Source organism: Tamandua tetradactyla, chromosome 1 (genome assembly GCF_023851605.1).
Source record: "Tamandua tetradactyla isolate mTamTet1 chromosome 1, mTamTet1.pri, whole genome shotgun sequence".
NCBI classification, from domain to species: Eukaryota; Metazoa; Chordata; class Mammalia; order Pilosa; family Myrmecophagidae; genus Tamandua; species Tamandua tetradactyla.
This window is the reverse complement of record NC_135327.1, coordinates 16,770,467-16,913,246: the sequence shown is the minus strand read 5'-3', so window position 1 is coordinate 16,913,246 and position 142,780 is coordinate 16,770,467. Positions and strand designations below refer to the sequence as shown.

Genomic DNA, 142,780 nt, shown 5'->3' with positions numbered 1-142,780 from the left:
CTAACATCTTCCTTAGCAACTCCTTGGAGCACAATTATTTTTTTTTCTTATTCATTTACAGATTTGTAATCTGTCTCCCTCACTGGAACATAAGCTCCAAAATGGCAAAGAACATGCAGGGGCCGGATCTCCAGTGCCTATTAGAGTCTGGCACAAAATTTGCCATTTTTTTTTGCAAATGTCACTGAACAGGCAAGCAAGCAGCAGCCAGATCTGATCTCTCCAAATGCACATCTGACCCCCTCCTCTGTTCAAAGTCACCGTCCCAGACTTCCATTTCCAGTGGAAGTCATGAGCTAGGAATTTAGACTCACCTATTAAAAACAACTAAAATTAAAGTCGATGGTGGGACAATAGGAGTAAAGAATAATCAGACCCAGCTCTAAGTGAACATGGGAACCAAGAGTTCTTAGGGCATTTGCCAAACCTGGTAAACCTGAGCCTTCCTTGACCTAACAATGAGTAAAAACAAAATTAAAAAACTCAGATCCCACTCAGGGCAAGGAGTCTAATAGGAGAGCTATACCCCTCCCAGAAAGTTAAGAAGCCAAAGATTCCCCCCTAAGACCCAGAACAAACAAAGATATTCACTCTTGCAACAGCTATTCAGCATTGTAACGGAGGTTCTAGCCGGGGTAGTTAAGCGAGAAAAGAAATAAAAGGCATCCATTTTGGAAAGGAAGAGTAGCACTATCTCTATTTGCAGATGACATGCCCTTGTGTACAGAAAATCCTGAAGAATTCACAAAAAAAAGAAAAAAAAACTATTATAATTAATAAGTTAAACAATGTTACAGAACATAAGATCAATATACAAAATCAAGTATACTTCTAAAAACTAAAATGAACAATCAGAAAATGAAATTAAGAAACAATTCCTTTTTCAATAGTATCTATAAAAATAAAATACTTAGGTAAAAAGTTAACAAAAGAAGTATAAGACTTGCACAATGAAAATTTTTAAAATATTGTTTAAAGAAATTAAAGATCTGTCAAAATCCCATTTGGCTTCTTTGGAGAAATTGAAGGCTGATATTAAAATTCCTATGGAAATAACAGGAACCCAGAATATTCAAAACAACCTTGAAAAAAGAAAGCAAAGTTGGAAAACTCAGACTTCCTGATTTCAAAACCCAATAAAGACTGAATAGTGCTGGCATAAGGATAGAAATATATATTAATGGAATAGAATTGAGAGTCCAAAAATAAGCCCACATAACTGTCGTCAGTTGTACCAAAATTATGCGGGAAAACTGGATATCCACATGCATATGAATAAAGTTGAACACTTATCTCACGTCATATATAAACATTAATTCAAAGTGGATCAAAACCTAAATATAAGCATTAAAATTATAAAATTCCTAGAAGAAAATATCATTGTGACAACCTAACTAAAAAATGGTCAAAAGACTTGCATAGAAATTTCTCCAAAGAACATACACAAATGGCCAAAAAGCACAAGAAAAAGATGCTTAGCATCATTAGCCATTAGGGAAATAAAAATCCAAACCACAATGAGGTGCAAGGGTAGTTCAGTGGTAGAAGTCTCACCTGCTATGTGGGAGACCCAGGTTCAATTCCTGGACCATGCAACTCCCTTCACCCACCCACCCCCAAAAAACACCTCTTAAAAAAAAAAAATGAGATGCCTTTTCACATCCATTAGAATGGCTACTAATAAAAAAAAAGGAAAATAAGTTTGGGGAGGACGTGGAGAAATAGGAACACTCGATTACTATTGGCGGGAATATAAAATGTTGCCGCCACTGTGAAAACAGTTGTTGGTTCCTAGGAAAGTAAAGTAAAGAATTACCATATGACCCAGAAATTCTATACTTCTAGGAATATACTCAAAAGAAGTGAAAACAGAGACTTGAACAGATATTTGCACTTGGATGTTCACAGTGGCATTATTCACAATTGCCAAAAGATAGAAGTAACCCAAGTATTCAGTAACATCTGAATGGATATACAAAATGTGATATATACATACAAGAGATTAGTATTCTGCCATGAAAAGGAATGAAGCTCTAATATATGTGACCGTATGGATGAATCTTAATGACAACATGTTGAGTGAAATAAACCAGACATAAAAGGATAAATACTGTATGAGTTCACTAATACGAAGTAATTAGAATAAGCAAATTCATAGAGTTGGGACTTGGAATATAGTTTACAAGGAGCTGGGTAGGGGTAGGGAATGAGGAATTAATATTTAATTGGTATAGAATTCTGTTTGGGTGATGGAAAAATTTTGGTAATGGATGGCGGTTATGGTAGCACAACATCGTGAATGTAATTAAAATCACCGAATTATATCTTTGAATGTGGTTAAAAAGGGAAAGTTTAGATCACATATACGCTAACGGAATACATTAAAAAAAAAAAAGCAGGATTGTACAATACAAAAAGCGTGTCCTAATGTAAAATAACTAAAGTTAATAGTATAATTACAATAATATTCTTTCATCAACTTTAACAAAATTACCACATTAATACAAAATGCCAATAATAGAGAAAATTGTTTCTGGCCAGGGGTATATGGGAACTCTGTTCTGTGTGGTTTTTCTGTAAACTTACAAATTTCTGTAATAAAAAAGTTTTAAAACATGGTTAAAAATGTTCATGATCTTGAATTAGGCAAAAATTTCTTAGATATGGCACCAAAAGCACAAGCAATCAAAGAAAAACTGAACTTCATCAAAACTAAAAATGTTTGCGCAACAAAGAACACTATCAAGAAAATGGAAAGAAAACCTGCAGAATGGAAGACATTATTTTCCAATCATGTATCTGATACACATCTAGTTTCCAGAATATATAAAGAACTCTACGATAACATGACAAATGAATGTATTTAAAAATGGGCAAGGGAATTGAATAGACATTTCTCCAAAGAAGATATACAAATGGCCACTATGGGAATTGAGTCTTACCATAATTACTCGTTAGGCAAATACAAATCAAAACCACAATTAGATACTGCAGTAGTATGGCTATAATAAAAAAGACAATAACAAGTGATGGTAAGGACGCAGAAAAATTTAACCCTAATACATGCTGGTGGGAATGTAAAATCGTAGAGCTGCTATGGAAAAACTGTCTGGCAGTTCCTCCAAACACACCATTTGACCCAGCACTTCTACTTACAAATATATACTCCCCCCAAAATGAAAACACATGTCTTTACAAAAACTTGTACATGAATGATCACAGTAGCTTTATTCTTAACAGCCAAAAAGTAATACCCAAATGTCTATCAACTGATGAATGGATAAACAAAATGTTATATATCTACAAATTCAATCTATAGATTCAATGCGATTTTAAACCATGTTCATGAATTATAAGCCTCAAAGTTTATAGATGTTCTGCTAGTTTAAATCTGTTGTGTACCCCGGAGAAGCCATGTCCTTTAATCTTCATTCAATATTGATGGGTGGACCTTTTTTATTGTTTCCATGGAGATGTGACCCACCCAATTGTGGGTGGTAACTTTTGATTAGGTGGTTTCCATGGAGATTCTCCACCCATTCAAGGTGAGGTTGCTTACTGGAGCTCTTCAAGGGGGAACCATTTTGGAAAAAACTCGGAGCAAACAGAGACACCAGAACCGACAGGGCCACCAAAAGTCATAGAGGCCCAGGGAAGCTGTTAAAGATTCCTGGAAATAAAGTTAGCAGATTTCGCCATGTGCCTTTCCAGGTAAGAGAGAAACCCTGAACATCATCAGCCTTCTTGAACCAAGGTATCTTTCCCTGGATGCTTTAATTTGTACATTTTCACAGGCTTAAAACTATAAACTTGCAACTTAATAAAGTCTAAAATCCATTCCATTTCTTGCATAGCTTACAAACCAAAAACAAATGTCAATTCCTAAATTAATCTATAGATTCAATACAATACTAAATAATATCCCAACAGCATTTTTCATGGAACATGGAAAGCTGAATATAAAATACATATTTAGGTTCAAATGAATAAGAACAGAAGAAGAGGAAGTGGGAAGATTTACTCTATCAAATAACTGCATTCTGTGATAACTGCATTCAAGTTTGGATAGATAGATAGAGCAATTTAAACAGAATAGAGAATCCAGAATATAATGAGTAATAATTCATTAATTGATATAAGAATTAGACCTAACAGACACATATAGTCATTGCACCCCAAAACACCAAGATACACATTCTTCTCTAGTGCTCATGGAACATTCTCCAGGATAGATCATATGCTGGGGCACAGAACAGGTCTTTATAAACTTAAAAACATTGAAATTATACAAAACACTTTCTCAATGCTAGTGATCAATGAAAGTGAGGGGTAAAGGGTATGGTATGTTTGAATTTGTTTCTGTTTTCTTTTTATTTCTTTTTCTGAATTGATGCAAATGATCACGATGATAAATATACAACTATGTAATGATATTGTGAGTTACTGATTATATAACAAGAATGAAATGACCATATGGTGAGAATGTTTGTGTTTGTATGTGGTTGTTTCACACACACACACACACACACATACACACACAAAAACACATTCTCTGATCACACTGGAAGGAAGCTGGATATCAATAACCACCAAAGAACAAGAACACTCACAAATATATGGAGATTAAATAACGCACTCTTAAACAACCAGTGCATTGGAGGAAGAGGAGGAGCAGCAGTAAAATTTGAGGGTTTAATGGCTCACCTGGAGAACTGAGAAAGAACAACAAACTAATCCCAAAGCAAATAGAAGGAGAGAAATAACAAAGATTAAAGCACAGTTAAATTAATGGGAGAAGAAAAGGACAGAAACGATCAATAAAACTAAAAGTTGTTCTTCAAGAAAATCAATAAAATCAATGGGCCACTAGCAAGGCTGACAAAGAAAAAAAGAGACAATGCAAACAAACAAAATCAGAAATGAGAGGGGAGACATTACCGCAGACCTTGAAGAAATAAAAGAAATCAAAAGAGGATACTATGAACAACTACACAGCAACAAACTAGACAATATAGATGAAATGGACAAATTTATAGAAGCATACAAGCAAACTACACCTACTCAAGAAGAAACAGAAGATCTCAACAAACCAATCACAAGCAAAGAGATTCAAACAGTCATCAAAAATCCTCCTACAAGGAAAAGTTCAGGGCCAGATGGTTTCACAGGGGAATTTTACCAAACATTCCAAAAAGAACTATCACCAATCCTGCTCAAACTTTTCCAAAAAACTGATGAAAAATAAACACTACCTAACTCATTTTATGAAGCTAACATCCCTTTAATACCAAAACCTGGTAAAGATGCCATAAGAAAGGAAAGCTACAGATCGATCTCCCTAAGGAATTGTTCTAGTTTGCTAGCTGCCAGAACGCAACACACCAGAGATGGATTGGCTTTTAATAAAAGGGGATTTATTTTGTTGGTTCTTCAGAGGAAAGGCAGCTAACTTTCCACTGAGGTTCTTTCTTATGTGGAAGGCACAAGATGGTCTCTGCTGGTCTTCTCTCCAGGCCCTTGGGTTCCAACAACTTTCCCCGGGGTGATTTTTTTCTCCATCTCCAAAGGCCTGGGCTGAGCTGCAAGTGCTGAGATGAGGAATGCCAAGCTGCTAGGCTGTGCTACATTGCGTTCTCTCATTTAAGCACCAGCCAATTAAGTCAAACGTCACTCATAGCAGCAGACACACCTTCTAGCCGACTGCAGATGTAATTAGCAACAGATGAGGTTCACGTACCATTGGCTTGTGTCTGCAGCAACAGAACTAGGTATGCTCACCCGGCCAAGTTGACAACTGAATCTAACTAACACAGGAATGTAGAAAAATTCTCAACAAAATATTAGCAAGTCAAATCCAACAGCACATTAAAAGAAGTATATACCACGACCAAGTGGGGTTTATACCAGGAATGCAAGGATGGTTCAATACAAGACTATCAGTTAACATAATACAGCACATTAACAAATCAATAGGGAAAAATCATATGATCATCTTGATTGATGCTGAAAAAGCAGTCAACAAAATTCAACATCCTTTTCTGATAAAAACACTTCAAAAGGTAGGAATCAAAGGTAACTTCCTCAACATGATAAAAGGCATATATGAAAAGCCCATAGCCAGCATTGTACACAATGATGAGAGATTGAAAGCTTTCCTCCTAAGATCAGGAAGACAAGGATGCCCTCTGTCACCACTATTATTCAGCATTGTACTAGAAGTTCTAGCTAGAGCAATCAGTCAGTAAAAAGAAAGAAAAGGCATCCAATTGGAAAGGAAGAAGTAAAAGTTTCATTATTTTCAGATGACATAATACTATACTTGGAAAATCCTGAGAAATCTGCAACAAAGTTACTTGACCTAATAAATTCCTCAAGGTGGCAGGATATAAAATTAACGTGCAAAAATCAGTAATGCGTCTATACACACAATGACCTAACTGAGAAGTCAATTAAGGAAAAAATTCCATTCAAAATAGCAACTAAAAGAATCAAGTATGTAGGAATGAACTTAACTAGGGATGGGAAGGACTTTTTACACAGAGAACTACATAACATTGCTAAAAGAAATCAAAGAAGATCTAAATAGGTTGAAAGACATTCCTTGCCCATGGATAGGAAGGTTAAATATAGTTAACATGCCAATTCTACCCAGATTGATTCACAGATTCAACACAGTACCAACCAAAATTCCATCAACCTACTTTGAAATCTTGGAAAAGCTAGTTACCAAATTCATCCGGAAGGGAAAGAGACTCCAAATAGTTAACAGCATCCTAAAAAAAAAGAATGAAGTGGAAGAATTAATACCCCCCAATTTTAAAACTTATTGTAAAGCCACAATGGTCAAAACCGCATGGTAATGGCAGTGCCCTGGTGGCTCAGTGGCAGAGTTCTTGCCTGCCATTCTGGAGACCTGGGTTTGATTCCCAGGGCCTGCCCAGGAAAACCGCATGGTACTGGCACAAAGAAGTATTGACCAATGGAGTTGAATCGAGAGCACAGGAATAGACCACCAAATCTATAGCAAACTGACCTTTGGCAAAGCCTCCAAATGCACTGAACTGGGACAAAAAGAGTCTTTTCAATTAATGGGCATGGGAAAACTGGATATCAACAGCCAGAAGAATGAAAGAAAGGTAGCCTTACTACCCTATACAAAAATTAACTCAAATCGGATTATACCAAAGCATAAGAACCAGTACCACAAAGTTCCTAGAAGAAAATGTAGGGAAACATTTTCAAGACCTAGTAATAGGAGGTAGCTTCCTAAATTTTACATCCAAAGCACAAGCAACAAAAGAAAAAAAAAAAAAAGATAAATGGGAACTCTTCAAATTCAAATGCTTCTGCATTTCAAAAGACTTTGTCTAAAAGGTGAAGAGAGAGACTTCCAGGTCAAGATGGCGGCTTAACAACGTGAGCATTTTAGTTCATCCTCCAGAACAACTACTAAATAACCAGAAACAGTACAGAACAGCTCCCGGAGCCACGATACTGACCAGACACACAGCGTACCCCAGTCTGGACCTGCTGAACCAGCTGCGAGCACCCCCCAGAACCGTGAGTTCCCAAACCTGCAGCGGCCAGCGCCCCTCCCCCACAGGCCGCTTCCCAGAGGGGAAAGGAAAGGACTTTACCAGCAGCAGGGACTGGGCACAATCAAATGCCAATTGTGGAACTAATTAACAAATTCTGACTACCTAAAATAGGCCCCCAGCTTAGGTGAACCTGATCAAAGCGGAGGTTGCTCATTTTTGCCCCGGCACCAAGGGGGCAGGACTCACAGAAAAAGGGGGAAAAAAAAAGAAGGAAACAGAGGTTTTTGTGGCTGTGTATCTACAAAGGCTTGACTGCCTCTGAATACAGTGGCAGGACTTTTCAGGCTGAAACTGCCCTAGGCATAGGCAGAAGTGAGCTCTTTTGGGGGCTTGTCTGGAGCCTGTGCCTTCCCCTGGGGAGGGGTGAAGCCCCACCCAGGTGGAATCCCTCCATCAAGGAATTCAGACACCAAGGCTTGGTAATTTGAAGCCATCAAAACCAGTCTACAACCTCTCCTCTGTCTCCAGCATGCCCCCAGCAGGGAGAGTCTGCCAAAGTTAAAGGTACTGCACCATCTTAGGCTGGTGGGACCTGCAGTCAGACAAGCACCACATACTGGGCAGGATAAGAAAAACAGAGTCGAGACTTCACAGGAAAGTCTTTCAACCTGCTGGGTCTCACCCTCAGAGAAAACCGACACAGGTGACTCTTTCCTCCTCATAGGAGGCCAGTTTGGTCTGGGAAAATCTGACTGGGGTCTATAATATCTAAGTAGACCCTCTTAAGTGTGTGTGTAGGGAGGGAAGGCAGCACACAAGCAGGGCAAGAAACAAGAAAACAAGAACTGAAAAATTCTCCTCTGTTAAACAAAACTTAAGCTAAAGGTCCAGATAAAGCTGAACTGAATGTCAAAGAACAGATAGACAACAAATTCTTCCAGCAAGAAAACCCTAGATAAAAGAAGTAAAAACAATCTCCAGAATAAACTAATTAAGGTAATTAAATGCCTAGACACCAGCAAAAAATAACAAATCACACTAGGAAAATTGAAGATATGGCCTAGTCAAAGGAACAAACCAACAATTCAAATGACATACAGGAGCTGAAACAATTAATTCAGAATGTACAAACAGACATGGAAAACCTCATCAAAAACCAAATCAATGAATTGAGAGAGGATATAAAGAAGGCAAGGAAAGAACAAAAAGAAGAAACTGAAAGTCTGAAAAAACAAATCACAGAACTTATGGGAATGAAAGACACAGTAGAAGAGATGAAAAAAAACAATGGAAACCTACAATGGCAGATTTCGAGAGACAGAACATAGGATCTCTAAACTGGAGGATGGAACATCTGAAATCTGGCAAGAAACAGAAACTATAGGAAAAAAAAGGAAAAATATGAGCAGGCACTCAGGGAATTGAAAGACAATATGAAGCGCATGAATATACGTGTTGTGGGTGTCCCAGAAGGAGAAGAGAAGGGAAAAGGAGGAGAAAAACTAATGGAGGAAATTATCACTGAAAATTTCCCAACTCTTATGAAAGACTTAAAATTACAGATCCAAGAAATGCAGCATACCCCAAAGAGAATAGATCCAAATAGACATACTCCAAGACATTTAATAATTAGAATGTTGGAGGTCAAAGAGAAAGAGAGAATCTTGAAAGCAGCAAGAGAAAAGCAATCCATCACATACAAGGGAAGCCCAATAAGACTATGCTCAGATCTCTCAGCAGAAACCATGGAGGCGAGAAGACAGTGGGATAATATATTTAAATTATTAAAAGAGAAAAACTGCCAACCAAGAATTCTATATCCAGCAAAATTGTCCTTCAAAAATGAGGTAGAAATTAAAACATTTTCAAACAAAAAATCACTGAGAGAATTGATGACCAAGAGACCAGCTCTGCAAGAAATACTAAAGGGAACACTAGAGACAGACATGAAGAGAGAAGAGAGAGGTGTGGAGAAGAGTGTAGAAAGGAAGACTATGAGTAAAGGTAAAAAGAAGGAAAATTAGATATGACATATAAAATCCAGAAGGCAAAATAGTAGAAGAAAGTACTACCCATGCAGTAATAACATTGAATGGTAATAGATTAAACTCTCCAATCAAAAGACATAGTCTGGCAGAATGGATTAAAAAAACAGGACCCATCTATATGCTGTCTCTACTCAAAGGACACGAGGCCAAGGACACAAATGGACATTTACACACCAATGATTATAGCAGCATTATTAACAATTACCAAGAGATGGAAACAGCTAAAATGTCCATCAACAGTTGGCTAAACAAACTTTGATATTTACATAAGATGGAATATTATGCAGCTGTAAGACAGAAGAAAGTTATGAAGTATGTAACAACATGAATGCACCTAAAGGACATTATGCTGAGAGTGATTAGCCAGAAATAAAAGGACAAATACTGTGTGGTCTCACTGATATGAACTGACATTAGTGAATAATCTTGGAATATTTCCTTGGTATCAGAGACAATCAGGAGATAGAAATAGGGTAAGATATTGGGTAATTAGAGCTGAAGGGATACAGATTGAGCAACAGGACTGAATAGAAAAACTCAGAAATGGACAGCACAATATTACCTAACTGTAATACAATTATGTCAAAACACTGAATGAAGCTGCATATGAGAATGATAGAGGGAGGAGGGCTGGGGCATAAATGAAATCACAAAGAAAGATAGACGATAAAGATTGAGATGGAGTAATCTAGGAATGCCTAGAGTGTATAATGATAGTGACTAAATGTACAAATTTAAAAAATGTTTTTGCATGAGGAAGAACAAAAGAATGTCATTACTGCAGTGTGCTGAAAATAGATGATACTTAATATTTTAAAATTTCAACTAACGTGTGAGACTAAAGCAAAAAATGTTTATTTGGTACAAATCTATACTTTGACTAGTGCATCTCCTAATATAACTTATGTAGATAGTTGATTGAACACCTTAAGTACATGGAACTTTGTATAGGACATGAGATTTTGTTGGTTTGTCCAGGTGATGCCCTGATGAATTCCAGAGTGATTTGATCAGGAGCGGAAAAGTATTTGCAAAGTCCCCTTCAGGGAATGGTGAGAACAGGGGAAAACTCAACTTCCCCAAGTTGAATTCTTGATATTCTCACAAGCAGTGTGGACAACCAAAGCTATAGGCTGAGCCCTCAGTCTTGGGGTTTGTTCATATGAAACTTAACCCCACAGGGGATAGGTCAAGCCTACTTAAAATTGAGCCTAAGAGTCACCCCCAAGAGAACCTCTTTTGTTGCTCAGATGTGGCCTCTCTCTCCAGCCAACACAAGCAATCTCACCACCCTCCCCCTGTCTACGTGGGACATGACCACAAGGGGTGTGGATCTTCCTGGAAGCATGGGACAGAAATCCCAGAATGAGCTGAGATTCAGCATCAAGGGATTGAGAAAAACTCTAGAATGAGCTGAGACCCAGCATCAAGGGACTGAGAAAACCTTCTTCACCAACAGGGGGAAGCGTGAAATGAGACAGTGTCAATGGCTGAGACATTCCAAACAGAGTCGAGAGGTTATCCTGGAGGTTATTCTTATGCATTAAGTAGATATCACCTTGTTATCCAAGATGTAATGGAGAGGCTGGAGGGAACTGCCTGAAAATGTAGAGCTATGTTCCAGTAGCCATGTTTCTTGAGGATGATTGTATAATGATATAGCTTTCACAATGTGACTGTGTGATTGTGAAAACCTTGTGTCTGATGCTCCTTTTATCTGCCTTGTCAACAGATGAGAGGAACATATGGAATAAAAATAAATAATAGGGGGAACAAATGTTAAAATAGATTTAGTTTGAAATGCTAGTGATCAATGAAAGGGATCAGTAAGGGGCATGGTCTGTAAAATTTTTTTTTTCTGTTTGTTATATTTTTCTGCTGTCTTTTTATTTCTTTTTCTGAATTGATGCTAATGTTCTGGGAAATGATCAGGATGATGAATATGCAACTATGTGATGATATTGTGAATTGCTGAGTGTATGTGTTGGGAATGTTTGTTTCTTGTAATTTTTTTTAATTAATAAAAAATTTTTAAAAAATGTAATGGAGAGGCTGGACGGAACTGCCTGAAAACATAGAGCTGTGTTCCAGTAGCCATGTTTCTTGAGGATGATTGAATAATGATAGAGCTGTCACAATGTGACTGTGTGATTGTGAAAACCTTGTCTCTGATGCTCTTGACCTTGTCAAGAAACGAGTAGAACATATGGAATAAAAATAAAATAAATAATAGGGGGAACAAATGTTAAAATAAATTTAGTTTGAAATGTTAGTGATAAATGAAAGTGAGGGGTAAGGGGTACGGTAGGTATAATCTTTTCTTTCTGTTATTGTTTTATTTCTTTTTCTGTTGTCTTTTTATTTCTTTTTCTGAATTGATGCAAATGTTCTAAGAAATGATGAATATGCAACTATGTGATGATATTGAGAATTACTGAATATATATGTAGAACAGAATTATATGTTAATGTTTTTGTTTGTTCTTAATTTTTTTAATTAATAAATAAATTTTTTTAAAAAGTGGGGGGGGGAGAGTGAAATGAGACAAAGTGTCAATGGCTGAGAGATTCCAAACAGAGTCCAGAGGTTATCCTGGAGGTTATTCTTATGCATTGAGTAGATATCATCTCAATTTCCCAAGTTGAATTCTTTGTATTCTCACAAGCAGTGTGGACAACCAAAGCTATAGGCTGAACCCCCAGTCTTGGGGTTTGTTCATATGAAACTTAACCCCACAAAGGATAGGTCAAGTCTACTTAAAATTAGACCTAAGAGTCACCCCCAAGAGAACCGCTTTTGTTGCTCAGATGTGGCCTGTCTCTCCAGTCAACACAACAAGCAAACTCATCACCCTCTCCCTGTCTATGTGGGACATGACTCCCAGGGGTGTGGACCTTCCTGGCAATGTGGGACAGAAATCCTGAAATGAGCTGGGACTCAGCATCAAGGGACTGAAAAAACCTTCTCGACCAAAAGGGGGAAGAGTGAAATGAGACAAAGTGCCAATGGCTGAGGGATTCCAAACAGAGTCGAGAGGTTATCCTGGAGGTTATTCTTACGCATTAAATAGGTATCACCTTGTTATTCAAGATATAATGGAGAGGCTGGAGGGAACTGCCTGAAAATGTAGAGCTGTGTTCCAGTAGCCATGTTTCTTGATGATAATTGAATAATGATACAGCTTTCACAATGTGACTGTGTGATTGTGAAAATCTTGTGTCTGATGCTCCTTTTATCTACCTTGTCAATGAACGAGTAGAACATATGGAATAAAAATAAGTAATAGGGGGAACAAATGTTAAAATAAATTTAGTTTGAAATGCTAGTGATCAGTGAAAGCGAGGGGTAAGGGGTATGGTAGGTATAATCTTTTTTTTCTGTTTTTGTCTTTTTCGTTTTCTATTGTCTTTTTATTTCTTTTTCTGAATGGATGCAAATGTTCTAAGAAATGATGAATATGCAACTAAGTGATGATGTGAATTACTGATTTTCTATGTTAACGTTTTATTTCGTTTGTTAAATTTTTTAATTAATAATTTTTTTAAAAAAGAATAAAAAATAATAATAAATTTAAAATAAATAAATAATAAGGGATGAGGGGTAAAATAAGTTTGGTAGATTCAAATACTAGTGGTTAATGAGAGGGAGAGGTAAGGAACATGGTATATATGAGTTTTTTCCTTTTTTTTTTTTATTTCTTCTTCTGGAGTGATGCAATTGTTCTAAAAATGAACCTGGTGATGAATACACAACTATGCGATGATATTGTGAGATACTGTACACCATGTATGGACTGTATGCATGTGAAGATTTGTCAACAAAAATATATTTTAAAAAAATGAAATTGTAGGGTGGGCCACGGTGGCTCAGCAGGCAAGAATGCTTGCCTGCCATGCCAGAGGACCCAGGTTTGATTCCTGGTGCCTGCCCATGTAGAAAAAAAAAAAAAACGAGATTGTGGGTACATGGGTGATTCAGTGGTAGAATGCTTGCCTACCACATGGGAGAATAGAGTCTGATTCCCGGCCCTAGCAACCAAAAAAAAATTCCATGAGAAAAAAACAGAGAAACTTCTATTCGTCAAAATACACCAAAACAAACAGAAAAAAAAATAATTAAAATTAAAAAAATACAAAAGACATGACAAGAATGTTTGTATGTTTGTTTGGTGTTTATAATAAAAATATTTTTTTATTTTAACAACAACAAAAATACACCCAAAGAGGGTGAGAGCCAAGGCATTAACAGAAAAGACGTTTGTTAACACATATAACCAACAAAGGACTAGCATCCAGAAGGGATAAAGAAGTACATAAAAACAGTCAATCCAATGGAAAAATGGGTAAAAGACTCAAACTGGTACATTCCAGAAGAAATCCAAATGACTAACACATAGAAAATATACTCAACCTTATTAGTAATCACCAAATTGCAAATTAAAACCACAATGAAATGTCACTGTACAGCCACCAGATTGATAATTTAAGTGTGACAAGGACAAGTATCGATAAATATTTGGAAAAAATGGGCATTCATTAGCAAATTTGAAGCTGTGCATACCTCATGACCCAACAGTTTGACACTTGTGTGTATTATCCTAGAGCATCAGCTCTCCACTCTTGGAACTTCTGAAAGGTCAGAACTAATCTCATAATATACTACCATGTTATTTGCCTTTTTTGGTATGTTGACACTTGCACTGAGGATGCAAAAGCTGGCACCTTGGCAAGACCTGAGGCAGTGGTACCAAATACTAGCAGTCATTGTATAACTCATTACTGTGAACTCATAGTAAAAATATATGTATATATCCTTGAAGAAGAAGCAAAAATTATTAGTTATATTGAAGTTCTAGCCCTGAGTACTGTTTTGCAAAAATATTTCGCGTGACAGAGGACTTCAGGGAAGATGGCTGACTGGAGCAGCTCGAGCTTAGCCCTGCTCCACGGAAAAGTTAGAGGAGGGCGACTCAGGCAGCAATTCGGGAGTGCGACTGACCTGGGAGAGGCTTCTGCACCACATGCGGCAGCGCTGCTTGCAGAGGCTGAGGAACTGAGAGGCAGAGGGCTGGAACCTGGCACAGAGGCACCCACGGGAGTGCATGGAAGGGAACATGGGACTAGGAAGTAAGCCAGACCACATTCCTTGGGTGCAGTACCCTCACCAGCACAGCTCCGTGACCGGCAACTCACCCCACACCCAAGCACCTGAACCCCATCACCCGCTCCCATTCCCCACCCTCCAGGTGCCCCCACCCTACCAGTTCCCAGTGCGTGTACCTGCCCCTCACCCCCACCCCAAGTGCAGCCCAACTCACCTCTCCTGCACCCCTCCCGAGCACTACCTCCCCCTCCCTATTCCCTGCAGGCTGTTGCCGGCATGAAGGCTGCGAGCACTGACCTCCATACCCAAGCTACCCCCACCCCCCCACCCATAGTGTCACACAGTCTCATTCTACATTGCCCCTGCCCCAGCTCAGCACATCTGTTTTCAGCACTCCCAGGCCCACGCATGCACACCGGCCCCCAGTCACGTCATTCAGCTCTGGGAATTGCACCTTAAAGCAATCCTAAACTGCACATGTGCACAGCCCTCAGCCTCACTTCCCAGCTCTGAGGAAGTGCCGACCTGCACAGCCGGGTCACATCTGCCCCCAATCCATGAAGGCATAACACCAACCTGCTGCCACAGCTCTATGCATGCGCACAAAGGGGCCTGTGCCTCAGACCAGCGCACACCAGGGATACGCCCCCCAGATCAGTGCACCCACCAGTTACAACCTCCCTGGCTGCTGGGCACCCATGTTCATAAGCATTAGTGTAACATCCCCAACTTGCACCTATACCTGTCCTGAAACAAATCACCTTACTGACTGCTCCACCCCATGCCCTGCTCCCTGCTGTACAACCATCCCGCAAACACAAAGCTGAAAGAAATCAATTTCCAAAGTAAATCAATCAAGATATTTACATGATGACACGAAGACAGCAGAAGATCATCAAGCATATCACAATGCAGACAGATATAGCTCTGCGTAATGACCAAATTAAAACACCAGAGAAGACACAGATGCTGGAACAACTAATCAAAGATGTTCAAACAATTCTATTTAATAAAATAAGTGGGATAGCCAAATTGCATCATAAAGTAAGGTCTTCTCTTGGGGAGGATCAAAACGACAGCAAAAATCTATCTTAAATCAAGGAGTACCAACTATCACAAAATATCTTTGAGCATCCTTAAAACGGTGATTAAATACAGAATAAAGATGAATAATAGGGGGAACAAATGTTAAAATAAATTTAGATTGAAATGCTGGTGATCGGTGAGGGGGAGGGGTGGGAGGTATGGTATGTATGAATTTTTTCTGTTGTCTTTTTATTTCTTTTTCTGAATAGATGCAAATGTTCTGAGAAATGATCATGATGATGAATATGCAACTATGTGATGATATTGTGAATTACTGATTATATGTGCAGAACGGAATGATCAAAAGTTCAGAATGTTTGCATTTGTTTGGTGTTTTTTTGGTATTTTTAAAAAAATTTAACAGTTAAAAAAAAGAAAAGAAGTGCTAAAAAATTGTGATTAAAGAAAAATTTACTATTAAAAAAACATACTTACTGCTGGGGAGGTGGAAGTAGGGGAAATGGCAAATAACTAATGGGTACAAAATTTCTGTTTTGGACAATGATAATATTCTCAAATTAGATCATGGGGATGATTGTAAAACTCAATAAATATAGTAAAAATTAATGAGCAATAAAAAAATTAATGGGATAGCAAATGACATAAAGGAGATCAAGAAGACAGTAGAAGAACATAAAGAGAATTTGAAAGAATAAATAGAAAGATAGCGGAAATCACAGAGATTAAAGACTCTCTGGCCAAATAAAAAACATACTAGAAGCACACAACACCAGATTTAAAGAGACAGAAGAAAGAATAAACGATATAAAGGGCAGGATAATTGACTTTGAAGACTCAAAACACTAAATGGAAAAAAAGATGGAAAAAACTGAATGGGAACTCAGGGAAATGATAAACAAAACAAAGCGCACAAATTTAAGACTCACTGGTGTCCCAGAAGGAGAAGAGAGGAATGAAGGGCTAAGAAGAATAGCTGTGGATATAATGGGGGAAAACTTCCCAACCCTCATAAAGGACATAAATATACAAGTCAAAGTAGATCAAAGAACTCCAAACAGAATAAATTCAAATAGGCCTTCCCCAAGACACACACTAATCAGTCTGTTAAATGTTGAAGAGAAGCAGAAAATCCTGAAAGCGGCAAAAGAAAAACAATCTACTACATACAAGGGAAACCAAATGAGACTGAGTTCAGACTACTCAACTAGCACCCTGGAGGTGAGAAGGCAGTGGTATGATATATTCAAGATCCTGAAAGAGAAAGACTTCCAGCCAAGAATTCTGTACCCAGCCAAACTGTCCTTCAAAATTGAGGGAGGGATTAAAGTTTTTACAGACAAAGAAGTCCTGAAAGAATTTGTCAACAAGAGACCAGCCCTACAAGAAATCTTAAAAGGAGTTTTGCTGGCTGAAAAAAATAAAGACAGTAGAGGGAGGTCTGCAGGAGGGCACAGAATTGAAGAGTACCACTAAGGATAATTTAAAGTATACAAAGAGAAAGAGGGAAAAGAATACATAGATCTGACAAAAAAATTAAAAAGATAAGATGGTAGAATCAAGAAACGCCTTTTCAGTAATAACTTTGAAGGTTAACAGACTAAACTTACCAATTAAAAGACACAGATTGGCAGAATGGATTAAGAAACATAATTCAGCTATATGCTGCTTATAAGAGCCTCATTTTAGACACAAGGATACAAATAGATTGAAAGTGAAAGGATGAAAAAAGATCTTCCACACAAGTCGTAACCAAAAGAAAGTAGGAATAGCTATACTAATTGTTCTAGTTTGCTAGCTGCTGGAATGCAATATACCAGAAACGGAATGGCTTTTAACAAGGGGAATTTAATGAGTTGCTAGTTTATAGTTCTAAGGCCGAGAATTAAAACAAGTCTATAGAAAAGTCCAATCAAAGGCATCCAGGGAAAGATACCTTGGTTCAAGAAGGCCGATGAAGTTCAGGGTTTCTCTCTCAGCTGGAAAGGCACATGGCGAACGCAGTCAGGGCTTCTCTCTTGGCTGGAAGGGCACATGGCAGACACGGCATCATCTGCTAGATTTCTCTCCTGGCTTCCTGTTTCATGAAGCTCCCCGGGAGGCATCTTCCTTCTTCATCTCCAAAGATCGCTGGCTGAAGGACTCTCTGCTTCGTAGTGCTGCAGCATTCTCTGCTCTCTCTGAATCTCTCATTCTCCAAAATGTTTCCTCTTTTATAGGACTTCAGAAACTAATCAAGACCCACTCAGATGGGTGGAGACATGTCATCCCCTAATCCAGTTTAACAACCGTTCTTAACTAAATCTCATCAACCTGGGAGATGATCCCATCACAGTCCCAAATACACAGCATTGAATAGAGACTATTCTACCTTTAAGAAATGGGATCCATATTAAAACATGGCTTTTCTTAGGGGACATACTTCCCTTCAAACCAGCACACTAATATTGGACAAAATAGACTTTAAATATAGACATCTTCAGAGACAAAGAAGGACACTACATACTAATTAAACAGTCAATTCACCAAGAAGATATAACAATCATAAATGTTTATGCTCCCAATCAAGGAGCTCCACAGTACATGAGACAGGAATTGGCAAAGCTGAACTGAGCAACAGATGTTTCAACAATAATAGTAGGGGACTTCAATATACCACCCTTCTCTATAGAAAGAGCAACCAGACAGAAGATCAACAAGGAAAAATAGAGAAGTTAAATAACTTGATAAATGAATTAGACCTAACAGACATATATAGGTCGTTGCACCCCAAAGCACAAGGATATACATTCTTCTCTAGTGCTCATGGAACATTCTGCAGGATAGATCATATGCTGGGGCATAAAACAGGTCTTTATAAATTTTAAAATATTGAAACCATTCAAAGCACTTTCTCTGATCACAATGGGATGAAGCTGGATCTCAACAACCACCAAAGAATGAGAACATTCACAAATATATGGAGACTAAATAACAAATTCCTAAACAACCAGTGGATCCAAGAAGAAATTGCTAGAGAAATCAGTAGCTATCTGGAGATAAATGAAAATGAGAATACAACTTATCAGAAATTATGGGAGGCAGCAAAGGCTGTGCTGAGAGGGAAATTTATGACCTTAAATGCCTATATCAATAAACAAGAAAGAGCAAAAATCAAGGACTTAACAGCAAATCTAGAGGCACTTGAGAAAGAACAGCAAATTAACCGCAAATAGGAGAAGAGAAATAACAAAGATTAAAGCAAAGGTAAATGAATGGGAGAACAAAAGAACAATAGAAAGAATCAATTAAACCAAAAGTTGGTTTTTTGAGAAAATCAATACAATTGATGGGCCACTGTCAGGCACGGATGAGACAGGTCACATGCTCGCTGCAGAGATACAGCAAAGCCATCTCTATGGGAAAAGGCACCTGATGTCCTGAAAAGATTAAAGCGTTGCAAAGCTGGTTGAGTCTGGGGCCGGGAGGTGGCCTTGGGAAATGTGTGGAATTTTTGACTCATTGGTCACAAGGAAGCAGATGGTTCAGCTCCTGCTTCCTCCTCCATCTTCTTTAGTTACATTTTTAACTTTCTTTACCTTGCAGCCCTATAAAATAAACAGTGCTGAACCTCTCAGGGTCCTTGAGTCTCCATCTGAGCTCAGAGTCCCACCTGGTCCCAGCTTTAACTATATCTTTGTCTCTTGTGTTTCTTTCTCAATTCCCAATCGCCTCCCTTCAGTCCCCACACTGAGCCATGCTGGTTGCACAGACCACTAGCAACGCTGACAAAGAAAAAAGAGAGAGAGTGCAAATAAATAAAATCAGAAATGAGAAGGGGTGTGTTACCACAGACCCTGAAGAAAGGAAAGAAATCATAAGAGAATACTGTGAACAACTATACACCAACAAGCCAGACAACTCAGATGAAATGGACAAATTCCTGGAAACATACAAACAAGCTACACTGACTCAGGAAGAAATAGATCTCAACACACCAATCGCAAGTAAAGAGATTCAATAAATCATCAAAAATCTTCCTACAAAGAAAAGCCCAGGGCCAGATGGCTTCACAGGCAAATTTTATCAAACATTCCAGAAAGAACTAACACCAATCCTCCTCAAACTTTTCCAAAAAGTTGAGGAAAAAGGAACACTATCTAACTCATTTTATGAAGCTAATATCATTTTAATACTATAACAGGTAAAGATGCTATAAAAAAGGAAAACTACAGGCCAATCTCCCTAATGAACATAGATGCAAAAATTCTCAATAAAATAGTAGCAAATCGAAAAATATATATATATACATTTTGCATGACAAAATGGGAAACACACATAAAGTACTTCTACATACCAAAGTATGATAATCTTAAGGAAATGCACTTGCATGATGTTGAAGTTAAACTGTAAGCCAAAATAGCTATATATTTTTAATGAAACACTTTTTTCTTGGAAGTACGACGGACAAACTATGGTTATTAAGTCTTGATTAACTAGAGTTATTCATTTTCTTGAACATTAACAAAGTGAATCTGACACTTGACAAAAAACAACTGAAAGTTGTCATTTGCAACAAATTCTGTCAAACTTTAAAATGAAAATTAGAATTGTGGAAAGCCTTTATCTCTTGTATCTGCTATTGTGAATTTGACAGCTTCCTGACACCTAAAGACTTTTCTGATGAGACTAGTGGTGATATTAATGAATGTGATGCTATGATACTGTATAATGAAATGCGTTAACATTTGGAAAAACACAATTCAGTGTACCAAATTTCCAACTGATCTATGCATGATTCAAAAACATGCAAGGGTATTATGTAGGTATCAGAGAAGCTTAGCCTACCTATAGGTATCCCAAGACTTACTTCTAGAGGACTTCTTTTGTTGCTCAGATGTGGCCTCACTCTCTCAGCCAACCCGGGAAGCAAACTCACTGCCCTCCCCCTCTCTATGTGACTCCCAGGGATGTAAACCTCCCTGGAAACGTGGGACAGAAATCCTAGAATGAGTTGGGACTCAGCATGAAGGGATTGAGAAAACCTTCTCGACCAAAAGGGGGAAGAGAGAAATGAGACAAAATAAAGTGTCACAGCCTGAGAGATTTCAGAGTCGAGAGGCTATCCTGGAGATTATTTATATAGATATCCCCTATTTAGTTTAAAATGTATTAGGCTAGAGGGAAGTACTGAAACTGTAGAGCTGTGTTCCAGTAGCCATGTTTCTTGAAGATGACTGTATGATGACATAGCTTTCGTAATGTGATTGCATGATTATGAAAACTTTCTGTCTGATGCTCCTTATATCTACAGTATGGACAGATGAGTATAAAAATATGGATTAAAAATAAATAAATAATGGGGGAACAAATGTTAAAATTAAAAAACATATATTGGGTAGATGGAAATACTAGTAGTCAATGAGAGGGAGGGATAAGGGGTATGGTATGTGAGTTTTTTCTTTTTATTTTTTTCTGGAGTGATGCAAGTATTCTAAAAAATGATCATGATGATGAATATACAACCATGTGACGATATTGTGAGCCACTGATTGCACACCATGTATGGAATGCTCATATGTTAAGAATGTTCATGCTTGTATGTTTGATGTTATCAATAAAAAATTTTAAAAAAAGAATGTATGTGCTTGTATGTTGTTTTATCAATAAAAACTTAAAAAACATACAATTCCACTTTGAAAAAAAAACATGCAAGGGTAATAGAGCCATTCAAAGTGCAAGACAGACCAATGTATAAAAAGTTATTTGATATGGTTTCAGATTCCACATTGACACTAACCTTTAAGAAACTACCATTTGTGTGAGACCAAAGGCACAGAGGTTTATTGTGTCTAGAACCTAAATTTTCTGTAACACACAGTCGGAATCAGCCTCTCTGGATGGGTCATTTAGACAACCCAGACTCCTAGAGTTCAGAACAGGAATGAGACCTTGTAATTCTCTATGGCTTGGTGTAGTGCCTCCCAGGATACAGCTCAGACTACGGTGGGTTGAAAATTAAAAAGTATCAGCAGAAGCTGAGAGAGAAAGCCCCAATGACATCGGCCCTTTCTTTGGAGTTAAGGTATCTTCCTCTGGATGTCTTAACGGCCTTAGACCTGTAAATTTGCAACTTAATAAATTCCCTTTTTAAAAGCCAATATATATATATATATTGATAAGCGTCCCTTGGGAATCTGAAGGGGGGAAAATATATATATATATACTCTCCTACCCGGGAAACCCCGGGTATTCTCCCAACCATTGGGGACTCCCAAGAAAATAGGTCAACTCCTGGATTTTGAGGTTTGCCCTTAGGAAACTTATTTCTGTAGGGGAGAAGCTAAGACTACTCATAACAAGGCCTAAAAGTTGCTTTCAGACTTCCGGGCCAAGATGGCGGCTTAACAAGGTGCGCATTTTAGTTCATCCTCCAGAACAACTACTAAATAACCAGAAACAGTACAGAACAGCTCCCAGAGCCACATCAGTGACCGGACACACAGTGTACCCCAGTCTGGACCAGCTGGACCAGCTGCAAGCCTCCCCCAAACCGTGAGTTCCCCAAGCCGTGGTGGCCAGCGCCCCTCCCCCACAAGCGGCTTCCCAGAGGGGAAAGGAAACAGACTTTACCAGCAGCAGGGGCTGAGCCCAACCAAACACCAATTGTGGCATTAATTAACAAATTCTGACTACCAAAAATAGGCCCCAGCTCAGGTGAACCTGGTCAAAGCGGAGATTGCTCATTTTTGCCCCAGTGCCAAGGGGGCAGGGCTGACAGAAAAAGAAAAAAAGAAGGAAACAGAGGTTTTTGTGGCTGTGCTTCTACAAAGGCTTAACTGCCTTTGAATACAGCAGTGGGGCTTCTTGGGCTGCAATTGCCCCAGGAATAAGCAGAAACAAGCTCGTTTGGGGACTTGTCTGGAGCCTGTACCTTCCCCAAGGGAAGGGTGAAGCCCAGTTCAGGTGGAATTCCTCCCTCAAGGAATTCAGACACCAGGGCTTGGTAATTTGAAGCCATTAAACCCAGCCTACAACCTCTCCTCTGTCTCCACCATGCCCCCAGCAGGGAGAGTCTGCCAAAGTTAAAGGTACCGCATCATCTTATGCTGGTGGGACCTGCAGTCAGACAAGCGCCACATACTGAGTAGGATAAGAAAAACAGAGTCCAGAGACTTCACAGGAAAGTCTTTCAACCTGCTGGGTCAAACCCTCAGGGAAAAGTGATGCAGGTGACTCTTTCCTCTTGACAGAAGGCCAGTTTGGTTTGGGAAAATCTGGCTTGGGTGTATAATACCTAAGTAGACCCTTCTAAGTGTGTGTGTTGAGGGGGGGAAGCACCATACAAGCAGGGAAAGAAACAAGAAAACAAGAACTGAAAAATTTCTCCTCTGTTAAAGAAAACCTAAGCGAGAGGTCCAGATAAAGCTGAACTGAATGTCAAAGAACAGATAGACAACAAATTCATCCAGCAAGAAAACCCTAGATAAAAGAAGTGGAAGCAATCTCCAGAATAAACTAATTAAGGTAATTAAATGCCTAGACACCAGCAAAAAATAACAGATCACACTAGGAAAACTGAAGAGATGGCCCAGTCAAAGGAACAAACCAACAATTCAAATGACATACAGGAGCTGAAACAATTAATTCAGAATATACGAACAGACATGGAAAACTGCATCAAAAACTAAATCAATGAATTGAGGGAGGATATAAATAAGGCAAGGAATGAACAAAAAGATGAAATTGAAAGTCAGAAAAAACAAATCACAGGACATATGGGAATGAAAGGCACGGTAGAAGAGATGAAAAAAAAAAACAATGGAAACCTACAATGGTAGATTTCGAGAGGCAGAAAATAGGATTAGTGAACTGGAGGATGGAACATCTGAAATCCAACAAGAAACAGAAACTATAGGGAAAAAAATGGAAAAATATGAGCAGGGACTCAGGGAATTGAATGACAATATGAAGCACACAAATATATATGTTGTGGGTCTCCCAGAAGGAGAAGAGAAGGGAAAAGGAGGAGAAAAAATAATGGAGGAAATTATCACTGAAAATTCCCAACTCTTATGAAAGACTTAAAATTACAGATCCAAGAACTGCAGCGTACCCCAAAGAGAATAGATCCAAATAGACATACTCCAGGACACTTACTAATCAGAATGTCAGAGGCCAAAGAGAAAGAGAGAATCTTGAAAGCTGCAAGAAAAAAGCAATAGATCACATACAAGGGAAGTCCAATAAGACTATGCGTAGATTTCTCAGCAGAAACAATGGAGGCAAGAAGACAGTGGGATGATATATTTAAATTGCTAAAAGAGAAAAACTGCCAACCAAGAATTCTATATCCAGAAAAATTGTCCTTCAAAAATGAAGGAGAAATTAAAACATTTTCAGACAAAAAATCACTGAGAGAATTTGTGACCAAGAGATCAGCTCTGCAAGAAATACTAAAGTGAGCACTAGAGACAGATATGAAAAGACAGAAGAGAGAGGTGTGGAGAAGAGTGTAGAAAGGAAGACTATGAGTAAAAATAAGGAAAATCAGATATGACATATAAAATCCAGAAAACAAAATAGTAGAAGAAAGTACTACCTGTGCAGTAATAACACTGAATGTTAAACTTCCCAATCAAAAGACATAGACTGGCAGAATGGATTAAAAAACAGGACCCATCTATATGCTGTCTCTACTCAAAGGACATGAGGGAAAAGACACAAACGGATATTTGCACACCAATGTTTATAGCAGCATTATTTGCAAATACCAAGAAATGGAAACAGCCAAAATGTCCATCAACAGACGAATGGCTAAACAAACTGGCATATACATACGATGGAATATTATGCAGCTGTAAGACAGAATAAAGTTATGAAGTATGTAACAACATAGACAGACCTTAAGGACATTATGCTGAGTGAGATTAGCCAAAAACAAAAGGACAAATACTGTATGGTCTCACTGATATGAACTGACATTAGTGAATAAACGTGGAATATTTTGTTGGTAACAGAGACCATCAGGAGATAGAAATAGGGTAAGATATTGGGTAATTGGAGCTGAAGGGATACAGAATGTACAACAGGACTGAATGTAAAAACTCAGAAATGGACAGCACAATATTACCTAACTGTAATACAATTATGTTAAAACACTGAATGAAGCTGCATGTGAGAATGATAGAGGGAGGAGGGCTGGGGCATAAATGAAATCAGAAAGAAAGACAGACGATAAACATTGAGATGGTGTAATCTAGGAATGCCTAGAGTGTATAATGATACTGACTAAATGTACAAATTTAAAAATGTTTTTGCACGAGGAAGAACAAAGGAATGTCATTACTGCAGTGTGCCGAAAATAGATGGTAATGAATATTTCAAAATTTCACCTTATGTGTGAGACTAAAGCAAAAAATGCTTATTTGGTACAAAATTTAAATTTTGACGAGTGCATTTCCTAATGTAACTTATGTAGATAGTTGGTTGAACACCTTAAGTAATGGAACCTTGTATAGGACATGAGATTTTGTTGGTTTGTCCAGGTGATGCCCCGATGAATACCAGAGTGATCTGATCAGGAGTGGAAAAGTATTTGCAAAGTCCCCTTCGGGGAATGGTGAGAACGGGGGAAAACTCAACTTCCCCAAGTTGAATTCTTGATATTCTCACAAGCAGTGTGGACAAATAAAGCTATAGCTGAGCCCCCAGTCTTGGGGTTTGTTCATATGAAATTTAACCCCACAAAGGATTGGTCAAGCCTACTTAAAATTAGGCCTAAGAGTCACCCCCAAGAGAACCTCTTTTGTTGCTCAGATGTGGCCTCTCTCTCCAGCCAACACAACGAGCAGTCTCACCACCCTCCCCCTGTCTACGTGGGACACGACTCTCAGGGGTGTGGACCTTCCTGGCAATGTGGGACAGAAATCCTAGAATGAGCTGAGACTCAGCATCAAAGGATTGAGAAAAACTCTAGAATGAGCTGAGACCCGACCAAACGGGGGAAGAGTGAAATGAGACAAAGTACCAATGGCTGAGAGATTCCAAACAGAGTCGAGAGGTTATCCTGGAGGTTATTCTTACGCATTAAGTAGATATCACCTTGTTATCCAAGATGTAATGGAGAGGCAGGAGGGAACTGCCTGAAAATGTGGAGCTGTGTTCCAGTAGCCATGTTTCTTGATGATGATTGTGTAATGATACAGCTTTCATAATGAGACTGTGTGATTATGAAAAACTTGTGTCTGATGCTCCTTTTATCTATCTTGTCAACAGACTAGTAGAACATAGGGAATAAAAATAAATAATAGGGGGAACAAATGTTAAAACAGATTTAGTTTGAAATGCTAGTGATCAATGAAAGGGAGGGGTAAGGGCTATGGTATGTAAAATTTTTTTTTCTGTTTTCATTTTATTTTTCTGTTGTCTTTTTATTTCTTTTTCTGAATTGGTACAAATGTTCTAAGAAATGATCATGATAATGAATATGCAACAATGTGATAATACTGTGAATTACTGATGATATATGTAGAACAGAATGAGCATATATTCAGAATGTTTGTGTTTCTTTTTTTTAATTAATAAAAAAAATTTTTTTTAAAGTTGCTTCCAATTCTGCAAGAAAAATCACTACCTTTCCCCCTACATGGTACAAGCCATTCATGGGTGAAAATTTCCCTGACAACATGGGGCATGACTCCTGGGGATGAGTTTTGTCCTGGCACTGTGGGATCCACAACACCTTTCTGACCAAAAGGGGGAAAAGAAGTATAATAAAATCAGGCATCAGAGGCCAAGAGCAATCAAATGGAGTCAAGAGGTTGCTCTAGAGGGTGCTGTTATGCAAGCTTCAGTTAGTTTAGTGCCAATTGCTATGGTTTGCTAAACACCAAATCAACCTCACACCTGTTGACTCTTAAGAATACCTGGGGCTCGAACTGAGATTCTATAAAGGTTTCAGGCACTAAGTTCGCCTTCCTGGAACATATGATTCTCAGAGGATTCCTAAGTTAGATAAATCTTGAAACCCAAAGGGACCAGCCTCTCCAGGATTATCAATTAATTACATCTCCCTAACCTTTAGTGTGGCACCTTTTCTTAACATGAAAAAATCAGAACAGGCATTCTCCAAAGATCCCTATAGACTGGGAGAAGAATTAAAGGATAAGGAGGAGGTATAACAGAGAAAATGGGATTAACAAACAAGTACAGCTGCTGAATCACTCTATTAATATTCCTTCTAGCCTCCAGTGTTTTGGAGCAGCTAGAAGGAAAAATCTGAGATGATGGAATGTAGCCTGTGACAAACTCTGGGATCTTCTGAAACTAATTGGAGTGTGCTTTGAAAATAATTGCTTTTTCCCTTTCTTTACTTTGTATATATGTTATATTACACAATTTAAAAGTTTTAAAATATTCGAAAAAGGATAAAAGTAAAGGATTGGTTGGATGTATTGAGGGTATCAATTCCTTACTCTCAAAAACTGGCAATTGAAGCGAAAAAAATTCAAGCATTTATCCTTTCTTAAAAAACTATTTCAGGGGCGGGCCGCGGTGGCTCAGCGGGCAAGAGTGCTTGCCTGCCATGCCGGAGGACCTCGGTTCGATTCCCGGCCCCAGCCCATGTAAAAAACAAACAAACAAACAAAATATAATAAAAACAAGAAAATGTTTAAAGATGTTTCCCTTTCTTCCTCCCTTCCTTCCTTCCATCCTTCCTTCCTTCTCTCTGTCTTTCCTTCCCTTCCTCCCTCTCTCTTAAAAAAAAAAAAAAAAAAAACTATTTCAGGATAAACAACCATAGTTGATGAGGGAAAGTTCTTTACCAAATATTTCAGCTGGTAAATGTGTGTGGGAAAAACATTAGAAAAAAAATCACTATTTTGCAATCCCTAATGAAATAGTTTATTCAGGAAAAGGATAACAATGAATAAAAGGTTGATGGAGAACTTAGCAATGGATGGGTCACTCTGTCACCTCATGAAGACAGAGAATGGGGCCAAGCAGACATTATGTGCTTTCTGATATATTACATTAAATACACAGCACTGAGAAAATATTTTGTCCCAAAATTGAACCTAAATTTAATTAAAGCTTTAGGTTAGAGGAAATATCTGGGAAAGAAGAACGAGTTAAAGGACACCATACAAAAGTAAAGAGATAAATCCAAAATGTGGGGCATTTTATAGGAAAACTGATCTTTTTTTTTCAAAAAAGCAGTGTGTGGGGGAGAAGGGAGAGGGTGGGTAGCTCTAAATTAAAAGAGGCTCTAGAGATTCCACAGCTAAATGATATATATGGACCTTGTTGGATCCTGATTTGCAGCAATCAACTGTAAAAAGATATCTTAGAGACATTTGGGGTATCTGAATATGGACCAGATTACAGCATACCAAAGAATTACTGTCAATTTTGTGAGATGTATTGGCTTTGTGATTTTGAAAGGAAATGTCTATATTATCAAGAAGAATACATATATGCATGTATGAAATGATGTGATGTCTGAGATTTGCTTCAAAACACCTCAGAAGAAAAAAGGAAAGAAAAAAAACATAGAAGGAGTTGATGGAGCAAGTATGGCAAAATTTTGAAAATTAATGAATCTAGGTGACGTCTATGGAAGGGTTTATTTACTATTTTCTGTCTATGTTTGAAAAATTCCACAATTTTTAAAGTATGGGCAAAGATATGGGGTTATAATATCACTGGCAAAAAAAAATAATAATAATATCACTGGCAAAGTAGAATTTAAGATAAAGAACAGGAAATGTTTTTCATGTAATTCTTCAACAATAAAAGGAACATTCATATTAAAGAAAGAAAAAAAAAAAGGAACTGCCACTTGTTCAATTTTGGTGTAGTACCAAAGAAGAATATCTCCAAATATCCAGAATTATCTAAAACGACTATTAAAGCACTCCTCCTTTTTCCTACTTATCTTTGTGAAGTGGATTTTCTTCACAACTTCAGGCAAAACAACATATCACAACAGATTGAATGCAGAAACAAATATGAGAATCCAACTGACTTCTATGAAGCCAAACATTTGCAAAACTGTAAAGCAATATCACTTTTCTCATCAAACTGTTTTTGTTTTGGAGAACATCGTTTCTCATTAAATACATCATATATATTAACATGTAATGAGTTTGTTATTATGTTAAATGCTTTAACAAATAAATATATTTTTAAACATATCAGTCTTAACTTATAAAATTGTAAATATCAAGAGATATCACCCACATAAACAAAAACTCTTTGGGATACTGAACCCAGAAGTTTGAGAATAAGAAAAACGAGAAAAACACTTGCACTTGTATACCAGGGCACGTCCAAAAACAGTCTCGCAAGCATTGTGTCTTATTACTACCATTGGGAACAACCCCCATATCCATCAAAATAAATTATAGTATATTCATACAATGGAATGTTATACAGCAACGAGAATGGACAAACTATGACTACATGCAAAAATATGGATAATCTCCCAAATGTAATATTGAGTAAAAAAAGCAAAAGGGTATAAACAGTACTATATAAAGCTTGAAAAATAGCAAAATTAAATATATTATTTCAGGACACATACATTTAAGCCATAAAATATTTTCAAACAGCTGACAAAGGGAGGTTTTCAATCCAGATAAAGCAAATCTGCACTAAAATGAAATATAAGGTGTCTATCCTGTGTCCCCTTCCAACCCTGTCTTCCAGCCACACATACCTCCACGACTCTGTGCCTTTCACATACACTTCATTCTTTTACATTTGCCAAACACCAAAACTTACCCTTCAAGGCCCACAACCAATATCCAACGCCTCACTGTTTGACCAAGAGGAAATTCTAGTCTCAATGGTGAAAACATCCTGTACCTTTGGGAAGGACTGAACTACAGAGTCAAGCAAAGCTTTGCATTCCAGCTCTGCCATGCACCAGCCACGACATGGTGGGCCAATCAGTTTCCCTCTCCAAGCCTCAGTTTGTACACCTGTCTGATGGAGTAACCTCTTCCCAGGGTTGTTGGGAGGATCACACAAAATAACATATGCTGATGCTTAGCAGAGGTTCTCCAAAAAAGAGAATTCCCCTCACCCTTCACAAGCGTGCTCAGACCTTCAGACCTTCAGGCTTGAAAGGAGGTTATGCCCGATCTTCATCTGAAGAAATCCTGCATGTTCCCTGGATCCCCTGCCAGGCCCTGAGACCCTTCCTCACCCTTAGCTGCTCCAAATGGACTTCAGTCCTGTGCCAGAGCAGTGGTTCCCTGGCACCACTCCACAGGACAAACATTAGGCTACCCCTACTTGTAGGTCTCTGGAATGGCTCAAAAGCTTGGGTAAACAGAGCGATTTGAACAGTGAATAAAAAAGTATTTGCAAAGTCCCCTTCCGGGAATGGTGAGAAAGGGGGAAAATTCAACTTCCCCAAGTTGAATTCTTGATATTCTCACAAGCAGTGTGGACAACCAAAGCTATAGGCTGAAGCCCCCAGTCTTGGGGTTTGTTCATATGAAACTTAACCCCACAAAGGATAGGTCAAGTCTACTTAAAATTAGACCTAAGAGTCACCCCCAAGAGAACCTCTTTTGTTGCTCAGATGTGGCCTGTCTCTCCAGTCAACACAACAAGCAAACTCACCACCCGCTCCCTGTCTATGTGGGACATGACTCCCAGGGGTGTGGACCTTCCTGGCAACGTGGGACAGAAATCCTGGAATGAGCTGAGACTCAGCATCAAGGGACTGAGAAAACCTTCTCCACCAAAAGGGGTAAGAGTGAAATGAGACAAAGTGCCAATGGCTGAGGGATTCCAAACAGAGTCTAGAGGTTATCCTGGAGGTTATTCTTATGCATTAAGTAGATATCACCTTGTTATCCAAGATGTAATGGAGAGGCTGGAGGGAACTGCCTGAAAAGGTAGAGCTGTGTTCCAGTAGCCATGTTTCTAGACGATGATTGTATAATGATACAGCTGTCACAATGTGACTGTGTGATTATGAAAACCTTGTGTCTGATGCTCCTTTTATCTACCTTATCAACAGACGAGTAAAACATACGGAATAAAGATGAATAACAGGGAACAAATGTTAAATTTAGTTTGAAATGCTGGTGATCAGTGACGGGGAAGGGGAAGGGGTCTGGTATGTACGAATTTTTTTCTGTTTTCTTTTTATTTCTTTTTCTGAATAGATGCAAATGTTCCAAGATATGATCATGATGATGAAAATGCAACCATGTGATGATATTGTGAATTACTGATTCTATATGTAGAACGGAATGATCAAAAGTTAGGAATGTTTTGTTTGTTAATTTTTTTAATTAATAAAAAAGTTAAAAAAAAAAGTTAGGAATGTTTGCGTTTGTTTGGTGTTTTTCGGTATTTTTTTAAAAATTTAAAAATTTAACAAAAAAGCTTGGGTAAAGGATACCCAGGGGTGGGAAGCGGAGGGTGGGGAGGTGCACATTACCTCCTGGGACAGGAAGCGCAGTTTTGCCAGGAGCTTCTTGGCCAATGCTACCTTCTCCTGCACGTTGCCCCACCTCAGGTCCCGCAGAAGCCGCAGACCTTGCTTTGCCAACAAGCTCTAGAAGGCAGGGAAAGAGCCTAAGTGGAAGGCCCTAGCCAGGTCCCCCATTCCCTTTCCCTGAACCATACCAGGCTATGCACCAGCAGCTTCCCTCGGCAGCGATCCAGGGTATTGGGTCGGGTCACTGTCCTGCGCTCAGCACCACGGCAAAACTGTCTGCGGTGAGCAGGGTGTGGTTAGCAGGTGGGAGTCAAAGCAGAGAACACTGGCCCTTATAAGCCACTCCCCTGAGAGCAGGTCTCCCACCCTAGGCTCCCTCACAGACTCTCAGTTTTATTCTTAAAAGGGACGTTCTTCCATTCCCAAATTCATGCATGCCAGTATCAATGCTGAGCTGAGCCCTTGCCCTAGAACCCATTAGCATGTAACGATCTACTACCGTGGCTACTCAAAGTGTGGTCCAGAGACCAACAGCATTGGTATCACCTGGGTGCTTCTTAGAAATGCAGCCTCTCAGCTCCCATCTCAGCTCTGCATCAGAATCTGTGCATGTGTACCAGGGCGTTTCGTGGGCACATGACTGAAGTCTAACTCACATATTGCGATGGGAAAATGTATATCGTGTATATGTCATCACAATTAAAAAAAAGAAAAGAAGGAGGAGGAGGAAGATGTGGTTAACTGTACCAACTGCCACTGAGAGACTGAGTAAGATCAGGGCAGAGAAGTAACAACCTACAACCTACTACCTCGTGGCCCCTTGTGATCAGGCTTCTTTGCTGATTTTTCTTCCACCCTACCTGTAAAGGCTGGAGCTCTCCCTGTGCTCAGATTTCGCTTTTCCCTGTTCCCTAGATAATCCAGCCCCACCTTTGTGCTAACAGCTCCAAAATTTGCATTTCCAGCACAGAACTCTAGATTTTCCCAAACTGATTAAAAAATCATGCAAGAGCAATAGAGCTAATCACAGTACACAGCAATGCATAAAAAGTTATTTGATACGGCTTCAGATTCCCCCTCTGCTCCTATCAGACCTTCTCCTCTTGTTTTTCATATCTCAGTAACATCACCTACACAGCTGTACAAATCAAAATCTTCAGTCATTCATGATTCTTCTTTGCACTTTTCCTCATCCTCCACTCCTAGCCATCAGTCCTGAGGTATCACCTCCAAACTCCAGAAAAGCTCTTAAACCCATCCACTTCTCTCCATCTTCACTGCACCCACCCTGGATTCAAGTTACCTCTTATCTAGATTATTTCAGTAGCCTTCTTATGACTCTTGCGGCTTCCTCTTTTGCACCACCCTTTCCCTGACTGATCCTTTTTCAAGACGAGTTAGAGTATGTCCCTCCTCTTTTCAAAACTTTCAGTGTCTCCCCATCTTACTCAAAGAATCCAAATTATTACAATGCCCTACCAGGCTCCCGTATGCTCCTTCACTTCCACCCTCCAATCTCATTCACTCTCTTGTTCATTCTGCTTATTACACTGGTTTCCTTGTTCTTCCTCAAGCTGCAAGCACGCTTTCACATCAAGGTCTTTGCACCCCTGTCCCTCTGCCTCAAATGCCCTTACAGGTAGGCCCTGCTATGTCATCTTCTTGATGTCACCTTCTCAGTGAGACCTTCTCTCATTAACCTTTCTAAAATTGTAGCACCTCTCCCAAACACTTTGCTTTATTTTCCTCCTTAAAACGTATCTTTATCCTACTCCTTATATTTCTACATCATTGCTTACATATTTATTATCCTGTGTCTACACACACACACCAGAAGGTAAGCTCCAGGAACTTTTGTAGGCAGGAAAGTTTTATCACTACTCCCTGTGCCTAGAACTATGCCTAGCATAAGTGCCATACATTTTTATTGAATAGATACATTACTATTTTGAGTAGAGAATTAGAAAAAATACTGAAGTGCCTGGAGTAGGATATAGAATTCAGGGTAGTGAAGGTCAAAGATGGAAGCAACTAAATGTTTATGTGCTTAAGGTAATGATTTGGTAACTAGGGACCAGCTGATGCAGGAGAGAAAGTAGACCATTCGTCCAGGTAAAAGGAGATGAAATCAAGATCACAGCTGCGGCTTTCTGAGCAGGGTTACTTCCTGCAGGAAGGAAGGAGAATGGATGAATGCAACTGCTGGCAAAATGGTAGACTGGATGGAGGAAAGGTGAGAATTCCATTTTCTCTGAGAGGTAGGAGAGAAGGTCATAAGTTGGAACAAATGTGGAGAAAAGGAGGCGAGGCCTGAGGACAGAGAAAAAGGCCTAAGCATCTAGGAGTGTGGGAAGAGCAGCAGTGGGCCAAAGGACTTCCCGACCCCAATAATCTCCATCAGCATCTCCATACTGCTCTCTCAATATGGACAATCAACTCTCATTCTTCTGTAAAAAGCTGAGCAAACATGGCTTCAAGCCCCTCTTGGATCCATGCTGCCTCCCAAGTCTCCCTCACCCTGGAGGTGAATAGGTGAGGGGCACTCGGCTCACCGGCTCCCAGCCACCAGCTCTTCCAGCGCCTGCCTGAGCCTCGCGCAGGCGCCTGGTCCCGGCCTGCGCTGTAGCGTCTCAACCTCCAGTAGCCCCTGGTCCTGCGCAATTAGCAGAAAGGGTCCATTTTAAATGGGCTTCCTTCGGACCACACCCCATATTGGGGCTCTGCCTCTCACCACCACACCTCAGGACCCGTCCCTTTTTTTGGGTCCAGCTTGTTAGAGTTTCCACTTTTCTAGTCCTTTCTGGCTCCATCAGTGTGGAGTTCGGCCCCATCTCCCTTGCCCCTCGCCTCCGAGGAACCCAGAGATGTGCTCCTAGCCTCCGCCCTCTGGCTTAGAACCAACGAGGTGTTGGCTCCCTTATGCTCCACCCACTTGCCCAGCCCCAGAGCACCCACCCAAGGCCAAGGAACCCCAGGTGTGCCCCTCGCCAGCCCTTTCTCGCCCCGCCTCTCTCCCTGCGGGCCTCGGCGCTGCCCTCACCAGCCGCTCAGCCACTTTGCGCACACAATTGCTGCTCTGCAGGCGCCAAGTGTGGTCCTCCCAGCGGCTCCAAACGCGCACACACGGCTTGCGGTGACGCAGGGGCAAGCAGAAGTACGGTCTGGTCCGGACCAAAAGGAGCAGGGGCTATAGACGACAGTCCTGCCCCCCCAGCCCGGGACATCCCAGGGCCTTCCTCGCAACCACAGGGAGCACTCACCCGCTGCCGTCCATGGGCTCCGGCCACAGGGCAGGGGTCCCCAATTTCTCCTCCGGGCCAGAGTCCGACTCCAGCAGAGGCTGCGCCTCCACATCCACGCCCTCCGCTCCCTCCCCGGCCCTGGGCCCTCTGCCCAATTGCTGCTCCTGACAGCAGCCCGCATGACCTGGCCAGAGCAGTAAGAGTCAGTGAACCCCAGGCCCGAGGGCCCAACCCCTCCCTCAACCTCCTCTGCCTCAACAGAAGTCTCGAACTACCCTTATTGAGTCACAACCCCATTCAGAGGTCTAAGTCCGAAACCCTTTGACCCATGACCTTCAGGGGTTATGCTGGACCACACACCAATGGAGATCTCGAAGTTGATGGGCTGCCGGGCCACGCTGCGGTCAATCATTGTGGCCTCGAAAAGCACACCGAAGAGCAGGAAATCTTCGCAGGGGGCCAGCGCGCCCTGGGGAAGGCGGGTCAGGCTGGAGCAGCCCTCACCCTCCCAGGGAACAAGCGGGGCTACCCTCGGCTGCAATGCTCGCAGAAAGACTTTGCAATCGGGGCTCTGAGGAGTCACTGCAGGTATCCTACCGCCCTCTCTGCTTCTTGCAGCCTCGACCCATTGGGCCCAGGTCCTTGTCCCATCTGGCCCACCTCTGGATGGTCAGGCTACCACACGTGTGGATAGACACACCAGTTCATGTGTGCACACGCTGCAGTCTTTACCAAGCCTCCAAAATTGAGCCCCTCCCTCCCCCACATCCATGGTTTTTAATGCCTGAAAACACCCTCCAGAGGAAGTTGCTCTTTGAGGTGGGTGTGCAAGCTCAGAGTGACCCTGCCCCTTGACTAAGTCCCAGCCCCCACCTCTGGCAGCGGCAGCAACTCCTCCACCTCCACCTCCATCGCACTAGGAATCTCGGGCCCCTCCACACTGGAGCTGGCGTCCAGGGGCTGTGGCACCCCGGTCGTAGCCCGGCCCCGCCTGGCTTTCTTCTTCTTGCCTGTGAGCCGGGAGAGCCTGGACCCCTGTGCGGCCTGAGGAGGCTCGGGTTCCGCTCTCCCTTCGAACACCTCCATGGACACAGACACCAGCAGGCGGCCGCGGAACCAAACACCTTGGCCAAGGCCTTCATTGAGACTTTGAAGACCATCCCGGAGCGCCCCGCTAGGGGGCGAGCCATAGAGGGGCACCCAGGCCGGGCCGAAGGTGGGGTTAAACCCCGCTGCAGGGGCAAGAACAGTTTTGGGAGGAAGCACGGGGCAGGTGGGTGCTGGGTCAGTCTATACACCACACCCTCATCTTCTCTAAGTCCTGAGGGTGCGGTGGATGTGGGGGACTTGGGCCTCGGCCGCTCTGGGAGGGAAAGAGGAGTGTACGGAGAGCTGTGGAAACCCAGCCAGCCCAGCTCCCAAAGAGCTCCTGGAGACGGGTGGGGGCGGGGGGAGGACTGGGGCGGGGCAGGCAAGGGGTCGGGGTGAACCGAGACGGGTGGGCGAGGCTTGTTTATAGTGTGGTAAATCTGCCGGGAGAACTCAGCTGGATTATTACTGATAACGCGGCTGGGGTCGGGACTTTGCCAACCGAGCCAGATAGAAGGAGGGATTTGTACGCTCGGGGCGACCAGCCTGAAGCACAGTGTGCTCTGTGAGGTGCCTGGGGCTTAGCTAACGCGGAGCTTGGTCGGGAGGATGGAGTTTGCGGGCCCGGGTAGAACTTAGGGCGAGGTCGGCGCCCCGAGGGGCCGCCGTGAGTTGAGGGCGGCGTTTGCCGCGGGGGTGGGCACCGAGGGCAGCCAGGGCCCAGGCAGGGGCAGCCAGCACGGGGCTGGTGGGCTCACCAGCGCGGCCCGGGTGCGAGATGTGCCTCAGGTCTAGTACGTGCGTGGCGACGATCCCGTCGACCAGGGGCGCGTCGTCGCGCAGCTGCAGACGGAGGCCGCGCGTGAGCGGCGGGAAGAGCTCCACGAAGCTCAGCTGCTCGTTCCACTCGGGCGCCGCCGCCGCGACGCGCACTGACGTCTCGCCCTGCGGACCGCAGAGTCCACAGGCGGAGAGGGGTCCGCGTGGGGTCCCGGCCCAAGCCGCGGCGGAGTGAGAAAGGGAGGGGCTTACCTGCTGTCCCAGGAAAGACACCCGCACGTAGGGGTCCATGAGGACGCGCTGGTCGTGCAGAGCGCGAGCCAGGCTGCCCAGCAGTCCCGGGCGCAGTGTGGGAAGGCCCTCCGCCCGGTACACACGCACGCGGAGCCGCGCCCACGGCCTCACCGCCGGCACCCCGCGCGGCAGGAGCAGGTTCCTGCCCACAGCGCGGAGCTGAGCATCCAGAAGTCGGGGTCTCCGTCCCGCCCACCCGCGCGTCAAGGCCTCGCCCGACAGCTCGGCCGCCCGCCCCGTCGAGGCCACTCCCACCGCGCGCAAACCTAACGTGTCCTCGAGGCTTTGCTGGCCAGCGCGGTTCCCACTCTCCCCTCCCCACCTCACCCCGGCTCACTTCTCAATGTCCGAACTGTGCCCGGGGTCCGGGGGTGGCAACGGAGGAGGCAGGTCCCCGCGCGCCTTCACCGACAAGGTGACTTTGACGAAACCTTTGGTCCCGGCGCGCGTGTCCCGGGGGTCGTGCAGCGGAGCCCATTTCTGGTAGAAGTAGCCATCTGTGGGCAGAGGGGTGGGGCCGGAGGTCGGCGGAGACCCGTGGGCTGCGCGGGGCGGTCGCGGGGCTTTGGGGTGGCCAATCGCCGGGGTTTCTGTCCGGCTCGGCAGAAGGATCGCGTGCGCAAAGAGGTCAGCCTTCGGCGGGAGAGCACTCTCAGAAGTTAGCTTATAGGGGTCGGTGAGGGGCCAATGCCGAGACGATCAATTTCCCGGTCCTTATCTCAAGAGGGGCGGGTTCGGTACCTGGCTGGTCGAAGACCACGCCCAGGTCCATCCTGAAGGTGCCTATCCGGTTGGCCATAAAGGGGAGGGCCTGCGAATGGAAAGCCTGGAGGGAAAAGGTGTTAGTTCTGGAATTGCGACACCCGCCTTCTCTGATAGAAACCTCCCACCTCGAGCCCTCTCACCGTGATCTCCAGCAGCAAGTCTTGGATGTGATCCCGGGTCTCAAGAAATTCGAACAGGAAGTACTGGGTTGAGGCGGGAAGAAGAGAGAGAGGTTGTATGTGAAGAATTCACACCAGTCCACCCTGCCCTTTGCAAAGCGAACCCGCGTTCCCCTAGATGGCCCTTCTTTGCTTCTTTTCGCTCACTAAGCCCGGGCCATCCTGAGGCTGTTCACCTCAGGCATGCCCCTCGGTGCAATTTCCTAGACCACGTCCCCTCTGAGGCTGTTCCCATCCTGGGTCCCGCCTTATCTCTAAAGCGCGTCCTCTTTCTCGGTAATGCCCACCTCGTTGTAGAAGGGGCAATTGGTCCCGCGCTGCGTGGCAGTCACTCGACGCTGCTCCCCGACACGCACGGCCACATAGGGGTTAATGTTGATCCCAACTAGCTTCTGGGCCTCCAGCACCGTCACCCCCACCTGTGAGTAGGGAAGGAGGAGGGAAGGAGCCAAGCCTGGCCTGGTAGCCAGGAGGAAGGTGTGTGAAGGTGGGGTTGTTCTCCCTGAAGAGAGGGGAGAATCCCTGGAAGGGGAGTGGTACCTGGAAGTCCTGGGCTCTAGACACGGGCAAAGGGTCCCCACGGGACAGGCCCCGGGCTCTGCTGCAGGAAGGATTGAGGTCAGCTCCATTCGACCCTCCTTCTCTTAGCCCCTCACCCCCACCCCGCCTGCCCTGCCCCTCCCCCATGCTCATTGCTAGGGGTGTGATCTCTCCCTCTGATTTTTTGGATTATGAGTCCTTAGGGTTTTGTCTTGCCTCCTTCCCATCTGACACCCAGCATTTGACTAATTTCTGGAGCCCTGAAGCCATACAGTCACTCAACAAATATTTATTGAACCTGCCATGTGTCAGCGCTGTTATAGGTACTACAGACACTTGCAATAAGCAAAACAGACAGAATTCCTTGCCCTCTTGAAGTTCTCATCACCTACTTGGGCCCCAGGAGCTGTGTGTGAGCCAGTGTAACTGCATGTGAGAGTGTGGCAGTGTCTATGCCTTGCCTTGGGGTGAGTATCCTTGACCTCAGGCTGTCCACCCCTCACCTGTACCCTGGACCGTGTGTTTGTGAGCATGGGTGGGTGTGGGTCTGCATGTGAGGAAGTGACTTGGGAGCAGGTATGCAGCAGGTAAAGTTACCTCTTGAGGGGGCTGAACACGACACCAGAAAGCTCCTCATCAGACTCTTCGTCCAGCTCCAGCTCCAGGTCCAGCTCGTTCTCCTCACTGTCCTTCTGGCCTAGGCCCCCAGCTAGCCTGCGGCCCAGAGCCACTGCCCGCCGCTCCAGCCGGGCCTCCCCAGGACTGATAGGAAAGGCCTTCAAGGGACATGTCTGAGCCCTGTCACCCACCTCTAGGTACTCCCCGATTTCTCTGACCCTAGGACTGACCCCTGATTCTGCAACTGACCCTAAAACTGACCACTTGACGCTGGAAGCAACCCCTCGATTCTAGAACTGACTCCTGACTCTTGGACTAGACCCAGCACTGGCTCCTGACCTCCAGACTGACCCCGTTGGTCCCAGGTAATTCCCACATACTTACTCCAATTCCTGGAAACCCACATTGGGGATGATCAGCTCTGAGCTGGAAGGAGTGGAAATGAGAGGTATGAGGGGGCCCGGCCTGCTACAAAGTGCAACCTAGTCAGCAAGGGTCCCCATATACAGCAAATCCAGAGTGGAATTGGGTACCACTCCTCCCTCCCCAGAGCCCTCCCCAGGACCACCAGGCCTTGTTTAAATTAGTGTGAGGGTTACCTGTCTGGGGTGGGTACCCCAAAGTCTTCCTCTGCCCAGACCCCAGTTGCCCCTTCTGGAGGCTGGTATTTCAGGTCAAGCTCTACCTGGATCTGAAACAGATACACAGTGTCCCCTAGGGGCCCTAGAACTGCTCTTGGATTAAGATAAGCCCAAAGACAGTACCTTTTGCCCTATCTGAACAGAGACCCTCCTGGCCTACATGTATTGTGACTTGTGTTCTTTTCTGATCCTTAATAATATTGACTACCCACAACCTATTAAAAATTTAATATGTGCAAATGACCTGTGGAGGGGGCTGAACACGACACCAAAATTCGCTCACTGCTTTTGGAAATTCCTTACAGTGAACTCCACAGCTCTGACGTTCTGGCCCCCACCCACCTTTTCAGCCCCATCTCATACCAGGATCTGCTCCTGCTCTGTACCCCAAGTTATCTCACTCAGAGCACTGGGCTTTTGCATATATCAGCCCCTCTGCCTAGAACACTTCCCTCCCAATCAGTTAACTCCTATCATCCTTCAGTTCCCAGTTCAAGCACTTTTTCACCAGGAAACCTTTTCTGACCCATCAGCAGATCACACGCCCCTGTTATACTCTCTCAGCCCTCTAAGAGCTTTTTTGTAGCACCTGCCAGCTGCAATTTTACATTTATTTGTATGAGTATTTGTTGAATGTTTGTCTTCCTTTTTTTGAATAGGGAGCTCAAGAAGGGCAAATCTGGTTGTTCACTATTGAATCCTCATTGTTAGCTCAGCACTTGGCTTATGGTAACGACTCAATAAATAAAAACAGACTGAAGGGTGGGCCATGGTGGCTCAGCAGGTAAGAATGCTTGCCTGCCAAGCCCAAGGACCCGGGTTCGATTCCTGGTGCCTGCCCATGTAAAAAAAAAAAAGAAAGAAAGAAAGAAAAAAAAAAACAGACTGAATAAATAAAAAGATGACTCGTATTTTGTAGATGAGGAAACAGCTTGGAGAAGCTAAATAACTTGTCCAAGTTCTCACAGCTGGTAAGCAGCCATCAGGATTCAAATCCAAGTCCATTTACATGCTTCATAGAAAACTAGGAAACCCCAGCCAGGTTCATCTTTGTCTCCCACAAGATTTGAGCCCAGTGCAGAGTCAGGGAGAGTCTTAGAACTCCTCACCTGTCCCATCACCAGTCTTCTGGCCTTCAGAGCTCAACCTGGATTTTGGCCCTTGTGGACCTTACGTAAGGAGTGGTTGAATGAAAGGAACCCTGGCTAGGCGGCCTTGTTACCACTCCCATCTGGGTTTTGGGTTTTCCCCTCTGAGAAATGGAACCCTCTATCTAAACAGATATCTTAGACTTGGGGGAGTCGGGTTGGGAGCTGGTGTTACCCACCTGAGACACTCGCAGGTTTTCATCTACTAGGGCTTCCTGCAGCACCAAATGCCCAGCACTCTCTAGCTGCTGCAGAGAGATCACCAGGGTCCCCAGAGACCTGGGAGAGTGACATAGAGCAGGAGAATGACCCAAGAAAATGGCACCAAGCCACCCCCACCTGCATCCCTGACTCCCCCAATACTACCTACCTGGAGCTGAACACACGACTGTAGTTGGCCACCTGTACAGAAAGGCACTCCCCAGCTAGTGGAGCCCCATAGTGTGGCCAATGAAACAGCTGGGGATAGGGGAAAACTTGTGACATTCAGGGCTGGGCTGACCCTGACTCACAATCCAGAACCTACTCCCAACCCCAACCCATGGGCCAGTCTTCCAAACTTGGAGGTAAATTCTAGGACTGACCACCTAAACCTGGAATTGATACCCCAACATGTGGTTGACTCTAAACTAGGGTTGTTCTGGGGCTAACTAACAACCAAGAACTAATCCCCTCAGCCTTGGAACTGATGTCCCAAACTGGGCCTGATCTCTTAAGCCTGAGACTGATCCCACCTCCTGAGAGTATGCCACTCAAAACCCACCTGAAACCCAAGACTAACCCAAACCCCAAGATGGACTTGGATGGGGGACAGACCTGCTTTTCCCCATCCAGGAACCAATCACACTGACCTCATTGATATCTGCTTCTTGACCACAATGAATTCTCCTCGTTTTCTGGGTAAAACCTGCTCAGAACTGAAGCTAGTTATTAATCAGCCCTTCCCCCACAGAAACAGATCATTTGTCCCTCCTCCCTTGGACCAGGGTCCAGTTCCCCTGGACTCACATTCAAAGAAATGTCTCAGTAGAAAATGGGGAGGGAAGGAGGCAGAGGGCTGGAGATATTGGACTTGGGGAGAAAGGGAACAGGCTTAAGAGATGGTGAGGGACTGGGTTGGGAGCCTAGAGAAGGGAGAAACAAGAGCCCCTAAATCCAAAAATCCTTAGAGTACCCTTTTAGGCCTCACCCCGAAAGCTGAGCTTCACTTGTCGGTCATGGGTGCCTGGCAGCCCTGTCAACCGCCGCAAACACACCGTCAGAGCCATGGTCCCAATGCCACTGGCTCTCCACTCTGCCTGGCTGATCTCCTGACCACTTGCCCACCCACCTGAATCGCCTCTGACTCATTGGACTCACCCAACAGGTTCAGCAATCCCTGCCCTTTGATCAAACATACAGGCAGTAGGCCTGGGGGTCATATGTGTGGAAGGAGTAATAGGACTGACAGATAGGGGTAATGGCCTTATAGTCAGCTCAGTACACCCTGCCTGCACCAGCTTCTGGCTAGCAGAACTGCTTCAGCCTCTATCACATCTTTGTGGGGTGGGAGCTGGGATGGGGTGAGGACTGAGGGAAGGGGAGAGGACCCTAGTGTGGTTCCTGATGGTCTATGAGGCTTTAAGGGTATGAATCTCATGTTGTTCCTTGTTCATATTTCTGTCGCCAGTGCCCAGCTCAGGGCTTGGCATGTGGTTGGTTTAGAGAAATTCAGCCTCAAAACATTGGTTGACTAAATGGATGGATTAGCAAATGAATCCTCTAACGCACAGCATTAGTGCAATTGGCATTCAACACCTTTACAGAGTGGGTGAATTAGTGATTGAATGTAAGTATTCTATATACGTCTTGACGCCAGAGGTCCTTAATTTCTAGGATCATAGAGTTATCATACATGGGCTCGAGGGAGTCTGCAAACCCTTGGAAATCTGAAAAATACTGAGCATGTGTGGATTTTTCTGGACATAGGGCTCCTAACTGAGGTTAATAATCCTTAACCAGATCTGCAATACTTTTGTTGAATGAAGAAATGAATGTATTCCCCAGTCTGAACCCATAATAGATGACATTAATTATGTGTTAAGTACATTTCATGGCCAACCACTTAATCATTCTATTTAATGAGACATCATGTGTGCAGGACTTGTGCTGTGCTCTCCTGGAGGCAGGGGGTGGGGAGTGCAGCCATAGAGGTGAATCAGATATGTTATCTGTCTTCCAGAAGCTTCGTGGGCTCTGAAAACTCATAAGGCCTAGAAAGACTGCAGTCACTAACTATCAGAGTGTTTTTGTTTTTTTTTTAATAGGCGTAGAGGACAGGAGTTGGGAGCAGGCAGTGGGGAAGAATGCTGGGTGTGTTCTGGGACCTGTGATTTGTTGTTTGGCCTGAGTATGAGGAATGTATCGGGCAAAGCAGCAGATAAGATTAGACAGGGTCACAGGAACTGGGTCTTGCTGTGTGGCCTTGAGCCAGATTTGTTCCCTCCTTGTACTTCAGTTTCTCCTGCTCACACCTGGGGTTGGAAATCCTGGTCTACCTATTCCCCAATTGTTGGGAGCTCCAAAACACCTGGCAAGAGCAATGGGTTGGCCCTAAGCAAGGGCCAGGTTAGACCCCCCAGGCCCTCAGATCCTGTAGAGAAAGCTTCACCACCCCATTTGACACAGGGGACCCTGGGACCCAAAGGAATTCATGATCAAAAAGGAAACAGGGCGGGAGCAGAGGGGACCAATTTTTAGCTTGCAGTGCTTTGGCCTCCCCTCCCTCTCCCTTCCTGGGCCCTGTGGCATCTAATCAAGCACAGCATCTAATCTCCATCCCTCTGGGGACTGGCCCAGGCACCTCCCTTCCGGGCTGAGACAGAGCCTGGCAGGTTCTCCTTGTGCTTCAACTCCTCTAAAAACTGCCACCTCCACTTCCTAACATTCCAGGGAAGATGTGATGTGGCAGAAAAGGTGCTGAGCTGGAGGGGAAGTTTTTGGAATTCTAATAAAAAACCAGGCATTGGGTGGTCTCAAGGAAATTCTTTTCCCTCTCCAGACCTGTCTGCCTAGCCACATAATGCACTCAGGATACACACTGCATTGCTTTTCAAAGCATCCTTAACCAGGATCAGACATGTGATTGTTAAAAATACACATTCCTTGGCCCACTCCAGAAATGCAGGAAGTTTGGGAATCTCTGGTCTCATGGCTGTGACCATCTGTGATTGCTCATTGGCTGGCTCAGGTGTGTGGTCTGAGTGGGGGTGATTGGTCAATGCTGAGTCCTCAACCCACAGACCTTTGGGGAATAAGGGTCTGAGGGGTGGGAATTGGTGGCAGGACCCACAGATCCGAAGGTCAGTGTTCTCTGGTCTCATGACTAAGATGTAGAGGAAAGGCCTGCACATCTTGCAGAGAAAAACAGATCGAAATTTTCTCTAGAAGAGTTCTAGATGATTCCTGCCCCGTCTAATACATTCATTCATTCATTCACTAATTTCTATTGAGCGCCTATTACGGGCCAGGCTTATCGAGGTGCTGGAGGTTACAGTAGTGAACAAAACACAAAAATCCTACCCTCATAAAGTTTACTTTCTTCTAGTGGGGATGACAGGCAATAATGAAATAAATATATGACATGCTAGTGATAAGTGAGAGGAGAACAGTAAAGGGAATCGAAAAAATATGCTCGGTGCAATTTCAGACAGGGTGTTCAGGGAAGTGCTGTGATATCATTGCTTGCTTTATAACGTCAGAATGAGTAAAAAGGGGCTGCCATGGCTCCCAGTGACGTCGCGGCCAGCTCTGTGGCGCCAGTTAGGACGTTACACGGAGACCACAGTCTCCTCTACGACGTCAGCAGCCGGGACCAGCTACAGAGCGAGAGGATTGGGGAAGGCCGTGGAGCCGGCAGGCTGCACGCAGGGTCTGTGGCGTCCCGGCGGCGCGCACGGGCTAAAGAAGGGCCGAGGGCCCTGGCGGCTGCGGCGACGACTTTGGCGTCCTCGAGGGGACAGCCCCGGGTCAGGATGCGGCGGAGCTCCCGTCCGGGCTCGACCGTGACCCCGCACAAGCGCAACTTCTACAGCGAAAACAGCAACAGCTCAGTGAGCGCCACCTCGGCGGAAAGCAGCGGGCACCGGTCAGCTGGGCCGGGACCCGGGGAGCCCGAGGGCAGAAGAGCCCAGGGCTCGAGCTGCGGTGAGCCCGCCTTGAGCGCAGGAGTGTCCAGAGGAGCCACATGGGCTGGAAGTTCTCGGCAGAAACCGGCACCCCGGAGCCACAAGGGGCCGACCGCCGGTGGCGCGGCAACCGTGAGGGGCGGGGCCTCGGGTGCGGGCGGGGTCCAACCCTGGTGAGCCGCGGGCGGGGGCGGAGCTTGTGGGGGCGGGGCCTGACCTGGAACGAGGGTAGGGGAGGGGTTTAGGAGGGGTGGGGGCGGTACTAGATAAGCACCTTAGGGGCGGGGCCTAGCTGTCATGGGAAGGGGCGGGGAAAATCCTGTGAGTGGACGCCACCGAAGAGGCGGGGCCTCGGTATTGGCGTCCGCGGCGGCACCAAGGCCGGCGCCTGGGGCGGGGCCTCCACGTGGGGCTGGGACCCATGTCTTGATTGAGCACTCCCGAGCGGTGGGGCCTCAGTGTGCGGAGAGAGACCTGGGATGGGGATGCTGCGGGAGCAAAGGCTGCTGGAGGCTGTCTGGCTTCCGGCCTGGGGAACCTGCGGCGAGGTCCCAGGAGGAGAGTGGGCCTGCGGTGCATTGGGCCCCAATGGAGCCCTTGGGCTCCCGCAGAACCGGCTGGCTCTCCCGTAGTCTCTGAGGAGCAGCTCGACCTTCTCTCCACCCTGGATCTGAGGCAGGATATGCCTCCTCCGCGGGTGTCCAAGAGCTTCCTGAGTATGGGTCAGGCCAGCCCCGTTCCCTTTCTGAGCTTGTGGCTCCCCTCTCTGAACCCCTTCTCCATTTTGAGCCCCCAGCCTCGTTTGAGACCTCTGGCCCCTCCCTGAACCCGGTCCCCTTTCTCTGAACATCAACCTCTTCTCCTAGTCCCCATCTAATTCTCGCAGCCCACCCCCTCTCTTCTTGAGCCCCCATTCCTGAACCCCTTATGAATCTCGAACGCCACCCTCTCTGAGCCCCGTTCCTCATGCCCCCGCCTCTAAGCCACAGTGCCCTCTCTGAGCCCCTCTTCTCCTCAGGCCAGCTCCTCCAGGTCCTGAGCGTGTTGTTTTCCCTGATTGGAGACGTGCTGGTCAGTGTGTACAGGTCAGAGGGAGGGGAGGGGGGCCCCCAGGGGCTGCTCTTTGGAAGGGGGTGGGGAGCAGGGCACGACCTGCTGAGGCTTGAGTCAGGTCAGGCCTAGTTGCGTGGTATTCACAGCAGCTGGGTGTGGGACTGTGGGGTGGGGGTCTGGGGGAGTTGGCCCAGGATCTCGGGCCTCAGCCTTCCGCCCCTCTCCTCAGGGAGATCTGTACCATCCGCTTCCTGCTCACGTCTGTGTCGCTGCTGAGCCTCTTTCTGGCAGGTGAGGGGGTGGTGAATTCCTCGGGGCCCTGAAGGTAGGCGATTTGGCTCCAGCCCTGGATTATCAGGAGCCAAACCCAGCACATTTTCTCCTATACCCGCGCACTCACCCATCTCCTTCAGCTCCACGCTGTCCTCCATCAGAGTCTCCCTGCCCCCCTCAGATCCCCAAAGCCCTCTCCAGACCCAGACCCCTCAAGCGTCTTCTCTCCTCACTGTCTCCCTTCCCTTCCCCTGAGACCCCCCCCCCCTTTCTGCAGCTCTCTGGTGGGGGCTCCTGTACCTGGTTCCTCTGGAGAATGTGAGTGAAGGGGGCTGTTCTGGGTGGGTAGGTTGGCAGGGACTGGCTGGCAATCTATGCACCCGGAGACTGGGGGCGGGGATTGGAGGAATTCCCTGAAGACCCTGTAATCTGTAATCCTAAAGAAGGGCTGCATGTAAACAGGAGATTTCTGAGGGGTTGCGCCCAGAGGTGCTAGGGGGTGTCTGAGAGCCTGTGATCCTGGAAGGTCAGGGAAGAGTGGGGGGGGGGGAACAGTTTTCAAAAAGGAGGGTTCTTTGAGTGTGGCTGCTCCCAGGCAGAAGTGGAAGAATGGGGGGAGGGGAGGGAGCTGAGCAGCGCAATATTTTGTTCCTCCTTCCCCAATAGGAGCCTAAAGAGATGCTGACTCTAAGGTGAAAGAGCTTGGGGTGGGAAATTGGGGCTCTCAGCGTGCTTCCATGAGGGGTCTTAGGGGAGGTGTGGAGGGAGTCAACCACAGTGCGCCAACCCTCCACCTCCAGTGAATACCACGAGCGCGTGCGCTCCCAGGGGCAGCAGCTACAGCAGCTCCAGGCCGAGCTAGTTAAACTCCATAAGGAGATGTCCAGCGTTCGCACAACCAACAGCGAGGTGAGCCCTGCACCCCCTTCTCTCTCTCAGAGCTGGGTCCTCTGGGGGTCCAGAGCCTAGTCCCCGGAGCTCCGTCCACTGCTGAGTCCAGGCTTATCTGGGAAACCCCTTGCTGGGCCCCGCTCGGGGGTCCTAGCACCCAGCCCCAGGGTCACGACCTCGCGGTTTCTCCCCCGGGCCGCAAAATCCATCCCAGAGGACCTAGTCCCCAAAGGACCCTTCCCATCTATAAAACCAGCCCAGAAGCCCCGCCCCTCCAGGCTCTATCCTCCCTCGTTTGCAGAGAGTGGCCAAACTCGTGTTCCAGAGGCTGAATGAGGACTTTGTGCGGAAACCCGACTACGCGCTGAGCTCTGTGGGTAAGACCGGGACACACTGGGAGACTGACCCAGAGACATGGTAAGAGACAATGACACAGACGGACCTGTGCACATGACCTTAGCCCAAGGAGGCAGAGCCTCGGACAGAGACCCTTCCCCAGCCGTCAGGCCCGCCAGCCAGCGTTGCTGATGGTTATTCTTCCTCCGCCCGGATCCAGGAGCCTCCATCGACCTTGAGAAGACGTCCCACGACTACGAGGACAGGAACACTGCCTACTTCTGGAATCGCTTCAGCTTCTGGAACTACGCGCGCCCTCCCACGGTTATCTTGGAGGTGGGCCTGGTCGGGATCCCCGGACAGGAAAAGGCCGGGAGTGGCTCGCTGGAGGCGGGATCTGGCGGAGCTGGGGGCGGGGCGCTCGGCGGGGCTGGAGCCAGGCTCGGCGGGAGGTGGAGGACCCCGTAAACGGGAGACCTGGCTGTTCTGGGAACCGAGGCCCGGGGGTGCCATCTGGGGGTGGAGCGCCAGGGACCGAGGACAGGGTGGAGCTAAGGGCGGGGCCTGCCTGAGCTCAGACCTTGCTGTGGGAATAGTGCAGTGGCTCAGTCGGCGGGTTCTGATGTTCTGTCCGCCCCGCTGCAGCCAGACGTGTTCCCTGGGAATTGCTGGGCTTTTGAGGGCGACCAGGGCCAAGTGGTGATCCGGCTACCGGGTCGTGTGCAGCTGAGCGACATCACTCTGCAGCATCCTCCGCCCAGCGTGGCGCATACGGGGGCAGCCAACAGCGCCCCCCGTGACTTCACAGTCTATGTGAGTGGGGCTGAGGCCAAGGGGGTGGGGAAACTTTATAGGAACACAGGCTGTCATTAGAACTGATGCTAGAATCTGAGGCTTCGCTTGTTCATTTAGAAAATGAGGATACTATCATTTGCCTCTCAGGACTGCGGAAAGAATCTTAACCATATTGAAATATTAGTTATGGCTTATTGAGCACTTACTCTGTACTGAGCATTTTACATGGATTATTTCATTATATCCACATAACAACGTATGAGGTACTATTATCTCGCCCTTTTCAGGTGAGGACAGCAATGCTTAGAAAGGGGAAGTTATTTGCCCAAGGTCCCACAGTTAGTTATTGGCCAGACTAAAATTTGAAACCTTTTGTAGAGCCCACATTCTACACCACAGTATCTTAATACCAAAAAATATACATGAGAGCATGAATATAGCTATGGAGCCGATAGTGCGTCTGCATGTTGCTTCTCCTTCCTCCTGTGCCTCACTGTTCCTCCCTTCACTCTTCACCTACCAGGGCCTCCAGGTTGATGACGAGACTGAAGTTTTCTTGGGGAAATTCACTTTTGACGTGGAGAAATCTGAAATTCAGACTTTCCACCTGCAGGTGTGTTTGTCTCTGAGGGGAGAAGGTGCTAAGGGATTGGGGCAGTGAGGGAAGATCATGGAAGGGGGCTGCCCTTTTAAGGGCAAGCTCTGTCATGATCCATTTGTCTCTCCAGAATGACCCCCCAGCTGCCTTTCCCAAGGTGAAGATTCAGATTCTAAGCAACTGGGGCCACCCTCGCTTCACATGCTTGTATCGAGTCCGTGCTCATGGCGTGCGAACCTCAGAGGGGGCAGGGGACAGTGCCACAGGGGACACTGGGGGGCCCCATTAAACAGACTGATGATTGGCGTGCAGTGGAGGTCTGTGCTGAAGGAGTTGGATCACTATTGGTGGGTGCTCTATTAGGGCCCTAGCTGCCTTTATCTTATAAGTATGGTGACATATTATCAATGTATCTATTTTCTTGAGAATTCTGGGTCAGCATAATAGCAGCCACCCATGTTTATAGTGCTTACCATATATAAGAGACAGTGCCCTGGACATTATACACACACATCATATGACTAATTATCCTCAGAAACACAAAGCGGTAAACTGCTTAGGTCAGGAAACTTGCTCAGGGTCACACAGCTAGTGAAGAGAAAAGCCAGAGCAGGACTCGGACCTTCCTCCTGAGGCCATCCTCTTTAACTGTAGAGTTGCCAGTCAGCCTGGAGTCAAGCTTGGGCTCCTCAATCTCCACCCCCAACGTCTGGGAAAACTCCCCAACCCCAGCGAGAGGCAGGTATAGGTGGAGAGGGGAGTATATGGTTTTTTTCAGGTACTAAAAAACTGAGGAGACTTGAGAACTTCAGTAAGCTTCTGAATCACAGAGCTGATGGAGGCCTGTTACTTTTCAGGTCGCCGTTAACTAAGATGATGTCAGGTATAGTGTAAGTGATATTGTGTTAGCAGTCCCTGCTCTCAAAAAACCTAGGGAGAGAGAAGTTATTCCATGAAGCAAGACTGTTTATTTATAGATCCAAGAATTCTTTAAGGGTCGAAAGTAGAATTGGATGAATAAGGGATGGAGGCATCAAAGAATTGATGAGTTCTCTGAGCAGAGAGCAATAAAAGGGACCAGCACGAGCAAAAGTATATGTAGTATCTTGGCTTGTTAGGAGCCTTCCCAGTGTGGTTCATATCCAGGAAGAATATACAAACTATTAACAATGGTTAAATCTCTAGGAAGTAGAATTGGGAATGTTTAACATACACATCAGTGGGTAGAACACTTATCTATTTAAAATTTGGGGGCATTTTGTAATTTGAAAACAAAAGGAAAAAAAATTCTATCCAATGCTCTCGAAACCTACGTTAGAAATGTGAATTAGTACAGATTTTCTAGAGGTAGTTTCATAAAAGAAACAAAAGCCTTAAAATTTCTTATATCCTTTTATCACAGGAATTCCATTTCTAAGAATGTAGCCAAAAGATATCTAAATGCATTCACAGTAATACCTATAAGGATCCTCATCACACTTGTTTAGAGAAAAATCTGGAAATTAGTATACAAGTAGATAAATTATGCTACAAAATAATGCCTCATGTCATGGAGTACTTAATGATTTTTTAAAAAGCAAGCTATATTAACATATATACAAATTTGAAATTTCCATATTAAGAGAACCCTACTACCAAAGATACTTGTTCTAGTTTGCTAGCTGCTGGAATGCAACACACCAGAGATGGATTGGCTTTTAATAAAAGGGGATTTATTTCATTAGTTCTTCAGAGGAAAGGCAGCTAGCTTTCATCTGAGGATCTTTCTTACGTGGGAAAGCACAGGGTAATCTCTGCTGGCCTTCTTTCCAGGCCTCTGGGTTCCAACAGCTTTCCCTGGGGTGATTGCTTTCTACATCTCCAAAGGCCTGGGCTGAGCTGCAAGTGCTGAGATGAGGTATGCTGAGCTGCTCGGGCTGTGCTACATTGCACTCTCTCATTTAAGCACCAGCCAATTAAGTCAAACATCCTTCATTGAAGCAGGCATGCCTCCTAGCCGAATGCAGATGTAATCAGCAACAGATGAGTTTCACATACCATTGGCTCATGGCCACAGCAACAGAACTAGGCACCTTCACCTGGCCAAGTTGACAACTGAATCTAACTACCACAATACTGTAAATAAAAAAGCAACAGGGAGGAAATATTTTTAATATGTATAAGAGACAAAGAGTTTTAACAGAATAAAAGCTGTAACCAAAAAAAAAGTAAAAACAGAAAAAAAAGGCTATGAATAAGCTAATCAGAAGACATAATTCATAATTATACATATATAAAAAATGCCTAACCTTTATAATTACATAAATTCAAACTAAAAACAAGATTCTTTTTTTTGCCTGTCAAGTTAACAGAAAGGATAAACTGACCAAAACTTATTATAGAGGGCAATTTGACAATATCTATTAAAATTTAAAATATTTATATCCTTTCATCTAGCATTTCCACTTCTAGGAACAAATCCTTCAGAAACATTCCTATAAGTACACAAAGATAATTGTACAAGGATGTGCATTACAGCATGGATGTAAGAGAACAAAACTGGAAATGACAAAAATCTCCATCATAAGGATGGATTTAATAAGCAATGCTACTACATTCTTACAATGGAATAACATGAAGGCAAAAAAAAAGATAAAATGTAGGCCAAAAGTTCTTATGGGTAAGACTCCCAAATTATATTAATAAAAACAATACACAAATAGTAGGTATAATATTCTATTTAGGAAAAAAGACTTTTTGGAACTCTATCCTAAAGTGTTAGATATCTGTCAGACCTGGGAAAGACGAGGGCCTTCAATACTCCATTTTCTATTTTCTGTAATATTTGAAATCTGTACTAACCTAGCACACATTACTTTTAAAATTAGAAAAAAATTTTAAGCGTGATAAAAAACAGTATATCAATATAATCCCAATTTTTGTAAATTAAAAAACATGTACAGACTATAAATGGATGGTTGAAAGATATACACCCAATATGTTTTACAGGGATATAGTAAAGATTTTTTTACAACGAATGTAATTGGCTATTAAAAAATTAAAGCTTGAGCCTATCTTAAACTTGAACTACCATTGCTCCCTCCTCCAAGAAGTCTAACATAGCCCTTGCTCCATCTTAAATCTCATCCCTCCCTTGTTGTCTACATTCCGAAGTGTTTGCTTACATTCAATCTTTGCATTTCCAAAAATAGCAAGAATTAGTGTCTTCAGAATTAATGGACATGTGGCTAGGATGCCCAATTTAATACTAAATTCCATTTATTGAGTGAAGCTATTATGCCAGGGGCATCCTTCACTCACTAACTCCATAAACATGGCTAATAGCATCCTCTCACAAAAAAGCACACAGGTCAGTGGCAAAGCTATGGTCTTCACTGGTTTTTATTGAATAGTAGCAGGGGCAAGCAAGTGGGATCAAAGGCAATAATAGCAGGAACAAGTATAAAAGTATAAAATATAAAATGCTAGCACTGGAAAGGGTGTGTAGGGCTGTGGTATGACCCAGAGGGATTTTGGGGACATAGGGATAAGGACTGGCCACAGTCTACCCTGCAAAAGATTCTACACTTGGGCAACCTGTGCAGGGTCCTTGGCTTGAGATGGAAGCAGTCTGAGTGGGGCCCAACCTTGGGCCCTGAAGTAGGAGACCAACTGTACAGGTACTTCTGCAAGCACAGTCTGCGCCAGTGCCTCCCGAGGAGCCTGCCAGGAAGAGAGAGGCAAGGTCAGCGGTGGCCCAAAACAGTCTCCCAAGATCTACGTTTCATGGGATGAAAAGGCAAGTATCCCCAAGGCCTAAACCCAAATCAGAGCTGCCCTGCCCTCAAGCCTGGCCCTACTTACATTCTGGAAGCGGCAGTAGGGCACAAACTGCACTATGTCACGGGCAGCCACCTCAGATCGTGTACGCAGGGGCCCACCATCAGCATCCAGCTGCTCCATGGCTTCAAAGTCAGCGCTGCCCACACCCACAATGATCACTGACATGGGCAGATGAGAGGCACGCACGACAGCCTCGCGTGTGGCCTCCACATCTGTCACAGCACCGTCAGTCAGCAGCAACAGCACGAAGTATTGCTAGAGGTAAGTCCATCAACTGTTGGAGGAGACCCTCTCTCCTAAAGCCCTTGTAGACAGCCCACATTGTCCTCTCCAAAAAAAACACCTCCCCCAAACCATTGGAAACCCCAGCCACATGTTTCATACTGGCAAGACCTTGCAAGACCACCCATACCACCTCTTCCCACACTTCTCACCGAGGCAGTCCCCTGATGTGCAGCCTGGGCTGCAAACCTGGCCACGTGGTTGATGATGGGTGCAAAGTTGGTGGGGCCATAGAGGCGAACCTGGGGCAGGGCTTGGCGGTAGGCATCCACAATGCCCTGGATGCCTATGGAGAAGGATGGCAAAAACACACTACTGGTATGTGAGCAAAACCCTGCAGTCCTGAGATCATGGGAACATTTATTCAATCACCTCTGTGAGCAAAATACCTGCCTCTATCCTATATGTAAACTAAAACATAAAGACAGGAAGGGACTCAGATTGTGGGGATCCCACTGGTCAAATCTAGGACTGTTTGAATATTATAACCCACTTAATAAAATAATGAGTTATAATCCATTTAATAAGAATCCATGTACATATTCATGGGGAAAAGGGAAAGCTCTTCCTAATAAATGTAGAAGGAGGAATTACAAATCATTTGACACTCATCATAGAAATAATTGATGAAACAAGCATATAACTTATCAGTACCTGGAAATTTATATAACCTCAAAGTATCCCCCTAAAGGGAAGACTACCTGGAAGACACCACCTTAACTAAGTGGTCAAAAGTTAACATAACCAGTATGATATGATGCACTGGGAATACATAGCACCACTTCTCTTTATTCTTGCCAAAAATACATCATCAGAATCTAATCATGATGAAATATCAAGTAAACCCAAATAGACATTCTATACATTATTTGGCCTGCACTATTAAATATTGTCAATATTTCCCCTTGTGGAACTTCTGGTGGTTATCTGGTTACTTTTTTTTTTTTTTCTACTTTTTACCTGTCTTCTAAAATCACTTAAAAATTAAACAATTTTTTAAAATCAGTATCACTAAAGATATGGGAAAACTCTTCTTTGACAATTGAATGCAGTGTGTAATCCAGGATTTTCTTTTGCTATAAAAGACATTAGGGCAATTGGCAAATCTGATTTAGGTTAGGTAAGAGTATTGTGTTGATACAAATTTCCTGATTTTGAGGATTGTACTATGGTTTTGTAAAAGATTGTCCTTGATTTTAGGAAACATACTGAAGTATTTAGGGATAAAGGATCAGGTGGATGGATGGTAGGGTTCACAGAAAAAAATAATGAAGCAGATGTAGTAAAATGTTAATGTTTGGGGAATCTAGGTAAAGGTAGACAAAAGTGCCTATGACCCAGTCCTGACCTCTGACCTCCATGTCCTCAACCCCTATGACTATTTAACTTTTCTCTAAGTCTGAACTCAAAAAGTTAAAATTTGAAAAACCAGAGCAGGTCAGGTGAAGTTTGACACTTCAGCTTGTTGCCCACAAGGGGGCACTAGAGAACCACAACAGGATGGTGGCAGAAGGCTTGGGAGTCTGGCAAAAAGTACCCTACAGAGAGGCACCAATGCTTCCACTAATGCGTAAATAAGTATCTGTGCAATGCCTAACAAAGATAATTAGAACAGCTACCATTTTTTTTTAAATAGATAAATTTTATTACATCAACATGATTTCTAGATATGATATGAAGTAGGGATGTAACCTATTTTTTTTTGCCTTTGGGTATCCAGTTTTCACAGCACCATTTTTTTTTTCCAATCTACTAAAATTATTTTAACATTTTTCCCCCTATTATTTATTTTTAATCTGTATATTTTACTCTTTTGTTGATCAGGTAGATAAAAGCAGCATCAGACACTAGGTTCTCACAACCACATAGTCACACTGTGAAAGCTGTATCATTATATAATCATCTTTGAGAAACATGGCTACTGGAGCACAGCTCTACATTTTCAGGCAGTTCCCTCCAGCCTCTCCATTCTATTTAATGTCTAAGAATAACCTCCAGGATAACCTCTCGACTCTGTTTGGAATCTCTCAGCCGTTGACACTCTTTTGTCTCATTTCGCTTTTCCCCCTTTTGGTCGAGAAGGTGCCATTTTTTAAAGAGCACTTAGTATGTGTCAAGCTTACTGCTTCAAACTTGCCTGCTTTACATGCATCCTCTCCTTGAACACTCACCATCCTATAAGATTTAGCTCACTGAGGCTAAGCAACAAAGATTTGAACCTTAGCCCAGAGGCCTAGCTCTGAAAACCACTCCTCTTGACAATGTATCTGTCCTAGACTCTCCTTTGCCCACACAAGCTTGGCACGGACTTACCTGTACAGTAGGGGTTATTGGGGTTGAAGTTCAAGGCAAATTCATGGGAGACCTGAGGGCAATAATAAAAATGAGATTCTTCCCTCCCCCATCCAGGATCCCTCTTTGTGCCAAGAAAAAGGGCACTGTGGCATGTACCACACACTGTTGTACATATGCCTGCAGGAATGTATCCATGCATCTCCCCATAAAGTTGGATGCAAGGTAGCAAGCTCACTGCATCCTGCAAAGTCAGGACCCTGAAACTAGAACCAGGAGTAGGAGAGGAGGGTACAGGAGAGCTCACCTGCCAGTCAGGGGGCACCTGGGCCCCAAATCCAAATGCTGGGAACAGTTTGTCCCTGTGGGAGGACAGTGAGTGGAAGAAGCAGTGAGGGGGACTGTGAACCCAGAGGTCAAAGCAGGTGACTGGGTATAGTCAAGAAAAGAACCAGTTACTCACGAGTCATAGTCCTGAACCACGCTGCCCACACTCCACAGCGCTGTCAAGTACTCATTGATACCCGATGGGCTCAGGTAGTGCAGGGAGTCAGGTGAAGAGGGGTCTCCGTTGGAGCCAGTGAAATCTATTCCCACCTAGGAAGAAGGGAAGAGAGGAGCTGAAAGCACCTTGAGCCCCAGAGTTGCCCTCCTGACCCTGTAGGGTAACTTACAGTAAAGTTGATTTGACAGCCTCCCATCACATAATCCAGGAAGGAATACTCTGTTTCTACCTGCAGGTGAAACCAGGATAATGAGTGGGGTTACAAGGGCTGGGGTCATGGAGTTCAAGGGTCAGAGCCCTTGTCTTACCTGGCAAATCTTGACACAGACAGTTCCAGAGTTCTTGTAGTTTTTCTTTTTTTGCTGTTTCTCAGGGTGGATGCATTCAAACTTGGCCTGGTAAGGAAAGAAAAATGAGGGTAGAAAGCTCCCAGAACCTCAGCCAATGACTCAAGCGCCGTCCCCTCCCTCTCCCTGCACCTTCAACCCCCTAAACCCATCTAAACAACCTTGAACAGATCTGGTACTCACTGGGACTGCTTGTAGCTGGGCCAGACTGGCATGGAACATGCCAATGAGGTCATGTGAGCCATCACTGTCATAGTCCAAGCATCGCACCTAGGGAAAAGGGTGTGTGTGTATTAAAACTAGGAAGAAGGTAAAAAATTAAGTCCCTCCCAGGCTCCCTGCTCCCTCCCAGCCTACTCAGGAGGCAAGCTCCTTACCTGGATGGGTGTGCTGGGGTCTCCCTTGCAGAAGTGCTGAAGGGGGACTGAGAAGCGCTTCCATGTAGGGTTCAGGTTGTTCCTGATTACCTGAAGGCAGAGGCCAAGGCCCCCAGTGAACTCTGGTCTGGCCATGGGGAGTTCCCTATCCACTTGCAATTCCTCTCTCCCTGTGGTAGTCACAGGTCCCAAAACATTCTCTCCTACTCCATCCCATCCGATCCAAGGGTCTCATACCTCAGATCTGTATGTCAGATGCCATTTCCCATCACCCTGGCGGAAGAACTCCAGGAACGGATCTGATTTTCCCAGGAAGTCCTGCCAATACCAGAAACCCCAGTTGTAAGGCTCAAGGAGATATGACCACTATGCAAGCCTTCCACCTTACCCGTTTATACATCATCTCTGTCCCTTTAATTCTTGGACCCTCTTGGCCTCCTTCCATACACACCTTCTTATCTAGGTTTCTGGCTTCCACCTCCATAGTTACTACACGACTGTCCTTTAACTCCTGAGCTGAGACCTAGGTGAGAGAGGCAGGAAACTGAATCACCTCATATATCCTTCACTGATGCAACTACCCTTCCCCGCCCCCCTTGCTGAGTTCTTCCTTACTGTGATGGTCCCCCGTCCAGCAGGTTTTCCAGCCTTCAGCATCAAGGGGAGAGTCAGTATCTGGCTGGATACAATCTGTGGTAGAGCAGGGATAGGTGGTCAAGATCTGGGGCAGGGTTAGCTCCTGCTTGTCCCCGAGATCCAAGTTCCAGGCAAGCTGGACTGTGACAGGATTTGTATAGAACCTATACCTGAAGGTTCCTAATCCCTGCCCCACATACCTGTCCCAGGGAACACTCAGCGCCCCCTAGGAAGTCATCATCCCCCAGCTCAGGTGTCTTGTTGTCTATGTCATAGATGCCAAAGCGGAGCTTCTGGACTGTCTCAAAATGGTACTCAAGCTTCAGGGTCTTGGAGAACTCAGGGCTTGAGCAGTTCCGTACTTGCTCAGTCCGGCCAAGCTGTGGGTGGAGACCAATAAGCATCAGTCACATACCCCCACTTCCACCACCAACACAGTTCTAGCCTCCCAACAATCTCAACCCCCATGGTCCTCCTCACCTCAACCCAGTTACTCCCTCCTGCATCCTGTAAAAGGACACAGAGTGGGTCAGACTTGGAGCCGACGTCCTTGTCAATAAGGTGGTCACAGGAAATGGATAACTGAACCAAGGTCACGCAGTGGGCCATCTAGGAAAAAGGAGCTGGGTCAAGCATGAGGGACCCTTATCCATCTCACCCTAACTGCACTACCCAGCTTGAGAAGGCTAGTGTCCTTCACTCAGGCAGGGCTGAACGTCCACCCCCATGATGCCCAAGGAAGAGAAGTCTCTATAGCCTCTATACCTCCCACCCCTGGGGTAAGCTCAAAGACAGGAGACAGTGGTAAAAACCAACCACAGTTCAAGAGTATGATGGGAAGATGCAGAAAGCAGGTACTGCCCTCTACCTGCAACTCTGACCCCAAATTAGTCTTCACTGTAAAATTGGTCCTAACTTTAATAAAATTCCAATCTAATCTCTAGAGAGACTGATAAATCTCACTCTGGCATCCTTACTGGCTCAGACCCTTACCCAAGTTCCAAACACAACATTGCCCCAAATACAACCATGACCCATTCCTCCAAAAGTCTCTTTGTTCAATGATTTCCCATTAACCGTGGGGCCCGGTATCTTAAGGTAAGAGTTGTGATCCCTACAATGGTTCTCCTAACCTCTAATCAGTTGCCCAAGCATAACTCCTCACTATGCCCATAGCCACTTCCCAGTCCAAGCCATGATCATCCCTCGCCTACTTAATGGATTGGTGTCTTTAACTGGCATCCCTTATTCCACACCAATTCTACCTCAACAAACTCTTCTCAACAGAGCAACCATGATGATCCTGTTAAAACAAATCAGGTCATGTCACACCTTTGTCCAAACCATTTAATATGTTTCCCAGTGCTCTTAGAGAAAAACCCTACCATGGCCTACAAGTGAAACATTTACATCTCTCTAATCTGGTCCCCCAACATCTTTCTTGCTCAGTCCATTCTGGCCACACTATTCTCCATGCCTGTCATTCCTCAAATAACCCAAGCCAAAGCCCCAAAGCCTTTGCAGTATCTGGAACGTTCCCCCCAAATTATCCATATTGTTTGCTACTCCCTTACTTCCTTCAGGCCTTTATTCAAAATTATCTTCATTATGCCTTTTCAGGTTGCCCTAAAATTTCAACCTCACTGCTACTTACATGTCACATACCCAATATCTGCATTTTTTTCTCTTTAGCATTTATCAGTACCTAACATGTATATATATTTACTTATATAATCCGTCTCCCACAATAGAATGTAAACTCCGTAAGGGAAGGAATATTTGTTTTGCTGATTGCTCTACTTCAAGCATCCAGACAATAAATATTTGCTGAATGAAATCCAACAAGCCATATCCAGCCCGGCAGCCAACTGACAGGCCTCTTCCCCTAAGATTAATCAGCATTGCACTTCAATTCATCCATCGCCTCTGCTACAAACCCTTCTCTTGCATGGATCACAACAGTTCACTCTCCAGTAACCTCTCTTCCTAAAGCCACCATAACAAATCATTTTCAAACCCCTGTCCCTATGTCTCTCCTGACTTATAAACCTGTAGGACACTTGCACCAAGAATGGAGACAAGATCAGATCTTCAGTGTCAGCATCCCAGGTTCCCTAGGACTATACCCAGGACAGTTCTCATCTCAGCTTCTTCTACACTGACCCTCCCTCCCTTCTTCCTTCCCTCCCCCTAGCCCCCAGTTAGTTCTGTTTTCATCTGGAATGCATAATTGCATTCTTAAAATTCAATTTGCTTCACATTCTGCCCCTCCATAGCATACCAGTCTCTGCTTGAGTGTATCCAGTGATAGAAAACTCACCACTCTATACAATCCATCAGAAAATCCAGTTCCATAAGGTCCTACCCCAAACTGATGCAAATCTTTAGAATTCTTACTTCTACTTATTAGTCCTATTGCTTTCTCAGTTTGCTTACACAGAAAAGTTTTATTCTATCTCCCTATGAGAATTCATTTGATACGAGAGGCAGTGAACAATCCCAGCTAATACTTGAAAAAATAACCCCAATTCTTTTGGCTGTTGCTTCTAGAATGTGGCCTGCAGACTTCCGACTATCCTGATCAACACTTTTGGATATTCTCTAAAAACAAATCCAGAGTAGAACATATACTCCCAAGGCAGCTGGACTACAGTTTTCCCCAATCACAATCTGAACTCCGCATGCCTCACCTCATGTGCTCCCTAAGGGAGTATTTGCATAGTGCAGCAACAAATAAAAAAGATTGCCCATTTCACTATTGCTGAGAATGAAAAACTTGAGACACCTTAGAAGTCCATGAATTAGTGGTAACTAAATTATGGTATATTTTAAAAATGGACTATCAAGTAGTAGCTAAAAAATCAATTAAGTCAGAACATATAATGGTATTAGATGAAAAAATAGTTGTGAAAAATGGTTAAGAAGAGTATACTCCATTATATACTTCAATTTTTTGTATGTGTATGCATAGTAGACTTGAACACATATATAAAATAAATACAGAGAGAAAAATGGAAGACACAACAAATGTGACTGTAGGTACCTCCGAGTAGAATGAAGGTGATGATTTTATGTACTTTATTTCTGTTTTGTTTCAACATCTTATACTATTATTTTGAATATTTTAGAGGGCCTCTTTAGCTTTTTTCTCCAATCTTAATCCCAAATCATCCTGAAGCCCAAAACTTCTATCTTGTCTTTTGCCTCCTCCCTAGCACTGCCAGCTGCCAGAGTCTCTGCTCTGATTAGAAACCCTATACATGTGCCCACAGACCATAGGTTCAGAATCAAACTCTCCATCAAGGCCACCTCACTGCACATCCAGAGAGCACATCCACACAGAATTCAGAATTAGCAATGTGGTGACCCTGAATCCCTACTTCAACCTTCAAAGCCCTCTCCAATCTGCCATCTGCCCTACCTCGAGCTATCCCCCCACCTACCATACTAGTCATCCAAAGCTATTTCTGGTTCCTTAAATACATACACATGCTAATACCTTTGATTTTTCTGCCTAGCAAACACTTTCTCACCCAAAGTTTTACTATAACTTTATTTCTTTAGGAAGACTTGTCCATCTTCCCCAGTTAGGATTTCATATCTTTTCTGGATGACTGCAAATTGTTTCCTCACCAGTCTCTTTGCAACCATACACCACCTGTGTGTTTCTTCTCCAAACAACCAGAATAAATTAGATTACAACATTCCTCTACAAATACAGAGTTCCCATATAACCCTCCTAAAATAGTTTTCCCTACTGTTTGACACTTTGCATTGGTGTGGTACCTTTGTTACAACTGATAGAAAAGCAACAAAACCCGTAAAGGTTTCCTCACTCAAAATTCAATGTTCCTACCATGGTCGATAAGGCCCTGCAAAAGACCTGGCCCTTTCCTGCCTAATCGCTATTAGTCACCCTTCCACTTGCTCAATACACTCCAGCCAATTTGGCCTTTCTGATCCATATCAATCTCATTTCCCATCTCAGGGCCTCTATATTATTTCTCTCCCCAATATACTCTAGAAGATGAGATGTATTTGTGTAGGAACCATGCCTGGTTTGTCCATCTTTGTATCTCCAGTACTAGAACAGTATCTACTCTATATTAAGTACTGGGTAAATAGTGACTGAATGTTTAAACATCAGGATTTTCACTTGTTTTCTCTATCCTGCAAACTATGGGCTTCCTGGGACTAGGGCTTGCTACAATCTCTGTCTTCCTGTTACTCGTGCCTAACAGATAGCTTGTACACATAACCATTTGTTGAACAAAGGGTGATTAGGCTTTTGCTAAGCTGAGAACCTTCAGGATTTTTTCATTTGGCCTTATGTCCAGCAGTGAATCATCCCCATCTTGATCTTGCAAAATTAGGCTTTAAAAGTTTAAATGCAGGACTCCTACAAGTCAATATTAAATGACTGTCCAATTATAGAACAGGCAAAAGATTTGATCAGATACTTCATAAAGGAAAATACATGAATCAGCAAAAAGCACATGAAAAAGTGATCAATAACAATAGTTGTCATGGAAATGCAAATAAAACCACAATGAGATACTATTACACATCTACCACAATGGCTAAAATTTTAAAACAGACAACATCAAATGCTGGAAAGGATATAAAACTCATACACTGCCAGTGAGGCATTAAATGTATCAATTTGGAAGAGATCGGACAATTTATTAGAAAACTAAACATATATCTAACCCAAGAGAAATTAACTCTGAAGTTTCTGCCCAAAAGAAACATAATGATCACAAAAGATTTGTACAAGAATGTTCATAGTAGCTTTATTCATAATAGAAAAAAAAATTGAGAGCCCAAATGCCCAACTTGAGAATGGCTAAACAAACCATGATATATTTATATACTAGGAAACTACTCAGCAATAAAAAAAAATAAACTACTAATATCTGCAATATGGATGAACCTGAGGGATAAAGTACATAGATTGTATTTAAGAAGTTCTAGAGTACGCAAACTAATTTACATGGAAAAAGTTCAGACGAGTGGAGAACAGTGGTTGCCAGAGACAGATACTGAGACGCGACAGGAGAGAACTGTGTGGGAGGGGGGAATGTCATGCAAAATTCTACATCGTGACAGGAATGTGGGTTACAGGGATGTGAGCACTTGCCATTTTCATCACCTAATGGTAACTCAAAGAGTATACATTTCAGTTTATATACATTTTAATCCCCTCCCCCTGCAATAAAAACTTCATAAACAAATTAAGGCATATTGAAATATCTGGTGAAGCATATTGATATATCTGCAACAACCTTGAAAGGCATTAAAAAATAAAATGGATTGTAGATTGGTTGGATATGTAATAAAACAAATTCAGGAAAATTTTAACTGTAGAAGCTAAATGGTAGATATATGAGTATTCACAGTACAATTCTTCAACTTTTCTGTATGTTGAAAGTTTTCATAATAAAATATATGCGGGAGGGGATGGTAAGGAGAGGATTTACATGCAGGACTAGAGTTTATTACTGTGAAGACTATTTTGACTACAAAAATATTAGTGCATATCTACAGTGGTGAGGTATCAAGCAACAATTGGAGCTGCTACCTTTTCCTCAAATCATGACTTTTTAAAGATCCCCGAGAGAGGTTTTTGCTCTGGGGCAAACACATAAAGTAGGCCAGGAGCTTCTTCCTATGCCAGGCCTCAAATGGAGAAGACTACAGGACAAGCACCTTCTTTCCTAATCTATTATTATTACACCACCTTCACCAATGCTGGTCCTATCCTTTTTCAGTTTCTTCTTGAACCCAGACTCAAATCTCAACCTGATTTTCATGGGCACAATTGTGCCTCAGTATCAGCTGGGACTGGACTCTCTGTGCTATTTAGTGGGCTGGGTACCATTTTGAGAGGCTAGAGTCTCCTATGCAATTACAGGTTTGTTTTTCACAGATCTGCCTCCTTTTCCCTCTTATTGGAATCAACAACTCTTGATAAGTAGATATTAATTAGATTAGAAGTGTTTTATCCTTTAAACTCTAATCCCCTTTAAATTATTTAATCTATGGGATTAATAATCTCTCACAAATCCTGTTTATCTCCTTTAAAATATAACTCCAAACTTATTCCTTCTTGAAAAATCTGTGATTAAAATTCCTGGTTTATGTTGCTTTTCTGTCCTTGAACAACTATAAGGACTGATTCATTTACTTTTTGATGGGTGCCATTATAATTAATCTCATGGGACTTTCAGCCTCCTTTATAGGACTGGAATTTTACAAAACCAAATTAAATGTCATATTTAAGTGAGTCAACAGAAGAGATCTCAGAAATTTTATTATTTATATTTTTCTTATTTTTGTAGGGAGATCTGGCTATTACTCTCCAGGTCTTTATGTCACAGCACGTCTTGCTTGTCTAGAATTCTGTAATAACCTCCTAAGTGGTCTCCTTGTTTCCACTCACTCCCCTCCAACCTGTTCTCAATGTTGAAGTCAAAGACTCTCCCAAATTCCAACCCTACCCTCTAAGACAAAACTCAGTTTTTCATGAGGTAGATAAGTAAATAATAATAATAAATTCAATAAAGGGATGGACCAGATCTGTCTTGTTCCCATTCCAGTGACTAGCACATAGCAGGAGCTCTATAAATATTTGTTAATGAATAATAAGAAAATAGTAATAATCTAAAGATCCTCAGAAATGACCCAGATCTAGTCCTGACCTGCTTGTGAAACCATCAAGTGCGCTTTTCTAGGCGTGGCCAACACAAGAGACTACCTGTTGTCTCTGTAGGCCTCCACTATACCCATCTTTCCATTTGGTTAGAAATTGAAAATGGAAGCAATTGAGTATTTGGTTCCAAACTTTTCTGCCTTTGCATTCTAACACTTGGAATCTCATTCCCTTCCACTCCTCCCTTGTAGGTAGGTTACTTTCCTGTGCTTATATCCTTAGCCAACCTTAATGCATTCCAAGCCCTGTACCCTGAAAGAAGCCATATTTTCTCATCTCTTTTACTTTAAAATTCATAAAATGTCAGAAATAGAAAGGAACTGAATGATCATTTAATCCAGTTCATTTTACAAATGAGAAATTAAAGCATAGAGGGAAGATGTGATTTGGCTAAGGTCACATAGGTGGTTAAGTGAAACAAGGACTAGAACTCAAATTACTTGACTTCCACCAAGTCTAGAACTTTGAACTGTGGTTACACCCTTCTGTCCTGGAATGTGTCTCTTCAGTAGCAATCTGACACAACGTGGAGAGAAGTATCGGTTCTGAAGTGAGGTGACCTAGTTTCGACTACTGGCATTACTCTCTACTAGCCAACAAGATACCACCACACATTCACCAAAATTATATCCTACCAATGAATATTGGGCAAAATACTTAATTTCACCAACCTCAGGATCCTCGGGGGTAAAGTAGGGATATTATCTATTCCTGAAGATTAAGTTAAATAATGTATGTAAGGGTTGGGTACTATTATTACCAATAAATGCTATTTACTATTATCCTTCAAGCATAGCTCTCATATGCCCCGCTTTTCATGAACTCTCCAGCACTCAACAACCTCCTGCTTCTGGACCATTACACTCAATTCATACCACACTACTGTACTGTCAATGTTTCCAGCAACTTTGCCTGTAAATGAAGTTTAAATTTAGAACAAATGCTGCTTTAGCATCTCCAGTGACACACAGTGCAAACCTGAATTATAATGGGAATTCAAAACACCTGAAGGTCTGCAGCCGTATCCTGGAGCAAGCATATATTACTTCCAAGACCCGATTTTTAAATAGTAAGAGAACTTTGTAAGCAGGTGGCCATGGTAAGGGTTTTAAACTACAGAAATTGGACAGATGCTAAAAATCAGGGCTTCCCTATCCCTTACCCCCAATCCCAGCCAGTTTATCAGCATACCACTAATAGGGAGTCCTTGCACTTCCTCACCATCTATGGCGTTCCCTCCCCTGCCTTGGGAGGTTATAACTGTAATCTTCTTAGACTCAAGGACAGTTGTTTTCTCCTAGATCCAATTCAATGCTAGGTGAGCCTGGATTAATCTATCACTTCTTCAAGCTCAGGACTTACACTGTCCTCTTGCAATTCCAAAAGCCTAACCGGAAAGGCACTGACTGGCCTTCAATTCCAGTTCTCTCTTGTCCACCTTAGGTAATGACACAGAAGTTGAATAGAGATCGTGCAGTCAGAACAGGCTATAAGGAGGAACAGAGCCCCGTAAGTGTCCAGGTGGCAGGATCACTCTTTCAACAAACCAAAGATACGCTCACATGCTCCTGTTGCCTACCTTGGCATGCTGGAGCAGCTCAGATGGGGGATCAAGTCTTGAAAGCCAATAAGGAAATCCTTTATACCTTCCCAATGGAGGGAACACCAACCATCAAATATTATTTTTCCATAAACTTGAAAAGACAAATATACCCCACCCCACACACGTTCTTCCCTTACTTCTCTGCCTCCCCAAGGAACACAGAGAAGGCAAACAAGTTTGTCTTTTTCCTACCCCTGCTTCTCTCCCTAACTCATGAATTCTCCAGATTTAAATCCTCATAAGTCACACACTGAACCAAAAAAAAAAAAAAAAGCAAATTCTGGGAGTGCAAGGGTAGTTCAGTGGTAGAATTCTTGCCTGCCATGCGGGAGACCTGGGTTTGATTCCCAGCCTATGCACTTCCCCAAAAGACAAACAAGCAAAAAAATTCAACAAATGGTGCTGCAATAACAGGATCTTCACATGGAAAAAGAATGAAATGTGATCCTGCCATACAGCATACAAAAAAAAGCAAAAAACCCACAATAAAAAAAATGCAAATCCTTAACTATAAAAGATTATCTTTACTTATAAATATAACTAAGAGCTACTAAATTGCATTCATAAAGTAAAATTTTAAACAACAATTTTGTTTAGATCCACACAATACTAAGAAGTCTGGTTGCTACATAATATTTGGCAACACTGCAAGGCTTAAAACAGGCTTGTGCATGCAAAAAGTGGAAAGGAGGAACAGGTACAGACGGCCACAGGGTTTCCCATTCTGCTATAACGTGGAGGTCAAAAGTTTGGAAGCTACTGATCCAACTCCAACATCCCCAAAGATTTAACCAAAGTTGGACAAATTCAATCTGAACCCAATTCTCCAAAGAGAACCCTTCTTGAGGAGAGGAAAGGATATGATCAAGTAAACTAAAGAGGGATGCATGGCTTTCAAGGAAGACACAAATAGTGGGAAGGAAAACAGAAAGCGTTTTTTCTCTACCCTAAGCCCTGAACATGTTCACACAAAGCCTCCACATGCTTAGCTGAAAGCTAAGTTCAGGTCCCATCCTGCAATCATGGCCGTGGAGGCCAAGTAGCCTTACCAACAGATGTCTGCCCCGCCACACTATATGTGGGAATGGAGAACTGAAAGTCATTGTAGCCAGGCTGGAGCCCCTTCCTCAGCGGGCTCAGAAGGCAGTTGCTTTATGTATCTTTCCCAAAGTCAGGGAGACAATAAAGAAGTGAGGGAGATGTCTGCCTCTGAAGCCATGCAAATAGAGGCAGCCTGACCGAATAATTACCATTTATCCCTTACTGACTATAAGACATTGTTCAAGTTACTTGGCTTCTCTTCACCTGGATTCCCCTCTTCTGTAAAGTGGGGGTAATAATGCCAACTTCACAGGGTTTTTGTGTATATTAGATGAGAAGAACCACACAAAATGCTCAACTGCCTGGCAAAGTGCCCAGTGTTTCTTCCTTTTAATGCTCATATAAATGGTTAAATGCAGCACTGGAACCTTTCGCAGTTTCAGTAACTAGGTGTTGATTCATAGGACAAACTGGAAGGAAAGTCTCTGGTATTCCCCGGCTCCAGAGAATTTAAATGGCAGGACAGAACAGCCTCAAAACGAAAAATGAAGATCCCTACAATTTTTCTCTTCTAGTGAAGTTTTCAAACTGCAGTGTGGGATAATTAACCACACTCAGAAGAAGCGGTAGAGCAGTCTCAGATCAAAATTTTGAGATACATTCGTGGCCTCTCTTCAGTCTAGAACCAAATTCACTGCACATTTCCAATGACAGAATGGCTGGGTTATCACTCAGAGCTTAAAACTAGATATAAAATGAGATTATCTCGTTTAATTCCATTTTGCAAAAAAACAATGCCAGAGCAGGAAAATGACTTGTCCTGGGTCACATAGTAACAAGTAATAAAACCATTCCAAAAAATGTCATTTCTATATCCACCCTGCTTAGCAACAGTGAACATCCTGCAACCCGGTTCAACCTTAAGTCCATTTGGCCTGAAAAAGAGCAATGAAGAGGCATTTGTAGCCAAAGGAATTTGTGGCCACTTCCCATAACTAGTAACTAGCCTTGCACAGAGCAAAAGTAATTCTGCATCCACACTCTGTACTTGTCTGACTGCTGAGGGATGAATGGAAGTGCTGGTCTCCACATTTACAGGAATTCATGAAAGTAGCAATGAATAGTGCAAACAGGATTCACTGCAGAAAAATGTGATTTATACCAAAATTTTCACGTCTACTGGATTTATCCATTCTGCCCCCATCCTGTCCTGCTGGAATGTATAGTGTTTTAATGAGACCCCTGCCTCTCTATTATCTGGAGGCTTACTGAGACAACAGCACTGGACCACATCCCTAAGTGTCTCTAGGGGTATTGCCAATAAACTTCTCCATCTCCTGTATGCAATGCGGTTTATGGTACAAAGGGAGCTGAGTAAATGAATGAAAGCAGCAGACTGGAAAAGAAACCTACCCGTTGTCCATGTAAGTCCCTACCCACCTCCCACTGGAATAAATTCATTTGGAATATCTGGGAAATCTTAAAATGGATTATCCTTCAGAATTTGCATGTTAGGGAGACTAAGAAAAAGACGATTTCCACAATACAGCCACAGACTGGTTTGCCCACTTGCAATTGTAGGTGTGTGGGGTGCAGAGAAGGGAATTCTAGTTCTTATTCTGGTGCAGGATTAAGATAAAACTGTTCTCTAGTTAACCTCCAATGTGGACCATGAAAAAAGGTGACTTGGGCAAGTTCTCTTGAAAAAACTGCAAAAAACAAGAGGGGGTAAAGTTTAGGAGGAATGCTCAGCATAAAATTAGAATGTCCAAGAGGAAAAAATGCAGTTGAAAGTAGTAGTAGATTTGGAACTTTTTTTACTTTCTAAATCCATGCTGTCCAAAGGGATAGGTCCTAGTCGGGTGTGGCTATTGAATAGTTTGAATTATGCTGAATAGTAAAAAATATGCACCAGATTTAGTGTAAAAGGATGAAATATTAATTTATATCAGTTTGTTAAAATGGTAATATTTCAAATATAGAGTTAAAATAGATTATTAATTTCACCTGTTTCTTTTTTAACCTGGCTACTAGAAAATGCTAAAAAAAATTACATGACTAGATTTCTATTGGACAATATTGCTTAAAATGGAGGTCTCCAAAGATGCAATATGAAACAGCTTTCTACATAAAAATTTCTAATATGGAAGAGGAAGTAAGTCTAGAGCTGTGCTGTCTAATACAACAGCCTAATAATATGTGGCTAATATTTACTGTATCAGTACAAGCTGGACCAATTTCCACTGAAGGAAGTTCTACTGGCCAGTGCTGATTTGGGAAACAGAACAAAAACCAAGGGATGGACATTTTAAATAGAAAAAAAGAAAAGTATCAAATCTATCCAAACCTAGAAAGGTAAACATCAGGTAGCCAACTATGCCTAAGAGGTTAAATTGATGGGAAGTTCACTGAATTATGTCAGCCTAGAGCATGTTTATCAAATAAAAAGAAGAAAACCTCTTCCTTCTACTGGGCCTGGACTCTCTTAGAATCAAGTCTCACCTGCCTGCCTGCCCAACTAACTATTCTCAGGCTGTGGGAACCTCACAGGCTATGCTGTTATGGGCCAACTTCAAAGAGTTCCAGGACAGGCCCCATTTTAGGCAGTGCCCACTTTGCCTCTCACATTAATCACCATTAATCACTTTATTACTAAATTACCACACTTTCTCCCCAAGAACCTTGGTTAGGGATCAAGCCGGCAACTTCTCTCAGCTTACATTACAACTTATTCTGTTGACCATAATTTAGCAAGTGGCCAGGAAAGCTTTTACCCAATTCCTGTAGTACATGAGTGTGGTGGCTATGTACAGCTGAGACCTGCATGTAATGTAAGACTTTAAACACTTGAAGAACAAGGCATCTTATTTTGCCTCCTCTCCCAGCACAGCATACTTCTAAGAAACCAGTTAGTTTGGGATTCAGATATAGTCAAGCTGTAGATCCACATGAAACTGTCTTAAAAACTTGAACGTTTCCAGTCTCATTAAGCAGGAGGCTCTGAAACCCACCTGGTAATTTAACAGTCATAGAGGCAAAGGTAATCAGAAGTATCTGCTTCAGTAAGTAGCTGTTGCATTACTCCTTCTACCACTTTACAGATTTATAGCGGAGGGTCAATGCTGGTCCCATCCAAAACACAAGAATTACATATAAGGAAGTGACCACCCTTTATTGCAAACCAATGTGTGGGGGTGTAGAGTGGCAGGTAACATTAGCTCAGTTTCAAATGGAGCAAAAGAAAATGAGGAAAGCAAAAAGCAGCACCAGTTGGTATGATTTAAGACCCCTTAAGAAGCTTAATTTCTTAACTCTTCTTAGGCTTCTTCCACTATGTGAAGATTAATAGGTAACTTGTGGTGACACAATGATTCTACATTTGATATGTTGCACAGATGCATAGGTGACAAATCTTATTTTCTAATCAAGAACTATGAGTCAACTATTCCCCCTACCCCCCATTAGGAGGCTGGGCTATTGAGTCAACAGTGAGGGATGTTCAGTCTAAGGAAATCTCCTAAGTCTGGTTACCAGCAGACGTACTATATAAGCAGGGGTGAAGGGAAGAAAACTGGCAATATCTGAACAGCAAAGGAAAAAAATTCCAAGAGGCAACACCATTTGAATACAGCATAGCTCACTCCTGACATGAGTTAAGCTCATTCAATCTGTATTTGTATTGATTATGTTCTCTGCTGATCAATGCCTCATTAAAGCCCCCTCCTACTCTCAATGGTAAGTCACTGATTAGGAAAATGATTTTAAATTGAGATGCTAAGATCAGAGATCAAACATCGGGAAACAGCTGGGGTGCAACTCTAATAGCTCTGCTGTGCCAAATACCAAACTTCTCTACAGCTGCTGTTTGCAGAGCTGGGGGAGGCTCCTGAGGCTTGCTATAGAATCCAAAGAATCTTGTTAATGGGTTCTTCCCCAGCACCATTTCCTGCCTCCAGAGTTTTAGGCCCTTCTCTTCCTGGAGCTGGAATGCCTCTATCAGGTGACTTTTTGCCCCTTGGTTGCTGGTTGCTAGTTATGTTGACCCAGAATATGAACCATACACTAGGATGCCTGTGAGATTCTCTGGCACAAAGTAGCTCACAATGCCAAAAATAAACCCAGAAAGAGCACAGTAAAAAATTAAAATTTACCTGAGCAGGCACAAGTGTGAGAAAACTTGCTGGTGAAAGGATTTTCTCAGAAAAACCATTAAGCCATTACAGCATCATAAAATTGTGCCACTACCAGAGTAGTCTTTCTAGAATATTTTACAAGGCAATGTGACTTTTCAGGTTTAATTATAAAAAGACAAAGTAATTTTTGAATAAAAAAGGAAAGCCATAAATTTGGATTCTACCCAATCCCATAAAGTTCTAGTTTTTTAGGGTGGGAAGAGAATGGTGTTATGCAAATAATTAATAAACTCTTTCTTGGTGTAAATTCCAGACGAAGACAACAATGAATTATAGAAATGAATACAATGTGTGAGCACTCTTAAGCAAAAAAGGAAGACTCATATCACACAAAGTTCACCCCTTCCAGATGGTAAAGATCTCCGTTGACAGCTGATTTCACTGAGGGCTTTTTCAAATGCTTAAATCAAATCTTGACCATTTTGAAACAGTTCTACTACCACAAGGAATAAGTATGTCCTTCTAAATCCTTTTAAAATGAACAGGGTGTGCAAACTCAAATACAGGCTAACATCCTTCATGACAAAGAAAAAAACTATTAACATTTTTAAAGAGCTTTGGTTATAAAGAGGAACCCTCTAGTCTCTGCAACTCCAATCCAGATTAAAAAGACTAGAGTTTATGGACTTTTCAATTGCTAATTTTTTTAGAAGTTGAAATGTGTGGACAAAGAGCATTAAAGTCAAAGCTGCAATATTTTAGATTCCTCTCCCTTTTTCCTCACCTCAAAGACCTCACATACCAACGAAAAATAAAAACAAAAAAACAAAGCTTCAGAAGTGCAACTGACTGCTCCCTACAGTAATCAGTTTTTAAAAATAATTCACAGCCCCTTCTAAACACCTTCTGTGAAAAGGAACATCTGAGCACCTGGTCTCCAGTTCTTTCCGAATCCACATAATTATGTGGCCTGCTAGCAAAATACACATAGTAAAATTCTGGAAAGGCAGATACCATGGGATTTGACCTAGAATCAAATTTCCTCCCTGACGTTTCATGTATCCTCTTCTTTCCACACGTCAGCATTAGCAGACAAGGATAAGCAGTAATTGTTACCTCCAAGATCACCAAATCCACCTTTCCAAAGGCACAAAATATTTTGGGGAGTTAAAAAAAAAAAAAAAGCCTCAATGTTTCAAGACATTCACTTCACTTCCCCATAGGAGTCAATTATCTTCTAGCTCAGTAAAGTACTCTTGTACAGTTAAAGCATTAACAGCATCAGTATGTTTTATTTTGTGACAAGTTTATTGAACAGTATTCAAGACTTCATATTTATAAACAAAAAACCTCTGTTGAAGGATGCCAAGGCAATTTTTGCTGGCAACACTGTGGCCATAATGGCAACAAGTTTATTATGGTTGATTTCTGGACTACAGTAGAACTGCCAATAAAACTATTTAAGTGTGGCAATTTTGAAATGATGGGAAATTATTTTTTAAAATGATCACTGCCAGAAATTTTTTTCAAAAGATTTGATAGCAGCAATTTTACTTTTTTTACTCATTTTTCAAATCTTCTTAAAATTGATGAGATTTTATTTTTACACACTTGACTCACACCTACACATAATGACAGAATCCATTAAAAGGGAGCTTGATTAAGGCTTTCGTGTATTCTTATTTTCATCCAATTTTCCACCCAAAATGTATGTTTGTTCGCTTCTATACACAGCCCTAGATTTTTATCCAGTGGGTTAAGACTGACCACACTACAATGAATATTCTTTTAAATTTTGAATAAAAGGTCTCCTAATGGAATTTTCATTGTTGTTGCCTTGGCAAATTGGAACACAATGCTAGGAACTGCATTTCACTTAATACTGTGTTGCATTAAAAAAAAAAAAGCTACTAATGATTGTACAAACGACAGTGTAAACACAGAAACACCTCTAAATTTTGCTTGTGAGCTATGTTTCACTAAAGTTCAGAAAAAAATTTACAAATTTCTGTATGAAATACATTTTGTAGATTTCTCTAGTCCTTTAAACCAAAAGAAAAATGAACACCAATAGACTCAGCATAGGAGGGAGAAAAAAATTAATCCTAATGGAAAAGATTTTCTTCCATTAATCAGTCACCAAAAAACAGACAATAAAATTTACACAGAAAATTGAAAATATAAGTGTTTACAAATGCACACAACTTTGAGCAAAGCTTTACAAATCCTTCATACCATACAAAGCAAATGAGAAAATAATGTAAATTCATTTCTACCCCAAACCTACTTATGAGAAAATCTGCGGAAAGAGGGGTATGAACAGTTTCACAGAACACATTTTCAAGAATTTTTTTAAACTGAAACTCCAACTCCCAGAATAAGATGAACAGTAATGCTTAGCAGTTAGCACTCTGGTAATGAATCTTAGATACACAAAAATCCAGTTCCAAAGGGCAAAGCATTTAATTACATTTCACAACAAGGTAAGTACTGTTGTGATTTAACCAAATATGAAACACAATTCTCTCCAATTTCTACACAAATCACTATTTTCTTAATTTATTTAATTCAATGAACAATGAAATCAAGTTTTCTTTTTTAGCATTTATCTAAGATATAGAAATAAGCAGAAATAACAAAGTAGGTGCAATAAAGTATATGAAATATTTAATAAGAATATACGAACACAGAACCAAAACAAATTGTGAAAAAAGATAAAAGACTTTGATCTTCAATCAACCCGTTTTCCTAAAATGAAAATAGTTAGCTTTCCAACGAGGGAAAAAATCTTGAAATAAGACTCCCAAGCAGCGCTGAAGTTTTTTGTACTGTCTTTGGAATGAGAAGTGATTACTTAACAGTAAACTTAAATTGAACAGCATATACAAACATCATATTGCTTTTTAAATTGAGATAATATCTAATGATCTGTCAAAGCAAATTTGTATTCATGAATTATTAAAAGATCCACAACACAGTAGCCACCTCTTCTTTGACAATCCAAACAATCCTTTCTCTAAACGAAAATCCTGTACTGTCAATCCTCTAAGAATGTAGTGATGAAAAGGCTTTCCAAATCTCATCACACAAATGAAACTGTTGCCATTCTTAACTATAAATTACACAACGCTGTTTTCAGTGTTCCACTGACTTGCAACACAAAAAAAGGCACTATATTTTTTGAATAGGAAATATATCTTTTAAAAGGCTGCCCTGTTGTAAGTACATTGATTTGCAGGAAATGTTGGGGATGTTTCAAACCAAGACAAGAGGGTCATGTAAAGGACAAAATTTGTTTTTCATGATATCTCATCACTCTTCTATTCTGCATGTTTATAATATAATGTGATACACCTTCAGGGAATTTTAACTAAGGAAAGTAACTAAGTGGAGCCTTCTGTGGCAAAGAGCAGGACTTTTTAAGGCAGATCTTTACATGACAAGGTCACTTATTAACCAGAACCCATGCAGTCCTCCTGCCTTAGTGTCCTGAATGCCAAAGAAAGGAATATGAAAGGGCAAGGAGCTTCAATTCTCTCCCCACGGCATTTGCAGTCTGTATGAAGAATTCTTGTAAACAGGCTCTTGATCGAACAACTACACCAAAAAGCCTCGCAGTAACAGGATTATAAGGAAATCAATCTATGAACCATCTTATGACTTTTAATACCATTGCTACCAGAGCTAACAATTGCAACTTCAGTTTTTAAAACTAGATACAGTAATGCTTTCTTGTGAATAGACCCCTCTTTATTTACTTATAGGCCGAAGTTTCACATCAACTGGGACAGAAGGAAATTGCCAAAACAATTAGTCCATCATGGACAGGACTTCAAATCAAGCATTTAAACACTGATTATAAAAAGTTGTTCCTGGTTTTTGATGCCATCCAAACAACATAAACAATTTTTAAACTAAACAAAATGTGGCAGGCAAACCAAAAAAGTGCTGGTAGGTAGAGGATTCCATAGTTTATTTTTGTGGCAAAAGTCTTATTCCACAAAGTTGTAAGTGTGACATCAGAAATCAAAGTTCAAGGTAATAGCACAAACCGTGTGTGGAGTTTTATATTTAAAAAAAGAAAAAAAAAACACCACAGTTCTGCTCATTTACAAGTCAGTCAATTAGGCAAACAAAGCAGCAACTTCAGAAGCAAGACTGTCTATACAGCAAGAACCCTCAAGAAGCAATAAAGGTACATACAATGAATCTGTATACAGAGATTTTATTCAATTTTAAAAGAAAACGAGGACTTTAGACAAAGCTTTGACCCTATAACAAAGCAAATCTGTCCAGCTTTAAACTATATTCCAATAGGAGCCAACTTCTATATTTTAGCAGCTGGCAAGAAGCGCCCTTAATGAGCTCTACTGACATTTCTATTTTCTTCATCCCATATGATATAAAACAAAACCAATCTAGACTCCTTGATAAGCTTTATGTGGTCATTTGAGTTTTACAAAAGTTTTCTCTAATGGTATGCCAAAATAATTTTTGTGTTCTCTCCAGACAGCTCTACTGTAACATACAGCAATGTTTATCCTGGTAGTGAGTCTTCTGTAAACAACCAATGCTCTATGTTATGGAAACCAATCTACTTGCAATTGAAACAATCCACAGGTTCTAATCTGGAAATACTAGGAAAACAATCTGGATGCATTAATCACAACACTATGAAGTTCTACTCTACGTAAAGAATTGATGTGAACAGCTACCCTAATACAAGTTTTACTTTCCTTGAGCCTATAGGCCTGTCATTTAAGTCAATGACAGCAGCTGTGGCTTCATCTCGAGATTCGAAAGCCACCATGGCTTCACCTGTTGGCATACCTTTTTCATTGTATTTTAAACACACTGAGCCTGGGATTACTTGATAGCCATAAAAGAAATCTAAAATCTCATCAATAGACACAGTGAAGGGCATATTCTGCACTTTAATGACTGTTGGTCCTGGTTTTCCAGAACTAGATCCAAAGCCAGGGGGTCCCCCAATGTGGATTGGGCCAGGGCCAGGCCCAGGCCCAAAGGCTGGTGGCCCACTCAAATGTCCAGGGGCATTTCCAAGACCAGGAGGGCCACTTCCAAAGGCAGGGGGACCACCCAAACTACCAGGGCCATTTCCAAAATTCTGAGGGCCCCCTCCAAATCCTGATGGCCCACTTAAATTATTTGGTCCACTTCCAAAACCTGGAACATCCAGTCCTAGACCAGGCAAACCACTGTTTCCAACTGAAGGCATACCAGGCCTAGCATCACCAAAGGTCCCTCCTAATCCTGGAGGAGGGAGTGGTGGCCCAAAGGCATTAGACGCACCAAAATTACCAGGAAAGTTAAATGGAGGCCCATTGTTGGCCTCCTTTGATCCTACAGTCAAGAAGGCATGCTCTTCACCTCCTGCACTAGGCATTCCTGCATTGGGCATTCCTGCACCGGGCATTCCCGCACCAGGAATTCCAGCACCGGGCATTCCTGCATTGGGCATTCCAGCACCAGGCATTCCTGGAACTGGAGGATTACCTGGCACAGGCATCTTTAACCCCTTTTTCCCTTGGACAGGGGGATTTTTCTCAATCTCTCTCATGTCTTCCAGGGTAACTATATGAACAAAAGCTTCTCTCCCATTAAGTTTTTTACGGTGTAAGCGTTCAGACTTACGTGCATCATCTTCATTCTTAAACTGAACCAATGCCTGTCCTAGACCTTGCCCATTGTTATCAACAAGAACATGTACAGCATTTTCGTCCACTGGGATTCCCTCTAGGAACTGAAGAACATCCATCTTGGTAATGCTGAATGGAATATTTGTAATGTGGGCACAGACTTTGGCAGAGTTGACATCCCCTTCTGGATTTAACATCATTTCTCTCTGGTCATAGCCGAAGTTCTGCAGTCTTTTTCGAATCATATCAATCTTTTCCAGCATACCTTTCTTAGTAATTGGGTGAACTTGAATAAAGCGATTGCCCATGTATTGTTTATGACGGCACAAAGCAGCCTTGTAGTCAGCCTCATTCCTGAACTCTACAAAGCCTTCACCAGTTGCTTTCCCATTGGGTCCATATGCTATATAAATACTATCTTCCACAATATCTAACTTCTTAAAAAAATCAATGACATGTTTGTTTTCTGCTTCAAATGGTAGCCCTTTCAAGTAAACACAAAAGCCAGCCTCATGTGGTGATCTTGACCTTGACCTTTTCTGCCCACTGGGCGATTTTGACCTGGGAAGTGTCTGAGGAGGGGGATGGGTTTGTCCAGAAGGTCCCATATTTTGCTTAAAAGTGATATGGCCTCCAGCAGCTACCCACTGTCTCTCTGTGGCAGGGCTAACTTCTACATAGCGTTGAATCATCAGCATTCTGTTTCGTTTCAAAGCTTCAAATGTATCTTGAGGGGAGAGAAACTTAACCAATCCATTCCCATTATTTCGACCTACATGATCTTTCAACAAATGTACTGCATCAACACGGAGCCCATGAAAAAACTCTCTGACATCATTTTCCATTGCAGAAAAGGGCATTCCATGCACACTGACATACAGATCATCAGGGTTGATGGGAAGTGGCTTCACACTGCTTTGAGAGTTCATCTGTATAGGATTAACAGGATTCAAAGGACCCAGAAACATAGGGTTCAGGTTACTGTTCATATTTATGGGTGCTCCAGAGCCATTCATTCCAGCAGGTAGAGGCGTCACAGGTGGCGGGTTCAAGGGCGGCAAGCCTGACATGGGTGGCAGTGGGGTCATAGGTGGCACAGAAGGGACTGGTGGGATTGGGGGCACAGGAGGCACAGGAGGCATTGTAGGTACTGGAGGAGGAACTGGTATTGGGGGAATGGACGGCATTGGTGGCAAAGATGGCATCGCTGGGATTGGAGGAATTGGTGGTGGTGGGACCGTGTTCATTGGAGAGGCTGTGCTCGGAATGGTTGAGCTAAACGTTGGGCTCCCAAAAGAAGCCCCCATATTTGGAGGGGCAGTTCCTATGCTGGCTGTGGAAAATGTCTGTATGTTTTTGCTGCTTTCATGAACAGAAGTGGCAGCAGTAACTACACTAGGCGAAGGATTATTAAAGTTGGGTACTGTTGTAGGCAAGTTTACCCTGCCACTCATTCCTGAGCTAGGTGGTGGTCCTGACCTACTAGTATTCGCTGGTGGCATGTCTAAGTTGGCAGTTTCAAAACGCCTACGACTCAGTTCAATCATATTCTGCATTTCCGTTTTACTACTTAACAATAGTGTTACTTTTGACCCTTTAATTGTACCACCTGTGCGCATCATACCAAGCCTTGCATCTTCATCAGTGGCAAAAACGATGAAAGCCTCACCCAGTTCACCCCCTACAATATGCACGCCCCCATCAGGGATGGTCAATCCAGAGAAGAAGTGGCGAATGTCCATGGTCCCCGCCACAATTGGGAGACCTTGCAAACGGATGACCACAGCCATGCTGCGCTGAAACCACACACACCTGCAGATGAGAAAAGGCAACGGCCAAGTCAGACTCCTGTTTATCAAACCAAATTTTTAGCTACAAGAATGACCAGCTACCATATTAAGCCCTCAAATATTTCCTCAGGCTATCACAGACAATGTCTTAATTTGGGTATTCTAAAAACTGAACATTGCGTGCCATTTACAACTATAAAACCTAAATGATTTCAACTTCCAAAAGACATTAATTCTGAAAACAATTAGAAGTTCAGTCCCAAGATTCAGAAGTTAGTAATTCAGTACCAAGACTCAAAAGTTTCGGGAAAAAAAGCAACCAGAGGACAATAAAATTACCAATTACATCATTCAGACCACTAATTTATTCATTATGATTTAAAAGAAATGTGCAAGTCAAATCAGGAAACAAAGCTTAACAATCTATAGAGGAAAAATATGTAAAGGAGCATGAAAGTTAATATTTAAAATCGGCTTAGCAACTTTCCTCTAAACTTGACAACTTCATAGAATTATCAGTGTCATTTTCACGGCTTAGAGTCTGAAAATCCAACAGAATCAGAAATCTAGAATACTAATCAATTACAAATAATACTTAATACTAAAGTGAAAGTCTCAAATAAGAACTGACTCCGTATTTCATCCTAAAACTCCTCACTCTGCCTTAATTGTACTTACTAAATATAACTACAAATGGAATTACTTATTACAAACAAGTTAACACATACTAAGAATCCAAAAGAAATACTGAATAGAATAGCCAAAATTTAAGTTCATATATATTCATTACCCCGAAAAGTACCCCTGGTTACACTTGTCCATATTGGCTGTTTTAATTAAATATCAGGTCCAATGACTTCCCATACTAGAAAAAAAAGAATGAGAGAGAGAGAGACAGAGAGGGAGGAAGGGACGGAGGGAGGAAAGAAAGATTTATTTTTCCCCAGGGAAGGCTGGCAATGAGGATTTTATTTTGGCTTGGTTTTGTTTTAGAGGAGCTAGGGTTTGAACTTTATTCAGTGACTTTTAAAGTCCGACCCAAGACAATTCTTAAGGGATTCTCTCTGGTGTTCACTGATCTCCTCAGATCATGACCATTTTGAGCTAATTAAAAAAGAAAAGACTTCCCCAAATCTAAGTCAAAAGTCAGTAGTATTTCAGTTATAATAGTTTCTAAGAACAAATGCAAGGGCAGGCCTTCGTAAAGTGAAACAAATCAAATTCCTGGAACTAGAAAAAATATTAATTTGAAATTAATGTGATCAAAACATAAGGTATTTCAAAGCCATCTTAAAAGTCAACTTTTAAATACAAACCTATTAAATTGGCTCTGTTACCCCTGGGAAGTTAAAAATTATTTGAGCTTTGGTTTTATCACTTCTCACATGAGAGCACAAGAGAGGGCAAAGTTTCCTTGTGGCTCTAAGAAGTCTGTAACTTTATGAAAATAGTTCTTCAATGTTAAGTATTATATGAACATTAATTGAATCCATCAAAATCTATAAAAATATCTCAGTATTATAAGAGAAATATGTTATTTGGCTTTGACAGTTTTCTCACACTCTTACACAAAATAAAAGCCATTTTCAAATTTAATCAAGAATTAAACAGAATGCTGTGAGACTATTATGTAACACTTGAAATTTTGGTGTGGAAGCTTTCCATTTTTGGTCCGCAAAAGTCAACAATAAAAAGTAACTAAAAATCATCACACTAATAGTCTCTTTTCTCCTTATTTCTATTTAGCAGCCTAAAAGAAGTTCATCAAAGTTTCAAGTCATTAAACAAAATGTGAATTCCTTACTGACTCTACAACATAGGACTATATGCAAAATTGAGGTAACATTCCTGTTCAACTTCAAAAAATGCCAAAACCCTTTACATGGGGGAAAACATCATGGGTAATCTAGGTAGCCCAAACAACATAAAAGATGTTAGTTTGCATTAGGACATTAATAAAAAGAGAACCTCATATGATCCCACAAAAAAACTACATAAAGGGCTAAAGTGACAGAGTAAGTCTCTAAACAGTATGCTGTTTAAAGAAGGGATTTAGTAAAAGTCTGTACAAGGTGTACATGAAAACATGCTACTGAAAATCTTCCTCATATTACCTGCTAGAAAAGAGCTGAGGATTAAACCTAAATAGAGCATAAGATTTATTCATAAAGATGTCTGCAGAGGGAAACAATTACTTTCTAGTTTTTAAAAAATATGAAATATTACCTGCTATTCTACTACCAAATACCTGCTTGACCTTGACTTTTAATCTATCTGGAGCCTAGATTGGCTATTTAAACAAGAGGGTTAGACTGCAATATCTAAAGTTCATTCTGAAGTCTAAGATTTGTACTATAATATATATCTAAACCTATACCTCTAAGGAATATGAATAACCATACCAGTAACAAGCATGTGCATTTATAATTAGACTAGAATGCTGAGGAAAAAAACCAGCAACTTACTGCCTTTCAATCAGGAATGAAGGAGGAATGCTTCCATATAAAACTGATCCCCAAAGGAAGAAACAACTGTTCAAGGCACCCAGTCCAACCCCTCAATCCCTCAGATAAGCTTGTAAAAAAGGACAATTTTGTTACTATATATATTTTCATGTTATTTGTTATCTCATTTTATTTTGTATAAAAACAAACCCTCTATTCAAAATCTCTTACCTGATAAAACAAGAGATGTATTTTCTTAACAAGAAGTAGAGGCCAAGTCAATCCTGTGGGCAACCAATTAAAACCAACTTTTAGACTGCAATAGAGAATAAACGGAGGCAAAAATCAATGCAAGAAACACAAAACAACACGCACAGGCCACACTGAACCGTACATTAAGAAGGCGAGTATGAAACCACGAGAGTACTTCATTAGAATGTATACCAAAAAAAAAAAAAAGAGGAAAGACATGTACCAAAATCCCACACACATGCTTATTACTTGGTATTGCTTTCAAATTTGAGTATCTCTTAAAGCATGATATATTTACATATATCAATAATGTATCATAAATTAGCCTAGGCAAGAATGAAATCAATTGAAAATTAAAACAGCCATACAGCTCGGCTTTCCCAGCTGGTAACTGCTTCTATTACTTAATAATTAAACCAGTTAGTTCTAATACAAAGTAAAATGAAAAAGCCCAGACAATTCCCCAACACAAATCCAACTGCTGCCTATTTCCCCAGGCTCCCACCAAATTTCTGACAAAAAAAGTACAAGTTCACACAATAATAATTCCTGGACAAATTAAGTCATCAATTCAAGGATATTCATGGAAATTACTGCAATTACTCTTTCAAAATATTTTCCTCTGCACCAAAACAGTATCAAACATCACAAAACATAAATGAACTGAAAATTCTGGTCATAAGAACTAATTCTTAGTTAAAACCACTGGGGTTCAAAATATTATGGATTTATAATTTATAAACTTTTCCTTATCCATGACACCAATGCAGTTAGTTCCAAGAAACTTATAAAACAAAAATCCCTAGAAGTTTCTGGCATTGTAAGAATATCTCCCAATGTAAATACAGGTCACCCATCTTTTGCTGGAATTTCTTCCAAAGTGGTGAGGTTATAAACAATACACAAGCAATGTACACGAGCAAGTAAGACCAAATGCAAAAGTCCATTTTTTTTTAAATTCAAGAAAGAAGAAAAAAATTGCCACTGTTAGGTAATAAGGTCACCAGAAGACTACTCATCAGAATGATGCTCATTTTAAACTAACATCTTTTAAGATCAAAACACCACCCTAAGTTTAACATATACTACTAAAAAGCCAAATATATTTCAGAACCTCTTAAGTGTTATTTCATACTTTTCTAAAGGACAAGCTAAAAATCTAGTCAACGACTCAAATTCCTAAAGAGTAGAACTGCTTGCCACAAAAAACTATGCAAATGTCATAAACAATGCTTTCAAATGCCCCAGGCATAGTATTCATTTTTATTTGTTGTATAAATTTATCCTTACTATTTAAGTTTAAAGAATCTAAAAACTCTTAATTTACAAACCACCTCTAGGAGTTTATCCAATGAGTCATAAAGTGGAAATGTGAAATAGAAAAATCGTGCTCCAAGTAAAGGCTATGCTCAATAAGGAAGAGCATGAATTATCGCAATATTAATTTTTAAATTTGTAAGTCTGGCTCTAGGAGCCACAGATCTGGGATAATTTTCTTATTAAGCACGTGTGATGATAAAACAAGTGACCCCCCACTGGGAATTCAATTCAACAGGTAGGATACTGGACCAGGGCATGTGCTCTGGAAGATAAGGGAAACAGATTCCTCAACCTCTTTCCTACCAGACCAAAGAGTGCACCATCTGTCCACGTAGAGAAGACATCCTTGGTTAGCAAAGTGAGCACAAAGTCACTATATCTACTCTCAAAAATCTCTACAGGGTTGCCAGAAATTATTTCAACAAAGAGGAAACCTCTTATTCCACAAGCAAAGGTTGAAAGGCCCAGCTGAATTTGGCAAATACCTAGTAAGCTTTATGTGTTCAATTTAAACTATAAATCAATCTACACATACATTTGTGATTCTTTTCTATCCAGCAATGGGAAAACGTCATACCCATCCTATCCCAAGGAAAAAGATGCATAAAGTCAAGGGCAAAATACAGAATTCACAACCCTTGGTGTCATACCTCTTTCTTCAAATGGGCAATACAAATAGAAACTATAGAAACTGAGAACTGAAGTACTTTTACGATTTTTCTTGTTTATTTTCAGCATCTCACTTTGTAAAGAGCACATTAAGTTAAGAGACGGATAGCTGTTTTCAGAAACCTACTAAATACAAGTTAGCAACTGAATCCAGAATCTCAAAAAGAAAAAAATCCATTCATGCACCTTCAGTTTTGGTGAATTTTAGAAGAATAAAACTGAAATAATTCCAGACAACAAAACATCTAAATACATGTTTTACCTGTATATACAGCACAAGGGCGGGGATGGAGAAAATGTGTCTGATTTGCATTAAATCCACCAATACATTTCAAAAGATCTAGTATATTTTCCACTTTGTTAGGAATTAGTCCTAACAGCAGCTTTGCTTCAGGTTTACAAATATGATACACGCACAAATTCAAATATCTACTATGAATCAAATAATTTAGCATATTATATAACAAGATAGACTTTCTTATTTACTAGCCACCCCAATCACCTGAAATTTAAGAATAAAGCATCTCACAACAATCCTCTTTATCAAGAAGGCACAAACTAGAACTTGACCATTTCCACTCTCCTTCTAGCAATAAACTGCCAAAAGTGAATTTCAACTTCGTGTAGTGATCAGTCTTTAATCAACATGAACCAAGGTACAGCAGAGCTAGGTTCTTCAGATCCAAAGGCAAGAAAACCCAGCAACTCCTCAAATTTTCACCTCACAGATGAGCAACAGAGAAACAGAGAAATCAATCACAATGAGTACAAAGCTATAAGCAGCATAATCACATTATGATAGGCATTACAAAACAACCACTGCTTCGTTCCCTTGATTTTACCCCATCCCGAAATGGATCACATTTCAGACAGTGGGATCATCTTAATGAAATAATACTTCTGACTCTAATGGAGACATACCCCTTTTACAATACATTACTAAATTTTCCCATTAATAGTACTCAAAGGCAACAAATCAAAAAGCATTTCTAAATGAGACATTTATTCCTGCCAAAAAGACTTTATTGTTATTTTTCAGTCCCCCCAAATGCCAACAAAAATTCTCATCATCATTTAAACTTCAAAACAACAATATTAATTCTAACCTGGCTGGTCACATTCACCTTCACAATTGGTTTTAAGACTTAAAAGCTGGCTTTAAACTTATATGCAAACCAAAAGGTATATGGGTGGAATAAATAAAATGATACATCTATAAAGGATGAATTTATTTTTCTGCTTAGTTGGCCTAAAACATTTGACAATATTCACTTATTCTATGAACATTTATTAACCACTTGTGGGCCAGGTAGGAAATATTAAAATGGACAACAGTCCTTGCAATTTTAGGGAGGTTATCTAAACGCATCTTTTGTGCAACCAAAACAATTGACACTTTTTCTTCCTACAGCCTCTAAGAAGAAAATATTCACCTAAACTGATGGAGCGGCTCTCCGCAAAATGGAATAAAAACAGTATCAATACTGTCACTAGGTCTCAACACCTGGAACATACTGGCCCACAAAATCGAGTTTCACATCTAAAAATTGTACAAATAACCCCCAAATCCTTATTAGGCAGTCGTCAAAACATTTGGCACATCAAAGAAAGTGAAAAAAGCCTGAAACATACTGGTTAACACATAACAAAATGTTCCAAGTAACTACCAGAATGATTTCTAAAGCTTCACATTTTTTACCTAACAGATTTGAACACAAGAAAACTTGAAATTATGTTACAATCCATAAACAAAGCAATCAAAATTTAAATGAGCATTTATGTGATATAAAAATACATTCCCTGTTTCATTAAAAAACACTTCAAGAACCACCCAATAATAAGCACTACGCACACCCTCAGTCTTTTATATAAACATACCAAACATTTCATTTTCTTCAAAAACTAAATTACTGTCAAATTATTTGAACCACCTGAAACAGTTCTTCCCAATTCCTTTTTAATATTCCTGGAAAACGTCTGCACACTACTTCCCATTAAATCTGGAAGTCCTTCATTTTATCAAAACTACTAAATTTCAAACCAGTCTTGTATTTTATTTCTACAATTAAAAAACAAAGCAAGATTTCCCTACATGTCCAGACGTATGGGACTTCTTCCAACTGCAAATACTCTGAAATGCATAACAATATAAAACAGATTAGGTCCCAGCAATTCAGCTGTTAGTACTACATTTTACAAAAATTATACCATTTCAAACCATTCACGCAAGAAGCCCTTAGAAAAATACGCCAGTTAACAAGTCTCTCCTTCAACAAAACCTTGAGATGCAACCTCATTTTTACAGTAGGTTACACTGCCTGGCATCACCCTAATCTTGAATAACATAAAATAGTTCCTGCCAACTACCCCAACTCACATAAGGTCAGTTCTTGGAATCCAGGAGCCAAGGTGAGTTTTAGGGCCCAGAAAGCTCTTCTTCAGAGCCTGCAATTCTCCATATACACATCCTAGTGTTTACCGCTGAACCACCATGAATAACCTTCAACAGGAGCCCTTGAGATTTTTCACTATAAAGCACACACACAATACACGAAAAGCCCAAGCACTGACAACCTCGCAGCTAAGCCTCCTACACTACTGTCCATTCCCTCTCTAACCTGTAGATCCTCACCCTTCCATCCCTTTCACGTTGCTACAAACTAGCAACCCCCAGCCTTTACCAGAAAAACTCAATTCACCTTCCATCAAGAGCATCCACCCTCTAACACCCGTTTGGACCGCAACCTCACTGCAGCCCCTTCCCGATTTAGGGCCAAAGGGGCTGACAACTCACTGAAATTCTCTGATCCACCGGGGGCATATTCACCCACTTCTTTGCTCTTCTTGAAAATGCCTACGTACCTGCAAGCAATTCCCAGCAACCCCTTCCCACCTTAAGACAACAGAGGCGGGCAGTTGAGACTTCCTTCCGGAGCTCACAGGGGAGGGCCGACTACAGCTTCCTTCCCACAGGTGTGTCCTAATGGTAATCCCCTTTTCTTGATAGGCCACGGGGGCTTCCCTTCCACCTCCAGCGGAGGGAGTACCCTCACTATGCTTATCTCCTCACTCGGGGTACAGAGATGTATTTATAACCTCTTCACCATTTGGGGGAATTAAAGATCTTAACCATTTCGGGATACGAGTGTTTTCACTGCAGTCCCGGTTACTTCGCAGCCCGCTGGGTTTCCCATCTTTGGTCTCCTCCCCATCTCGTAACATCGGGGCGTCCACGATACGGCCTCATCCCCACTTCGGTACGCAGGTTCATCCTCATCCTTGACTTCTCCGTGCAGCCTCTCAAGCCTCAGAAGTGTAAGTGGCACCTCAGGTGCCCCGGAGTCCTACCCCGACCCTTTGTGTTGGGCTCTCACTACCGCGGGCTCGGAGGCCTCCGAAGGCCCCGCCCCGGGCCACCAAGGGGCGGCTCGAGCCCCGCACAGCCCCGCCCGTTCCGGGCCTGCGGGAGTCTTACCCGGGAGAGCTGCACGGTACCCGAACCCAGACCCGAGTTACCCCCCGCGCGAGCGCCTCCGCCCCGCGGCCGACAGCCCCAGCCCGAACGGCTTCCCGGGAGCCCAACGCAGCCACCACCTCCTTCGCCGCTTCACAAAATGGCCGCCGGCCCGCTCAGCGGCTCCGCTTTCCAGAAAGGGGTGGGCAAAGTGCTAACGTCACGGGGCGGTGGCGCAAGCGCACTGAGACCCTCAAGCCGTCTGCCGGAAGTTGCCGGTGTTTGTGGGGAGGACTGTGAAGTCCCGGCTTCCAACTTTTGCACACAGCCCTGGATAGAAGAGTGATGGTCCGCGGCGGAATAGGGTGACCATCTAACCCGGCCTTTTCGGTGGACCCTTGCGCAAATTGCTTCACCCGGAGCCTCTGTGAAAGGAGGGAAGTTGTGCCTGCCTCGCAGAATTGTTATGGAGATTAAATGGACCACTAAGTGGTGCCTAGTTCTACTTATAATACCTGACAGAAGAACCAAAACCTGAGATTCGTTTTTTCCACCTGAAAATTAAGATGCAGCGAGCCTTACTCACCAATCTTCATTAATCCTTCCGCAGCTACACTTTTATTTTTAGAAATTATTTTCGAGTTGCTTTAGCCTCCCAAGCCTCATTCTCTCTGCTTATATCTGATATCATAATGAATGTCACTATAATTAACAGTCTTTCAAGTCAGAAAATGAGGAGTCAACTAACAACAAAATCCGGGCTCGAATTTTCACAACTTTTTTTTTTTAATTTATTTTATTTATTAAATGTACCAACATACAAACACAAACATTCCTACCATATGATCATTCCATTCTACATATATAATCAGTAATTCACAATATCATCACATAGTTGTATATTCATCATTATGATCATTTCTTAGAACATTTGCATTAATTCAGAAAAAGAAATAGAAAGAAAACAGAAAAAAACTCATACATACCATACCCCTTACCCCTCCTTTTCATTGATCATTAGCATTCTTTTTTTAATTATTTTATTTTATTTTTTTGAATACCAAAAAACACCAAACGCAAACATTCCTATTTTGATCATTCCGTTCTACATATATAATCAGTAATTCACAATATCACATAGTTGCATATTCATCATCATGATCATTTCTTGGAACATTTGCATCAACTCAGAAAAAGAAATAAAATGAAAACAGAAAAAAAAATTATACATACCATACCCCTTACCCCTCCCTTTCATTGATCACTAGCATTTCAAACTAAATTTATTTTAACATTTGTTCCCCCTATTACTTATTTTTATTCCATATGTTCTACTTGTCTGTTGACAAGGTAGATAAAAGGAGCATCAGATACAAGGTTTTCACAATCACACAGTCACATTGTGAAAGCTGTATGTATCATTATTCAATCATCCTCAAGAAACATGGCTACTGGAACACAGCTCTACATTTTCAGGCAGATCCCTCCAGCCTCTCCATTACATCTTGAATAACAAGGTGATATCTACTTAATGCATAAGAATAACCTCCAGGATAACCTCTCTAGTCTGTTTGGAATCTCTCACCCATTGACACTTTGTCTCATTTCACTCTTCCCCCTTTTGGTCGAGAGGATTTTCTCAATCCCTTGATGTTGAGTCTCAGCTCATTCCAGGATTTCTGTCCCACGTTGCCAGGAAGGTCCACACCCCTGGGAGTCATGTCCCACATAGACAGGGGGAGGGTGGTGAGTTTGCTTGTTATGTTGGCTGGAGAGAGAGGCCACATCTGAAATTCTCACAACTCTTAACAGCACTTGGAAAGATTTGTGTGGGAGACTTGACAGGCACTAGTCCAGTATCCACAACCAGCAAATTGAAAAATAGGCCTTATTTGTAAACTAAACCTATACTGTATATATGTTCTTTGTAGGTATGATTTAATTTGCTAAAAACAAAACCTTCTAAATGTAATGTGGTATCCAGAATTGGATCCTAGAGAAAACTGGTAAAATCTGAATCAAGTCTGAAGTTTAATACTAATATACTTATGTTTATCTCTTAGTTTTGACAAATGTTCCATAGTTTTATGTAAGATGTTAAGATCAGGGTAAATGGGAGGATAAGTATATAAGAACTCTGTTTATCTTTGCAACTTTTCTATAAATGTAAAATTATTCCAAAATAAAAAATTCATTAAAAGAAAACCTCTCTAATTTCATCTCCTCCTTCCTCACTCCATCCTTATTCACCATACCTTAGCCAGCGGCTTTCAAAAGAAGAAATATAATTACAACTTGGTATACATACTCAAATATATAACCAAAATAAAATACTTAAAATATGCATAATGCACTCTTCTTTTTTTTAGTGCTAGTAACTACCCACCTATGGGTTTAGACCCAGAAATGGAAAAACTCTGCCTCAGTTGCATTGACCTTCTCTTAGTTTCTCAAAGATACCATGCTTTCTCGCACCTCAGGCTCTTTGCTGCCTCTTCTGTCTGGTACACTCATCCATAGATCTTTCCGTGGCTGGTTCTTCATGTCTCTGCTTAAGTGCCACCTCCTCCGAAAAGCCTTCTTAGAAAACCTAGCATAATAGGCTCTTCTGTTATCTCCACTTAGCACTCTGTTTATTTCTTCCATAGCACTTACCACAATCTATTTTATTTACTTCCTATTTTCCATTTCTTCACTAGAATGTAAACTCAATGAGGGCAGGGTTCTTTTTGATCCTGTTAACCAGTATATCCCCAATACAATGCCTGGCTCCTGGCAAGTATCCCACTAACTGTTGAATGGACAGAGATGTAAGCAGACGCAATTAATGATACTGAGTCCCAGTAGACTCAAATGGAATGGTAGTCTGTTCTACAGTTCCCAAGTACAGCTTTCACTTTGCCCTGAGTCTCTCATAAAGTCACAGAGCAAATATAAGAAAGTTGATTTATTCCTCTGATATGCAAATTAATAAATTTCAAAGAAATAAAAATTACTAGAATAATAGATAGAGTCAAATAGGTATTTCTTGCTGTGTTAAGAGACAAGAAAGAGGAGGAGTACATGAAGGAGACAAGCCTTCTAAATAATTCACTGTTCAATGTACAATCAATATGAAGAGGTGACCAATGTGAAGAGGAGTCACAAAAAAATTAAATCTAAGTTGATCATGCTTGTTCCTAAAGGGGCCAGTCCAGCTGAGCAGCAGAAAATGATGACTGAAAATGTCCATATAGAGCTTTGGGACCCCTGAATATTTATCTGGCTCTCTCTCCATCAAGGACACAGACATGTCCAGCAGCGATAGCATAGCAAATGTGTCTACTGCTTCAGAATGAGAATGTCCATCCAGAACAGATGATTCCTGAGGATAAATGAGGAATGTTCCCCACCAAAGAAGCTGAGGCTAAGGAAAGATAATGTGCTTGTGTCTCTGTCTTGAAAATTGGCTGATACTGAAGTTGACTGAGCTATAGCAATTCTGGTTTGAACATGGAGTAACCGCTGGGTGTAACAAGGTGCTGGCTGTGCATGAGTCCAAGAGATAGTACAGGCCAGGCCAGTACACAAAGTCAGGTGCCCACTCTTCTAGTGTTGGGTCCACTTGATGCTCTTAAGGTCAATGCCATCTTGCACCATCTCCCAAAGAGGGCTGCCAAAGAGAAGAGGCACTGGATGAGGGAAGGCTCAGATAATAAGCAGCCAACATTGGCTCCAAGACCCTGAGCAATGACTTCCCTCCTTCTGTCTTCACCATCCCCTGTGTCCTTACCTGGCACATCCCACCACAGTGGCTAACAAATCATCTACAGCTAAATGTAAGTCCTTGCCAGCTCTAGCCTCTCCCCAACTAACAACAAAAGGAATAACTAGATACCTCAGGCTCAGTTCTGTTGGGACCCTGAGTCAATGGGCATCAGTTGTGTTCAAATTCCTAAAGATCCCATCCCACCCTTGAGAGCTACCGACATAGTCTCCCTGGATGAACCAAGACCCATGGGATTCACATAAGTAGCAACTTTCAGCCTCTCTACTCCCCACCTGAATGGTCTAATTTTCAGCACTAGTTTCTAGGTTTTGCCTTAGTTCCCAGATAGGGTTGCAGCTTAGCCCTAAATCATACGGTTTTGTGGCACCCTCACCCAATTCCTTCCAGCTTCATCTCTGTAGAGTTGGATTCTGTTTCTAACATCTCTGGCTCCAATTCAAAAGAATCTCTTGGATCTTGGACCTGGGCATCACATTTTTTACAAGAACTACTTCTAAGCAATCTCTGGCTCTGATACCCCTTTAATTTGGATGTGTTAGATAATATTACCTGACTAGATATTACCACAAGGTGCTATGATTATGGGATTTTGTGATTTGGATCTTCCCAGTTAGTTTTCTTCTTCCCCACTTTATTATTGGCCTACTTTTCTCCTTTACACTATGCATTTCTAGCATGCCTCACTATTTATTACATTTTCCATGGACCCTTAAAAATTAGCCATCTTAATAATAAACAACAAAAATTAATAACAAACAAAAAGAAAATAAATTAAAAGAAAAAAATGAGCCACCTCCTTTCTATCCCTTCTCTTCAAGGAAGGTCACTTACAGGTTCACAAAATAAGGTTCTGGTTGACAGCTAAAGGAACCAGGTTTAATTCAGTTTGTAAAGGGTCAGAAGGACTAGAGTGCAGATACTGAAACCTCACAGCTAGGAAGAGTAAGGCTTTGCTAGCAGTATGGACAGTAAAAAGGCCCCTTGGGTATGCCAGAGGGTACCAGAAAACCAGGCCAAAGGAAGAATTTTAAGGCTAAACAAGTTGTGGATGCTTTAGCAATACAGCTTGGCCCTGAGAAAGAAAACCCAGAGCCCAGAAAGGTTAGGAGAGCTCACAAAGGGAAGGAGGCTACATACCTGAACTTCCTCACTCCTAGCACTAGACCAAGAGAAACTTGAAAGTCAAGGTGAGTCAGGACAGGGGCATGCTCTGAAAAAATTCAGAGGTCTAGAGAAAGCCGAGCTCTATTGGCTACGTGCAGAGAAGCCTTAGTGGCAACTGACTGGCCCAGGATTTCTGGACTTTTAGGAGCACCTTTAGATAGAGAATTCTGAGCAGTGTTCTTTTGGGAATCTAATGAAAACTGTGGGCTTTCCACCAGGAAAAGTACATAATTGCACAATATTTAGTGTGCAATTTCAGGACAACCATGTAACAACTGAAGTTCAACCACAGAACCCAAATTGAAAACCCTATCCTAATGGAAGTTTTCTTATACTTACTCTATAAACTACTAATTTTTTAATGCTATTACTACAATTAATACCACTGATAGTGAAAAACAATACCTGCATTTATGTAGTTTTTAGTTGTTTGTTTTTTAAATGTTATTGTGGTAAAATACACAAAACTTAACACAGTTCTTTAGTTTTTAAAAACATTCTCATATTCTGAAAACATGTAGCTGAGGAGACTACTTTCTTGCTTTGTGGGACCTCTAACTCCTAAGACCCAAGTGCTCTCAAACTTGGATTTCTGGTAGTGTGAACACATAGCCTAAACACAAGAGAGAAGGCAGCATTCCAGTTTCTTCTAAAGGGTCTTGGTACATTAGTGCATACCTCATTTCTCGAAGACGCTTCACATGTTGGATGCACTTCTCCACAGTGTAGTCCACTTCCTCCTCTGTAGTGAAGCGGCCAATACCAAACCTGAAAAAGGCACAGGAGAAAAGCTCTCCATGAGAGCTCTTACATTAGGGTAAATTCATTCAGCAGACACTCACTGAGGGTTTCCTACACACAAGACACAAAGAGAGAAGAACATGGTCCTTCCTCTTGAGGTAAGAGTTTCTCAAAACCTGGTCTGTGGACCACCCATATCAGAATCACCTGAGAAGATTCCTACACCTCTCCAGACCTAATGAATCAGAATATCTTTCACAAACTTCCCAGGTGATATTCAATGAGGCCTGAGAACCAAGTGCACTAGAAACTTTCAAGAAGGTATAAGGAAAACTAGATTGATAAAGCCTATAAAAAGAGATAAAAAATACAAAAGAGGATGGTCTATCTCATAAATGTTGCAGCTTGAGTCACTGACCTGATAGAAGAGTGAGCTAAATCCTCATCAGTGCCAATCGCTCGAAGGACATAAGAGGGCTCCAAAGAGGCAGAGGTGCAGGCACTGAGGAGAGAGAAACAATAGCCTTGTTAAATTAATCATCAACAACTGCTTTTAGCCATAAACCCTTGCTCCCACAACCCCCCAGACCCCTGCAGTCAGACCATGGAGACAAAAGAGACTTTCTAATCCAGCAAAGTTAAGGAACCAGATGCTGACCTGCGCAACGTGGCTGCTAAGCTAGCTCCTCTGGACCCTATGTAGATAACCTCTTTGAGCAAAGACACTGAGAAGGCATAACAGAATATGATGTCATGTGACCTGGATTTAACAAAAAGAGGCAGCAGAGGACTATGTGCTCATTCTTGAGGATAGAATATATCATTGGTACCAGGCTTGAGGGCAGTTAAACTCTCAGTGGCTTTTGGAGTTACTTTCAATTTTGGAGGCCTGCAGCAGAGCTGCTAGTATAATCCTAGAACAGATAAACACATCCCTTGGGACCACAAAAAGTACAAAATTCTACCCTAGGAAGCCCTCCCAGAGTGACAAACTTAAGCCAGTGCCAAGTCAGCTAAAAAAATAGTTACATACAAAATGACCTTTACCCTCTACCAAGAGCTTACATACTTGTCATCCCCACACCGGGAAATTTAATAAGCTGTTATGGCTCTTAGAAGCCAGGCTAATCATCTCTGCCACAGTCCCTGTCTACCAGGTCCACTCACCTCCCTGAGGATAAAGCAACATCCTTGAGTGCCATTAGCAAACTCTCCCCTTCCACATATGCAAAGGAGAGGTTGATACAGCCTGGAAGAAAGAACCACTATGAGAGGGGTTCTCAGTGTCTCAGGCTCTTCCAGGATGGGAACAGCGCCATAGCCATACCTGGGTAATGGTGTTCAGGGTCCCCATTCATTACCACATCTGGAAGGCTCTTCATTATCTTCTGTGTAAGTCGCTCTGCTAATTTTGAGATCCGGTTGTGGTCATACTTAGGAATAGGGGAGGGAGGAATAAGCATAATAACCATTATCAACCAGCTCAAGATTACCTATCATTCTATGTTACTTATGGAGATCACTTTATCCCCAGCACCAAGCAAGTGCCTGGTGTGTAAGAGGGACCCAGAAATTGGACACTGGTTCCAGCAATCCAGAAACAAATGATCTAATAACTACTAAAAGACCATGGGTTTTGAAGCCTCAACACCTCCCTCAGAACAAGAATTTAGGTTTTCCTAAACCTCCTCTTCTAACAGATCATACTCAGTCATTCTAAGCCAGTAAATTGGACACCCAGCAGAAGTTATGGGTGGGAAGTGCTCTCTCCATACCTCCATCTCTTGCTGTGCCACCTCACATGCAGCACCTAGCCCCACCACCAAAGGTGTGGGCACTGTCCCAGACCGCATACCCCGCTCCTGGCCCCCTCCACTCTGCAGGGCCTCCACACGCACACGGGGCCGGCGGCGGATATAGATGGCACCAACGCCTGGAAACAAAGTGTGGTTTAAAAACCAGAAACATAAATGAGACAAATTATTACTTTCCAAAGGGGTCAAAATATTCTTTCCACATTTCTGTAAGTTTGAAATTTTTCTAAATAAAGTAAGTTTGTGGGGAGAAGGGGTAAGAAATAGTAGTAAAAGCATAATGTTTCACTAACTTATTTACCATAAAAGGAGCATGCCAGTTTGAATCTGTGGTGTACCCCAGAAAACCCATGTCATTTTATCTTTATTCAATATTGCTGGGTGGGAGCTTTCTGATTGGAGATGGAATCCATGGAGATGGATAATCCCAATTGTGGGTGGTAACTTTTGATTAGATGGTTTCCGTGGAGATGCGTCTCCACACATTCAAGATGGGGTTGCTTACTGGAGCACTTTAAGAGGAAACTATTTTGGAAAGAGCCACAAGAGCCCACGCAGCTAGAGACCTTTGGAGATGAAGAAGGAAAATGCCCTCAGGGGAGCTTCATAAAACAAGAACCCTGGAGAGTAAGCTAGTAGACGTAACCATGTTTGCCATGTGCCTTTTCAGTGGAGAGAGAAACCCTGAAGGTCACCGGCCTTCTTGGACCAAGGTATCTTTCCCTGGATGCCTTAGATTGGACATTTCTACAGCCTTACTTTAATTTGGACATTTTCACGGCCTTAGAATATGTAAACATGTAATTTAATAAATTCCCCTTTTTAAAAGCCGTTCCATTTCTGGTATATCGCATTCTGGCAGCTTATAAATTAGAACAGGGAGTAAATACCAAAAGAAATAATGACCAAAAGAGTTTAAAGTAGCTACCTATCCATGTATGAAATTATATCATGCATTGAAGCATTATTTTTAATAGCAAAAAACTTGGAAATTGCTAGGTGCCTGTGATGGTTTGAAGCTGTACGTACTCCAAAAGCAATCATATTCAAAAAAGATCAGCTAATCCATTCTTGTGAGTACAGACCTATTGGGGGTGGGACCTTTTGATTAGATTATTTCAACTGAGGTGTGGGTCTTAATTCTGTTACTGATATCCTTTATAAGAGGACAAAAGATACAGAGAAGACATAGAAAAAAGTCCCAGAGAAGCTGAGAGAGAAGCAACCAGAAGCTGGAAGCAATGAACCAGGAGAAAAGGGAGAAAACACAGTGGATATTGCCATGTGCCTGGCCAAGTAACAGAGGAGCTGAGGATTGCCAGTAGCCGGTCTTCAGGGAGGAAGCATCACCTGTAGATGCCCTGAGTTAGATATTTTCATGGCCTAAGAGCTGAAAGCTTGTAATTTAATAAATCCCCATTGTAAAAAACAACCCATTTCCGGTATACTGCATTTTGTCAGCTTTAGCAAACTAAAACAGTGCCGATCAAGGGAAGTGTTAAATAAATTATGGTATGGCCACACAATGAAATACCAGATATATGAAAGAATAAGGAAGCCCCTTCTGTCTGACACTTTAAATCTTCAAGATATTAGAAGACTGGTGAAATCAGAATAAAGTCTGTACTTCAAATAGAATAACTGAAAGATGCATTGTTAGTTGAAAAGAGAAATATGCAAAACAACGGTTTAATTTATTATCTTCTGGGTAAAAAAAGGAGGGTCAAGTAGTATAAATGTTCTTATAAATACATAGAATAATTTTAGAAAAATACCCAAGAAACTGCCTCCCAAGAGGGGAAATGCATAGCTGGGAACAGAGGCAGGAGGTAGACTTTCTACTGTGTACTTTTTAGTAGCTTTTGAATTTTGAACCATGTAAATACATTACCTTTTCTAAAAAGCAAAACAACAAATCAACAACTTAGAGGGGAAAAAATGAGGCGAGTTCAAAAGGAGTAAAAATGGCACTATCTCCCAGGGTTTATCAAAACTCAAAAATGTATATCACCTGTGACTAAACAAACTCACTTACAGGAATTTCAGGTAACATATGAATATGAGCACAGAGACACATTCACTATGTTGTCAAGGTTTTTTAATAGAGTGGGTGTCTGATGAGGTTCGTTTACCGAATCTTCTCCCACACAGGACAACCGTTCAGAGAGAGATTACAGATACTATACAAATTAAGATGACAGTTCCCAAATTTATTATGAAGGACCCAATTTTAAAATAATGTATGCACCAAACTGCATTTATCAAGAAACATTTCATTTCCCTATTTAAAAAAAAGCAAACAAACTCAAGTATTCTACACTATCTGAATCTATGCAGTACAGATAGCAAGTGCTTAGGTACCATGTCTAGTCAGTGATGGATACCATATTATCTAAATCTATTTAGATCCTGAATTCAGAAAACAGGAGTTTGGATAGTGAAGGATACCTGCACATATCTAAGTGCTGATAACCCTAACCCTAACCCAATCTATATGAGATATGTGGTTTTATCAAAATAGTTCTATCTATAGTAAAAGCCAATAAAGGCAACATTTTAGTTAAAGACAAAATGTCTACTGGGCTTTCTGAAATAGGAGCTCACAAAACCATTCTCTGCAACCTGTGGGGGGAAAAAAGCTCATCACACCTTGTTTCACAGGACATACACCCACATGACATATGCTGCAGATATAGAAAGTGAACATGCACAGAAAGCACAAACCACAAAATGCTCTCACCCCAAAGACAGAAGAGCTGTTTGTTTATATTTTATGATTCTTAGTATTATCTCCATAATACTAAAGGACAACAGGTCTGGGGACAGAGACAGAACTCAAGCTTAAAAGCATTCCTAAAGTTGACACAAAGAGATATTGTTCATTTCATAATGGATTGTAGTCACTATATTTGTAGCGTCCATGGTCATAAATTCCTTTTCATTCTCCCAGCAGGGGTCTTATAATTTTCCCTAAAGTTTTAGGAAGGCAATGCAGAATAGTAGGGGGAAAAAAAAGCATTCCTAAAGCTAATAAGGAACAAACAGGTATCCCTGAAAGAGTAACAGGAGCACAGATCCAACCAAGCCCTCAAGAAAAAAACGCGAGGAGATATAAAAGCCCATACGAGCTAGAGCTTACAAGCTAAGGCAAGATACTGCAATGAAGTACACTGGCAATGAATGTTGCCAGGAGAACAGACAAGATAACTGGGCCTTTTTAGCTAAATTTGATATGACAAAACCCCTTTTTCTCAACCAAATAAGCCTCCAAACATCTTTTAAAGGTATTCTAAAGGGACCAGGGAAGAATAGCCTGTTGCATAATTATCTGTTGGGGTCTACAAACAGGCAAATGTTCTTAGCTATTGCTAAATGACACTCATTCTGCAGGGCACTTGAATATACAACTTCTTCTGAGAGCAAAATTAGCTCCAAATGATTTCAAGGAACATTTACCCAAGAGTTTGCTGGAAGGTTCAGAGAGAATGAATTCTAGGAGGTAACGGTACTGTTTTTATTTTTGTTTTAATTAAGATAAAATTTGCATAAAATAAACTAAACCATTTTAAAGTATACAATTAAGCTGCATTTAGTACATTCACAATGTTGTGCAATCATTACCCCTATATAGTTCCAAAACAGTTTCATCGCCCCCAAAGAAGACCCCTGTTACCCATTTTGGTACCTTTTGGACCATATATTTTGTGACCACTGATGCTCATGAGATCAATTTTCATGTCGTTGACATCAAGTGGGATTTTTCCAACAGCCTGGGCTGCATCAGTGTGGAAATACACCTTTCTGGAACTGCAAATCTGCCCTAAGGAAACAAAAGAGGCAAAGACCCACAGCACCATGTTTGGAAGACACACGGCAGTGGCCTCACAATCTACCACAAGTACTAAGGCAAAACTATGACCACTGGCCTACAGCCATATAGTAAATCACTTCTCTATCTCTGGGTTCTTGCTTCTTTCACTGGAATAAATAACAGCACAAAACAACAAGCCAAAACATCCTTGACACCCAGCATTCTTCCCTCCCCATTAACATAATATATCAGAATAAATTTTAGATACTTTTTTATTTTAAATGAAGCAAAGATTAATGGATCTTTTTTGCTAATTATAGGGTGAATCTCTGACTCTAAATTGAGATAACAGAGATGTTCTAAAGGGAAAAATGTGAAAGAAGGAAAAAAAGATGGAGGTTTTTTTGTTTATACCAACTGCAGTAAAATGGAAAGAGCATAAAGTATACTGGATCTCAATTCAAATACTGGCTATGCCACTTACGATTTGTCCTGAATAAGATATTTTCCTTTATATATTGCAGTACCCAGTCTACTACTGCTCCCTCAGGGTGGGCAAGAATCAAGGTATATCTACAATACTCACCTATTTCTGCAATGGGCTGCTTCACTCCAATCTCATTGTTTACAGTCATAACTGAGACCAGGCTCGTATCTGGCTGGATAGCAGCCTCTAGTTCCTAAGGAAATATAGGCGTGAAGAGACTATGTTGCTAACTAAATCCTACCTAACTCAGAATATAGACAAGGTTAGTATTGAAAAACGGCCTTTCACTACACACCAATCAGAAAGGTTAAAACAAAAAATAGTGGCAACACCAAATGCTGGAGAAGATGCAGAGAAACTAGATCACTAATAGATTGCTGGTGAAAATGTAAAATGGCAAAGCTACTCTGGAAAACAATTTGGCAGTTTCTTATAAAATTAAAATGCAATTACCAAACAACCAGCAATTGCACTCTTGGACATTTATCTCAGAGAAGTGAAAATATAAGTTCACACAAAAACCTATACATGAATACTCATTTTGCTTTATTTGTAATAGCCAAGAACTAGAAAAAAAAAAAACAGATGTCCTTCAACAGACGAATGGTTAAACAAACTCCAGTACATCCACATCATGGAATACCACTCAGCAATAAAAAGGAACAAATTATTGATACAAGCAACAATTTGAATGACTCTCCAAACATTTATGCTGAATTTTTTTAAAAAGCCAATCTAAAAAGTTACATCTATTGTGGTTCCATTTATAACATTATTAAAATGACAAAATTATAGAGATGAAGAAAAGATTAGTGGGATCATAAAGGAGTAACACAAGGAATTATTGTGCTGACAGAACAGTTCTGTATCTTGACTGTGGTGGGAAATACACGAATCTACTCATATGATAAAATTTTATAGAACTAAACACATACACACACAAATAAACAGAAGTAAAACTGGGGAGATCAGAACAAGATCAATGAATTGTTTTAATATCAATATCTTGGTTGTGAGTTATACTAAAATTCTGCAAAATGTTTTCCTTGAGGGAAGTGGGTAAAGGATACATGAGAGTTCCATGTATTATTTCTTACAATTGCATGTGAAACTAAAATTATCTAAAAATAAAAAATTTAATCAAAGATGAAAGAGGGTAGGGGACTTTCCTACCTAAGGTCATCAGAGTAAGAAGCAAAGAACAGAGTTAGCAGAACAAGATTACTATTAACAATACAGAAGCAGGGACCACATCTGAACAAAACATTACATATCTTAAAGGAATTATTAATTATTCCACCAACATCTTTTATGTCTTTCCTGATAGCTGTTCTAGTGTGTGTCAATGTTATGTTCTTTCCAAGATCCGTATTTACTTCCTTCATCACACTTATCCTAACTTGTAGTTATTTCATTTATATGTTTGCTTACTTGTTAACTGTTCCCTTGACTAGAACATAAACTCTGAAGGCAGGGGCTAGGCCTACCTTGTTCATCCCTCTATCCGCACTGCCTGGACCTGAGGTGCAATAAATAGTACTAAGTAAAAGAAAGGCACTATGCTAAATATTATGAGAAATGAAAATACAGAAAATATGCAAACCTAACTTTCAAGAAACAGCCTAGTTGGCATGTACATGCAGCAGGGCACAGAAATAAAAAGCCGATAAGTACTGAGGGAATTCAGAAGAGATTAGAATGGGTGGGAGTAGACATGAGGATTTCACAAGAGAGATAGAAAAGATGAAGAAGATTAAGGGAAGTGTAAAGAAGAGGAATATAGATAAAAGACGAGAGCCTATATGAGGAAAGGCCCAAGGCAGGATTGCCAAGGCATATGAGGGAGATATGAAGGCCAATACGTTTGAAGGGAGGATCTGACAAGGGGCACAGCGGTCAAGAAATACTGAAATAGTAGGATTCAACCTGTACATACATTCTATAAGGCCAGTATTACCCAGATACCAAAGCCAAACAAAGACATCAGAAGAAAATTAAACTACAGATCAATACATTTTACGAATTCATGATTTTAGCAAAAAAATTCTGAACAAAAAATCAGTAAGCCAAATCCAGCAACAGATAATAAGGATCACAGAACAAGACCAACCATGGTTGACTCAACATATAAAAATCAATCAACATAATACATCATACTAAGAGAATAAAGGACAAAAAACACATGATCACCTCAAAAGACACAGGAAAAGCATTTGACAATACAACCCTGTTTTCATGATAAAAAATAAATTCTACAAATTATGAAGAGAAGTAAATTTCTCAACCTGATAAAAGACATCTCTGAAAAATCCAAAGCTAACATCATACTTAAAGTGAAAGACAGAAAGCTTTTCCTTAAGGTCAGGAAAAAGACAAGGAGATCTATTGTCCCCACTTCTGTTCAATATTATACTGGAGTTTTAGCCAGGGTAATTTTAGGCGAGGAAAAGAAATAAAAGGCATTCAGGTTGGAAAAGGAAGGTATAAAATGATCTCTTTTCACAGAAAAACAATTAGAGATAAATACGCTTAGCAAGGTCGCAAGACACATGATCAATTACTAAACTCAACTACAGTTCTATACACTAACAATATGAAAATGAAATTTAGAAAACAACTTCATTTACAATAGCATCAAAAACAATAAAATATTTAGGAATAAATTTAACAAAAGAAGTGCAATAATTATACACTGAAAAATGCAAAATATCATCAAAACAAATTAAAGATCCAAATAAATGGAATGAAATCACGTGTTCATGGATTAGAAAACTTGATATTGTTAAGATGCCAATACTCCCCAGTCTAAACTTCAGATTCAACGCAACGCCTATCAAAATTACAGGCGCCTTTCTGCAAAAATTGACAAACTAAACCCAAAATTCATGAGGAATATAAGGGATCCAAATAGCCAAAATAGTCTAGAAAAGTTGAAGGATTCAGACTTCCTGAGTTCAAAATTCACTACAAAGCTACAACAATCAAGACTACAATCAAGACTGTCTGATACTGGCACAAGGACAGATACACAGACCAATGGAAAAGAATTGAGAATCCAGAAATAATCCTATATATTTATGGTCAAGAAGGTTGCCACAATAACTTCGCAACTTTGTCTTTCCAATAAATGGTTCTAGACAACTGTGTGTCCTCATGCAAAAGAATGAAGATGACCCATACCATCAACAAAAATTAATTAAAAATGGATCAAAGACCTAAGTATAAGGGCTAAAACTATAACACTTTCAGAAAAAAAAATAGATCTAAATATTAATGAGCTTGGATTAAGCACTGATTTCTTAGATATGATACCTAAAACACACACACACACAAAAGAGGAAAAAATACATAAATTGAATTTCATCAAAATTAAATATTTTTGTGCTTCAAAGAACATTATCAAGAAAGTAAAAGGACACAGAATGGGAAAAAATACTTGCAAATCATATATCTGACAAGGGATTAAGACCCATAATATAGAAAGAACTCCTACAACTCAACAAGGAAAAAAAAATCAATAAAATTAGGGTGCAAGATTTGAATAGACATCTATCCAAAGAAGGATACTGGGGAAATGTATATTAAAATCAAAATGAGATACCACTTCAATAGCCAGTACAATGGTTATTATCAAAAAAACAGAAAATAAAAAGCATTGGGAAGGATGTGGAAAAATCTGAACATTGGTACATTTTTGTTGGTGGGAATATAAAATGGTACAGCCACAGTGGAAAACAGTTTAGCCAAGAGGCAGGGTAAGGGGTATGGGATGTATGGTTTTTTGCTTTTTATTTCTTTTTCTGGAGTAATGCAAATGTTCTAAAAATGATCATACTGACGAATACACAACTATATGATGGTATTGTGAGCCACTGACTTTATACTTTGGATGGACTGTATGGTGTGTGAAGATATCTCAATAAAAATTAAAAAAAAAAAGTTTAGCTATTCCTCAAAAAGTGAACATAGAATTACTATATGATCCAGGAATATGGAATATGCCCCAAAAAACTGAAAGCATGTGTCCATGCCAAAACCTGTACGTGAGTGTTCAAAGTGTTCATAGCAGCATTATTCATAATAGCCAAAACATGGAAACAACCCAAATGTCCATCAACTGATGAATGGAGAAACAAAAGGTGCTATACACATACAGTGGAACAGTATTTAGCCATAAAAACAGAATGGAGTATTGATCCATGATGCAATATGGATGAACTTTGATAACATGCTAAGGGAAGAAAGCTAGATATGAAAGGTCACATATTGTATGATTCCATTTATATGAAATATTTGGAATAGGCAGAATGTCCATAGAGAAAGAAAGTAGAAAAGTAGTTGAAAGGGGCTGGGTGGGGGAGGGAATAGAGGGTAACCATGGGTGTAGGGCTTCTTTTGGGGTGATGGAAATATTCTGGCATGAGACAGTGTGATGGTTGCACAATCATGGGTTACGTAATAAAAAACAATGAATTTAACACTTTAAAAGGGTGAATTTTATGGTTATGAATTATATCTCAATTAAACATGTCAAAGACTTTGAATGTCAGCAAACAAAATTATACTTCATGTCAAAGGAAATGGGAAATCTCTCAGCTTTTCTGAGCAAAGTGAAGAAAGATCAAAAGTGTTTGGAAGTAAAAATCTGGTGAAGGTCTACAGAACTGATTGTAGGATGGTGGTTAAAGGACTAGCTCAGGCAATAGAACTTAAGTCTAGAAGTAGCTAAGACCCAAGATCAGCTCAGTGAAGGGAAGGAAAAGAAAAGAGTTACTTCAGACATTGGAAGGAAATAGTCAAGGACAGGTGACTAATGTGAGCAAGAAGAAAGAGGGAAGAAACACAGAATGATACAAATAAACAGTGTGGAGGATGGACTAAGGGCTTTATCTACAAACCACATTTTGGGATTTGTATAGCAATGTTGGTACCCAAAATTGGATAGAAAAGATGATAATGGTGGGCCCACTTCCCAAAACGGTCATACAAGGAAATGGACATAGAAGAAAAACCACACCTCTTCTTCAGGGAAATGAGAGGAATTCTTCAATACATGGGAGGAAAAGGTCAGAGCTTTGCCATGGTGAGAGTATATCCCTGACATCCTGTATGTACATTGAGTGGCTCTCCTACAAACCAGGAAGCACTGACAAAGCTGGGAAACAAGTCACCCAGAAAAAAGGAGGATGGTAAATGCCTGAAGGGAACACATTCTGTTTCTCTCCCAGGCTTCTTTCTCTAAACCCCACCCTAATCATTAGACCTAGTCCATCAAGCTGAAGCTGAAGAGATAGATCTACAAGCTAAAACTAGGATCCTTCTCTTTTGTACCCTCTTGCCAAAAGCCACTCTTACCTTCAGGTCAATGATTCCACTCTTCTGCACTGGTAGGTAGGTGACCTGAAAGCCCTCAGCTTCCAATGAACGGCAGGAGTCCAAGACACATTTGTGTTCAGTCTGGGTGGTGATCAAGTGCTTTTTCCGTGACCTATAGAACCTGGCCACCCCCTAAAAAGTGGTGGTGGTGGAGGGAAGGAAAACACAACTCAGAGACAGCCATGACTCCCATCCCATTGTAAATGGAAAGTGGGCAAGGGAACAAAATGGGAAAGATGCTGTGCTGGTTTGAAAGGAAGTATGCCCCCTAAGAAAAGCCATGTTTTAATATAAATCCTATTTCATAAAGGTAGAATAATCTCTATTCAACGCTGAATGTTTGAAATTGTAATGAGATCATCTCCCTGGATGATGTGATTTAGTCAATAATGGTTGTTAAGCTGGATTAGGGGACGACATGTCTCCACCCATTTGGGTGGGTCTTGATTGGTTTACTGGAGTCCTATAAAAGAGGAAATATTTTGGAGAATGAGAGATTCAGAGAGCAACACTACGAAGCAGAGAGTCCACCAGCCAGAGACCTTTGGAGATGAAGAAGGAAAACGCCTCCCGGGGAGTTTCATGAAACCGGAAGCCAGGAGAGAAAGTCAGCAGATGACGCCATGTTTGCCATGTGCCCTTCCGGCCAAGAGAGAAACCCTGACTGTGTTTACCATGTGCCTTCTCACTTGAGAGAGAAACCCTAAACTTCATCGGCCTTCTTGAATCAAGGTATCTTGCCCTGGATGGATACTTCTATAGACTTGTTTTAATCGGGGCATTTTCTCGGCCTTAGAACTGTAAACTAGCAACTCATTAAATTCCCCCTTTTAAAAGCCATTCCGTTTCTGGTATACTGCATTCTGGCAGCTAGCAAACTAGAACAGATGCCAATTCTCGGATCCCAGGAAAAAGCTTCCCTCTTCTATACCTATCTAAAGAGCAAAGTACATCAAATCTGGCAACAGTGATACCCAAAGCTGGCAGTGTAAAGTAACACTAATACACTCATTCCTTATTGATGGCAGTAGTGATGTTATAATCTCTCCAGAGAATCATTTCGGAAGATAACTTAAAAGCTGTATTCACACTTTGACTTTAATCCTTCTTTTGGTAATTACCTTAGTGAAAATATTTCAAAAGACAGATGAAACTACAGAGACAAAGTATGTCATAGTTACATTTAAACTCCTTATTTAAGAAAGGAATAATAGGGTAGGCAACGGAGGCTCAATGGCAGAGTTCTCACCTGCCACGCCAGAGACCTGGGTTCAATTCCCAGAGCCTGCCTATACCAAAAAAAAAAAATATCCAACGATAAGAGAAATGAATAGTAAATTGTGATAATACAATGCCATGGAAAAGAATGTTGTTATATTAAAAATTATGGAGTTTGAAAAGGAAGACCGTAAGGATATGTTATTAATGGAGAAAAACAGGGAACAGAAGAATAAGATTTGTGAAAATATTTTTTAAAAATTCAAGGCAGGCTATGGTGGCTTAGCAGGCAGAGTTCTCACCTGCCATTCCAGAGAGCCACGTTCAATTCCTGGTGCCTGCCCATGCAAAAAAATTTTTTTTAATTCATATATGTGTATGTGTATGTATGCATAGTTTTGTTCCCTGGAGCAAACTTAAAAAATTAACTTTGCAGAGCAGGACTAGGGGTCAGAGTAGAGGAGGAAGGAAAGACTTAAATTTTTCTTTTTAAAACTTTCTCAAAGATTAAAAATTCCTACCATTTGTGCCTGAGATGCTTACTCTTAAAAAAATAAAGAAATAAAATATGCAAAAACCCAATGTATACACTCTTACCCCAACAATGTAAAAATATATGGGGAACAGAGTGACAGGAGGAGTTCAAAGTTCTGTCAACGTGTAAGTTAAATGACATCTTTTCTCTCTCTTTCTACTCAGTTACCCACAGTGTAGAATTTTCTAATACTAGACAGTTTGCTGACTCTATCTGAAGAATAGTCACTGATATTCTTAGCAGTCCTTGACCTAGGTTTGGGATCTATGTAGACTTTCAGAGCAAATATTTTCAAAGTCTGAAAATGCTTCCCACTCCAGAAATCATCCCTAACTTTTGTGGGGACCCCAACCCTGGCTCATGGTCTCTGTAGTACAAAGAAAGGTTGCCTGCTGTTAACAGGATCGGGAGTGCTGATGACTCTGGAGTCTGTCTCAGGCCTCCTACACTTAGCCCAGTGTTAGAGAAAACCAACACTGACAGCACAGCTGAGAGACAACAGTGAGAGGAGGTTGGGCCAGAGCTGAACCTATAGCAGACCATGATTTATCAGAGCCTTGACATTCATTCAAGGATACTGGAAGCAGGGCCAGTCAAATGAGATTATATTTCATGTAACATCAACATGAATACTGAGGGTGGAATTTTACTTGCATTAGTACTAAGGACAGAATAACTGATCCAAGAATGGGTGACCAAGTGAATGCCTGCAGAGCGTATCATAGCCATAAGTACTCTAAAATAGAGATATCTGAGGAAATGGGAGGCATTTTCTGCAAAAAGATTTAATAGAAAAAGAAGGCTGAAAGACAGCAGCCCTGAAATTAAAGATATAAGGGTAAAAGTGGGATAACAAGAAGCAGAGAAACATGTCCAACTAACAGGTAGATTGTGGACTTCATTATGATTAGAGCAAAAGAATGAGGAAAAGGATTGGATCACTACTATCTACTCTCTGAAATGACTATTGTCCAAAAAACCATGAGGTTAATGATCAGAGAGCCACCTCTTCTACTATTCAGCTACCTCACTGAACTCAGCTCAATAAGAACCAAGACTTCAGAGTAGATTGTAAAGGGCTGAAAGATGCAACAAATCAGAAATATATGTTTGTGTGTGTTTTCTCTTCACAAAGGGGTTGGTGGGAATGGGTAGGAAATAAATATGTAAGAGTCCAAGTGATGGTGGGACAAGTCAGGAGAAACTATGTATGCCCTCCAGTTCCCTTCTTTTACCTTAATTGCTATGTTGTTGGATTCAGTAGCACCACTAGTGAAAATGATCTCACGAGGGTCAGCTCCAATCAGAGATGCTACTTGCTACAAGTCAAGATACAGAGAAACATAACATCAGTTCCTCAAACAAGTACATGGCTGCAAGCGCAGTTGGGAGAGCTTCCTGGAGTCAAGGGTGCTCTACTGTACTCTATTAACTACCCTGGAAGAAGTCCTACCCTACTAGGATTAGACAAGGAAGAAATTTATTTACTTCCCAGATCCCAGGCTCTTTTCCAGGGCAAAACAAAATAATAATAGTGTCATTGTTGCTGTTGTTTTTAATGTACTTCTTGAGTTCTTATTATGTATAGATGCTGAGTTAATAAGCACTTCCCCAGCACTGTCTCCTTTATTACATTAATAACTATTACAATTCCCATTTTCAAAAGGGAGGAAATTGAGGCTTCGAGAAATTAGATAACACCCAAGGTCATTCAGCTAAGAAATACTGGAATTAATCAAATGCCCGCAGGTAAACTCCAGGGTCTACCGGCTGAATCTCTTCCCCAAAAAGCCCAAAACCATGTTCACTCACACCCAAGCAGGAAATGCCTACAACAGACCACTGAACCTCTGACCTCTGAACCTCTCACCTTAGAAACTCCCACACTCCTTTGTACTAACCTGGCGAGCGTGTTCCATGGCTGCCTCACTCTCCCAGCCATAAGCATGTGTTCGTGAATGTGGGTTCCCGTAGTAGTTAATGAGATAAGGGAGCATGGCATCGAGTACCCGTGGGTCCTGAGCACAACAGAATAATCATTCTCTCTGAGCCCAGAGTCAATTCAGGCCTCACTCCATCTGTTCAGACCTGCCTATCCTGCCTCAATAAACTCCCAGCCTTTCAGACACTGTATACATTAGGCCTTAAGCATTCTTCCATCTCTTCATTAAATATGAGCCTAATATACTCCCATCCCCACCAATATCAAGTCAGATCCTCTCAGGTAGTCTACAAACATTGCCTTGTTCTGCACGTTTCCACTGCTGCCATGCAATATGATCTATGAGAGGCTGGGACATGACAGAGCCCAAGCAAACATCCCTTCTCACACAAGGTCATAGTGAAAATTTGTATTAATATTTGAATGTGCATCAAGTGCATCTTTTAACCCGTTTAATATTTGCACAAGACCTCACAGTTACTGAAAGAAAAGCTAATTCCAGATCTCATTCTTTTTAACTACTATAGTGCCTGCACTTCAGTGCTTTGACCAGTGTCAACAGCTAGTATGTCACATGGCCATTTCTAGACTAGAACTTACAACTTCTGACTCTTTGTCACTGCTTTTCCCAGCAAACCTCAACGACCTCAAGTGCAGGAGTCCAGATTTTCTGTGCACTGTTACTTCTACACATAATTTCTACAACTCGCCCTAGGAAAAACAGTGTCTCCATTCTTACCAGAGGAGTAGTAGCTTGCACATCCATATAAAGAGGTCGCAGCACTGACTCCGCCTCTGGAGCAGGGGCTGTATTTGAAGGAACAGCAGACTGGGGAGCATGGGCTACAACGAACAAACAATGGAAAATATTGGCCAAGTGAGGCTGGATGCAACTGAGGATACAGGCATCCAAGAGATTAGAAGGCAAAACTGGATAGAGGTGGGTGAGAGGTTAAATTTAAGAAATGCTGGGAGTCGAACCTTAATGGAAAAGGGGACGAAACATCTTTGAACCCGAGAAAGCTGTAAAAGGAGGTAAGGGGTGGAGAAAAGATTCTTTGAGGGAAATTTGGGGCATCATTCAAATTGTCTCTTTGGGACTGGCGTTGTGTTCTGAAGGGCCGACCCATTCAGGAAGAATGTGAACACGGAATATCTGAAGTCTCCTTCAAAGGCTGATGGGACCCGAACCTCAATAAGGATGTCTAAAAATTGACTAGAAATCCGAAGACTGAGCTTCAGACACCAAGGGCCTGAGGGGGCAGGACCTGAGGGGTTCTGCGGCGGAGTCAATGGTTCAGACAGGTGGCCAGATAAAGTGAGAGAGCCGCAGCTAGAGGAAGAATCGGAGGGTCCGGGCTGCGCGGCGGATCAAGGGATCTCCGAAATACTCAGGGGCATAGTGGCGCAGAGGGGAGAGTCGACACTTGGCGCGAGGGGAGCAGGGAGCCGCGTCGTAAGCGTACCACGCAGGCGCAGCCCCCGAGTGGACGCCCCGGGCCTTGGCACCGGAGCCACAGTCATGGCAGCGGCCGCTCGTTTCCCGGCAAATTGCAGCAGCAGCAGCATGGTGTGAGTAGCAAAGTCCCGGGTCCGAAGCAGCTGCGGTCTTCGGCCCTGATATCCCGGAAGTAATGCCTCGCGCCCCGGAAGCGATTACTTGGGCCGTGCGCGTCCACCTCCTCGCGTACCGTGTGAGACGTAGAACTGAGCGACCCAGATCCCGAACGAGGTAAGGTGGGGTTACAGCGGCACAGGGATCCGAACGCGAGGCAGGTAGTAGGGTCGAGTTGCAAGCTCCTTTTCCTTGCCGGAGTTTCCGGAATCCTTGGGCCTACTCCCCATCCCGGCTCTTCTGTTTCCAGTACGACGTGGGCGCCAGGGCCCGCACTTATCTCTTCCCCATACCGCGTAGATGCCAGTGGCCGTGGGTCCCTATGGACAGTCCCAGCCAAGCTGCTTCGACCGCGTGAAGATGGGCTTCGTGATGGGTTGCGCCGTGGGCATGGCGGCCGGAGCGCTCTTCGGCACCTTTTCCTGTCTCAGGTGAGGGGCACGGGCTCCGGGCGGAACTACTTAACATTCTTGCCCTAGCCCACTCTGCCTGGAGCCAGAATAGAGCCTTCGTTCTGATTCCCTCCCTGGTCTTTAGCCTAATTTCCTGGCCACCTTCACTCTGAAGCCTAGGTTGGTTAAGAAGCAGAACTCTTAGCGTTCAATTGTTCTCTGTACTCTTCCCTAACCCGTTCTCTGACCATAGGCAATTTTAGGAACCTGGTTTTCCGCCAGTGTAGAGGACAGTAGAGTTGCTGTAATGATCGAATGAGAGCGCACTTAGTACAGAATCTGGCACATATTAAATGCCCAAGAAATAATAAGTACTACAGTTGCTATGTAATTACAGACATTTGCTGAACCGTTTTATCGTCCTGGGAACAGGATGTAGAAATAAAGCAGATAAACTCTATGCTGAAAGTCATTTTCACATTTAAGGACCGTTATCCCATTTTTCAAGATTGTGAATTACCATTTACTGAACACTTAACTGTATGTCAAGCACTATGCTAAAAGTGCTGTATATGTCATCTGAACTCTGTGATTGATGTTATGATCCATTTACACTTGACAGTCTGTAAATTACAGAGCTGGGTCTTGAACCCATTGTTTAATACAAGGAAACTGTCTAAAAGACAAAGGTCTGTATTAGATCGTACGTACCCCAGAGGCAAAACCAGCACTAAAAACTGGGTTCTCTGCATTTTTTTAAAGCAGTTGATACATGACATCAGAATACCGATGGCGGTCCTAATGCTTCTTTTCCCTTATCACTATCCGTAGAGATATGTCCAGCAACTACCAAATGAGGTATTGTCAGACTTCTGGAGTACTTGATTCATCATTAACAGCAGATTGGAAAGGGGCATTTAATGCTCCCTATATTTCTGGTTCCAATTGTCCCCATTTTGGTTTCTTTTCAGGATCGGAATGCGGGGTCGGGAGCTGATGGGTGGCATTGGGAAAACCATGATGCAGAGTGGCGGCACCTTTGGCACATTCATGGCCATCGGAATGGGTATCCGATGCTAACCAGGGCATTGGTTACACACTACATCTACTGCCTCTCTTCAATCACAGCCCATATACTATAATAAAATGAAGTATTTGAGTAGTGCAAGTGTCTATAGAGGAATTATTTTCATTTCATTCTCAGTTTATAACCCAGCTTGGCCAGAAACCTGGGGTAAAAAGATGTGGGTTAACAAGTAGGGTCGGTCTTTCACAAGCTCTTGTTCTGTTAATAGAAAATTGGGAAATTTGGGGATCTGGTACCTTTAATAGAATTCTATTATGTGTCATTATTACACAAATTCAACTGTTATCAGTTTTACGGTGAAAAATTGAGGCTCAAAGAAAACATTTCCTCAAGGTCATACACTAGAAAAGGGAATTAAAGCCCCATTTCCAATACTATGGTTCATCCTGAGGTTGTACTTCAGATATAGTTGCTGGCTTGGTCAGAAAGTCGAACAGGTCAAATTCAGACTATGAGCTACTTTTGTCGATGTTCAACTGCCTAATCCCAGGTGATTTTCTAGCCAAACTCAATAACGTGAACAGTTAACTGTATTTGGTTTATGTCAATTTACAAACCAAATTTCTTCCTTTGATGATGGATTTAGCTACACCGTTTTAAATAAGTTCTTAATCATCAGCTACTACAAACCACATTTCCTGGTCCAGTTCCTTGGAAAAGAATGGCCAAACTCTGATGTTTGGACTTAGCTATAGAAAACACAGTAATAATGGGAAGATAACCAGGGGGGACACTTGGAAAACGGGAAAAAAAAACTTGAGAAGTTTTGGGTACAAGTCTGTGACCCAAATAAAGCTGCTGCTGAGCATGAAATAGAAAGCAAACCAGAACTTTGAATATTCTGTTTAAAGAACTGAAGCAATTTAAGAATAGGTTAAATATTCATTAAAGGAATTGATAAAATATTGTAATGCTCCTGAAGTCAACAGATTAAATGTTCAGCATCAAAATAAACCTACAGTTCCCAGTGTGCCTCCATGCTAACAAAGTACAGTAAAAACAAAAATAAGAGGAAATCAGTATTGAAAGGCAATTATTCCATTAGGAGCATTATTGCCTACTCAAAGGCCCAACCTAAATATGAAAAGTAAAGGGTGTAAACATTAGAGAGTATAAATGAAGGCTTGCTATCCAATTAAGGATAAAATCCCCTGTAGTAGGTTCTAGTTTAGAATTTATAATACATGCATGCATATTTAAATGAACTTGAAAATAAGGTCAAACTGGTCAAACAGCCGTATTGTTCATTATTTACTATTAAATATATATATTTTTTTTAGTAAAGATGTCTAGACCCTGCAGGAAATGCCCAGGTTAAATGCTGGATAAATCTGCTTCTTTATCCATTTGTTAAATGCCTTTTAATCCACTATCTTAAACTAATACTGTACCAGGGCATACTCATACCTAAGTACCAGTTCTAAAAGAAAAGCTCAAAGATTGTACCGTAGATTTCATTCTACCTATGAAAATAAGTTTCTATGTAAGTATTGGAAAGGGGACTATACAGGGACGGCTTGAGGCAAGAGTCTCCCAGATCCTGTACACTAAGAATCATTTTCCCTGAGGCAAGCACTGAAGGATTACTAAAACTAAATTCTAGTCTCAAGTTATGATTTTAAAAAACATTTGAAAAATGAGGATTTCTGTGGCCTTTTAAAGAGAATTTTATTTGAGTGGTTCTTACAAAGATTGTTGCAATATGAAAGTCATTTGTTTGATAGAAATATCAAGCTGTCTTGTCAAACACACTGAAGTAACCCAAAAATATATTTCAGAGCTCACAGAGCTTAAAAAGAGCAAAGATTATATGCAACCAGACAAAACCTATTTCAGCATTTCCTATCTCCTGCTCAGATTGCACTGCTTACCAGACTGTCACTGAACATTTGAGGAAATGCAGGGATCATTTTGCTTGTAATCTTAAGACACACCAGAACACACAGTATTTACAAAGAAACTTTTACAGATACATTAATTGAAAAGTTACCATCAACAAAATTTTGAAGTCTCCCCTTCTTGCCAATTGATAATGCAGAATGAGATGCTAATCAAACAGACCTAAAGTTCTTGTGTATTCCCTCATACTAAATATGTATTCCAGAAACCTTTCCAGCTAAACCATAAACCAAATACCAACATTAGTGCAATGTGAAACGTTAACTGCTGTGTAAAAAGTTAGGCTTCTGAAATATTAAAAACATTACATCCTGTCTGCCTTTTTACAATAAAGCACATTTGTTCCCCTAGAGCTAGGTTCTATAGATCCTTAATGTAATTTTCTAAATGTACATTTAAAAGGCAGAACAAGAAAACAGCTTTGTATACAGTAGGATTTGCTAGTAAGGGAGAATGAGCACACTGCATTCCTGTTAACATTTTTATTTTCTCAAGGTAACAGGAATTGTATACAAATGACAGTAGACCCTTGCCTCTTTATTTTTATCTAAATAAAAGATAACTCAAGATGAATTCTCAAGAAAGAAAAAAAAGCTATGTACATAAGGGACTATATCTTCCTTCATCGTCTACTTGGAACCAGTAGTTGTGTTGCCGTCATAGAATCAGGAAAGAGGTTGTGATAAGTTGGAAGAGGTACATATGCTGCTGTTATCATTTTACCTGTTGAAAGAAACAGATAAGGTGATTTAGTGTCTTCATTTATTTTGAGAGACTAACAATAGCTCAGAAAACAAAGAAACTCACCAGCAAACCACCTGCCATGCAATGCATTCACAGCAGCAATGGCTGCAGCAATTGATGGGCATTTCACATACACATTGCCCTAAAATACAAAAAAAAAAAAAAAAAAAACAAAGACATTGGTATGTAACTACAACATGGGTTCAAATAGGTTTATTCAAGTTGCCTCTATAACCACAAAATATTTTACATACTTGTTTCACTGGCTAAAATTGTATACCTAACATTTTACTGAAAAGATAACTTATCTGCCCAAAGTCTTGCCCAGTACCATCTGTTCTGATTTGAATGACTCAAGATGCTAGGACTTCATGCAAGCTTTGAACATAACTGTTCCACAACAGTCTTACTCAAAACTTCAATTATTTGGGGGAAGGTATTTATCCAGTATCTTTATTTTTTATTGTAACATTTGTTCCCCCTATTATTTTTATTCCATATGTTCTATTCCTTTGTTGAGAAGGTAGATAAAAGGAGCATCAGACACAAGGTTTTCACAATCACACAGTCACACTGTGAAAGCTATATCATTATACAATCATCATCAAGAAACATGGCTACTGGAACACAGCTCTACATTTTCAGGCAGTTTCCTCCAGCCTCTCCATTACACCTTGAATAACAAGGTGATATCTATTTAATGTGTAAGATAACCTCCAGGATAACCTCTCTAGTCTGTTTGGAATCTCTCAGCCATTGACACTTATTTTGTCTCATTTCACTCTTCCCCTTTTTGGTCGAGAAGGTTTGCTCAATCCCTTAATGCTGAGTCTCAGCTCATTCTAGGGTTTTGCTCAATCCCTTGATGCTGAGTCTCAGCTCATTCTAGGATTTCCACATTGCCAGGAAGGTCCACATCCCTTGGGAGTCATGTCCCACATAGACAGGGGGAGGGTGGTGAGTTTGCCTGTTGTGTTGACTGGGGAGAGAGGCCACATCTGAGCAACAAAAAGAGGTTTCTCTTGGGGGTGACTCTTAAGGCCTAAATTTTAAGTAGACTTGACCTATCCTTTGTAGGGTTGAGTTTCATATGAACAAACCCAAGACTGGGGGCTCAGCCTATAGCTTTGGTTGTCCACACTGCTTGTGAGAATATTAAGAATTCAACTTGGGGAAGTTGAATTTCTCCCCGTTCTCACCAATCCCCAAAGAGGACTTTACATATACTTTTCCACCACTCACTGATCGAATCACTCTGATTCATCAGGGCATCACTCTGGACAAACCAACAAAATTTCATGTCCTACCCAAGATTCCAAGTACTTATGGTGTTCAATCAAGCTATCTACATAAGTTATATTAGGAAATGCACTATTCAAAATATAAATTTTATACCACATAAACATTTTTTGGTTTAGTCTCGCACATAAGGTGAAATTTTAAAATATTAATCACCATCTATTTTCAGCACCCTGCAGTAATGACATTCTTTATCCAGTATTTTAATGTTTCATTTAGAGACATTAAAAAAAAAACTGATGAAAAACAATGAAGTACAGCATGTCCCAAGAATGTATAAAAATTAAGATGGAAAATAATATCCTATATCTTTATTAAAAAAGATCAAAATACCTGAGCTGAATTTTTGTCAACATAAATATGAATAACTCCTCCATGTTTGTTACATTCTTCAATCACATCATCCTTAATTTCTGTATCCCATCCAACTTCTTCTTCTCTATAAGAACGAATAAATTCAAAATTACCAAAACTATCCATTTCCATATTACTTAAGTGAGAGGATCGCAAGAATTCATTTTATAGCTGTTACATATATATTTTACCTGTATTAAATGTATTTTAAATGTACACTAAAAAAAAAGTACATGTTAACGGTATAAGGTACCAAAGAAAAATAATATATTAAAAGCCAATTTTAAAAAGTTTGAATTAATGAACGCTATCCTGATCAATGGTTAGGCACTAGGAAAGAAATATTCCTAAATCACCCATGCACTAATCAAAGGATTTGAGAGAGATTTTCTCTATTCAACTGACAAAAGTTTAATGTTTTTATAGTATGTCCTTCTAATTTTACAGCAAAGTTTAATACTTACGTTTGAGGGTTAAACATGTTGGACAGCTGGAAACACTGTGTTGCAAGAGGTTGAACAGAGGCAGCTGCAGCTAAAGCTGAAGCTAAAAAAAAGAGGAGAAAAATTACTTTCACGGAAAATATAGCAGAGTATCCCTGATAATCAACTAAAAAACAAACAAAAAAACGCTTGACCCATCCCAGGTATGAGACTAGGTAGTATGTCACTTCCTTAATTTATTATTTAATAATGCTAACAAAGTATATAACACTGCTGCATTTTAGCTGGCAGAAAACTAAAAAGTTGACGTTTAGAAATGTAACTTTTTAAAAGGGTAATCTGATGTTAAGGAAAATCTCAAAACAAATCAATCCAGAAAGGTAAGGGACAAATGTAAGATTTTGTAACTGCTAAAGTTTATACACGGAGAACAGTGGGAGATGGTGGACATAACATCCTTAAAAATGCCAAATAAATCAGTACCCTGTTATATTTCTTAGGTCTGTACCTAAGATATGTTTCCTTTTAATTAAGTATTTTTAAAAAACCATTATAAATTTTTAAAATGCAGAGAATCACCCAAACATTTTTTAAGGACTTCAAATTATAGGAAAATCATAATTATCATTATGAAATACAACAGTATGCCTGTTCTGTTTTCTCACAACATAAGGAACACTAACGAGAATGGAATAATGGTATAATAATCACTGTTAAAATTCAAAAAGAGCATACCATAACAATCAGGAGCAACAAAATTTTCAACACATACTGCTTTAAAGTAGAGCATTATCCAAGAACGTTTCTACTGCTTTATGTGATTTACAAAAACATTACCAGTAGTTGTTACAAAACTCACCGTAATCACATTATCTGACCAAATATCATTCCAATACAAAACAACAAACAAAGCTAAGGATAAAATAGTGCATTAGAAATTATGGTAATTAAAATTAATGATCCTCTGAAGAAGTATCAGAAGTATTCCATTTCATTAGGGAGTGAATGAAATACAACATAAAGGAATTGTTCTGGTTGAATTTTAATGTTTTTCTTTCCCTCCAGTGAATATATATTTTTCTTTCAAAAAGCTTTAAGACAGAAATGTTGAAAATGGATGTCAAACGATATTGAAAAAAGTTAGTGTTCATATTATAATTAAGAAAAACTAAAGACCATCAACAATAAGAATTATGCTTGGGAAAAAAAAACACTGGAATGCCATTAAAAAAACAATTGATGAGTTGATTTATTGTTTTCAAATTTACTATGATTATATACTATGAAATTTTAAAATTTTGAAGAAAACTTACAACAGATTTAGGTTCAACCTAGACTATGGAATTGTTATACAATGAATTCAATATATAACAGGAAAATCCTCCATTTTCTAAATTAGCAATAGAAACCTCTAATTCCTGATTTATCAAAGACATGGTAGCCTCTTTAAATATATAATCATATCCCTGATTGTGCAAAAGAGAAAATCCTCGTTTACTTGTTAATAAAGGCAAGAAATCATAATTTATTTTATGTATTGTTGCCTCTGCAAGCACTTTCAGTCTGGATAATCCTCTTCTCGTTGTTTCATACTACTTATTTTTTTTACATGGGCAGGCACCAGGAATTGAACCCGGGGCTCTGGCGTGGCAGACGAGAACTCTGCCTGCTGAGCCACCGTGGCTCATCCTTCATACTACTTTTGATACCAATCACCAGAGGAGAGATCTACTTCATAACAAAAAAGGCTGTTTTGCACTGATTCCTAATCATCTTGAGTTCACTTACAGACTCCATGTCCTCAAAGCTCAAAGACTTGTCTACTAAAAGGATAAGTTAAATATTACATTTTGTCTTCTATGTAAAACTTAGTAACAAAATCAGAATCAAAGATAAAAATAAACAACAGGAAACAAGTACAGTGCTAAAAATAATTTCAAGCCAGTAAAAGAAAAAAAAAAAAAGGCATAGATCTTTTTGGTTCTTTTGCCTATATAATTTTCATGATTTGTAAATGTTAGGCCTTTTGAAACACATCATCAGAAAGCTTACTATGCATATATCACGCCAATATGTGGCCTAAAAATAAAAATTATAGTAAATATAATAAAAATATAAACTACATCTAGCTACATTTAAATCTACTTCTAAGATAAATAAAAAGTAGAAAAGTTTTAACTCACCTTCAGTCTGTTGGGAAAGTCTTGTTTGTAAATCTATAACAAAAGAGAATTCTACAGCTCAGTGCAGGAACAATGAAGAGCCTCAACTAACAGGGTAAATGTCAGGAAAGCATTAATAAAAGAGGACCTACAGTAGCAGGGTTTATCAAAATGAACTTAGTAAAACCTGGCAGCAAAACCTCCTTCCCCATTCCTCATTGAGAAGGCTTTGGGACCTTTTTATCCCCTCCTGCTCTAAAATCTTACGGCTCACTGTTCCTATTCCTACTTTCCACATCTCAAAAGCATCCCATTATACTACTTTTCAGTTGGGAATAATGGGAAATGGGGAAAGGGGAGCACACCGGTCAGAAAATGTGTGAAAAACCCTGATCTTGAGAATTCAATTCCAAGTACTTGGAAAATTCAACTGTGTGTTTTCTACCAGTGGCAGGAAGCATTTAAAAATACCTTAAAGTATATACTAAACATGCAAATACTCTAACTTTAAGTACACAAACAGCCGTAAACAATTTTAACAATCTACCAACAAAACAGTAAGAACAGCACCACTGTGCAAGACACTTCTAATTATGTGTAGATTTTATTTTTTTAAGTGTTTCTGAAGATTCATTAAGTCTTGCCTAGAAGATGACAATTTTTAAGTTATGTATTCCTTTTCTAATCTGGAAATTTAATGAGGAAGGTATGAAATCTAAGGGATTTGTTAAATTAACAATTTATGAAGAGCAAAAATATAAGCATTTAATTAGTATGACCAATCATAGGGATTTTTACCAATATATTTTATCATATAATCATTAAAATGTCAACCTTAGAAGGCATCTTAAAAGGAAGCTAAGTGAAAACTTAAAGTTTAAATAATGAACAAAATTTGCCATCCATGTTACTTCCAGAGGTGTGGACCTTCCTGGCAATGTGGGACAAAGATCCTGGAATAAGCTGAGACTCAGCATCAAAGGACTGAGAAAAACCCTAGAATGAGCTGAGAATTAACATCAAGAGACTGAGAGAACCTTCTCGACCAAAAAGGGGAAGAGTAAAATGAGACTAAGTGTCAATGGCTGAGAGATTCCAAACAGAGTCGAGAGGTTATCCTGGAGGTTATTCTTACACATTAAGTAGATATCACCTTGTTGTTCAAGATGTAGTGGAGAGGCTGGAGGGAACTGCCTGAAAATGTAGAGCTGTGTTCCAGTAGCAATGTTTCTTGATGATGATTGAACAATGATATAGCTTTCACAATGAGACTCTGTGAATGTGAAAACCTTATGTCTGATGCTCCTTTTAGCTACTATATCAACAGAAGAGTAGAACATATGGAATAAAAATAAATAATAGGGGGAACAAATGTTAAAATAAATTCAGTTTGAAATAGTGGTAAATGAAAGCAAGGGGTAAGGGGTATGGTACGTATAGTTTTTTTTCTCTATTATCATTTTATTTCTTTTTCTGTTGTCTTTTTATTTTTTTTTAAATTGATGCAAATGTACTAAGACATGATGAATATGCAACTATGTGATGATATTAAGAATTACTGATTATATATGTAGAATGGAATGATTTCTAAATGTTTTCTTAATTTTTTTAATTAAAAAAAAATGCCATCCATGTATTATGCCAAAATGCTGTAAAGCTATCTTCAAGTTTAAACATTAAATATACAAAATAAAAGTCATTTAAATTTAGCAACCTAATTTTCTTAAAAGATAATTTAGGGTGCACAGGTGGTTCAGTAGTAGAATGCTCTCCTTTCACGTGGGAGACCCGGGTTCGATTCCCAGACCAAGCACACCCCACCCCCTGCCCCCACTAATCACACTTTATTACCACTTGGGTTTTCCTGCTGATGACAGAAAATGATAATAAACATGGGTAAAAAATGTAAAGGAGTCTACAGCCCAAGGTATACTGAGATTTAAGAATACCTGGGTCCTAAGTACTTAACAATTGGAACCTTAGGAAACTAGACAAATGTTAACTAATGTATACTGAAAGACCTATCAATAAACTTTGTATTTCTCTCCACCTCAAAAAAGGGGACAAAATCTAGAAATAACAGACCCATGGTATTTTAAATGTGTATCAATCCCTATAGAAATTATAATTATCATTAAAATTATCGTGAAAACTAGGAAATGAAGCATGGATTTCACTTTTTCTGTCTTTGAAAATGCCTGTTAAATCAGCAGAATAAAGAAATGTGGAAAGATGACCTACTGTTGGTTACAGATTACAGCTTTAAAGAACTTGGGGCAGAGGGCCCTCAAACACAGTAAGCATTCAGCAATTTAATGTGACCACGGTATGTGTAATATTTTAATTTGACTATCAAGACAACATGGAAAATAACCATATATATTTGCTCTTCATAGATATATAAAAATATATATATATTTTTAGCTAAAAGTTTAGTATTTATTACTAATGTGGTAACAATTTATAGGACGTCTAAGAAAACATCTTGAAAATAATCTCAATAAACAACACTAAAGGACATATAATGGATACATAGATATTTAACTGCCCTGGCTATATTTAACAATCTTGAAAATTTTAATTCACCACAATCAACCAACCTGAATATAACTAAAGAATGAGTGCCCAGGGAAGTGAGCAGTCCCATCATAGATGACAGGAGCAATGGCTATCGGCAGTAACAGTGATTCAACGGTGAAAAATCTTCAACTAGCTGAAAATATTGTTTAAAAAGAAGAGCAAATCAACCTATCTGGTATAGAATGTTGGGTAAAATATAGATTGCGAAGAAGTAACTCATATCATTGTATTAATTCCTGATGGGACCAATGTTGTTCACCAGCCACTAGTGCAATACCATGAACATGATTATCAAGAATTTTCTAAATTATTGAAAGAATGATCAATACGATGGGAAGCAATAAAGGAAAACTGGTTTACGACTAATACTTTCCACACCATAAGAACTGAGTATATATTTTTAAGTAATCACTTTCCTTTATCATTTTCACTTATATCAATTAGCTTTCTATGACAATCTGGCTACTGTAAAAAATGAATTTTCTAATACCCAGTTTAAAACATCAAAATTAATAGGTTCCTCTGCCACGTAGTGTCTGCTGGTACTTCTCTCCTGGGTTTCAATAGTTTTGGTTACTGGTTTCCTCTCAAAGATTCTCTGGGGCTTTTTTCCTGTCTGTTTTCTGTGTATCCTTTTCTATTTGTCTTATAAGACTCCAGGAAGAGCATAAGACCCATCCTGAATGCAGTGAGTCACACCTCAGGTTAAGATCCTTCTCATGAAAAAATCAGACTTAAAGGGGTCTAGTAGGGTCTTCAAGCTAATGGATTAGCTTTAAGAACATGCTTTTCTGGGGTACATACAGCTCCAAACCATCATAAGCAGTATGGTAGTGATACAAAAATAGACACTTCCTATATGTAGGATATAAATGTAAAATTTAATAGTTAGCCCTACAACCTCCAGCTGGGTCTCTGAACCATAAAATCTGGAGGGCCCAGACTCTCCAAAACACCAGCTAGCTCCATCTCCTTATCCTTTATTATTGACAGCACCTTCCAACATGAAAATGTTAGAATGGGCATAGCCTAAATACCCCTAAAGAGTGGGATAGAAAGATCAAAGGTGATGGTGGAGTTATGCAGAGAAGGTAGGGTTTAACAAACGATTATGATTGCTAAATCATTAAATTGTTATTTTAGTTTCCAGTATCTTAGAGCGGCTAGAAATAAAAACCTAAAACTGGAATTGTAACCCATACCAAACTCTGAAATCTGTTCTACAACTAATTGTTGCGCTGTACTTTGAAATTTATTGCTTTTATGTATATATGCTATTTTCACACACACACAAAAAGGTCGATTGTGATGATAAAAAAATATTAATTCCCTCTAGCCTCCTACATTCTGGAGCAGCTAGAAGGAAAAATCTGCAATGTTATGGTAGCCCATGACAAACTCTGAGATCTATCCTGTAACTTACTTGTTGAAGAATGCTTTGAAAACTATTGCTTTTTTCTCTTTGCTTTGTAATATATATTACACAATTAAAAAGTTACAAAAAAATAAGTTATTAAAACCAAAGGAATAAGTATTTAGGGATACTCGGAGAGTCAGATAATCTACAAACAGGGAGTTTTGTTAAATAGAGAAATGCCTTAATGGTTATGATTTTTTTTCATAAGGACACAGGGGCATGATTTAGTCAGGAATTCCAGAGAATATCTAGATTTCAAGACAAAACATACAATTTGACAGGAAGCAAAGGAAACCAAAGAGAGGTTTTCTAAAGGTACTCATATTTGAACTCCCACGAAGAACACTGGAAAGCCCATTCTCTCTTAATCATAAAAGCTAAAATATCAGAAATCATCTCCTCCAACTACACGATAATCTTCAGTTATCAGAGGGCTTCTTTGTATATTTCAGATTCAGCAGAGCAAATCACCATGATTTTACATTTTTTAAATTATCTTCTACCCTAGAGTCTCACTTGTAGACAACATCAAAGGACCAATTCAGATTAGAAATTGCCATACTTTCTTGGGATAAATATTTCCTGTCTCCTGAGAGCCAATGTAGAAATGGTTCCTCCCAGATGTTCTAAATCAAGTCTTCAATACTTCAAAATTAAATCTTATCTACTAATTTGGGCTAATATTAACATCAAAGTTTATAAAAAGCACATCTCAGGTAATTTAATAAAGCCATAAAAGAGGGGAAAACAATATGTTGTATAAACAGAATCTCTTGCTGTAATAAAATGTTCCAATTCTCCACTCTTTTCCTGCCTTCTCAAGGGACTTTATTATTCCCCAACTAAAAAATCTCAAAGTGGTATATCCACTATTTAAGAAAGTAGTTTTCTCTTGCCAATGTTATTGCTTCAAAGAAATAACTGATTTCAGGGCTTCTGGTAATTTTCGAAACCTTACACAAAGAAACAATTTTTTTTTGGAAATAGTATTAACCTTTAAAGAGAATCTAGAACTATGTCTGGTGCTCAATGGAACTGGTGTAATCATAAAAAGGCCTACATTTATGTCAAACTGAGCTTCCTTATATAACTCTAGAAAGCAATTAGCTAGAAGTACTTGATGAATTGAATTCTCAGTAAGTCCTTTTATATACAAAATTTGGCAAATTTTCGAATTGGATGAAAAATCAATGATTTCAAATTAGAAGAGATTCAATTCCTACCTGCCACAGCACCAAATGCCAAAGAGCCACTCATTTGCAAAGCTTGCTGTGCTGCTGGTGGAATCTGCAAACCTGTACCTGTCAAACAAAACGTTGTAAATTCATTACCATGTTAAAAAAAAAAAAGAAAAGCAATTAAGTTTTCTGGGTGTCAAAAAAAATGTGCAAGCGGGCAGGGTATAAGAGGTTCAAGTAAATTTACTCCTAATTATGAACTTGTAAATATTATAATAAGAGGAATCCTATAACTTAAGCTGTTGACTATTATAAACTACAGGTTGTTCAAGAACCCCAAAATATAGCAAAAGATTTTCCCATTTCTCAGTTTGCATGGTTACCTTTCTTTCATCACCATATACAATAAATCAGTCATAACACTAGGAAACACTTACCCTCTGCAAGTCTTGCCATTAACTGGAGACGACCAGTTGTTCCCAAGTCAATTCCAGTCCTTTCCAGCTCATCACTGTCCAAAAATGAACTAGCACTGGAAGCATCAGTACGTTCAGTGACATGACCAACTTTCATTGGCCTTCCTGCAAGTTCAAATCCATTAAGTTGTTCCAAAGCCTTTTTGGCACATTCTGAATCAGAAAACTATATAAGAAAGAGACGGGAAAAAGATAAACCCAGAATATTAGTTTACGTATATACTTAAGAAAAATGTTTACTTGTTCAATCTATATATTCAGTAATTACTATTGGGAGGATTATAAAATAGAAATTTTCATCTAATCACATGTCAAATCTCAAGCTATTACAGTGGCAAACCCTACAAGATCAGACCATAAACATTCATAATAGCTATGTGGATGTGAGTTTAAATCACAATATTATTACTAACTTACAGCATCTCTATCTCTTACTAATAAAATGTGAAAGATTTTCAAGCAGAAACCTTTTTAACATGCTCCCACAAACGAAAATGCTATCCTTTTTTTTGCCTCAAAGTCAACTACTCAGAAAAATGAAGTTTACAAAAACACTGGGTCATGTATTAGCAGACTATGGAATTGTTAAAATTCTTTATTCTAGGATGCAAATATAAAATTCTAATTCACTCAACTCTGGTGTTGATAGGAACCACTGAAGACAGTAGTTGCAAAAGAGTATGTAAAGAAACAAATATACCATGAAAATTTATAAAATCTAGCTTTGTATTTAGAGCACTGTACATCACAGCAGATAGGTTCATACCTCGTATAAATCACATATAAATTTTCAGTTTATTTTAAAACACATTCCATGACTACAATTAACCTTGTTGGGAAAAAAAACGGGGTAGAAAATAACTACACTCAAGTTCTTACAGCAAAAAAGTGTTGGTGACAGTATTTATATAAAGAACTGTTTTCTCCTTTTCACCAGTCACAATGATAAAAGTCCAAAGACAAAAACCCAAAAAATTCTCTCATTACAGCAACAAGCTTACATTTTACTGAAAACTGGATATGAGATAAATGTAATTTCCTGACTAAAACAGAACTCTGTCTCTTTTTTCAACTTAAGAGTATTACTTTTCCCCAGGCTGTCATTAGGTCCAGTATAACATGATATCATACATTTGAAAAACTGCTATCATATTAGTATTGCAACCCTTACGAAGAAGTTGTACCTGGTTTGCTTTTTTTTTATGGTAAATTGATATTTTAATGAAAATTTATTAGGATATATTCACAGTCTGTACAAATCTGTTCAAAGTATACAGTCAGTGGATCACAGTATCATCACACAGTTGTGCATTCATTACAATAAATGTTACATTTTCATTATCCAAACAAACATAAAAAAGAGAAAACCCAAACGTCTCACACCCCTTATCCATCTCCATCATTGACCACCACTAGCATTTATATGGTACATTTGTTGGTGTTGATGAAAAAATATTAAAATATTACTATAACTATAGTCCATAGTTTGCAATAGGGGCATTTTCCCCAAATGTCACTCCATTATTACCTCCTTGTAATAGTAGGGTCCATTGTTCTAGTTCATGAATGAATATGTTTATATTTGTACTATCAATCAAAATTGTCATCCACCAAGGTTCACTGTGATACAGTCCCATGTTTCATCCTCTCACCTTCCTTCTAGTAACAACTCTAAACTTCCCTCTTTCAACCACAATCACACACATAATTCAGTGCTGTTAATTACACGCACCATAATGTGCTACCATCACCTCTGTTCATTTTCAAACATTTAAATTCAATCTAGCTAAAAAAATTCTGCACAATTAGGTATTTGTTCCTGGTTTTCTAGCCTCATTCTATCTCCTGACAACTACATTCTAGATTCTAACTCTATGAGTTTGCTTATTCTAATTAGTTCATATCAGTGAGCTCATACATTTGTCCTTTTGTGTCTGACTTATTTCACTCAACATAATGTCCTCAAGTTTCTTCCGTATGGTCACATGCATCAGGACTTCATTCATTCTCACTGCTGAATAATATTCTGTCATACATATATACCAGTTTGTTTATCCACTCATGGTTGATGGACACTTAGGTTGAATACAGCGTTTGGCAATTGTGAATAAGGATGCTATGAACATCGGTGTGCAAATATCTGTTTGTGTCCCTACTTTCAGTTCTTCTAGGTATATACTTATTAGTAGGATTGCCAGGTCATATGGTAATTCTACACCTTGATTCCTGAGGAACTGCCAAACTGTTTTCCACAGTGGCTGCACCATTTTATATTCCCAACAGAAATGACTGAGGCTTAATACTTCACTCCCCTTCAACATTTTTCTGTTTAATAGTGGCCTGGTTTGCTTTTAAAAGAGTTACACCTGTTAACTATTATAGCAGTTGTCACACCTCAATCCTTACACTTAGGACTACGCTGCTATCCGTAGCCACAACAAGTATTTACTAAGGTAATATGGTCTTGGTTGTGATGTACATATAAAAAAGCCAGACTATTACAAGACTTTCATTCAACTGATAAGAATGTGTCATAAGTAAGCTAGAGACTGGAGTAAGACCTACAATATGAAAAGTCAGATAAGTAAACTGACCATATAAACATGGGCTATGATAAAACATAGCAGTAAAATGGTTAAATATCTGGATTCAAGCGAACCCTTAGTACTTACTAAGAGATGGCTACTAACTGCAAGCTGATTTAACCCACCTAAAAACATTAACCATGCCTCCTTCCCTCCTTCATTGCCCACAATCAGTAACCTATACAGGTTTATCATGCTATTTAAACCAACAGATTTTCAGTCACAACATTAATCATGGTAACTCCTTACCGTAATAAATCCATATCCTTTGGATCGACCTGTTTCACTATCCATCATGAGCTGGATACTTTCAATCTAAAATTGAAAACCATAATCAGGAGATGGCAAAAAATTTCATTGAAACATACTTTAAAAAATCTCTTAGTAACAAATACGCCTCTCCCAAAGAAGAAATGAAAAATTATCACTATGCCTCCTCCAAAAAGAATCTGTGAAAGAAACTGAAAAAGGGAAATACTGCAATTTTTTTTGCCTCAAAAGCAAACCTCTGCCACTGATTTTAACCATGTCAACAATGTTTGCATGTTTGTTCACTGTTTATAATAAAAATATTTTTAAAAAATCAAACCTCTGAAAATCGTAAGTCCTTTGTAAAGGAATAAAATGAGTTAGCAACAGAAACAACATTTTTGTTTTCTTCCCATTATTTAAAAAATACTAAATATTAATTCCCAGTAATACACTGAACAAAATATTGGAAAATACTATTAACAATTGTTAATATACTAAAACTCTACTAAATTGTACACTTTATATGGTTGAATTACATGGTATGTGAATTCTATCTTAAATTTAAAAGAGCTTTGGAGACAGCATGAAAAATTTAAAAACACCGAACTTGTCAAAAATTGAATCATGTACCCCAATCTGACAGGTTCTTAACCTTAACACATTCCTGTGAGTGTGAAGACATTGCAGGTAGGAGCCTTGAAAATGTTATTTAAATTACAGTGTGGCCCAACCGAATGAGGCTGGGTCTTAATCCAAACTACTGGAGTCCTTTACAAGCACAAAAAACAAACGGAGAAGGTCCCTACAAGAAGAAACAGGAAGACAAGGAGGAACTCAGAAGAGAAAGGAGAGCACATCGCCATGTGACAGGAAAGCCAACGAAGCCAAAATATTTGGAAGTATCTAGCCCCCGAATGCTGCAGAAAGTTTTGAGGAACAAACAGCAAGCCTTGCCAATATCTAGATTCTGAACTTCTCTTCACCTCAAAGTAGTGCACCAATAAATTCCTGTTTTGTAAGCCAAACCTTTGTGCAGAATTTGTCACAACAGCCTTGACAAACATATTCTATTTCTTTACCTTCTGGTGGATACAGAAATATAAGTGAGCAATCCATACAATTATGAATTGTGCAACCTTTGTATGAGTATAGTATTTCCAATAAATAAGTACACCCATACTCTCAATACCCTCGCTTTAACCATTATTGACACTTAAACTTAAGCAGGGAAGAGTTGAAAGCAAACTGTAAAAAGCATATCCAAAGGCAATTTGGAGCAGTGTACCGTTAAGGTACTGCAAGAATAAAGATTTTTTTTATATTGACCGCCACAATGAATTCCTTAACCCAGAGTATAGCATTTGATACATATGTGCTCTAAAATAGAGTATCTATTCTAAAATGAGGACCAACTGACAGAAAGACACATTTTAATTCCTTAATTTAGTGGTTAGGAGAGAGACTTTTCTACATACTCCTTAAAATTTCAATGAAGGATAAAAAAAATTTTAAAAAAAGGATTCCCCCCAAACAAAAAACTCTTGCTTCAGATATATAGTAAACTTTTTTTGCCAATGATTTTTAGAACATAATCAATTCTAAACTCTACCATGCATTTCATAACAGCATTATGAATAACACTTTATTAGATTCTTTTAACTTCAAATATCCTCATTTCAGGAAAGCTGTCTTTTTACACAAATATGTAATACAGTTTCATCCTCTCCTCTAAATATTAGTCCCACTTAAAAAAAAACTATATACATGGACATACCATACAGCTGTGTTAAAAACAAGAGCCCATTAGATGCACTGAAGAATTTGAACTTACCCTGCCAAAAGGCTCAAAGATCCCTCGAAGCATATCTTCAGTTATGTTAAAGTGCAATGAACCAACATAAAGCCTCATAGGTCCAGCACTTCCTTTCTGTAGATTGTTTGCCATTGCTGCAGCTCTGTTTTTTTCCGCCTAGAAACAAGAAAGCAAAATACACATACAGAGAGTTAATGCAAATCAGTTTAAATAGACTAACCCCCATCTTGGCTTTGGTATCCTTCCGGACAAGTGATGTCAGTGGTTTGAGAACATGTGCCAAGTCATATATAAAACAAACTTGTACTTCACACCTAGCAATGACTCCATCATAAGAGATGTTAAACATGGGTACAAAGAATCCTTCCTGGAATTTAACTAGCCTATACACTATTAGATTTGTCCTCCTTCATCACAGGAAATGAATTTAGCAGTAAATAGTTTCCTATCAAAATTTACACACAAACTATGAATACCCAATATTAAAAGTGTGCTTAAATTTTCATATTGTCCTGTTTTTAAGATAATAAAAGTTGAGACTAACAGGTCATTTGGCCACAGTTACATACAGCTGGTGAGCAGTAAAAGGGCAATTAGAAGTCTTGTGCAAAGCACTTATTTTATTGCATAAAATAAAAATCCTACTCTCAAATATGCAACTACGTGATGATATTGTGAGTTACTGATTGTATATGTAGAACAGAATGATCACATGTTAAGAATGTTTGTGTTTCTTTCTTGTCATTTTTTTTATTTAAAAAATTTTTTTAAAAATCCTAGTCTCTATTTTTTAAAACCTGGGTTATTGACAGAAATACAGATCAAAACTGTATAATATTTTCTGCATGACATTTTTGTAGACTTACAGACTCAAAAAAACAAACATATAAAGGCAATTCTAAGGATATATTTCATATTATAGATTCAACAGAATGATATATCCAATTTTTCCATGCAAATTAACATGAATTTCATTTTCCTAAAGGCAATACTAAACTACTGTGAGGTACAAGGTTATCAGGAAAGTAGGAGTAAATCACCCATTACCTCATACTAAACAGAAGATCGTCTAAAGATTAGATTTCAACATCTTTTAAGAAATGTTAAAACTGGTGGTTGGCTATTCCTTGAAACTACACTCAACATTATGTAAAATCCTTAAAATTATTTAAAATGTCAATCATTCCATTTGAAAGATGCAAAATGGAAAACATGTCATTAGATGCTTCTATGTCTTACAATAAATCACAAAACAATAAAATTTTAAACCAAGTTCTCAAGTCTTTCATATAAAATTTATATCAAAATGGCACAAAGCAGTTTTGAGAATTGTATCAAAGCAATCAAAGTCAAATCAAACTGTCGAATGTCTGGCTCAAGTTAACAAGGGTGAATATAAGGCACAAGAGGTTTCCAGCACTATCAATGATCAAATTCTTAACCAAGAAAAATTACCTGGGGGCCTCGGTGGCTCAGCAAGCAAGAACGCTTGCCTGCCATGCCCGAGGACCCGGGTTCGATCCCTGGTGCCTGCCCATGTTTAAAAAAAAAAAAAAAAAAAGAAAAATTACCTGGGATGCCTGTACTATAATTGGCACTCCTAAAACGCGTTGGCCAGTTAATCCTATTGCTAGAGGCACTGAACTAACATCAACAAATTCCACATAAGCAATTCCTTTGGAACGCCGTGAATTTCTATCAGAAATCATCCTCACATCTCGAACCTAAAATGAAAAGCACACAACACAGCTTAACATTCTCAGTTAAGACCACCTTCCACTGTAAGCCATTTTAGATAAAGTAATTTTTAAAAGAAACGAAAACACATTAATGATGCAGCCAAAGAAGAAACCATTAAAACATTTTTAAAAAAATCAAAATATTAATTTTCTAGGCCCATTACTATCATCTATCTGAATCTTTTGATGAATGTGTAGTAACTCCAACACTCACTCTTCAAACGATGCAAAATAGCAAGTATTAAATGTTTACAATTTCCACCTATTTGGTCTCCCTAATCCCTGAAGAAACTAAAATTACCTTTCCTACTGTGGAGAAAAACTCCTCTAAATCCCTTGGTCGAATTCTTGCTGCCAGCTGCATGCAGAAAACTGTCCTTGCATCTCTTTCCTCAGGAGTTAGATTATCAATAGGCTCCCTAAAAGGAATAATGAACATAGAATTAATTTAACTCATTTTTTTTAAGTATATTTTTAGTACACAGAATATTTATCAAAGCTAACTTTGTCTATATTCTCATTTGTTTGGACAAAATGCCCATAAAATAATTAAATATGACTGACTCCTCTAAGAGAATAGTAAATCTACTAAGTGTTCCCTCTGGTTATTTTCCATAGCACCAGGATAAATTCTTTGGATTCTCATTCTTCAGAATGGTAATTTCTTCAGGATAAGAGCCAATCAGAAGTCTGACAATTCAATGAGCCTTACAAAATAAGTCAGATAGATGCCAGACTACTCTAAAATGAACAGAATGAATGGTCACTCACTGAACCCTGTGATGCCTTCCCTAAACAAAACCATAAAACCATAAAGTAAAACTGTGTGTTGTTCATCAAATGATGAAAATGATTTGATTATAAGATAGAGACATATGGAACACTGAACTAGTTGTTTATGTGAAGTGGTTAAGTCTTAAGACTCCAAAAATTTAGTAAACGAAAGAAATATTTGTTGACGGTTAAGAAATTAATACAGGGACATCAAATAGAAATGAAAAATTAAGAAAACTATGTAAATACATATTAATAGTAGGATTCAACTACTCACTTCTACAAATAGCTCCAAAGAGTATACTTAAATTTAGTACCCAAATTAAGAAAAAAAATAAAAGGACAACAGATGAAAAATGCTACAAAATTCAAGGAAAAAAAAAATGTCTGAGCACAATTTCAGTTTCAAAGTATCACTAAATCACCATGTGGGTAAGACCCTGCCCCCCCACCCCCAACTAAGGTTCTATCCTTCAAATTATAAGCTTTAACATGCTCTTGCAGCAAATAAAACCCAGATGATTCTGGACACTTTTCTGTAAGAGAAACAAATTTTCTTTTGGAAACAAACAAAAAAAATTGCATACTCCATCAGAAAAGCTATGGTACATCACCTTAAGAAATCAGTAGGTAGTAAATATATTACTGCAAAACAAATCTCAGCTAGACTAGATCCAGAGAATGAGAACCCAAAGGGGATTTTCTTATGAGAGAACTCTAAGTATTAAGAATAACAACTTCAACATCTGTTAATAAAGAAAACCTTTAAAAAATCATGAAGGTTTTCACCAAATGCTAGAATTCTACTGCATAATTAGAAAACACCAAATAACAGAATAAACGCAAAACTAAAAAGATAACCTTTAAGGGAAATGACAAAATGTTCCTTGAATCGATATGGAAGAGTGGATAAAGGCATTAATAATAAGTTTATTTACACAAACATTCAAAAACATAAGAGTAATACTTTTTAAAAAGCCAAGTTAAGGCTTTGGAGATATAATAGTTTTTTTCAGGGATGAGGGACAAACGGTAATACTTATAATAGTTGAAACTACTTTCCCACATGAGGCTAGTTGAAGAATTAACTCAAATTTATCAATTCAAAGGTAAGTCAAGCTTATTTAAAGTTTTCAATACTTACTTATAGATTATACATATTATCTATACACTAATGTATCTATATCTAGATATACTAGATCTAATTTGTGCTCCCAATTTTATTATATGAAATAAAAATCAAACCTACTGAAAAGTTTCTTTTTTTTTAAGGAAAGACAGAGAGAAGGAAGGAAGGAAGGAAGGAAGAAAGGGAAACATCTTTAAACATTTTCTTGTTTTTATTGTATTTTGTTTTTCCGTTTTTTGTTACATGGGCTGGGGCCGGGAATCGAACCGAGGTCCTCCGGCATAGCAGGCAAGCACTTTGCCCGCTGAGCCACCGCGGCCCGCCCATCTTGATGATGATTGAACAATGATATAGCTTTCACAATGAGACTCTGTGAATATGAAAACCTTATGTCTGATGCTCCTTTTAGCTACTATATCAACAGAAGAGTAAGAGTAGAACATATGGAATAAAAACAAATAATAGGGGGAACAAATGTTAAAATAAATTTAGTTTGAAATGCTAGTGGTAAATGAAAGCGAGGGGTAAGGGGTATGGTACGTATAGTTTTTTTTTCTCTATTATCATTTTCTTTCTTTTTCTGTTGTCTTTTTATTTCTTTTTCTAAATCGATGCAAATGTACTAATGATGAATATGCAACTATGTGATGATATTAAGAATTACTGATTGTACATGTAGAATGGAATGATATATAAATGTTTTGTTTGTTAATTTTTTTAATTAATAAAAAAGTTTAAAAAAAAACCTACTGAAAAGTTAGGAAAACACTTTTCCCATTATGTTAGAAAATTCAAAATAACTTAACAATACTACGAAAGGAATTAAGATTTTTTTTATGTTCCAAATCACCAATCATGATTAAATTTGCAGTAGCATCACTTGTAAAAGCTTTATAAAAGCTGAAAGCTCTAAAGGGAAAAAAAAAAATACAAACAGCTACCTCACTGGGCTCTTGTCTTTTCTGAACGGACTTTTGCTTCGGGAGCGTCGTCTGCTGCAAAGTTAAAAAAGTTTCAGAAGTCACGCAAACAAGTACAGATCAGTTCCTTGAAAAACAATTTAAACAATTCAGAAGTATGTTTAAAAACCTTAATTTGATGTTATGAGGCAACCCAATCTTTCCTCGGATGGCACTGTTAAATTTTGGTCCGGAGCTAAAAAGGAAACACAAAATTACTAGTTACTGGTTTAGGGTCTCACTAAGATTGCACTCATGCACTCGCCAGCAAGTTTAACATTGTTTAGGCTACTTTTCATTTCCACCTCAGTTCTGAAGAGGAGTAAGAGATTTTTTCTCTTAGCTGTATCCCACGCAAGCTACCCTTATTATATTTATCCATCCTGGACCACACTGAGAGGTGCCAAGACCAAAGGCTACAGCCTCAGTATTTTTAAGATTCTGAAAGTGCTCACTTGTGTTTCTAGTCTATACTTTTCTCTTTCAAGTGTACCTTTTGTGCATACATTTCTGAGGTTTAAAAAAACATAGAAGTAAACATTTTTAAAGAGCCCTCTTAAGTTCCCCAAGTCCCCAATCTCACACCAGTACTATAGTTAATGTGGTATGTATCCTTGCAAATCCTTTTTCAGAAATACACATGTGTACATACATACATACATGCAATATTCATTATTTTTGAGGGACTTTTCATAAATGAGAGGTTTAATTATTTACAGAGTTATGAAACTTAGATTTTTCCAGTGAGTAGTCTTAAAGACTGCGTGATAGCACCTTTTAGTACTACTACTTCAGCTGTCTGTGGCAAAATATTTTATAAATAAGATGGGGGTAGTTCAAGTCTTCAGGAAGATTCTTTTTTGAGGAGTTGATCATGAATATTTAAAGAGATGAGTTCAAAAACAGATTACAAAAGTTAACTTTCCTATAATACAATCCCAGTAGTTTCTGTGTCTTTTTATTTTTACAAGGCCAGACCATGGTCAGATGGACAGGTCAGATCATTCTATTCCTATCCAGTGCTCATGTTGCTAATTTACTCCAAAAAGGTAGCAAAATAAAAATAAATGTCTGGCTTTCGGTGATGCTCATTTAAGCAACTTTTCAGGAACTTTACATCTACCTACAACATCTAAGCGATTCCAAAAATATAGCTTTAAATGGATCCTCTGCAATTCGTACTAACTGTGATAACTAAGGCAACATCTATTGGCTAAATGAGAAGTTTAGATAATAATCTCTAAACTATTTTCTTTCCCTTTTAATTATAAAACATCAAACCAGTCTCAATTACAGCCTCTGTAATTAAAAATCACAAGAAACCAAACACAAGACCTAAGTAATATTTAAATAAAATCAGAACAAGATCATAGGCAGATTTAACAATTAACAGAATTCTGAATTTATTAATCTTTTTTTCTGTTTAGTTCATTCTGGTGAAAAGATTTAGCACAATCTCAAACTTGCAGTAAATCTTGATAAATTTGAGAAAAACAAAAAATTTTCTAATACAACATTCAAAATTGAAATAAATTGTGGTCCCCTCTTAGTTCTAAAAGGTTATGAAATAATAAGCCACTAGGAAGAACCTAGACAACATAATCTGCGAGCTGTTTTATTTTACAGATCAGAATTCAAAACTGTTACCAACTCCTAATGATTGCATATAATATCACAACATTTAATTAATACGAATCAGTAGTCTAAGGGCTTTACTTATATTCTCATAATTCACTTCTCATTAACTGCTTGTCTGCCTACTGTTACAGCCTTCTTAAAAGATGTGAAAACAAAAGCTTAGTTAAGCAGCTTGCCCAAGTAAAAGAGGCAAAGCTCTGAATCAGGTGTTTATCTTTGAATTCCATATCATACAAGTTCAAATTAGAAGTGCTGATTTTAATATAATCTAAATAGTTTGCAACAGTATATTTAACAAAATAAAGGTCATAAAGTATTAAAGACAGCTGTATTCAATCCTGGCTTAGAGATGTAGGTAGGCTCTTTGCAAATTATAGTTGAGTTTTATAATGATTGAGGTGAACCTGTGGCTTTATGCAGACTACCCAGTTTCCAATCTCAAATTTCCCGTGATTATATTTTCAAAGTGCTTTATGTTCATAAAGAACCTTAAATAGAAATGATTTTGGGATGATCCTAGAAAACTATCATCATCAAGGAATATACAAAAAATTCATGAAGTGTCTCTCATTTCAACTGAAACAGCCAAAGTCAAGACTTCACAACTTGCAAGACTTAGATATCTGTAACTAAAGTTTAAAGTAAATATATATTCCACAAACATTTTAAGAGCTCACACAACTTTAGCTTCCTCAAGTATTTGGCCTTACAGCATCAAGTAATTTTTAAAAAGTCTGGTGCATACATAGAAATTGGCATACAATTAAAATACTTTTAGTTATGAGTAACAACGAAAAACTGTATGCCTAGTAAAGTAAAAGTTCTGTTCTTTTTCAAACACTCTATAAGCCTTTTTCAATGTCAATAACCTTATTATTTTAATCAACCATGTTGAAATATAAAATTTCACTATGCAAGTTAAACTGCCATCTGAATACCCAAGAATGACCCTCAAACCGAAATCATGATGATTATAGTTACATACTAAGGACTTCTGTAGCGGCCTCTGAATCTGCGATCTCTACTTCTTGAGCGGCTCCGTCTCCTTTCTTTGCTTCTACTTCGCTTCCTTTCACGGCTTTTGCTCTTCTTTCTTTCTCTATCTCTACTTCGTTTCCGTTCCTTACTTTTGCTTCTCTTTCGTTCATGACTACGACTTCTGCTCTTGCTTTTTTTCCTCCTGAGAAGAAATATTACCATTATTTTGCTTGTTTAAGAACCTGTCAAGGTATACTTCCTTTTTTGGTGAGAAAAAATGTTTTGTATCCTTTGAAATTTACTTTGCCATTTTTACTTTCATATAATGGTATGGTAATCATTCTAAGGAAAATTAATTCCTATATACAGTAATCAAAACCCTACTTTTGCCTTCTACTACTGAAAATCAGCAGTTGGGAAGGTACTGAGGTACTGTTAATAATTAGCAGGGTCTGCAGTAATCTCCTGAAAGTCAGCTGCAGCTTTAAAAAGGAGCAGGTCTTACTGGTAGCATATATCAAAACCTGAACCTTTATACAGTAAGTCTGACCAGGTATGTGACAAGCCAACCATTATTACAGTAAACCCGTAAGATATAATAGTAAAACCATCCTTACAATAGCATATGCTCACATTTAAGAAAATCATTAGTTCATAGACATCTATTTTGATTAAATATACTCATTACCCTCAAGTAAACATATTTTGACCCACTTTAAAGGTGGGATTATCTTGTACTTTCAAAGGGCCACCCAAACATCATTAATTTGGTTTTCACAGGCAAAATAACAAGGACAAAGGACATTAAGAACTAACGCAATAAAATCATTTTGACGCTTCTTAGATTTTAATCTGACCATTTCAAAATCGTCCTATTTAAAGTTATGAGTATGCCAGGATATGGAGTATGATGTTTTTAAGCCAGTTATACAAGCCTGTGGAGTGCAATCAAAAACAAGGATCCACACCTTTGTAAATCTTTATAAAATCTCAAACTCTGAAAGGTAAAAAAGCCAGTTACTCACTCCTTCTGTTCATTTCTGTATTCATTCCAGTGTATCACCTACTCATTGCATAATCTGTACCTCTATATATATGTCATCACTCAAATTTTAGAGGTGCCTTCAGATATTCCAATATAAATTGAAAGACATTTCTAAATACATTAATTCCACCAAAATTTCAATTTGTAGTGGTTGGAAGATTACTAAACATTCTGACAACTCTCCATTATTATTTGGAAATTTAATTAACTGCTTAGTCCTTATCAAAGCAAAGTTAGCACAAAAATAATTGAGGTCTGCCTCAGAGAACCTGAAAGCAGGTCATCTTAGAGTGCATTGAAAATAGAAAATGAAGACACCCACCTTCTGGAATCTTGAAACCCACACTCCAATCACAAGGAGATGTAGAGCTTTCCAAGGAGGCAGAAACTTTGTCTAAAATTTCAAGATAATCCACCTGACTGTCAGAAATTTATATGCTAAGTAGCACATGACAGAAAATTAGGCTACACTCATTATTTATATATGTCACCAAAGCAATGTCCAGAAGGGCAACAGATAACATTCCAACTTTGCTGCCTGAAAAAAATCTGACACTACCTCTTAGGCTAAAGAATTTTGTGAGAAAGCTAAAATCCAAAGTCCCAATTAAAATCAATTCAATTAGGTGACAATTTAAAAACTCCATCCCCACAAATAAAGTGGCACATAAATGGCCCATACCAGAGAGGTAGCCAACCTCCCAATTTACATCTTATAGGCCCCAAAATGTAATTCTGCCACAGGAAAGGTCAAAAATTGGATAATTTTAACTTAAGGTCTTCAGAGAACTTCTTTTTATAAATGAGTCCCCGCCCACATCTGAAGGCAACCCCAGACAAATACTACACCAACATAGTAACCCATTCAGGAAATACAATCCTCATAAATGCCCAGACAAAAATTTAAGGGTGCAAGAAACCAACATATTTCTCTATGACAAATTCCAGCTTCAAAAGAACATTTAATAGGTTAACGATTAAAACTACATAAAGAAGGGTCGTCAAAATCCAACCTAATAGTCAAATCCTGTTACAACTTAAAAGAGACTTTACAATGTCTTTAGTGACAGTGGAATTTTGTACTGAACATCATTGAAGTAAATGGTCCACTGGGCTGGGCCTTTGAACTTTTTGGTTATATGGCCTCTGCTGTAAAGGTGTTTGCTATAACTGGATTTGACCTCTTCCATGTAAGAAGATCTAAATTTTAAATGCAAAGCATTCTGGAAAATAAGAAAAAAATAGAAAAGTCATTTATTCCAAAATTTATAGAAAATCCACACCACAGTAGCCAATATATTTCAACTGCTTTCATTTGTTATCCTCTTTTGAGTGATTCTCTAAACAGCTTCACTGAATAAATGCTGGTTTAGACTTGGTACAATTGGTTGTAATTAAAGGCAAGCCCAGGTATTTAAAAGGCATATTTCAACTCTTGAGGTCTCGCCCAAGGGATGGTTGTAACTCTTCAGAAAGTAGTCTGATAATCAATTTGTGTTATACCAATCTTAGTACCTTTTTCTACTACTGGGATAAAATCAACAGTGTATGTTGAGAATTAGAAATACTATTTTTAAAAAGAAAACGTTTACTACTACTGTTACATTCAACTATTAATCTCTCAAAATGTACATCTTTCTATCGCTTTAAAAACTGTATCCCACTCTCAGTGGGTTTTAAGTCAATGAACTTTCAGGATGAAAAAGGTGCAATATGGCACCTTCCTTTGGTTAAGAGGCAATTTACTGCACAGGCATAGCATTTTAGTTGTTTTCTATATTTTAAGTATCCTTAAATGTAAAAGCTTTCTTCCAAACAACTTATAATTAATGTGAAAGATAGGTATCTTTAAGAAAAATGGGTAAGAAGTTTCTGGTTTAACAAGGAAGCCATATGTTTATTCTGCTATAATGAGGATGAGAAGCAATGCAAAAATATTTTGACCCTTTAAAAGATCATCAGAGGGTAGGTAATTAGAGGGTTTTGAAAGGTTCTTCCCTTCAAAAGAGAATCCTAGGGCCAATTAAAGAAAGCCGTCCATTCTTCTATTTAGTCCCATAAGGCTCTTCAACTTAAGATGTATCAAGGCCACAAAGCTTCACTCATCTAGAACCTGACACTCAATTTTCTCGTGTGTTACAAAAAGTTTGGTAGTCTTAATGAGCTTAGATGCATAATGAAAACAAGTATGAACTGGAGATAATGTCAGTAGCAAGGAGGGACATCTGAAAGTAGTACAACAAAGCAGCAAAATCTGCAGCCATTAATGTTCTCATCCTTTCCAAACTTAGGGTGAAATCTGTACTCACCCATTATGGCCTGATGCCTAGGCTGGATAATTAAAGTCAATCTATATGGATAAGCTCCTAGGTTTCTTTTTTATTACAGAATTGCAAAATAGAAACATCAGTTAGGAAACTGTTACTTTTGTATGAGATCTACAACTAGGTAACACTGCAAATATGAGTTGAACGCCTCAGGTCAAGACTAAACCCAACCAGATCCCCACATTCACTCAATGGGTGAGGAACTATAAGACTCTCACACAAAATTATACTAGAAAAAAGTAGGATTATTTCCTACAAATTAAATAATTTCTAACCTTTTACTACCACAATTAATTTTAGGGGAACTATAAGAAAGTACTGGCTTAGCAAATTCTGAATAATCCAATGCAATAATTTTCTCATCTATGCTATGAAATTATATCCAACTGCCTAAATACAGTTGTGAAAATATTACATATTACAATGTTCTTTGAACTCATTTTTCATTTCATGTTATTATGGGGCCATTCACATGACAGAATGTTTCAATATGACATCACAAACAGACTAATAAAACAATACTTGTAATGTGAACACATAAACTAAGAATTACTAATCTTAGAGCTCAAATGAAATTTCAAGAATTGATAGGATCCAAACTTATACAGTGGATCTGGTTTAAACTTTTTGTATACTGTGGTCCGTACTAGTCTGTAGTACAGATTTCCTATAATTGGTTATTCATCTAATCTAAATAGTGTAAATATTCACAATTTTTATATATTCCATTCTATTAAGTCTCTTCAAATCGAAAAGGTATAAAAGCAATGAAAGCAAAATACTACAAAAAGGTTTTTAAAGCAAAGAGCAGCAATGACTCACAGCTCTGGCTCCTTTAGTGATTTAGGGGAAACAAACCTTTTCATGACCTAATTATTACCTTTCCTAATTTCACATTTTTTCTCCCTTTTAAGTTTAGTGGATATAAAAAGCTCAGTGATAACATCAAAAACTAAGCCAAAGTTAGCAACTTAAAACACAAAAAAGCTCTTATACAATTCTTAACCAGACTGTCATGGGTGGACTTGGAAAAGTTGTCCAGAAGTCCCCTAAAACCATACCCTGAAGTCTAGGGAAAGAGCTCTTAGTTTTATATCTTCAGTGCTTATCATCCCCAAAGAACCACTTTTCTAAAAGAGGCAAAGAAAAACCTCAGATGAGAACCTCAGTTTGATGCTTAAGGGACAGGAACAAAGATTTCAATTGTATAAATTTCACCACCTCCCCCCATGGCCCTTCTTAAAACTTACTTTTTGCTACGTTCTTCATGGCCGTTGGCACTGCTCAACTTGTTCTCATCCTAAGCAGGGTTGATAGAAGAACATCATGAGGACGAAGTGGCAACATTTCAAGTTGTCAAAGGGTAAAGGGAATAGGAATAAGAAAATACAGAACAATTTTAAAACTAATTACTTATTTACAGTTTAACATGGAAGGCTATAAAAAAATTTAGATGGGTATGTGTTTAACCACTTTGTTGCTTACAATTAAATCAAGATACAAAATAAAAACTTTTCATATTAACAAGTTAATTTTTACTTTCTTAAATATTTTAGATATTATGTTATCCAGTTTACAGAGTTCAAGTGGTTAAATATAATTTCTAGAAAAGATGAATGAAGTCCTGTTTTGAACTTTATTCCATGTGCTATGGTCCCTTTGGTCAGTACCATGGCTCTATTTCTGCCTAAGCCCCAAGTGGCCATGCTAGCAGCCAGCCACTATCGATTTCCTGTGACCGATGCCATTCCTGAGATCTTCGCCCATTTCCGTTGGAGGGTTGGGACTGTAAGAGCTTGATGCCACCTCTGTCACACATCTCGCCCTGAAGCAAACAGGGATTCACACTGCTTTAGTAATGTTGACTCCCAAGAACCCAAGAAAGTCAATTAATAATCCACCAGTCCAGCCTAAACATTTCCTATTTCCATACCTGTTTACATGGAATTATATCCACGTTAAACTAAGACACAAGAATCTTAACATTAATAGTGAGTAGCTCTTCATGAATCTAAGCATTACAAAACTATATACACTACTTAAAGTTATCAAGAATTCATCCAAACTGGTACCACATGGTCGTGCTATATACTCCAAAACAAATGTATTATTTTAAAAGGTTTAGCGCAATGTTTATTTTAAAGTTTGATCATTAGTTATAGGAGCATAACTGCTAACTTACAAAGCTTACAGTTTGTGACACCAGTGATAATGCATGCATACAGCTATTTTCACCACCAACTGGTGAAAGAATGAAAAGACAGTTTACTTTTACAGCTATACTGAAATGGGTCAGACTATTATTAGCCAAAATCATTCCTTTGTAGTTTTTGGTGTGAAATATTATGGCAGGGCCTAATTAAAAATAAAACAATAGGAGAACAGTAAAACAGTCATTTGGTGACTCTAAACTGTGATACTGCCTCTTTTGCTTTAAAAAAAAAAGTTCTATTCAGGGATCCAAGAATTTCAGTGATTTTTAACTAAGCAGATCGCCACCTGCCTATTATACGATTTACTATCACCAGTCTTAGATACAAAAAAATCAAATCTCACCCATTTCTTCTGTTACGACTTATTTAAAGATTTACTTGCCACAGACTGGTCACGTTTTGCTATTCTTGGACCCCTGCTATTTTCCCAAACCACTACATTCACCTTTTTGCTATACCAAACTGGAGCTGGATATTCTTAGTTGAGTCATTTTACCTAGGGGACCACGGTACAGCGATAAGTCACTCAATTACTACCTTATGATTGACAGTTCACACTGGAATCAAAGGTGAATTCATGGGAGTAGAGGTGAGATATCGTTAGGCAAGTCTACAAAGAGAGATAGATGGGCATTTATTCATCACGCTGAAGTGAAACTACTGCACAATATTATTACATCAATAGCAAATATTTACTTTTGTAAGTTACACGTAATGCATCTCTGATAAGATAAATCAAGAGGGCTCCGGGGAGGTTAGTTTACATTTCAGCAGTAGTTTCGTGAATAATGCTAATTTAAGAAATATAAACCTCACCGACATGTTTTCTCTCACCTTCTTGTAAGGAGCCTCAAGCATTGCTTCAATATCAATATCGTCTGCCATTTCCTCTAACGCCTGAGAAAAAAACAGAAAATAAAAATTTGTGAATAATCATTTTTCAATTCTGCTCCATTTATGCCTCACTTAACACACGGGAAAACTCCAGGAAAATCTTTAAAAGGCCTAGAATGACCAAATCGGCAGGCACGTTACTAATCTTGGCTTTTTATAAGTCAATCTAAAAACTAACACCGGAAGCACGAAAATGGACTTGCGATAAAAAAAACGATCAACTACAAAAAAAGGACCCGAGAAGCTCCAGCGGAGAGCCTGGCACTGAATCTCTCTCCTCAAAGCCCGCGCTGCCATATTAGGGGCAAAGGGAAACTCCCTCGGTTGGGAGGGGGTAGTGTGCCAAGGCGGCGTTCGACTGGCGCCATGTTAGGAGGTCGCGGCAGGCCCAGGCCTCGAAGACGCATCTGACCATGAACCTCCCTGGGGTTCAAGCCGGCCCAGGAGTCCCGACTCTGACCGACAGGAAAAGGGCGCGGTCACCAAAATGGGGCCGACTTCTTGAAATCCCGCTCCCCCACTTTCATCGCTTAAGACCCCTTGAGAAGCGTCCTCGGTCGAGAAGATAACCAAACCACGAAAAAACTCTGACCAGACGTGGGTCTGTGGCACCCCCTCACCTGTGTGGGCTTTCGATCGCCTGTGGTCTCGTATTCGGAAAAAGGCTGTTGTTGCTGCTGCTACTGCCGCCGCCGCCGCTACTACTGTTAAGCCGCTAAACCCAGGCCGCGGTACCGCCCAGCCCGAATTTCGGGCTCCGAGGGCGGCTAGGCCCGAGCGGATCTAAAAAAAACAATGGGATTAGAGAAGCCCGCGCAGGAGAGCAGGACAGCGGCTTCGGCAGCTCAGGATCCACCCCTGCGTAAGCTTCGGCAAGCTCCCTGAAATGGCGGCCGCTGCTTCCCCGTACTCACATTCACCAACACACATACAGACACAAATACACGGGGTCTCCAGAGTTCTTAGCACGGGCTCTCGCGAGAAGATGTCCCTAGTCCAGACAGGAGCCGCCGAGATGTCGCGAGATCTAACTACGGCCCCAGCGACCATGGCCCAATCTCGCGTAATGATTGCGCCACAGACGTTCCCATCCCCCACTCCGAGAGGCCGCCTTTACCACTCCAGATAAGCGTCCAAATCTCGCGAAACGACGCGATTCTCTAGAGCAAAAGCAGTTGGTGCATTTTCTGTCAATTTCTTAGAAAATTCTATTCTGAGTGGATCTCTGTGCTAACGCCTTCTCGTGGCGTCTCCTTACAGCCCTCTGAAGATTTCTCCCTCAGAATCGACCGTCCCACTCCCCCCGGGGGCCTCCCACTCAGATGGCTGTCAAGGTCGCCATAAGGCGAGCTAGCCCTTATGGTGCTAGGGTAAAACGGTCACATCCAGGTTATCCACCAAGGGTGAAGACTGAGGGGAAAGCATAAAGGAGGGATGGCGAAAAAGACGGGACAGGGAGAGGGGGCGAGGAATGTAGAATAAAATGTTTCACTGTCTTTTGCAGCTAGTGGATCTAGGTGCGGCCTCAATCAAAACACCCCTGCGGGTAGTGGAGAAAGAGGAAGAGACTGTGAAAAAAAAACTCTATCCATTTGGCATTGGGTCAGCTATGTGTTCCTCAAATTTATGGTCTGGGGTTTTTATTGTTTCTTCAAAAGTATCTCCTTTTCCTCTGGGACTTGACTAGTCACTCCTGAAGCCTCCCAGATGCCTGGCAGAGTAGAAATTCGCCCCTTGTTCTTTGGTCAATACTGTGAAAGAAAGGGAAAGGCGGATAGGTCGTGGGCTATTCTCTCCCAAATAAAAAATTTTACTGAAATGTCTTAAAGTCAAAAATTAATTAATTCTACTATTGCTTCAAAGGTTAATAATTGAGGACCAAAATTTGAAATGAAACACCTTAGTTCATATAGCTGCTCCTACACGGTGACCTTGGATAGTGAATTAACCTCTCACAGAAGATACTGGGTAGAAAATTAACTTCTCACAGCAGATACTCCATCTCC

At 40.2% G+C, this 142,780-nt stretch overlaps 7 protein-coding genes across 31 annotated transcripts in view; 2 read left to right on the top strand and 5 right to left on the bottom strand.

Annotated features, from left to right (window-relative positions):
- LOC143691563 (fer-1-like protein 4) overlaps nucleotides 1-41,797 on the bottom strand; it is a 74,200-nt gene extending 32,403 nt beyond the window's left edge. The window contains exons 1-21 of one of the 4 annotated variants that reach the window (XM_077170218.1): nucleotides 41,664-41,797; nucleotides 41,326-41,381; nucleotides 40,845-40,933; nucleotides 40,654-40,753; nucleotides 39,285-39,376; nucleotides 39,070-39,111; nucleotides 38,665-38,829; nucleotides 38,068-38,128; nucleotides 37,815-37,946; nucleotides 37,489-37,551; nucleotides 37,325-37,409; nucleotides 36,921-37,080; nucleotides 36,542-36,725; nucleotides 36,268-36,454; nucleotides 35,294-35,652; nucleotides 34,781-34,889; nucleotides 34,439-34,604; nucleotides 34,219-34,339; nucleotides 33,731-33,831; nucleotides 31,367-31,454; nucleotides 31,179-31,295 (exon numbers count right to left, since the gene is read on the bottom strand). In XM_077170218.1, the coding sequence (XP_077026333.1) occupies nucleotides 31,179-31,295; nucleotides 31,367-31,454; nucleotides 33,731-33,831; nucleotides 34,219-34,339; nucleotides 34,439-34,604; nucleotides 34,781-34,889; nucleotides 35,294-35,652; nucleotides 36,268-36,454; nucleotides 36,542-36,725; nucleotides 36,921-37,080; nucleotides 37,325-37,409; nucleotides 37,489-37,551; nucleotides 37,815-37,946; nucleotides 38,068-38,128; nucleotides 38,665-38,829; nucleotides 39,070-39,111; nucleotides 39,285-39,376; nucleotides 40,654-40,753; nucleotides 40,845-40,933; nucleotides 41,326-41,381; nucleotides 41,664-41,742 (2,556 nt within the window). In that variant the 5' untranslated portion in view covers nucleotides 41,743-41,797. Of the gene's footprint in view, nucleotides 1-31,178; nucleotides 31,296-31,366; nucleotides 31,455-33,730; nucleotides 33,832-34,218; nucleotides 34,340-34,438; nucleotides 34,605-34,780; nucleotides 34,890-35,293; nucleotides 35,653-36,267; nucleotides 36,455-36,541; nucleotides 36,726-36,920; nucleotides 37,081-37,324; nucleotides 37,410-37,488; nucleotides 37,552-37,814; nucleotides 37,947-38,067; nucleotides 38,129-38,664; nucleotides 38,830-39,069; nucleotides 39,112-39,284; nucleotides 39,377-40,653; nucleotides 40,754-40,844; nucleotides 40,934-41,325; nucleotides 41,392-41,663 lie in introns of all 4 variants that reach the window. The other 3 variants (XM_077170227.1, XM_077170236.1, XM_077170244.1) reach the window with 3 other exon arrangements.
- A 2,484-nt stretch (nucleotides 41,798-44,281) lies between these two features.
- SPAG4 (sperm associated antigen 4) lies at nucleotides 44,282-54,542 on the top strand. 5 transcript variants are annotated; one of them, XM_077170188.1, is made up of 12 exons: nucleotides 44,282-44,659; nucleotides 45,273-45,356; nucleotides 45,659-45,725; nucleotides 45,923-45,984; nucleotides 46,244-46,284; nucleotides 46,633-46,658; nucleotides 46,767-46,875; nucleotides 47,159-47,234; nucleotides 47,414-47,529; nucleotides 47,839-48,006; nucleotides 48,512-48,601; nucleotides 48,717-54,542. In XM_077170188.1, the coding sequence occupies exons 1-12, from the start codon at nucleotides 44,488-44,490 to the stop codon at nucleotides 48,873-48,875; spliced, it is 1,170 nt and encodes a 389-aa protein (XP_077026303.1). In that variant the 5' UTR covers nucleotides 44,282-44,487; the 3' UTR covers nucleotides 48,876-54,542. The 5 variants fall into 5 exon arrangements, with proteins under 5 accessions (XP_077026303.1, XP_077026296.1, XP_077026286.1 ...); XM_077170181.1 differs by having other exon boundaries at nucleotides 44,282-44,791; XM_077170171.1 differs by having other exon boundaries at nucleotides 44,282-44,791; nucleotides 45,252-45,356; nucleotides 48,717-54,541.
- CPNE1 (copine 1) lies at nucleotides 51,950-86,129 on the bottom strand. 10 transcript variants are annotated; one of them, XM_077170125.1, is made up of 17 exons: nucleotides 85,947-86,003; nucleotides 80,462-80,514; nucleotides 57,328-57,456; nucleotides 57,048-57,227; nucleotides 56,827-56,901; nucleotides 56,663-56,734; nucleotides 56,449-56,529; nucleotides 56,212-56,301; nucleotides 56,018-56,104; nucleotides 55,796-55,882; nucleotides 55,657-55,716; nucleotides 55,446-55,579; nucleotides 55,290-55,344; nucleotides 55,004-55,055; nucleotides 52,843-52,976; nucleotides 52,430-52,663; nucleotides 51,950-52,288 (listed from the first exon to the last, which is right to left on the bottom strand). In XM_077170125.1, exons 3-17 carry the CDS (start codon nucleotides 57,454-57,456, stop codon nucleotides 52,148-52,150), a joined length of 1,611 nt encoding a protein of 536 aa, XP_077026240.1. In that variant the 5' UTR covers nucleotides 80,462-80,514; nucleotides 85,947-86,003; the 3' UTR covers nucleotides 51,950-52,147. The 10 variants fall into 10 exon arrangements, with proteins under 10 accessions (XP_077026240.1, XP_077026199.1, XP_077026268.1 ...); XM_077170084.1 differs by lacking the exon at nucleotides 85,947-86,003 and adding an exon at nucleotides 85,602-85,938 and having other exon boundaries at nucleotides 80,462-80,546; XM_077170153.1 differs by lacking the exons at nucleotides 80,462-80,514; nucleotides 85,947-86,003 and adding an exon at nucleotides 86,066-86,129.
- RBM12 (RNA binding motif protein 12) lies at nucleotides 72,982-80,551 on the bottom strand. The gene is made up of 2 exons (XM_077170069.1): nucleotides 80,462-80,551; nucleotides 72,982-77,808 (listed from the first exon to the last, which is right to left on the bottom strand). The coding sequence occupies exon 2, from the start codon at nucleotides 77,784-77,786 to the stop codon at nucleotides 75,048-75,050; it is 2,739 nt and encodes a 912-aa protein (XP_077026184.1). The 5' UTR covers nucleotides 77,787-77,808; nucleotides 80,462-80,551; the 3' UTR covers nucleotides 72,982-75,047.
- Nucleotides 86,130-88,857: 2,728 nt separating the features above from the next.
- NFS1 (NFS1 cysteine desulfurase) lies at nucleotides 88,858-108,439 on the bottom strand. The gene is made up of 13 exons (XM_077170044.1): nucleotides 108,249-108,439; nucleotides 107,522-107,625; nucleotides 106,742-106,858; nucleotides 106,076-106,159; nucleotides 103,067-103,219; nucleotides 97,811-97,904; nucleotides 97,099-97,233; nucleotides 93,375-93,532; nucleotides 92,927-93,032; nucleotides 92,767-92,848; nucleotides 92,018-92,101; nucleotides 91,537-91,626; nucleotides 88,858-89,577 (listed from the first exon to the last, which is right to left on the bottom strand). Exons 1-13 carry the CDS (start codon nucleotides 108,349-108,351, stop codon nucleotides 89,514-89,516), a joined length of 1,374 nt encoding a protein of 457 aa, XP_077026159.1. The 5' UTR covers nucleotides 108,352-108,439; the 3' UTR covers nucleotides 88,858-89,513.
- Nucleotides 108,308-109,951, top strand: ROMO1 (reactive oxygen species modulator 1). The gene is made up of 3 exons (XM_077170057.1): nucleotides 108,308-108,514; nucleotides 108,698-108,828; nucleotides 109,761-109,951. The coding sequence occupies exons 2-3, from the start codon at nucleotides 108,698-108,700 to the stop codon at nucleotides 109,867-109,869; spliced, it is 240 nt and encodes a 79-aa protein (XP_077026172.1). The 5' UTR covers nucleotides 108,308-108,514; the 3' UTR covers nucleotides 109,870-109,951.
- Nucleotides 109,952-111,500: 1,549 nt separating this feature from the next.
- Nucleotides 111,501-141,823, bottom strand: RBM39 (RNA binding motif protein 39). 9 transcript variants are annotated; one of them, XM_077170015.1, is made up of 19 exons: nucleotides 141,395-141,812; nucleotides 140,715-140,777; nucleotides 140,418-140,490; nucleotides 138,918-139,492; nucleotides 135,659-135,734; nucleotides 134,303-134,494; nucleotides 131,810-131,875; nucleotides 131,662-131,715; nucleotides 129,119-129,236; nucleotides 128,650-128,802; nucleotides 127,097-127,234; nucleotides 125,263-125,328; nucleotides 122,390-122,594; nucleotides 121,998-122,075; nucleotides 116,799-116,849; nucleotides 114,637-114,718; nucleotides 114,152-114,257; nucleotides 112,583-112,661; nucleotides 111,501-112,498 (listed from the first exon to the last, which is right to left on the bottom strand). In XM_077170015.1, exons 4-19 carry the CDS (start codon nucleotides 138,934-138,936, stop codon nucleotides 112,398-112,400), a joined length of 1,584 nt encoding a protein of 527 aa, XP_077026130.1. In that variant the 5' UTR covers nucleotides 138,937-139,492; nucleotides 140,418-140,490; nucleotides 140,715-140,777; nucleotides 141,395-141,812; the 3' UTR covers nucleotides 111,501-112,397. The 9 variants fall into 9 exon arrangements, with proteins under 9 accessions (XP_077026130.1, XP_077026122.1, XP_077026092.1 ...); XM_077170007.1 differs by having other exon boundaries at nucleotides 138,918-138,967; XM_077169977.1 differs by lacking the exons at nucleotides 135,659-135,734; nucleotides 140,418-140,490 and having other exon boundaries at nucleotides 134,303-134,497; nucleotides 138,918-138,967; nucleotides 140,697-140,777; nucleotides 141,395-141,557; nucleotides 141,689-141,823.
- Between the last annotated feature and the right edge of the window lie 957 nt (nucleotides 141,824-142,780).

What these genes read in the sequence shown, in the direction of transcription:
- NFS1 (XM_077170044.1), bottom strand. Translation starts at nt 108,351, where the DNA reads ATGCTGCTGCTGCTGCAATTTGCCGGGAAACGAGCGGCCGCTGCCATG. An exon ending in TTAGCTCACTCTTCTATCAG is followed by an intron (nt 91,627 to 92,017) that starts GTCAGTGACTCA and finishes TGCCTTTTTCAG; the next exon opens with GTTTGGTATTGGCCGCTTCA. An exon ending in AAGCGTCTTCGAGAAATGAG is followed by an intron (nt 89,578 to 91,536) that starts GTATGCACTAAT and finishes TCTCTTTGGCAG; the next exon opens with CCCTCTTTGGGAGATGGTGC.
- SPAG4 (XM_077170171.1), top strand. Translation starts at nt 44,488, where the DNA reads ATGCGGCGGAGCTCCCGTCCGGGCTCGACCGTGACCCCGCACAAGCGC. An exon ending in GGTGTCCAAGAGCTTCCTGA is followed by an intron (nt 45,357 to 45,658) that starts GTATGGGTCAGG and finishes TCTTCTCCTCAG; the next exon opens with GCCAGCTCCTCCAGGTCCTG. An exon ending in AAAGAGATGCTGACTCTAAG is followed by an intron (nt 46,659 to 46,766) that starts GTGAAAGAGCTT and finishes CTCCACCTCCAG; the next exon opens with TGAATACCACGAGCGCGTGC.
- ROMO1 (XM_077170057.1), top strand. Translation starts at nt 108,698, where the DNA reads ATGCCAGTGGCCGTGGGTCCCTATGGACAGTCCCAGCCAAGCTGCTTC. An exon ending in GGCACCTTTTCCTGTCTCAG is followed by an intron (nt 108,829 to 109,760) that starts GTGAGGGGCACG and finishes GTTTCTTTTCAG; the next exon opens with GATCGGAATGCGGGGTCGGG.
- CPNE1 (XM_077170084.1), bottom strand. Translation starts at nt 85,693, where the DNA reads ATGTTACGAGATGGGGAGGAGACCAAAGATGGGAAACCCAGCGGGCTG. An exon ending in AACACTCGTATCCCGAAATG is followed by an intron (nt 80,547 to 85,601) that starts GTTAAGATCTTT and finishes TCTCTATTGCAG; the next exon opens with TCTAAAAGTTGGTTTTAATT. An exon ending in GAGGGAGTAACTGGGTTGAG is followed by an intron (nt 57,228 to 57,327) that starts GTGAGGAGGACC and finishes CTCCACCCACAG; the next exon opens with CTTGGCCGGACTGAGCAAGT.
- RBM12 (XM_077170069.1), bottom strand. Translation starts at nt 77,786, where the DNA reads ATGGCTGTGGTCATCCGTTTGCAAGGTCTCCCAATTGTGGCGGGGACC.
- RBM39 (XM_077169977.1), bottom strand. Translation starts at nt 140,765, where the DNA reads ATGGCAGACGATATTGATATTGAAGCAATGCTTGAGGCTCCTTACAAG. An exon ending in TTATAGTACAGGCATCCCAG is followed by an intron (nt 127,235 to 128,649) that starts GTAATTTTTCTT and finishes TCTTGTTTCTAG; the next exon opens with GCGGAAAAAAACAGAGCTGC. An exon ending in TTGACAAAAATTCAGCTCAG is followed by an intron (nt 112,662 to 114,151) that starts GTATTTTGATCT and finishes TTTGTATTTTAG; the next exon opens with GGCAATGTGTATGTGAAATG.